We start from the raw sequence: 144,179 nt of genomic DNA on the forward strand, positions 1-144,179 counted from the left end.
TGAAAAAGCTTTGAGTGGGTGAGTGGGAGCGGTGTCTCAGAGCCACCTTGCAGACTGTGATGATTGACTCCCTCACTTAATAAGGAGATTAAATGAGCTCAGACTGGGGAGCTGAAAAACAGAGTTTGTAAATGAAAACTTAAGAGCAGAAATCTTGTCAATGAAGCTAAAATCTGTGCACCACACTCTGTTTAAAACATCAGTCCTCACAAGCATTAAATGTAAGTCAATGTTTGCTGTGCAGCACTCAGTCAGCCATGCGCAAACCCTTGCTCCACAGAGTACATCCTGTTCATTTATATGCAGCAGCTATTTCAATCTAGCTTCGCTGGTGCTTCATTTTTGGGCACGCGCCTCCCCTTGACAGCAGTTCAGTTCAACCTCGATGCAGAGTGAAGAAATGAGGTGCAGGTAAAACACTTTCTGAAGCGACAACACACCTGAAAAACAATGACAAGGATACAGACCTCTCACTTTTTACTGCAGCAGCTTACACTAAGTAAATCATGATATATATGAAGATGAGGGGAAATTATCTGTTATCAGTAGAACACAGAAGCCTCAGTATGAAGACATCTTGATAGGAAAGACAGACCTGGGACCGAATTACATACATACACAATTGCACAACATTTAAAGCTAAACTTGTGGTCTGGTGTCACCGTTGTTCGTTTTTTGGTGCATAATTTGATTTAGTGTCTGCAAAAAAGGTAGTAGTGCCATTTCTTCTTCACTGTTCTGGAAGTGGCTCTATAAAATGCACAAAGAGTGGATACATCTCATATGTGAGTGACGATAAAAGAAAGCGAGAGCGATTATTCTTTTGTCGTGAGAAAAAAAAGAAAAATCACTCTGTGTAGGGAAAAAAATAAAAAAATAAGTTCCTTTAATGGCGAGAAGGCTTTCAGGTGTGAAAGAGCTCATCTGGAATTCATGTCTTATTATATTGCCATCCCACCGCTCTGATTCGTGCAAAGTCTACAACGGTCGAGGGAGGATTGACATCCTCATGCTGTCTTTGTATTGATCATATATTTTCTCTTATATCTTGCCAAGATCTGTATCAATATTTGCTCGCTTTAACTCAGTGGGGCATTCGAGGCAGTCATCAAACGGTGTAATAGATGAAGCTGACGATCAGTGCGTATCACAGATTCATAATGAATTCTCCATCTCATTTGTAAGAAGTAAGGTTTGAACATTCATTTATTCAAAGCCCATCAAATTCTTTTCAGGGACTGTCTATTAATTACATTGATGGTGTTCAGTAGAGGATGTGCTACGACTGACAAGGTCTAAAAAGTGTTAGAATACAGTTTGTTCACAATGAGTCCTGAGCTGCGGTTGTTTCCATTTCCACAAGTATTCTGTTTTAAGATTTTAGACATTATTTTTTAAAATCAATCAAAAATCTAATGTTGAACGAATTATGTTGAAATAATTTGATGAAGCTGAAAAGCTGCCAAGGTTCTGTTGAGGCTGACTTCAGAATTGAGTCAATTCACTTATTTTCAAATGTTAAAATGCTCAAGTTTACAGCAGTCTCCTGCAGGCTTTCCAGAGAAAGTGCAAATGTTATATGCAGTTAATTTAACAGTAGCTTTGTTTTTTACTCCTTATTCTGCCATGAAACAGCAACTGTTTATGACGCAGCAGCGTTTCCTTTATTGCTGCCACAATAAACCTCTTTGTTGCCATTTTACACTGAAAGCAGGACAAATAATTACAGCAAAACAGACTGTTCTTTCTTGCATTGAATTATCTCAAGACAGGGTTAAACAAGTGAAGCTTAACCAAAAGGCCACCTAATTATAAAGAGCACCAATTATAAACATGTTTTATAGGTTTAAAATGCCTCAAAGTACTACACACATCATGCAGTATTATCCACAGTACACTTAGAAAGATCAACACTTCATGTATGCTTATTGACTGAGCTCCAACTGGTCAGCTCCACAGTCACCAGAGCTCAGTAAAATAGATTGAGGAATGTTTCCAGCACTTCAGGGCGATCGTGGCTCAAGAGTTGTGAGTTCGCCTTGTAATCAGAAGGTTGCCGGTTTGAGCCCCGGCTTGGACAGTCTCAGTCGTTGTGTCCTTGGGCAAGACTGGGTGGTCAGAGGGTCTGGTGGCGCCAGTGTCCGGCAGCCTCCTCTCTGTCAGTGCGCCCCAGGGTGGCTGTGGCTACAATGTAGCTTGCCATCACCGGTGTGTGAATGTGTGTGTGAATGGGTGGATGACTGGTTGTGTAAAACGCTTTGGGATCCTCAGTTGGACTAGTAAAGCGCTATACAAATACAGGCCACTTACTTTGTTAAATCTATGGCACAAACAACGACGTCACTTCTGAAGATGAAAGGAGACGAATCCAGTGATAGCTAGTTGTAACTAATAAAGTGGCCGGTATATCATATTCATATACTTGAAGAACAAATCTCCTTTACTTATTTGCTTTATTCCACCTGATGGTCATCTGAGTCATGTGTTAGAAAGAATACAATCAAGTGGGATAAAAAAGAAAAAGAAAAAAAGAAATGATCAACAGGTTGCAATTCCTCAAGTGGCCACTTGAGGCTGAATTCAGAATTGAGTCAATTCGCTTATTTTCCATTGTTAAAATGCACAAGTTCACAGCAGTAAAAAACCTGGTACAAAAATGGCTTTTGTGGATAAACGTCCTTCAAAAAAGACGTGACAACGCAACTGTACGGACGCTGGTAATGCTTATGGTTAGGGGTGCACATGCCAGAGGTGGGACCAAGTCATTGTTTTGCAAGTCTCAAGTAAGTCTCAAGTCTTTATCCTCAAGTCTCAAGTCAAGTCTCAAGTAATGTCAGGCAAGTCAGAGTCGAGTCTCAAGTCACTGGTGTAAAAGTCCGAGTCAAGTCACAAGTCTGAAACTTTGAATTTCAAGTCTTTTCGAGTCTTTAAAAAAAAAAATGAAAAAATAATGTTGCAGTTATGCTAAATGTAAATATTAGACCATGTAATTTTTAAATCTGTGTTTTTCTCAACACATGACAAAATAGTGAACTTAGAAAATATACACAAATTGTGAAATTGCACCTCTTTAAAATGCAGCTCAATTAAACCTAGCTCCAAGAATAATTTTCACCGACAGTTCTGAGATACGCTGCATGTTATTCTTGGATGCGCTTGTAGGACCAGCTTTAAAATCGCATGACAAAAATATCATACACATTAAAAAAAACTGTATCACCAACGTAGCCTGGACAACATTTGCTAGTTAGATGAAGTCAGCTATCTCATCGTAGCATATTTATATGCATATTTATAATCATACGCTTCTTGGAGTGAGTGCATACACTCGTGAAGTTTAGTAACTTCAGGTCACTGCAACAAGCCCAGGTACAGTTTACCGACGGATGGGTGCAGGACCTTGAAATGCACCGTGTAGAAAGTAAAGACCATCGTACGTATCATAAGTTTACCAGTCTCACAAATCGTCGTCATAAATACACATTCATTAACCGTTTATTAATATAACCTTTGAGCTCAACGGTAATTAATTAGCAGTGGAAATAATTTCTGGTAGCATCACAGAAATGTAGCAGTGACAATAATATATGCTGTAATCGTACTGGGCAATTAGTGATACAAAAAACCTGTTTTATCCTGTGAATAAAAGTATATGTTTTTGTCAATGTACCATAATAACAGAAGCGAAACGCAATATTGTGTCAGGACAATTTACTATTTGTCCCAGAGGGGGGATGTGTTGAAAGTTGTACATCAACTACTCAGGATGATTTTTAATGAATTTCTGACATTTCCATAATTGTATTGACTGTATCGGGCCGTTACATTGTAATTTGTGCGCGCGCATGCGCGCGCGACTGTTCGCGCGCGTGCACGTGTGCGCGGGTATAGGCTTTCAATCGGCACATAAAGCGAAAAGGCGCTACCGTAAAGACTGGTGTAAAAGCGCAAGGAAATTTATGCTGCGGATAGGAGGCGGCTGGCTTGACCGCGGCTCACAAATGACGGCTCACTTTACCGCAGTACTTGCTTGTAACCTATATCACCAATTATGTTAAGAAAAATGACGCATTAACTACTAAAAAACACTGACCTTCGTGTAAATGCTTGGAGCAGACTAACCTGTGAGCTGGAGTGTTCTGGGACGTTATAATTGGTCTTTGAATGGCTGCAATCCAGGCCATCCGTCGCCTCTTTGTTACTTCGGAAACATGGCTCGAACAATTTCTCTTCAACGACGTAATCCGATAACAACCGATCTCTTTACCCGTCGGCTTCCCGTGGCTGTCATGCGACCGGCTATTGCAGTTAATAATACAACGGCTTCTTGTGTTTCTTTTTATCACTGTATAACTGATTTTAATTGAAAGCCTGCGTGCGCTAGTACCGCTTGACCGCTTGCCACGAGTTCCCAGAATCCTTTGCGGTTCTACCCGTGAATGACGTCACATTTTCAATCTCTATATAATATGCATGTTAAATTTTATATTTGGGGTAAAATATCAAGTCTTTTCAAGTAAACCGGTTCAAGTCCAATTCAAGTCCCAAGTCATTGGTGTAAAAGTCCAAGTCAAGTCACAAGTCTTAGAACATTTTTTCAAGTCAAGTCTAAAGTCATAAAATTAATGACTCGAGTCTGACTCGAGTCCAAGTCATGTGACTCGAGTCCACACCTCTGGCACATGCTCTAATAATCTATGGCATGCTGAGACAAGAAACTGTAGCAGTTGCCTGTCTGCTAGGCCTCACCACTGCTTATTCCAGTCACTGAACTCAATCTTTGCATCCTATTTGTGCTGTCAGTGCATTTGGAGCATTTTTATTGGAGTTATCAGATGAATAATATGGCCTACTGTGGGGTGCTAAGCATGCAGTGAGTTTGGTGAGTAAATTTTTAATGTTACTAAATTAAACTGTTCATCTGCATTAGTTATCAGATACCTACATTTGTACGGCCCTCTTTGTCCAAATATGGTCATTTGTGGCCCCTGTAAACTAACCTGGTGATGACCAAAATGCTAAAAGTGCCACTCATTGACAACCAATGGGCATTGTTAAGTTATTGGGTTTGCACATCTTTTATATAAAATCAGTGGTTACATCATGAAGAAAAGGAATAAAGGAGTTCAGATGATTTGTGCCATCAATTCTTTATATATGATTCATAAGCAATAAACAGTGCAGTATCTTAAATAGCAAATACTCTGTTTTCTCATCTGTTTAGTGTCCTGAGGGAGTACCACAGGGTGAGATGCACGGCAGACCCTGCCCATAACATTACTAACTCTGATAAACAGGTATTCTTGATTTTCAAATTAATTTTGAATACATCATTTATTCAGCAATAATATGTGTTATGCACCTTTTAGACTCCAGAAGAACATCAGACCAGTTGAGTAAGATGTGCAGCAGTCCACTGTTATCTGTATGAAATTTTCTTGTTATAATAATGGGATCACATTCAACATTAAGCTTCTTATAAACACAAAAATTAGGTTATATCATTGCACATTGCATATTCCACATATTATATAGGTTAAGTATACTAACAACACTGGAACTTCCTGACCTTGCTTCCCTCAAGCCTCTGAATAGAGCTGTCTTATCTGGGCCTAATAGCCGCTCTGATAAATGGACACAGCCCCTCAGGCATGGACCATAATAAGAAGACAGACCTATTCCTGGGACTAGCAGCCATTATGGAGTCACAGCCCCATTTTATTTTAATCAAGCTGAGGTCATGCACATGAATTATAAAGCGCTTTATTCATCTTTGCACTTTCTTTAAAAGTTTAATTAGAAACTCGTGCTTGGACAATAGCAAAAGCCCTCAGACAATGACACACCTGGATCAAAACACCTCTTCCTTCCATTACATAATCCAATGCAATTTTCCCATATTTCAAATATCATCGGGACATGTGATGGGAAAGTGTTGTATTGTAAAGCACCTTAATGCACATCTGTTTGATTATGTATGGTATTCTAATGACAGCAGCCTGGACACATGTCCTGGATGCTATAATAGATCTCAGGTATACACTGTTCTGCACGTGCTCTGTCTGTTTGTTGTGTTTACTGGCTCACTGCATCAGGACAGGAGAAAGTAAGGAAATGGTTCTGTTTAAATTCCAGACGTAATCCATAACAATTGAAGTTTTTGTGGTTTCCACCAAGTTTTATTTCACACTCACAGTTTCACAACTGTTTCAAACATCTTCAGGAGTCACGCCCTGACACATTTGCGCTCACGCACAATATGAACATGAGGTATCACTTAAGTGTGGTGTTTTTTTATTATTATTTTTATAATGTTGACGATATGTTCTGTGTCTTCGTGACATCTCTGAGGCTTTTTGTTCTCAAATCTGTTCTAAATTGTAGGACACAAGCAGTTTATTCTCTGTGCACATGAAGTGGTTTGTTAAGTAATGCATTTGTCATCCACCATATGGTAAATGGCCCGATCATAACACCCTTCTTCAATCAACCTTTTGAGATTTACGTGTTTTGGTGTCAACAGCCTTAAGAAGACAAAGGCAGGAAAGAAAATTTTAAATGCCTCTTGAACACACACTGTGCTCAGTGATAGAATCGATTGTGGTGACAAAGATAGACATATTGGATCTCAAGTGTCTGGGTCATTTAAGGCTTTTTGTCTGACGTATTGAAGATCTCTGCCAGGGAAGATTGGCTTGACTGGGTGAAGACAGAAAGCCTGGGTATGTTTTTTCAGTGCTACCTACACACACGTGTCCTGGCTTTGGGTATGTACCATTATCAAGTCGGTAAACTGCATACCTCCCTGTGAGGAAGAGACTAGAAGTCATTCTTTCACGTATAAGGCTTGATTTAGTTATAGTAAAGCCGAATGTAGCAAACCCACATTTCTTTCTTTTTGCTTTTTTCCAAGGAGCCAGATTTTCTTCAGATTTCTAAAGTGGTCTTAAGCAATAGTTGTGCAGGCTTTCTAAAGGTCTTTCGGGGGGGGGGGGGGGGGGGGGGTTGTGTTTTTTTGCTTTTGCTTCTTTTTAGACCACCAATGACCTACAAATCATTCAGTAATAAACAAGGTTCCTTAACTTAAGCAATGAACAGAGAACTTAGCAGAGAACCAATTTTAAATTGTATCTTTTAACTCTTTGTTACTATGTTGGAAAAAATATCCACTTTCTTTAGATAAATCTATGAAAAGTGTCAACGATAACACAGTTTGACACTCATAAAATAGTATTGATGCACCAATAAGGTGATTCCCAAAGAGCCATTAACTGAAAACTTGGCATACTTCGGTGTCAGGGGAAGGGTGGTTGTCCAGAAGCCATTACTGAATGGAAGGGAAATGGGAAAAAAAACCCTGATGTATGCCAAATTACAAAAGCACTGGGCTGAAAAGAGCTTATGGAGTGATTGATCCAAATTTCACCTTTTTATTTCATATCATTGTTAATATCATTAACTGGGGAAGTCAAGAGAGAGGTACAACAGCATCATGGTATCAAGCGGCATGTCAATCAGTGGTGCTGGGGACCTTGTCAAAATTGGTGGAATTACAAACTCAGAAAGGTACTGTCAGAGTTTGACACAGCACTGAAAAAAGACAAGAAAAGCTTACATAAGAGAGCTCAGACTGTGCTGAAGAATAAAAGTGGTCATAGCAAATAATGGCTTTCAAGCTTGTTAGGAACATGGAAACATGAAAATGGCCTCATGTGGCCACTGTTTGTGCTGAGCCCTGTCCAGGGGCTGGATCACAGAAATATTTCTGTTGTTCTAACAGACCAAAGGTAAAGTTGTCTCTATTGTTTACAGTCAGGCTGAGCAACATGGCTGAGATGTGCTCATTTCCTACATATCCCAAAAACACTCAGGTGTGGTACGTTTTTAATGCGCAGAATGTTTTGAGCATCTGCAAAACTCTTGCTGAAACACATCTGAGACAGACAGGAGGATGCTGAAAAAAGTGAACCTTCGTAATAATTATCGTTTTCGCTGATGTGAGTAGTTAACGCATGCACATTCAAGCTTCCTCAAAGAAGACGCAAAAGTAGCAAATATCAGACAGAATAATCAGCTCAATACTCGCATTAAAGGACGGAGATTGATTTTTTTTTTTTTAAGGACGGAGATGAATAACACAGTGAACAGACGAGTTAATCACATTCACATGTGTGCTGACTTTGGTGCATAATTTTTTTTTTTCCTTCAAGTCATGTCTATTTTAATGCCCTCATGTACAAGTAGTGTAAATGTTGTGACCAATCATGAGACACTGGAGAACATTAATATAGCTTTGGGATTCGACGACGGATGAATGTGATGATAGAAACTGAAGTCAGGGAGCACAGGCCAGCACAAACAAACTTTATTGAGGTTTTCTAGACAACACACAATTGTTACAAGTAGGCCTTTATATATTTCATTACTGAGCTGTCAGTGTTTCGTTATTTTATGTCAGTTATTGTAAGTAATTTCCAATTGAATGCTGGGTATGTGGTCAGTATAATCCCAGAATAAGGACACGTCATAGTGTTTTATACTATAAACACTACCAAGCAGAACTGAAATGCGACCCTGTAATGCATGAAAACTGAAGTGGGGTGGCCAATATTTTTATTTATCAAGTTCTATGGTGAACTTTTGGTCTTGGTGTAGGGAACCATTTATATTTTAGGGGGTGCGCTGATTGGTTTAAATATTAATGACCTCACGAGCGCCCAGCAGCCGTTGTTCTTATTACTGTTAAATGTCCCTGCCGAGTCCCTGCTGGGTGCTCGCTGATGAGGGTAAAAGCAGATTTATTGTTGGACAATTTGTGTCGGATTTGTCTGTGCAGCCTAATGAAAGCACAGAAGCGCATTTCTTGTGGCCGTAATGATGTTTCACAGAAATGTTTTATTAAGTTCTCCTGGCTAGCAAATTACACACAGAAGATGCACATCTTCAACCGCTCGCTTCAGAAAGATGTGCCGCATGCTGGGTTTTTGCTAATCTTTCCCACCTCGCTCTCCATGAGTTCTAATGATATGTTGCATAATAATATATAGCGCACGATTGAATAATTACATATGCTTGCATTCCATCCTCCACGTGGAAGATGGAAACGCTATTAAGTGATCTTCAGCAGAAAATTTGAGGCCTAAATATAAAGTGAGCAAACAGAAGTATGTGTAACCGAGGCCTCCGAGTGCAAATAAACAGTTGAGCTTTAAATCCAAAGGGATTTTTTCTTTTCTCAACGTGACGGTGCTGATGGGAAGAAAGAAACAAGTCATCAGAAATCACAGCCCTAGATTCTTGGGGGATGAAAGGAAAAATGGCAACATGTATCAATGACTCTCTAGGGGCACTGAACACAGAGTGTCTGAAAATAAGTACTATTGATGTCGCCTGTTAACTATTTCAGCCACCGAGTGTAGGTCGGACACTGTCATACACATGATCGTATGTACACATGGGCGTAAAAGGAGCTTGAAGTATTTAATTCAGATGACATACGAGATATTTAAACACAGACATGGGAACAATCGCATTTAGGTGAAACATTTCACAAGATCAGCTGATAAACAACCTTTTTGTGGAAAATATTCAACGCAGTAAAATATCAGAAACAACATTTTGAGTCATACACCACAGTCTTTTTAATCAAATCACAACTGAAGCTGGTGGGGATGTGATTATTGGCTTTCGAGGTTTTTACTCGTCAGCTGGTCTCAGACAAAATAAAACTCCTACCTGATAACGGTGCCAGACGAAAACGCTACTGCTCAAGTTATTATCAGCTGGAGACCATTCATATCTGAGCATTTCCTGCTAATAAAGTCAAAGTAATATTCAAGCTCAGGTTAGTGCTTGCAGAGAGACTCTTCCTCTGAGCACCACGAATGTCAAATTTGGGATTTTAGTGAATTTATCCAGTACTTGAGGACATATTTCAGTCACAGCTATTTTTTTTTATTGTTTTTGTTCTTTTAATTTGAAAAATGTTTTCAAAATGTGATGTGCAAGATCGTGTGTCTGGCATTTTCTGTATGAAAGCGTTGTATGCAGTGATCATCTGTAGAGTAGGAGCATTACACTGCTAGGCTGTTTGCCTTCACACTTATTAGAAGAGTTTCAGTCTTTACCATGAGGGAGCCGTACTTTCACACCATGTGAAATGAGGTGTAATCAGTGTGTGATCATCGGGGCTTTCATCTGCAGTCCGATAGGCTCTTGAGGCTGATGTACATGGAGCTGACCACAGTGGCTTCTTCCTGCATGGACTCCTTCAGGTCAGGCTGACCTACACAAAGCAGGCTGACCACCCTTTTGGGTAGCTTTCCGCTAAACAGCATGTAGATGCAGGGGTTCACACAGCTGTTTAAACTGGCAAGCAGCATCAAGATGGTGAAGGTTGCACCTGGAGATAGAGGAGGAGGACATGAGAGTCACTTTATTTGGGCTTGGTTGTCTCTTACGGATTTGTGGCTATTTTAAGTTATCTGTTGATGCTTTGTGAAATTAAGGACCATTAACCTTTGACCTAATGTACTGTCTGTCAATTACAGTGACTTCATTCAAGTGGAGAGGGCATCCGTCCCTCGTAATTTCACTTTTAAAGTTCACTTTCATTGTAATACTAAGAGATTTTAAGGTGTAGATGTTAGAAATAATGTAATTTACTGGATGTATTAAGTGTAACGGGATTGTATAAGTGGAATGAGTTCAAAGCAATTATGCAGAAAATTCTAGTTTCCTCCTCTATTGTTTTCCTGAGCATGATGGCGTTTGTAGCCACTTAAACTTGCAGTAATAACAATTTTTTTTTGCTTTCCAGTGACTTTTATGTCAGACTGTGCCCTTTTTGCGTGTTGTGGGATCACTGTCTTCTTACTCTGTGTGGGTGCCTCGTCGTCCCAGACAGACCAAAGCTGCACGGTGAAGAAAGGTGTCCAGCAGAGGATGTATGCGAGCACGATGACCACGGTCATCTTCACCGTCTTCACCCTGGCCTTGGACACTCCTGCCACGCTGCTGGCCCTCGATGACGGAGGCTTGCTGACCGCTTTCCCGACGTGGTGCGTCTTCATGTGGAAGTTAAGCTGCACTGCGCGGCAGATGCGCACCTGGCACACGATCACGGTGAGAATTGGCAGGACGAATATCACCAAAGTCGTCCAGGTTACGTAGGCTCTCCGTCCCCACGGCTCGATGAACTGCGCCCAACAATCGTACACGCCGGGAGCGACCTCGACCCGAGAGAAGATGAAGACCTGCGGGAGGCTGCAGAGGACGGAGACGCACCAGGCGGCGCACACCGGACCGTTCCAGCGCGCCCTGCGCCTCTGGAAAGTTACCATGGGATTGCAGATGGCTTGGTACCGATCTATAGTCATCACTACGATCATGTACGTGGAGGCGAACATCCCGACCACCTGCAGGTACTTTACCGCCCGACACAGCACATCTGGACCGATGAACCTGTCGGTGATGTCCCAGATGAGTTGGGGGCAGACTTGGAAAAATGTGACCACCAAGTCAGCGACGCACAGGTGGAAAACGAAGACGCGCATTCTGGAAAGCGGCTTCCTGCGCTTCCACAGCACCAGCAAAATCCCAAAGTTTAGGATCCCCGCTGTGATGAAGATGATGGCGAGAAGGGCGATTTCCACCTGCGCCAAGCGCTCATCCCGAGGATCGTCACCAATCAGTGCACTCTCCGAAGAGACGTTACTGATATTTACACCGATCCAAGCCATGCGTTCAACCCAAGCGCAGCACAGAGGGGATTAAATAACCACTCCAGGTGAATCCAGCGGCAGAGGCGGCATGCGAACGATACAGAAAACTCTTGGCGATTTCATCGAAATGTAAAAACGACGGTGGGAGGGACACGGGCTGAACAACTGTTGAGCTTCTTCATACACAGAGAGCGGTAGTAAAGGAGATCAGCGGGTTTTATGTCTCATCTCTGTGGGAGGGAGGAGCAATCTCACTCCAGCACAGAAAAATTTATTTCTCACAGTGCCAGAAACATTAGCATTCACACACAGGGGCCACCTTTTATTGTACAGAGCATGCAGAAAAGGGCAGCCATGAAAACAACCTTTTAGTAGAAGTGTAAAATGATCTGTACAGAAAACAGAAATACAGTCAACATAAAAAAGCCACAGACACAAACATTCCTCTGCTTCCTATCATCATGTGAACAATGAAAATAAACATCTACTGTGAATAAACTGAATTTATTCCATGTGTTGTCGTCCTTTACAGGTCAGAGCGAGTTTACTGCAAAAGATGAGAATTCAACTGGCTGAGCATCAACAATAGTGGCCCAAGGCTGCAGGCTCAGGCTAAAGAGCATTTTTCCGCCCGATTTCATGTCTCACTCACCGTAGCGTCCTTTCTGATTGTTTGAGCATCAGGCTGCTCAAACAATACCCAGGAGCAGTGCAGTCGCAGCATCAAGCGTCCATGTGATTACCATCTAAACACAACAAAAACATTTCTGCTCCTCTGCTTGTTTATAGCTTTACATAACTCAGCAGTTCATCTTTGTCCATCTGGTAATGACTCTTCTTCCAAATGTCACGGAGCTTCTGTAAGGTGGCGCCTATCTCTTTGCCCGAGGTGATGCCCAGCTTCCTCAGATCGTGCCCGCTGATGGGGAAGCGAGGGATGGACCATCTGCTCAGCTCTGACAGGAGCTTCTCCTCACCTTTGTACTTGAGCAGCTCGCACACTTTACTCTGGGAATCCAGCTCCCGACTCTGAAAGGATGCGACATGTGTGTGAATCGAAGTAACCACAGAGGGATTTTCTAGAACATCCCAGTCACAAGCAACAGTAAGAAAGGTTTACCATTTACAGTAAATACTTGGCTGAACTGTTCAGGACACTGTGGTCTGATCAGGTTTGACTGACAGCGGTCTGGCAACAAAAGCAGACAAATCTTAAACTGTCGCCACCGTTTTGACTCAAATTCTCTTAAATCCTGAGTGGTTAAAAATATGCAGCTGCACATTTTTCCAACTGACTCTCAGCCAACGTCAAACCAACATGCACACAGCAAAACCCAAATAAAGAAATCTGCTCTATAAGGCGAGACAAGCCCAGTGAGAAACCAGAGAAACCAGTCTTCGTTCTTTCTCCGTCTACTTTATCCAGTGGTGCCTCTGGTGATGGAAGGGTTGTGTTTTTGTTTATCAATGTCAACCTGAGTAAAACAAAAATTAAATTAAAAGATATAAGAACAAAAACAGTCTAAAAAAAGTGACAGCTTAAGATACAACGACTAAATTTGGTTTTGAAAATAACTTTAGAAAAATGGTGAGAACAGAACACTGTCTCTCCCAAACTGACTTTTTATATATTCAGTAAACATGCCATCTTTCAATTATTGCTTAATCCTACAAGGTGTTGTACATGTTCACTTCCTCGCTCACAGTCAGGGATCCACCAGCATGTTATAAACCAGGCAGCCCTCCTGGCCTAAGCTGACTCTGCACCGATCACTTTTTATTTTTTAAAGAAAGCTGCAACCATTAAATGGTGGAACTTAAAACTCTTACTTGTTCAGCTGATTTTCATTCACTAATTGAATGACATGAAGCAAGAGTCACTGGATTAAATAAACCAGAAATAAACCAACTCCCTCCTTTACTCGCTATATTTGCATAAATGTCTTGATGGCTCTTTTTAAACTTCAGGATACTTCCTGTTGATGGTCATACTCTTTACTGTCTGTGTACAAAACATTGTAAAAATCTACCTCATCTTGACATTTACGAGGCTTTCATGTCACAATCAGTATGTTTGTTAGTTTCCATAATTAGTTTTGTCACCAGCTCAAGACACGACTACTCGCGCTGGTAGCAAAGCACATTTCCATAGCACGGGAGCGTTTATGACTTAGAAACAATACTTACAAGTGCGGTGTGTAGTTTCAACATATAGAAAATATTGTAGAAAGATTTAAAATATGTCGCATTTGACCCCTGGCCAATAAACTGATCTTAAAGTCAAAGTAATAATAATAATGTTGTATAGAGCCATTTAAAACTATGGTTCTTACTACCATTGTTTGTACTGACCACAAGCATATAGCGACTGATATACGGATTCTAAATATCACAGTACTTTGTACCTCTGATCTCTCTTTGCGGTCAAGTTGGGTTAAACTTTCATAAAATGTCTTATCTGTAAAATCCTGCTGCCTTTGTTTGCATTGGCAACACTTTTTTTTTTCAATTAGTCCCTAAAATGTGTTAATTTTACTGCACTAAACTTCAAGTACATTTAAAAAGAACAAAGAAAACAAAATAACTACATATAAAAGACAATACTATTCCCTTATAAATACTGCCCAGCATGTATGTCTAGTTATACATGGAAATATAAAGAAAGTGTAGAATGTCAATAATGTAGGCTTTATAGTGTTGAAATTGTCTATTATACTTTAGCTTGAATGTGGAATCATGTGTCTAATTAGCAAATCTAAACACAATTTCATATTTATGTCTTTAAGAACTTCAATGACAGTTTTAAAAAAATACTGCTACAACTAAAACTGAAGTTGAGCTACGGTTTGTGAAAGATGCACTAACTACAGAAAGAACTAGCAGAGTGTTTTGGAAACTTTTTTTTTTTTTATTCTACAAACATTGCAAAGATAAATATTTCATCAAAGATCAGCAGTGGTTTTGGTTCAGCTCTGGTTAACGATGCCACACATTTCCTAAATACTTCCTGCCTCTGAAAACAAAGCCGTAACAGTCGGATGAGAACATGCTGCAGTCTGTTGTGAATGACGGCTGCAGGCTGGCAACTCTTGAACATTAGCGACACAGGCTATGGTAGGGAACATTCACAGACTCAAAGGGTTAATTAATGTCTGTGAAACTGGCTTTTTAAACACATATGTGACTAATATCAGTGACCACATTGGTCTGGAAATAATATTCTCTGTACAGACTGAGTGGAAGAAGAAGAAACTTACGTCAATAATAAAGTCAGTGAAAGGTTTGAGGCTGTCTGGCTCATCTTCTCTCTTGCAGAGCTCCCGTCTGTATTTGACCAGAAACAGTGCCAGGTTCTTCTCCTCTCTGGACACCTTCAATCGGATGTCCATCTTTTCCACCTGCTCTGGGGAGCGGAACAGAGCAGCCAGGATGGTCATGGGTTTGGGAGAGCGGTCTTTGGCGTTCTGCCACACTCGCTTCATCTCGTCAATATCGCCATCTGGAGGTAACCCTGAGGAGCAGCAGGGACAGGAGGGAGTGACCAGAACTGACGTGTAACAAGACAGAAAATGTTTGGTAGAATGATTTCTCCCTCAATCCTATTAAATACTAATTTAACAAGAGTTAAATCAGAGGAAATAGAACCTTATTAGATACGAGACAATAATAGAGCTCAGAGGACCACAGACATCAGGAGGCACTTAATCCTCTTTATCTCAGGGAAGGAAACCAAAACTTTCTCCCAGTTATAAACAGCTGCAAATTGCAAGAAAAAGGTTGGCACATTTGATCCATTATGTCCAGACCTATGCTAAGAAAACAATGATTTCACTGCCATCCCCTCAGCCCACTTTTAAGAAGGATCCGTGCCAAGGCAAAAGGGATACCATGCTCTACACAAAGAGGTCAAATTTGACCATATTGGGTAAAAAATGTTGTCTACAAAAAGCATATTTCACAAATAATAACCAGTTCTATGAGTATGAGTGTATGTGTAACCGTCAGCTAAATAAATACATAAAATTAAAAAAAAAAAAACCTACAGGGAAAAACTAATGTTGACATCTGAGCTGCAACCATCATGATTTCCTTTTTTAAATAATTAATTTTTCTAATTCATCTTTGGTAGTGCTGGATATAATGTGAAAAACTCTTAAAATGTCAGATTTACCTTTTCTTCTTTTTAAAAACAGCTGAACATAAACATATAAACATTTTTTATCTGGAGTTATTAATTATTAAGACACCCAGCCGTGCCCTCCCTCTCTCACCAAGGTACTGAGCCAGTTCCAGGCTATAGATCAGCTGTAGCAGGTGAGCAGCATGGTTCCCGACCGCCAACTTTTTTAGCTCCACCCAGATTCGCTCTCCCGATATAGCGCCCAGTCCGTGACCATTTTCCCTGATGGCAGTCAGTGTCTCAGACTCGTGGTCACCGGGCTCCGAAGCAACTCGGCCGTAAAACCTGCGACAAAATGATGGGAGTGAGGTGGTTAGTAGGCTCACGTCAAACAAGGAAGACAATCTGCTTTTTAAACTTCACAGTCTCAAGTAGATACAAAAAGAAATGAGAAAGTTACCTAAAATATCGTAGTATTCTCAGGTAGTCCTCTTTGATCCTTTGTTCAGCGCTGCCAACAAACCGCACTTTACGGTTCTGCAGGTCCTCATATCCACGATAATAATCATACAATGTGCCGTCCAGACCTGTTATAGGAAGCAGAGTCACACAACTTGTCACAAAAAAATTGGAATGCAAAAACAATACTTTTTGGTTGCAACTGGGAACTTCAGACCGACTCTTCTTCTAGTTCTCTTTAATTTGTTTGTTTTTACATTGATTTCGCATATGAAAACTAATTTAAGCTTGCATGGCAGGTTTGAGATGCACATCACTGATGTTTTGACATTTTTAAATATCAATATAGCAACATAATTTCTGACATTTTAAGTACTTCCAAAACTGTTTTAATGTGTTTATTCTCAATACAAACTCAAGTTCTCTGCTCTGTGATTGCCAAGAAAATTCTGGACAACCTGCTCGAGTGCTTCCTGTGGCTTAAGCTTCCTTTTGAACTCACTGTCAAGCATCAGTTAACAGATTTCAGGAAAAACACCAAGAACACATTCCTAATTTTGGCTTCACTTTTCTGGAGACCAGATTTATTTCTTAAATGGTGAATCTGTCCCATTATCACAGCTGTACAATACTTGAAACATCATAATTAAAAAAAAATAAAACGTGCTAGATGAAAATGGTTTTTAGATTTTGGGTGAAGGTGAAGGTACAGGTGAAAGAAGCTCAGTGTTATCAATTCTTTGTACAGTCCATTTTTAGGCTCAGTGGAGAAGAAGGGAAATTACCCAGAAACATGGAGTTAATGGTGAGGTCTCTCCGCTCAGCGTCTTTCTGCCAGTCAGTTGTGAATTCCACCTCTGCATGACGTCCATCAGTCTGAACATCCACTCGCAGTGTGGTCACCTCAAAGCTCTCATTGTGCAGCTGCAAACACCCAATAAAGGAAACACTCATCAAGATCATCCTGTTAGTGGGCTGCTTATTTATGCATCAGGGCCGTTCAACCATTACAATCTTTCCATTAAGATTTAAGATTTGACTGATCAGACTGATGATGCAGCTGGCTGCTCAGTGAATCATCACAATCTTTGCTCACGTATTTACTTTATATTTGCACACTTACTTTATTCCACCATTATAACTGACCCTCACATGACCACGTGGTCATAAACAGATGTGAAGAATCTGGACAATTACACTTTTAGTTTGTAATTCTGTAGGTTATTTACCTTAAAATATAAAACAGCTACTGTATGAGACGAACTTTTTGATTTGTTCATTTAAATTTTAAAACATTTAATTCTTAATCCTAATTATGAAGAAAGCTCATTCAGCCTAAAACCTTGTTTGACTGGCTTGTTTTTTTTTCATTTGGTTTTTATTTTAAGAATCATCACAAGTGTTGATTTGGACAAACTAGCTCTAATATTTGCGATGCATTTTTAAGCTTCACTAATTCTTGCCTTGTTAACTCACATGACCTCCCCTTCACCCATATTTACCATAAACACCAACTCTAAAATCTGAACCTCATGCGAATCTTTAAAAATGACACCCAGCATCTATCTATAGAGTACACTTCAAATGTAGCTGTCTAAATACTTATTATTTTCTTAAGTGCATTTTATTTTCTATTAGACAAAAACAGACAGAAAATATACATTTTCTAAGAAATCAGTAATAAAGTTATTGTTCCTTTCAAACAACATTAGCTACCATAACTATACCAGGACAGCAAGTTTGGTTAAGCAGTCGCTGACAGTTAAGTTTAACACTGTGTTCAAAACAGCTTTTAGCATTATTTAGACAAATGAAAGACTTCATCAGCGTTACACAGCAGAGCCTCTTACTCGTGCAGTGATAGTCCCGTGCTTCTCTCCTTTATTGTTGATCATCCTGATCCCAGCCGTTTGAAACATGTGCTTCATCTCCTCTGGAGTGGCTGTGGTAGCAAAATCCACATCTTCAGGCCGCTTCCCAGACAGCAGATCCCGCACAGCACCTCCAGCTATCCTCAGCTCATGCTGGTGTTTCTCAAACACCTCTGGAAAAACCGTGCAAACACACTCAGGAAACTTTTCAGAAGTTGTGCCTGGAGGTTGTTTTGACCTCTGCAGTGTATTTGCTATCTTGCAAATCACCTGATAAGTTTAAAAATTTTAACTATTTCATCCTTAGTCTGTTAATAAAACAGGGAGTTTTACATCTCATGATCTCTTTCTCGTCTAAATATACCTTTAAAAAAAAAAAGGGGGCAAGTTTTACACACTGCTTTGGTCCTGAAGCAGACATTCTGACACAGAAGAGAAAGAACAGTTGCATCATCTGTGAAGCACTGCATCAAAGATGCTAAAGTGAAGTTTGAAATGCAGCCATCATCACAAATATCAGTTAAATCAGTCACTCTGGGGTATGTTCTGTTTTTGATTAGTTCACTATCATGTTTTACTGACGTGCCTCCCACTTAAATCCAACTCTGCTTTTCATACCATCAAAATATGTGAAAAAAGGGTCTATGGCTGTTTTAATCAACAGGATTTATTCAGGCAGGTTGAGGGACAACATCAGGGAATGACAGCTTCTTATAACTTGGTGACTTTTCACGCAAACGTTGAAAACCTATTTGGCCCGGCTTCTTCAAAATAACATCCACAGGCTATTCAATCATTCTGGCATAAATGAAAAGTCAGTCTCGCCTCCAACCAGATTAAAATGCAGCAGCTCTGCTTCTACCTCTCTACATGTTTTATAATGTGTTTTAAAAGTTTTAAATTATTTTACTAGTCACTTTTAAAGCAGCTGAGGCCCTTCTGGTTGCTCTAAAGTCAAGACTTAAATCTAAAGGTGACCGTGCTATTGCCATCACAGCCCCAAGCTTTCGAAAACAATCTGCCCAAGGAGATAAGGTAAAATTGGTGACTACTTGAAATCACTAGAAAAAACACATTTTTATAAACTTGCTTTTGTGACATCATTGATCTCTCTGGTTTGTCTTTCGCCCTCTTATTGCTGCTTTATATTCTCATTTGGTTTTTAATTCTCTTTTGCTTTCGTTCAAGGAGCTTGTGTTTCTGGTACTGTTTATGCACGTGTGTATTTCTGTCTGTAAACACGATAGCTCAAAAGTTTGACATTAATTATGATATCCATTAAATTTTGGCTTAGACCCACTGAGGTCTTCAAGGTCAACTTAATGACTTGTTGGTCATAAACTGACAAAAAGCTTTATAACTTAGAAACTATGATTTTTACAAGTGTGGTTAGCACTGTATTAAGATTTAGAATTTCATGTCCCATTTGGGCTTTAAACCTCTCATTCAAGGTTAGTAGATTGATCTGAAGGTCAAAACAATAATAATGCTACACAGAGCTATTTAAAAGTGTTTCTTACTGTCCAGCGAGTGAGCTGCCTTGGTGGAGATTTGGGCTCTCAGAGTGCTTCGTGTGTTTTTTGGCTCTTACAATATAATACGTTTCTGATGCAGTGCTTTTTCTGTCTTAATATTTATTTTCTTTTTAAATCCCGTTTTATATTTGGTCCCAATTTCCAAGCTTTCTGTTTTAATACTAAATAAATAAAGCAATTATTACTATCAACATAGAAGAACCATCATCAAACCCTTCTTTCCGGTATAGTAAACTCAATTTCTCGCCATGGAAGCGCAATGCATTAAAACAATAAACCTGTACCTAATAAAAAACCTCGATGTTGAATAAAAACTGCATTAATAATTAATTGTATAAGAAAGTAAGTAACAGACCGACGGGCGGTCTTCGTTACTTAACTGCTCTCCGAGTGTCCCCATTTATTTTTAATAGGAAGTGATCAAGTTGTCAGTCACTCTGTCATTGTGCACGGGTATTAACATTTCACAAATAGGCGAAAACTCAGAGGTTTAAGTGACCGTGCAGCTAGCACGTGTCCTTCCGCAGCTGTGCCTCACCTGCCAATCCATTCAGTCCATCAGTGAACAGGGACTGGAACTCGCTGGTCTTTAGCTGCATGGTAAACAGGCTTCTCCAACACAAACTTGCTCTACCACTCACACGAGGACTCAGTAACCTGCTCCACATCTGCACAGACAAAAGACACGTTGTCACGGGCTGCTGCTTGGTTGTGTATCACTACTTCTATCGAGCTAGCTAGCTATGAGTCACTGAACGCATGCTCCTGCGCTCGAGCAGCTCTCGTGAACATTTCACGTTGATGTTTTTCCACGCCAACGTATGTGTAACCAAAAACAACAGACAAACTGACCTACAACTTAACAAGGAGATTATATGCGCATAAATCGCCACTATTTCCCATAACACCGTCCTGTTATCTCTCGTGAAAGCTGGCCGGAAGAGTTTCCATACCGGGCACTTTACTAGCCAATAGCGCGAGGTTTCGTCAGGCAGTGTTTTTAACGAACGTGCAACAACAAGTCTCGCGAGATTCTGGTTTGAAGTTAAGGGCGATTGTCTGTCAGATTCTGTGCGCTGTCAGATTTAGTAAAGGGGGCAGAAGTGATGGCTAGGGTGGAGGTGGCACCGCTCCGACCGTGGACCGACTTCTTTCCGGGCTCAAATAGATTCGCAAAACCAGACAAAGATTTTACGAAATGGAACAACAGAGTCGTCAGCAACCTGCTTTATTATCAAACTAATTATCTGTCTTTGGTCACCTCCGTTTTCCTCCTCGTCGGGTAAGTAATGTTATATCAGAGAACTTCGTCTTTTTTGTTTATTTACCCAGCTCGCATAAAGTACAATGACTGTGATGCACTGCTATTGTTATATTCTGAATATGAACTTTTATTTCTTTGGTGCCAGAACCAACGACCGATCATTAAATGAGAATGTAATTTAAGCAGTGTTAAAATGCACATATATTAACTCTATAGTTGAGAAACAGCCTGCGTTTGTGGGGGCTGCTCTAAACAGTGAAACAGGTATCTGCAAACAATTTTGAGAATGGACTTAAGTAGAATAACTTAAAACAAGATCCATGCACAGACACGTGCCTATGCAAAGGAATTTTCTGAAGTCGTCTATTATCTTGTAACTACATACAAGGTAGATGTGACATATATTATCTCTGATCTAAAACATCCTGGCTTTGCTTCTCACTACCCCCCCCCCCCCCCCCTTCTAAAGCCCAGCCTGCTAAAAATAATGATGTCCACTGAGCTGTGCCACAACACTGTTGCTGTGGTCATGAAAGCCCCATAAGCCTTCTGGTCAGCTGTTATATTGCAGATAGCACTGGTGATAAAACAGCAACTTAATCAGAGGCCCCCAGTCTCCTGATTAGTGAGCACTGGAAAATTTGTCAGGGAGAACTTTGACACGTCTGGTTTTTCAGACGTGTCAAAGTTCAAACAAGTTGGACAGAATGGCTTAACCACTTAACATCAGAAAACCCTGTGATGCTATTTCCATTCAGTGTAGAGCAAACAGTCTCTGTGCTGTGTGTTTGTGAAAGTCAGTTGTTTTATAGTGTTATTGTATATGATATATGATAAATCAGTGTAATATTATACTGTTTGTACGGTTTGAAGGCATTTTTGCAAGCTTACCAAAGAAGTATTAAAAGTCAGTGTAGGCAGATTAAGTAGGGACTATGTGCAGTGTACTCAGTATTATACCTGTAGACCAAACCTACAAGAAGAAGAGGATTTTCAGGATTAGAGCAACATTCCTACAAATTAGCAAGAAATCAGCTCTCCATGTTGACTAAACAATAGAGCTAAATATGAGGAAGTAGAGCTAAACCGTCAAAGTATAGATGAGGTGACTGTAACAAGACATTAAAAGAAAAAGTCACTGCAAAAGGAAAAGTTCCAAGTAAAAGTACTACAGAATGCCCAAAGAGCCTCTGTGGACTTTGTGGAGATGAACTTTTCTGCTATAAAAGGACGAACATCTGCATATGACAATGAGTTGATCATGCTACATTTTAACCGCTTCCACCTTCATCAAGCCGTGTTTCCTGAAGTTTTCTTGAGCTTTTTTGATGCCAGTAATCCAACAAAGCCTGACTAAGTTGCTTAGCAGGCCACTAGCCACATTTACTGAGGTCATGGACTTGGCCTGGTGGCATCACTGTCGTCGTGCCAAGGCTGGATCTATCACAAAGCAAATATGTCTGCACAGGCACAAGAGATATCTTGATGTCTTGATGGAGATGAGAATAGAATGCTTCAATCTGCTGATTTATTTAAACCTTAGACAATGTGATTATATCAAATTTGGACAATGAGAAGTGTTATTGTGTTTTGAAAATGTAATAAATGCTCAGATTGTCCTATCCTGGATTTGTAAGATTTCAGCCTCACAAAAGTTAATTCTATTTTCTGTTCCATAGTGCTCTAAATGTTTTTAGTGTGTGAGACATCTGAGCCGCCGACGAGCCAGTTTAGCAGCCCTGCTGTTGAAGAATGTGGTTTGGCATCTTTTGCACTGTCTGTAGTTTCCATGAAACAAGAAAAAGAAAAGGATATCATGTGCATAGCAGTATATGTTGCTCCAAGTATTTAAATCGTTAAGTGTTATCAGGGCCTTCACACATGCATGAAGGCATGCACATGTGCGCTAACACACCTTGATACCATCACTGATTCTGCTTTTCCTCTTTAGCCCTGAGAATATCCACAGCACAGTTTTCCAGTCCATCTTGAATGTGGTCAGCGCAAAGAGGACAGCTCTGGTTTTGCTTATATGCAGTTTTAACTTGCATTTGTGGATGCACCAGTTTAAAATTTATTTCTCATCAGTAGTTTTTAGAAGTGTTCCTGTGCTATTATGCAGTGTTGCGCAAGGGTCTGAAGAGGTCACAGCTAACTCGGTGACACCCCCACACTTTTGGACTGTCTTCTCTGAATCTTTTAACAGCAACACTTCGGGCAAACTCAACCTGTTTTGGATGCTTGTTTTCTATCAAGTCATATTTCTAAGTTTTAGTGTGAAATGTTCCACCAGAGTTGTTTGGGGTTTTTTTTTTTTGTCTGTTTTTGTTTTGTTTGCATTTCACAACTTTTCCATTTTTCTTTTATGAAACAGGTTTAGTGGCATCAGGTTGCAAACAACAAGGGGCGTTTCTCAGTTTCAGTGGAAAAATATTAATCATCCCAAGTGTACACACACTTATAAGTATTAGGGGCACATTAAGAAAAATGGAGTTGTTTCAAGACAAACTGCCACGTTTGCCTGTGTACATGAGTTAGTGATCAGCCAGCGTGTGATACAACATACATGCTCTGATATTGAAACTATCGATGCCCTACGAACTGTCCATTACAAGCTGTTTCAAAAGAGAAATCATTCCCTTCATTGTTGCTAAAACTGATTCTGAAGTAGTTTCACCAACTCAGAGGGCAGAGCAACCGTGGCATTTTGTCTTGAACAACTGTAATCTCCACATTTCGACTTTTTTCTCGAAATAGAATTGCGACTCTAATCTTGAAATTTTGACTTTATTCTAATTCTTTTTATTCGCTAAATTTTTCTTGATTTGCCCCTACTGCTGTTTCGTACAATTAAACTAATCTGAGATTTGATTTTTGTAAACCAATCTGATCCACTCAGCAGTTGCTGTTGCACACACAGCATCTGACCACTTGATGGAGCCAGTTAGCACACAAGAACAGCGCCTGTGCTCCAGCTGCATGTCAGATTCAAGATTCGGGACTGTTTATTGTCATTATGCAAGCATAACGACATTAAGGCAAAAAAAAAAAAAGAGCCTTAAATCACATAAATATACTGACAAAATACATTATATGCAGCATGTACACAGTGAAAGTGGGCCTTTTGCATGCTTGGACTGAACATGAGTTATTTACTGGCTGTGTATGTCTGTGTATACCTGAGTGTCATAATCGTGTGAAGCTGAGCAGTAGAAAAGCGCACTTTACACAAGTTATTTTACATATTATAAAATGCACATAAGGAGGTATAACCCGAGGGGTAGGACCTGGAGTTGGGCAGACGAATATTGCACACAAGGGTTGTACGTCGTTACCATGGCGTCAAGTTCAGCAGTATGCCAAAGCTATTTAAACTTGCCCTCATATGTTCTATGCTGCTGCCTTGCAGGATCCTGAAACCTCTGGAGACGCTCATAGCCATAGTCGTGGTGTCGGTCGTGTTCGTGGTTTCGGTGTGGGTGGGGGAGAACGGAGCTGCGATCAACAACTTTAAGAAGCAGAAACCTTCAGCGTTCATCATTTTGATCATGGTTACCAGCTGCATATTGATTTCCATGCTGGGGAGCATCTTGGTATTCATGTGGGCCATCACTTTACCCCTGACTTGTAAGTTTGGCTTTCAGAGGGGATTGGGTGATTGAATGTCTAATAATTCTTCAGAGCATAATGATCACTGCATTTGTGACATCATGAAATGTTTCAAAATCAATGAAACACATTTTCCAGATCCTCAAAGTGTGATATTACAGCTGACATTTTTCTACGGGTTTGTTTTTCAGTAATATTTGCACATGCTTCATGTCGCAAACGCAATATGCAGAATAAGCTGGAGAACAAGATGGATGGATTTGGACTGAAGAAGACGTTTATGGGCATTCTGCTGGATTCTCTGGGTCAGCAGGAGGAAACCATTCAAAAGATAAACAACTTTCTGAATTAAAAGTTAAAGAGTGACTGGATTTGAGAAGAACCAAATGCACATCTGTGCGCCAAAGATTTTGACTTTTTATTTTTTTTAATTTTGCTTAGATTTCATACGTTTGTCTCTCTCAGTCTAAACCCCTTGAAGTTTCATGCACAGCTTGTGATTTAAAATGAAAGATTGTTATCTAAAGGGCTTTATCTTTACCTCAGGGCTTCTGTCACTCTACCCAGAACTCGTCAGGGTACTTTTTTTTTTTTTTTTTTTCTTTCTCCGAACAGTGATGAGGGCGTGTGAGTGCAGCCTCACATCTCTGCTATGCAGTGTGCAAGTGTTCCTGTAAAACCAGCTGCAGACTTAACCCTGGGTACGAAATCTGTGTTCAATCATTCTCAGAAACAGCCGTCAGCCCTGTCTGTTTGTACTCAGCTAAAATTGCGAAAGCAGCACGAGTGTTGCCTTTTAACAAAGAATGAAGAGTGCACGCTCAGTTTAGCTGTACTGCCAAGAAGCTCGGAGGCTGGATTGAATAATCTGCTCACGTAAAATGTAACACCAGCTTCAGTCCACCAGCCCACCCGATGCTCATCCAAATAAAAAGTAGACAAAAGAGAGAGGACTGCTGTGTCTCAAGTCAAACTGCTTTGTCAATATTGTAAAATAAAGACTTCAAAGGTGACCCGTGACCATCAGTGTTCCCTCTGAATCTTTGAGTGCTTCATCTTGACAGTGATGGATTGGTTAACTTTACTTTCCTCTCCACTTACCCCAAATGCTAATCAGTGGGCTTGCAGTAGATTATAGTGCAGAGAGCTGACAGTAGATTCATCTGCACTCACTCACCTCCAAACCTGATTTAGTCGCTGTGTCAGCTTCTCTTTTATTGGATTCCATTTAAAATTGATTGCAGATAACAAGAATCCATCCAGAACCTAATGCTCTGTTATTCGGTTTGAAGCGGCAGCGAGGGGAAAACGAGAGGATGGTCCATGTTAACCCTTTGCTTTCTAAGTTTGCTGTAGATGATGATCTCTTCGCATTGCTCAGTTAGACTCAGCTGCTGGGTTTCCCCTCCTTTTTGTACTTCAGCACTGATTTATGTCCTGCGGTGCTTCATCAGCATCCATATTGTGAAACTTGGACGAGTGAGTATAAGCACCGGTGGCAGTCTAGTCAAGTAAAGTCATGTCTCAGAGGGCACAGTGGAAGCCCTTGTTCTAGCTGCTGATGCAGCTGCTGCGAAGATCGTATCGGCACGTGTGCTGCTGCACACCCAACAGGTGTGTGTGTGTGTTTGGTCTTTTCTTCTTCACAGTCTCTCCAGGAGTGAGGCCTCTTTTACACTCTACAATACCAAAATCTTGTTTCTGTGCATTTCTGGGCAAAAATCAGCTGCTTTCACCTGCTGTGCGCTTCTTGCACGGGTCACTGAGCAATGTACAGTACACAGTGCTTGCTTTTGCATGGTTACGCGTACTTGCTGTGCTGCCTTCCACTTGACCCCTGCGTCCCCACCCCCCTCCTTTTCCCTGAGAGGCTTTGGCTTGTGGCTAGCTAAGCTGGTTAGCTAGCCTCATAACTCAAACAGCCTGTCATTCAGCAGAGCTCGGCTGCTTACACCTACACCACAGTCGATCATGTGACCCATTAATGATGACCCACCATGACCTGTGCAGTCTGCTGTATCCTCATGTGAGCTGTTCCACCTTCCGGTTTGTCCATGGGCTTTTTGTTTTTTTTTGTTGTTGCTGTTGCCTCCTTTTGAAGGAAGAGACAGGAATGAGCTGTGAGAGCATGTGACCTGGTCAGCTAATCCAGTCGTTCACCTTTCATAGCTTGTCAGAGTCATTACTCCCTGAATCCTGGGGAAGTCGCAGGATTCGGGGAGTAAGCACAGCATGATTTCAAGCCATTTTAATCTCAGTTTGGCTGAGCCCTGTGGCTGCTCAGTTTAGTGTTTCATGTGTGACACTTCCTGTGTGTGCTACCATTGGGAACATTGTACATTCTATATTTAATAATCACTCAGTGTACAGCTGGTCTATTACAGTCTTTATCATATAACTGCCTGCACTGACGAAAATCAAGGATTAATGAAAAAAGTGAAACTGAACTAAAACATATTAGCTGCGGGGCTGTAATGCAGAAACAAGAAGCTGAAAGGTCCTAAAACGGACAGCCATGGAGCTTAGGGGATTTGGTGAGTTTTTCTTTTCCTTGAACTTATTTACACAAAAGAAAATGTATACAAAAGATGGACACCATGCCACCATGACGCCACCCATTGTTTATTTAAGTCCAGTTGTCAGGCATCGTGCGTGTGTTTCCGCCATTGCTATTGTCATTTTGGAAACAGACTTGCTGAACGAGGGGGGGGACCTGACAGAAAATCAACGGACAGTACCCACTCATGAGTTGTCATACACAAAATATGACCGTTATACTGGTTATATTACCTATATAAAGCAAGGCTGCCCAGCAGGCGGGTCATTTTCCACTTGGATCACTGTCCTTCTGGAGCTGTTTGAAATTTCTGTTCCCATTGTTGATTGTAACACATTTGCAGTTTATTATAGTTCATTTCAGTATTTTCACACATTGCTTGTAACTGCCACTTGACCTCATTCAGTTGCAAACTGATAGCAGACTGACTCCATCTTATCATTTTATCACCACATCAAGGCACCAAAGTCTTTTTGAAGAAGCCAACTGACAGCAAGTGGTCGTAGACATGGTCCCTGTCTACGAAGCGACCCCATCAAGGACACGAAGTGAGGAGTTCATTACACACATTCATGATAGTTTGGGTTGTGCTGCAGTCTCCAACCACTCTCTTCCCTAGTTTGCCCCAAGGGTTGTTTTTCCCCATAAGCCTCTATGCAGAATGCAGGTCTAAGGCACTTCAGGATCCAGGAGCTGTGTCGATCATTTATGTACAATCTATGGTTCTCATGGTAATCTAATACACTATTCAACACTGTTTAGTGCAGGTTTAAATCAGAAACCAGTCAATGAACTTGTAATACAGATATTTGATGCCAGTACTTCCAGTACTTGACAGGTTTCAATACTTTGCGTAACTGACGTTTCCATTAGTCACACAGGTATTGGAGTCCATGTACAGCCTTAATCCACTCTGCATTACAAGAGTTTTGTGTGTTGCGTTTTAGATAAAGAGAAAGTCAATAGAAATCTATTGTTTATGTAGTGAAGTGTCAGCTGGAACAGCCTCCCATGATGTGTAACTACAGCTGGTGTGGCGCGGCCGAGACAGGGAGACAGCTGGATGAAGAGCTCTCCCCCTCTTTCGCTGCCCGAGGAGCTGGAATTGTCCAAGACCTCCCTTGAGCTTGCTCAAGAAGCATAAAACTGAGAGGCACTCTGAGCAAGGAAAGCTGCTCAACTCTGGCCGTCTTAAAGAGGGGACCCGAGGCAGGATACATCGATAGAAAATGTGCAGCAGCACAGGAAGGAAAGGAAGGGGAATGGTAGTGAAAGGTTATAGTACAATGTGAAGGGAGGAGGGCTCGGATAACATGTGTAAAACAGACTTCTCATAACATGAATGCCTGCAGGGAGGGTTTGATGCTATAAACACTAGCTTGTCATTCACACAGAAGACACAAGGAGAGGTTTTATAGCCCATAGTGGGTGTGACAGCCTTTAAAGACTGGTTTGGTCGGTTTACAGCTTAAGAACCCGCACACACAAAAAAGCGCCTGGTTACACAGCAAGGCAGTGAGAAAGTACAGCAGAGCGACAGAACTCTGCAGAGCAGTGAGTTTCTAAAACCGGCTCATTTATTCACACTTGACTGTCATTATGAGTGATTGCAGCTCTGTATTCATTCATTCTTAAGATGCTCAAAAGAAAAAAACCCAGTACTTTAGAGTTATCTCTCTTACTATAATCTGCTTCCTTGAATGAACACCAGATAAGCAGCTTCCAAACCATTTATATGAGGAAAACTCATTTGTGTTGTGTTCTGCAGTCATTAAATGTAAATGACACTTTAGGTTTTCTACCTATTTTCCTTCTGGAAGTGGTGATTATTGCACTTTTATACCCAATTTCATTAACTGAATTGGCCCAGCAGACGTTCATTTAGCTAATTCAAAGGATTTGGATTTAAATCCTGTGTTGTCCTGCACTAAGGGGGATAAGACGCTTCGAAGGCTCAGTTTTAAATAAATATCACCCACAAACAAAAGCACTGGGAAATTCAATTTTTTTTAATCCAAACCATTGTAATTATACAAATTACTAAGAACCAGCTTAACAATAATTGTTTACTATATATTACATGCTTTTCAAATACATAAAAATGCTCTAAAATAATAAAAAAAGACTAAGCCAGTGTATTTACATACCAACATTTACACAGTTTTAATCTCTTGAGAGAAATTTGGAGCACCAGTCCATGATTTCCAGCATGGATGAAATAACCATGTTCAAAACAAAACAAAACTGGTTTTTCTGTCTTCCCACAGAGGCAGTAATATTCGAAACTGGTGACTCAGGTAATACTTAAGTGGTGCAACAAATAAGCATTTGGCTCAATTATGGTGTAAGTATTGACAGTGAAGCAAACTGAATACTTTGTAAATGACAAACGAGTGTAGAGACCGGAACGGTAACAGATGTTGTAATAGAAACGTGGATCAGGTGACTGCAGAATGTTTCCGGAAGTAGCCTTTTCTCTCGACTCCTATTTAACGAGTTCAGTGCTTCATTAATGACCTTATAAATCCGTGTCTAATCCTTCATGGTTACAGTGTTCATATGAGTGTGCAAGTAGCACAACAGGATCAGTCATGTTCTTTGTTCATTGCCGCTCGGTATCCTCTTAGAGAGACAGTTTTCGTCCTTGGTTCAGTATCTCTAAAGAGTAATGCTATACCCTTTGCTATACCATTCAGTCCACTGCAGGGCTTGGTATAGTTTCAGTGCACAGGTCCCATCACTACAAACACTCGCAACCCCATGATTAGACACTCCAATGGGGTTCTTGTTGTGATTTAAAATACAGGGATGGGCATCAGTTTGGCAACTGCGTTCAAGAGATCCAGAAATGAGAATACTTCATTTAACGTGCTGAGTTCCACAGAAGTTAAATTCCTTCATTCTTTGGGTTCCTTTTACAAGGAAATTACAAAACAGGTAAGTGCAGTTTAAGGCACAGTGACGTTTTGTCAAGGTGAAGTTTTTGCACAGTTGTAAGGTATCCGGCTAAACTATTGTTCCTGGTTTTGAGTCTTCATGCCAGTAAAGCTGTTCTTCGGGGTCCATGTTAGTGTGCATTTGGCTGTTGATGTGGGAGTCCATTTGGCTGACATCTATATAGGATCTGTAATGAACACACAAAACAAACACATTAGGCTGCAAACTGCTGACTGTGACTGACTACGGGGTTAGAATCGATTAACCCTGGGCTGTGCATCTAAACTACAAAGGTAAAATGTCAATATAAAACAGCAATGTGAGCCATCACCTGTGTTTCAGATTTTGTAATGTGAATGCTGATTTCAAAGCCAGGGTCAAACATTCTCACCCAGTTATAAGGCAGATGCACACAGACACAATAGCTGTCTATACACAAACACATGGCCTTCCAATGCAACAGTGCTCAGGGGTCACATTTTCCCTTTGCCACACAAGTGCTCTCCCACCACCACCACGAGGCACCAAAGTTCGTCAGTGAAATCAAATGATCTGGTGCTTTCTGTCAGTCCCTGCTATGCATAAAAATTAACACATCACCATCACCATGTGGGGAAGTTTTTACACTTTCTCACCCTTTCTTCTCTCCTGTGACTTTGATTATTGGGGGGGAGGGGATAATTTTCCTGGTCAGTAGCATAGGAAGCACCACCACACCTCTCTAAATACCCAGGGGGGCATGCCATCCTATCACATCCTCGCCACTCAAACTCTGGGAGACATCTGTGCATGAGAGGGGGGCAAAGGTCAGTGGTGAATGAAAGCGCATGGGCAAAGAGTGGAGGGAAAAAACAAACAAACAAAAACAAACAAAATCTTGACAGTAAAGGAAGACTGCGGAGAAATGTGACCACTGGATGACAATGTGGCAGTTGAGGAGGAAGTAGGACAAGCATATTTATATATTTTTATATTTTTTCTTAAGAAAGCCATGCAATCACAGTATCAGACATGACACTGAATGATCAGTCAAACATCTCAAAAATGCAAAGTTCACTTCAAAACATCAACAAGCAGACTCACGAGTCAGACTGCGGGCACACTAAAAGAAGCAACTGCACGGGGTCTGGCCGATGCTGTTTACTTACTATGAGCTACCTTTAGAAAAAGACACCTTACTGAGCCTGTGCCCTCTGGAGGATTGTGGCTGCGCAGGGCTGGAGGCCACCTGCCTGACCCGACAGCCAGGGGAGTAGTAGGAGGAGGGGGAGGAGGAGGGAAAGGAAGAAGAGGGCAGGGAGGAAGTGGAAGGATAACCAGAGGAGGAAGAACTAGCAGGGATAAAGGCACAGCACCTCTGGCCATCAGGGCTGTGCCAGGAGTCGCCATATCTATAAGAGAGCAGGGGCCAGTGGACAGTTAGGGAGAGCAGAACCATTTTTAAGCTCTTAGGAGGAACTGACTGCGGGCAGCACAGATCCTCTAATCCCATCAATGAATACGGCTGTGAAATTAAACACTGGCCTGTTTGTGGATTCAGTTTCATAATTTATAGGTGAAGGTAAAGAAAAGATGAAATTGGCAACACATTATTTCACATTGCTGATGGGTGTAAGGGATAAAACACCAAATAGCAGCTCGTGTTTTCTGTAGCCATTCCCTCTAGGTAATTAAACACTAGCACTTAACTCTGAGGATAAGAAGGATCAGGGAGTGGCTTATTGGATAAGTAGAAGAGCTGAGGGCCAGGTTTTTCCCATCTTACCTGCTGTGGGTGGAGTGGGCGTAGGAGGCTGTGCTGTAAGGGAAAGACTGCGGTGCATGCACGGGCATGTCATATTCCAGCATAGCACTGCCGGTCATGTGACTGTGCCAGTTTCCACTGGAGGCTACTGAGGACATGGCAGAAAAATGGTACAAGTCAGAAAACAACCCACCAACATGTAGAACCAGTGTTAGAAACATAATTCAGAGGACATTGTGAAATTGTCTAACCTGACGAGTAGGAAAGGTTCCTGCTGCTGTAGGCTTGTGGTGCATGTGTGGTTGGATAGCCCAGACTCTGCTGGGAGCCTCTGTCATACTCATAGTCGTACGCAGCCTGTTTTTGTGCAGTGTTACGTTTGTACCAGCCTCTCAAGTGTTCAGCCACCAGGGCCTTCTGGATGTTCTTGTTGATCTGTTCGTTGCTTCGAGGCACTGGACGCTGCCTGGATGGCCGTATCGTGGCGTACACGTTCTGTGATGCACCGTCTATCTCGTCATTACCGTAGTGACCATACACGCTGGGGCTTTGATAAGCTGTTTGGGTGTGGTGGTAGGAAGGGTTAACATTATAGTGTCCCTCCATTTCATTGTCGTAAACATAGACTCCATTGGAGTAAGGCTCCGGTTCTGCGTAGTTGGGATAGCCTGTGACATAGTAGGCTGTTGTGGTGGGCCGAGCCCGAGGCTGGTAGCCATAGCACCGAGTGTCTGGCTGAGCCAGGTTGGGCATGCTGCCCGTGTTGGCGTACATGTCTTTTCTGTGCCGCCCGCGCACTCTGCGCCCGTGGGTGTGGTGGTTACCAGGGACGCTGTATTCCACACTAGACTGGCTTGTGTAGGAGGAACCGTCATCGAGCATCTCGGTGCTGTTGCTGCGTCGAGCTGACGGGACAGTCAGTGTTGGCATGGATGGTTTGGTCTCGATCATGAGCTGAGACTGTGACTCCAGACTCCCGCTACGCTGGCGGAAGTGTTGTGGAGAATCCTCTGATCTGCAATTAAAATTAAAGTTTAGTGAATGTAATGCATAAGAGCTGTTTATGAAGCGGGTCTTCAAAATAATGAAAGAACTACATAAAGCTCATACCTCAGCTGTGTGCTGCTGTATGCGTTGCGGGTGAGGAGGGGAGTGGGTGGCATGCTGCGTGCATCACGTGGCTGCCTGGAAGCTGCTTTACATGGGCTGCTGTAGACCGATAAGGTGTCATTGTGACTGTAATGGTGCGCTTCCTGGTCTTGGTCATAATGTAATCTAGAACACAGATAGGAAATATGTTCAGATGATTAACACCACTATCTTCTTGACAGTAAATCTAGGAAAGGAAGAGAAAAAAAAAGGAAAAAACAAAACAGGGTTTGCTCGACTGCGGCACTTTAGTCATTCCTTACACCTGAATGAGTTCCACTGCATAGACCATTAATCTTTTCATGCAGCAGCAAGCATTATGACTTTTACCACCCTTCTTTTAAATGAACCTGAGAGTAAAACATCACCCGCACCACTCTAAACACTAACGCAGTAGCTGGTGTTTAAACAACATTTCCAGCACCGCCTTCTGTTTCCCTTTTCCTCTCAGCTTGGGATTGTTGTTTGCTCCTTTACAGGCAGAGACATGTTGTTTTTTCATCTATTTTTAAAGCCGGTGTGTTTGGGCTGATAAGCAGACTGTTGGAGAGGCAGGAGAAGGAGGGAGGAGGTTGACTGTCAGGAATGTAGCTCTGGATCTACTCTACAGGTCTGTACTAGCTTCACGCTTCAGGCCCCTGGAGAAACAACAGGCATTGCGTATCTCCACAGAAAAACAGTTCAGCCATGTTTCCCTGTCATCAGTCATCATACCCATCAATCCAGTGGTTCTCTCAACTTGCCTACATGTATCTTTGTTTTTATTTTCTAGCATTTTACACGCATACTTCCAACTGCCTGTGTGTTGAGCTCTGCCTGTATACTGTGTCTGAACAGAGTTGTGTAGTTGCTCACATTCAGTCTCCTCTTCAGTCACAGTGTTAGGACACTAATAAAGTATGCTCCATGAGTGTGGGTGCTGGTCGCATACCTGCTGTCTGCGAGCTGGTCATTGGCAGAGGCTCGTCTGTCTTTATTGTAATGAGCATCCAGAGTGTCTGCGTGGTGTGGTCTGGGGGAGTATTGGACTGAACGAGACCGCTGCCTCTGGGAGCCAAGCTCATCATCTGGGAATGAAAAGTCATTGTTTTAAGTATAACTCATTCATAAATGAGATGGGATTTAGGAAGCACATGCACACTGAGCACACTAACCATCATCCAGAGTGAGGCTGTCAGATAGCGAGCTGAGTTCTGAAGGCTGGGGATCATCTGGTCAGAGGACAGAGAGAGACAAGTGTTCTAAGAAATGTCTCTGATATTATTATCCACAGTCTTGTCTCACTATGACTAATGTTCTACAAGCTCTGATATGCAAGTATGTGTCACTGCCACTGTTCGTGAAATCTACCTCGTAAGATCAGTGAGGCTCTCTGAGTGGGTTTCTGTCCTTTTTTGACCCTGTAGTCGTTGATCTGTTTCTCAATCTCTTCCAGGTTTCTCATAGCGTCAAGATAGTTGTGCTTCCTTTTCCTTTTCACAGTCTTGCACAGGTCAGCCTCATTGGCTAGCTTCATGGCTGCTTCCACAATCTTTTGCTGCAAGGCAAACCGACTCTCCAGATTCCTCAGATGTGGATCCTGTAGGAAAACACAAGACTGACACAGTTAATGGGGACTTTCCAAAAAACACACAGATCTTGTTGGAGCAGAGGCACCCATATGAACAAAGAAACAGACATAAAGCACTCAAAGCTAAAAACACAAAGACATCAGTCTTTTAGAGTCATTTTATATACTCATCTTTAGTTAAAGACAGAAACTAGGTACAGCTCCCCATAAGAGTCTCATATGATATGTTACACAGTGTAGGCCTCAAAAACAGAACTGAACTCCAAAAGCCTCACTTTAAAAAGTCAGCTGATCTAAATGAGCCGTAGCTAAACAACAACAGTGGGGCACTAATGGTGTTTCAAGTGTCACAGCAGCCTCACACAGCAAAACCACAGCACAAACAAATATCTGCATTCACCTCATCATAGGGGAAAAGATCATCCAGTTTGAAGGCTGTCCCAACACGCCGTCGCACGTGAGGAACCTTCTCACCTGTGGCCAGGGGATATTCCTTAGGCAATCTTCCTGTAAGCTCCTGCAAATGAGAATAGCAGCCAGAAGTCAGCTGAGAATTTGACACTTTTGGAAACAAATCCAGTAAGACAGACACTCACAGCTTCTCTTAAGCAGATCTTTTTCAGTTCTTCAAGTTTTGCTGACAGTTTGTCTTGAAGTTCCTTTTCCTTCTTTTTCAATTCAGCGATCTTCTCTTTCTTCTGTTCCTCGCTGACTTCAGAGTCAGCAGAACCTGGAACAGGGACAAAATAAAATAAAAAAAATTAATACATTATCACCTATCAATCTGATGTAGAATAGAAGTCATTATTTGATTATCTGTCTGCTTACCAGTTGAGATTAGGCTTCCATTGCTGGCCATTATTAGGTGATTTTTGCTCTCAATACTGGAAAGTTTAGTGATCCGGGGGGCGGAGATCTCAGTGAGGTCTACTGCGATGTCTCCTGAACTCCTGGTAGTGGTCATCTTTGACTGTAAGTGAGGAAAGAGAAGATTAGGAGGAGAAAAGGGAAGGCGATAGTATTTAATTTTATTGATAGCACAGTGCATCATGACAGCTGCAGTGGCATGCTAAATATTTATCATCAATTGACTTCATTGACTTCCTGTGCATGGCATCAAACCTGACATGCCATGCGCCTCCAAGACATAGCCTGAATAACTTCATATAACTGCAACCGCACACACTCAACCATCTTAACTATGAAATGCACATAACACACATAACACCTGCCTCAGTGCTCAAGCCCAGTGTGCGTTTCCGGAAGAGTTGAACACTTGTTCCAGGATCTTTGCTTTTAATTCACAGTGTATTTTACTTTTCTGTGCTTTCCAAACTAAATACTTTCTTTGTGCACATGTGCCTTATCCCTTATCCCCCCACCTTAAGCTACAAATAAAACAAAAATACGTAAAATACTACAATTCTATAATGAATACTATGTCCACAACATCATAAAAGTATTTCCTGGGGTGCAATTTCAAGCACTTTGTGCACTTTCAGTTTCATTTTGCAAAAGTGAATTAGAGAGGGTCTGGTTACATGAATTATAACAGCTTTTAAACTTAAGACCTAACAACCTTCCAACATAAAACTCAATGGCATGGAATCTGTTTACTTTAAAACTGGAAGCCCTCGATAAACTCTGAGTCAAGATATTTACACTAGTCACGAGTAAGGGACACGGATCAGGCAGTGTATCACATGAAGAACAGTCATTGTTGTAAAAGGCTGTGACACAACAAACCGTTTAAACATCATTCGGTCACTGTTCAAACTGAAAAAGACTGCAAGCTTTTCTTTGTTGCAATCCATCTAGAGGTTACTCCTTTTACAGCCTACTGAAAATAGGTCAACACCACAAGACAAACTAAAAACATGCAAATAACAAGAAGATTTAGCATTCAAAATTTAAAAACTAAAAACAAGGAAAAAGTCCATTATGGTCTCTTCAATCTTATGATTGACTCTACTCCGAGAAACCACCATGCATATTCTCTAAACACATCAAACAGTGTAAATTACTGGTGTAAACTGGTGTAGACTGTTTCTTTGTGTTTCACAATAGAAAAACTGGCAGACAGTGTGAACAAAGCAAAGTGAATCATGGAGGAGAAAAAACAGGCAGACACTCACTTTGCTTTGCTTCATGTCCAGGTAAAACTGGTGCTGACTGATGGCCATCACCCAGATGGTTTTAATTAGTGAATGGCTGGCATACCACGTGTGAATAACCAGGCCAGACTGTCCAAAGGTTCGCTTGGTCACTGCTCTTCTGTAGAAGATAAGATGGACATCCAATACTTGCTGTATTGCAGATACAATCTGTTTAATTGCTTAAATTCGAGTGCCTATAATATGTTCATTTAAAGATTCCTCATTTTATTTTGGGTGTGTACCTAAAGCCCAGTGTGCCCCAAACAGTCCCAGGAAATATAAGCCAAACTAATGCTGGTCTAAGATCTGTTGGCTGGTATCAACAGTATGAATCTGGTATGTATCCAGAAAAGACTACTCGTCATATCATCCCATAAAGCACAAGGTTTTAATCAACTTGTTTTTCATGTATTTATATTACAAATATATATTACAAGGGAATGACAGTAAAAAAGAAAAAAAAAATCCAGCCAAGTTTAGCTTCCACTATAGCACAAAGAGAAAAAACAGTAACCCACAGCCAATTCTTATTTATTGTTTTCAAATCAATCTTTAAGTCATTTTTGATTGTCCTTCAGTATTACGGTGCTCACTTAGCTCTGGCCTGTGGGCAAATGATCAAATGCTTACTTCAGCCACATTAGCTCGCAGCATAGTGCAACTACAGACTCTCCTATTCTTGTGAGGACACTGTCATCAAAAACTAATCCACCGGGTGCTCAGTTTCTCAGAGAGCATTAGAAACTTCTAAAAGTCAGCTCTTACTGGCAGCAAAAGAACATGCTTGTTTGTGGATGAAACATTTTAAAGTCAGACCTAGTGGACACAGCTCTAGCAAGTTGGCGAAAATGGAGAATGCGAGGCAGTCATTCTATGCTTAAGGGAGTGCCAAACTAGCTGCTAGCTAGTTAACCTGATTACAGAGCGATAACATGGATAACACATTTATATGGGTACATAAAGGAAGTAAGGGCTCAAGTGTCAACGAAGCATTTCATGTAGTTCAGCAACAGTGTTTGTTATCCAACTACAGAACCCGTTACATACATAACAGCTATATAACAAATCAAAGGAAATTAGAAATAACTAGACAGCACAAGGAGAACAAAAATATTATTAAATCTAATTAAAACTAATAATTAAAACTTCTAGATCTCTGTGTAATAATATACTAAGTAGATATGAGGAATAATTTTAAATCTGAAGCTGTCTGTTAGGTTTAATAATGGCTTTAACTGCTGGAAGTGGCACATTAAAGCTTGTGTTAAGGGCAGAGGGCTTATAACAACCTTAGAATAATAAACAGCCACTGAGCAGCAGGAAAAGACTCATTTAACAGACATGTTAAAAGGCTTTAACAAGGTGTCCTAAATGGGCCAGTGGCTGCAGATGACCTTCACAGTGTGTAAGGTGTAGGATAAGGAAGCAAGAGCAGTTGCTAAAATGGGAACACTTCAGAATACAAGGAAAGCAGCTATTAGGTTAAGTGAAGATAAAGTAAGTTGGTTTGTCTTCTGACCTGTGCGGGTCGTTCACTTCCACTGAAAACTTCTTCTCACGGAAATACAAATTCTCCAACTGCTTCCACTGAAACAACTGCAGAGACACAGAGAGGGTTCGGCGGAAAGGAGGGGAAGGGACAGACAGAGATAGATTACACATCACTGAGCACACATCAGCCAACACAACACTATAGAAATATGGATTTACATTACATGAACAAAAAAGAGGAATCAATACCACCAAAAGATACTAAGCAGAGAGGTGGGTATCTAGAAAACTGGCTTAGATTCAGCCACAGCAGCCTGCCTGTGAACACGGTTTATAACGTATACAAAATAACTGCTCAAGTCATGAATGGGACTCAGTGGGCCAGCCAGTCAGGTGTAAGTTCAGGCTAACAAAAGAGTAATTATGAAGCTGCTGCAACTGCAGGAACAAAACTGTGCCAGGCAGCAAGCCAGCTTTTCATTTCTCTCTGTTGAAGAGAACAGACACGACTTCTCTGTGTCAGAAGAAACATCTGTTCTACCGATACGGAAACAACTCAAACAGATTTAAAGTTTTTGTTGCCTTTCAAGAACTCTTTTCTGCTCACGTACAGGAAAAAACATAATAATAAGACCAAAACAATGGGGCTGCCAGTGTTCATAGAAACTGCTTTACCTGATACCAACTCACGAGACAAGGACTGAAACGCCCCATTGTACAAAAACGTATATATATATACACACACACATGCTTCTCGGGCTAAGAATCCAGTATCCAGTTCCATTTTCAGAGTTTATTCTCAGTAAAACAAGTACAGCACATCACAGCAGTGACAGACACAATGCTTTACACATTACAGAAAGCACAGCACACTAACAATCTAGAGAAGAGCACAAAGATACTAAAACATGCCAACTTAAAGATTATTTAAATCAGCCTGACAGGTAACTAGTGGACACCACAACATGGCTTACCGTGAACGTTGTATCTGTGCTTATCAAATCTCTGAGGAATTCTCTGGACTTGTATTGAATCCTTTGACTTTCCCACAGGGCTTGAGCTTCTTCGAACAATACTCTCTCTTGTCTGTTGTGAAGCCAGATAGGTGTTGCAAGAGTTTTGGCTGAGATAGCCACGCCCCCCCACCCCCCTCCTTAACCCCAACCCCTCCTCCACCTCTCTCTCCTCCTACGATAGCAGGGACACCTCCTGCAGCCTCCAGTGCTTAGTACTGCTCTGCACTCTCTTTCCCCCCCCCCTTCTCTTCTACGCAGCTCTCTTCCTTTTTGGTCAAACCAGATAAGCAGGTTGTACACAACTATTTGATGAACCAGATATTTCACCTTTGCTCTGCTTACTGTCACTCACAGACATTTAAATGCCCCACACTAAATGTGGGAAGTGTTCTGCCGCCCTTACTGTAAACAGAAGACGGAGCACTGCCATGTATAATAATCCACTACAACCATCTCCCCCACCAAGAAAACATGCTGGCAATAAGTAACTTTGGGATAATCATTAATAGCAGTGGCTTTCTTTGCCATTGTGAGAGCAAGTGAGCACACAGCATGGCCCAAATTACCCTACAACCTGAGCCTACAATACTGAAACTGTACATAAATGCTTAGTTCAAACAGGGTATTCCAGCATGACAGATCATTCCACTAAATACTGCACTCCTAGCAGCTGGTAGACACATTTAAAGACCTAATTTTCTTGTGGAGGTCCTCACGAAAATTACCACTGTCTAGTCACCACCATTTAACATCAATCACACAGTAACAACTGATACTTGTGTTGGCTCACTCATTCTGCTAGAGAAACTTCACACCTGTGTGCCAGCGCATAATAAAACTCTAAGGCGGCTTCTGGTAGAACCACTGCTCGAAAAAATGTTAGAGATGTGACACACCTCAAACTCGGCAATCACGCGACCTCTCAAAGAGGAAACAGTCCATGAAATCACCCAGATCACATTTAGAGAAAGCAGAATCAGTTTGCTAAAACCAGAAAACTAACCGGAATTAACAGCACACAAAAATTTTCTGTCTTCATTTTCTGTCATCTTCCTTGTTTTTGCCAAATGTGTCATTACAGGCAGGTGGAAGTGTGCCAGAAATGCCTGTGGTTTCAGATGGGATCAGGCTGTTCTCATGGAGACACACCCACAAGCCCAAGGACCCCCAGGGCCACAAGTCCTCAAAAATCATACATGGATTTTAAAAAGGAGCCCTGACTCACATGCCAATACAGAAAAAGATCTGCCACACCCATCACAGAGTACGTCACATACCAGGGTTCTACTTGAACACTGTACATTTCCATGGCATGACACAACATGACACACAGCTCAAAGTAGTGATAAACTGATAAAAATGTAGCTCCTGGAACAAAAAACATCCTGTTTTATTTCATAACAGGAGTGAGGTGAGTTGAGTGAAGATAGGAAAACAACAAAAACACACACCATAGAAAAGAAGTTTGTTCAGTTTTTATTTTTCTTGAACAGAGAGTGAGAACACTTTTATACCCCCAGCTGACACTGTCTCGTAATGACCTGAAGACTGGTTTTGGTTCTGCTGGCTCATTGTACGTGTGGACCAGCATGAGGTCCCATTACATGAAGGGAGAGAGCCCAAGTGACGCAGAGAGAGAGAGAGGGAGACTGACTCCTGGTTTAATTTAAGAAGAAATTAAATGTCGACTTGCCATCTGCCTGAGTCCCAGAAACAGTTGTGGCACTCCAGTTTTGCTCCTTCATATTAAAGCATCACAGGCTTCCTAATTACAATTCTGCATCTTTTTCCTCCCATTCCACATTCAGATCTTTGGGATAGATAATCAGTGGGTGTTATCTACATGCTTATATACAGTTCCATTATGTATGCATAATGGAAGCGGGAGAGTATTCACTTTACTAAATATGTCACTTTTCTAAAGCACAGCAGGGAAAGGGGCCTTTTCAGTTTCAGGGTATTCAGTTAAAAGTGATCAAAGTGGGGTGTGTGGAAAGAAGATAATATTGGGTTAAGCTATCATAGCTGCTTTTTAGTTTTACTAGACTTATACAATCAAAAAATAAAAAAGCAGCACTGAGCAAATGTTTTGTCCTCTTTAAATCAGCACTACAACAATGGCAGCAAGTACTAATTTCCTGTTATCTATTTAATGAAAAACTGTTCAAAGCAACATTGTTGAGAAGGGAAAATGTTCACACAGAATTGAAAATTACATTTAAAACTGCCGTGATGGTCAACTGACCTCCCCTTAATACTAAAATCCAGCACCTCACCCACATCCACAGATAACGGTTTTGTTTTGTTTGATCAATTGTGTTCCCTCTGAGACACACACACACACACATAATTACCATAATGAATGCAGCATGCTGAGAGGGGATGGGCAGGAGGCAAGGAGGGATGGGATGGGTGGAATACAAGGGCTATGAACTAAGACAAGAATACTACCCGGATATAGAGACCTCCCTTCAAGGTAAAGGAAAATGAGGGAAACAGAGGCTTCTAATTACCAGCAAGAACAACAAAAAGAGTTATTAAGAAAAAAAAAAGCCACATTCTCCCCCCCAACAGGAAACTCTTATGAAGTTTTTATGCTCCTGCCCTGAGTAGAAGACTTAGAAAAGGCAAAAAGGCAGTCTTGCTTTGGATGAACATTTCCAACATCCCAAAATACAAATTCTACCTATCCACTTGGCTATCGAGGAGAAAACTCTGGTCCCAAAGCTTTGCTGCTTCCCTGGAGCACCATAATTACCCCTCCTATAGGACTGCTGGGAGAGCCACGCTGTGCGTCTGCCCATTAATGCCTTGCCTCAGTACTGCACACCCTGCTATGTCAACAGGTTCATACTGTATAAAAGCAGCTATGATGAGACTAAAGAAAGAGGCCAGTGAAAATGCCTGGGTAGAACATTATTAAATGACACCTCCCAGACAAAGGAGACAACAATCACGGACACAGCTACACATTAAGAACGTTTGCCCTATAAGCAGGGAATCTTTAAACTGCAATGGATACTATACAAACTACATTATTACCAGAGTGATGTTTTAAGACACACACCACTACAAATTCAGTACAAGTTATAAGTATAATTTTAAAGCCACTAATCTTATATAACTGGAGTAAGCTACAAATTATAGAAAAAAAACAGCTTTGCAAGAGCTGTTATTTTTATTTAACACACTGGCCTGGTGATATATTTTTAGAATTAATCAAAAAAGGACTATGACACTATTTTTTCAAAGTGTAGGTCTTTGTGTATTTTACCACTTAAACTTAGCAAGCAGATTTTATAATCCATACCACTCTGCATTCCACCCCTGCTAATACTGGTCCATACTGTATTTACTCCTGCAGCCTTGAAAGCACTACGCACATACTGACACTCCAAAATATTTCCCCCCCCCTATCTGTGTTCCTCTTTCTCCTGACTGGCATGGGAACCAGAGGCTTAATTACACCTATTTACAGTCTGGATGGATCATTAACCAGCCAGCAAGAAACACATGAGTGGAAGCAGAGTTGTCATCAGACAAAGCCTTTCAATGACCCTCAATGCATCATACTTCCACAAACTTAAGAGCTTTCAACTTTACATTCGATGAGTGACTTGATCAAGTATTAAATGGCACTTGTAAGAAAGCCAGGTCTATTTATAAAGCCCACACCCTAAGCTAGTCTGAGTAACTTTGCAAACCAAACAAAAGCAACAAACAAGTAAAACAAGTAAATTATAAATAGGAACGCAGATCCAAACCAAAATTTAACATATCCCTTTTTTAGTTCAGGCTCTGTGTCTCCATAAAGTTTCATGCAATTTGGCAAAGTAGATTCATCTGACAAACAGATGAATGCAGTACAAGTATACCTTCACCAAAGACAGGACAAGAGAAAGAAGAGCAACTGTGGCAAATACAGCAGCTATAACGAGAGGTCAACCCACCTGTCGAGGTTTCAGCTTATCCTGCCAATCGTACTGGCCAATGCCTTTATAGCTGACTCCCAGCCACCACGGTATTCCTTGCTTGTCCTGCAGGAAAGCACACACATGCAAATAAACCACACTTTCACTCCTTAGAGGTAACTTTATTGGTGTGTCTAAAAAAAAGAAAGAGGCCTGTTACCAAAGTAATTACCCTGTTAGGCTCACAACAATTGCAACTCAAGAAGAGATCAAATACATTTAAGCTCTTAAAACTTCAACACTGCTGTTTGATCTCCTCACACACCTTGATTTAATTAGGTTTGGTAAGGGAAAAATAAAACTGTGCATGAATAAGAAAGTGAGAAAAGCTGAATGGATAGATTGCTGTCTTAGCTGAATCAAAAAGCTCACATTTCAACCATCATAGGAAAAAAAAGTAGGAATAGGGGTTAGATTGATGTGTTTAGACTAGATGTAGACGTAAGCTTGTTTTAATGTTAAGCTACTGTATGACACAAGGCACTGCCATTACCTTCACTGGGTAATAATGGACTCCATATGTTGGCAGGGACTCCACCAGGGCCAGATACCTTCAGTGAAAGAGGAACAGGTTAACAGGAATTCAGCCACTTGCACTTCATCACTGTCATCTGGCTGTTGTAATACAACAGACTGAGTGGGATTTAAGCTACAGCCATTGAGAAGCCACAATCATTTGAAGTGGCAAGCTGATCGATTTGTTTCAGGGCTGTGACAGAGTCCATTGATCAGTTCAAGGGCAGAAATCATCGGAGTGTAAATGACCCAGGGTTGCACAGAATTACAGTCCTGGGAAAAACAGTGCAGGGCTGACACTCTCCCAAGGCTGGCTGGCAAACTGCCGACTCTAAGAGCACCTCCTCTAATTAATGACACATTCTGGCATGGTGACAGTCACCTCTTAAAACAACAGCCACCACAGAGCAGACATGTTAAGTTAAAGAGTAAGACCTGACGTAGAAGCTGCTGTAATGCAGAAGAGAAGTTCAGCCTTAAATCATTTTTAGTCTCTCACACACACACACACACACACACACACACAGAGTTGTTTTCATGACTTACTGAACAATGGCTTGCCCTCTGGTCAGTCCTATCAGCTTCTTGTAATGTTCAATCACTTTTTCCTCACTGTAAATGGATAGATAAAACATTTAATGAATAATCCATCAAGTGTAGCATATTGAAGCCACAGAGGGATTGCTGTGCGAGGGCCATTTCTCCAACACACTTTCTGACTGCTCATGCAGAAAATGCAGTCTGCCCTACTGGCTTGCTAATGGCTCTCGTCTACCTCTCCTGCAAACGCCTCACATTTACATCCCATTGTAATCATTTCTTAACAGCCACACTGCAAACATACTGAAACTTAACACACAGAGAAAGCGAGAACGACAGACGTGTACATGTGGTCACCCAAGCACCATAACAATGTAATTTTAATTAGGATATTAAACTGCTGTATCAGCTTCAGAGACTGTAGCAGCCTCAGATGACCAAGATAAGCAAGAGCAAAGTGGATTGAAGAGGCAGACAGTGATCTTTCAGACAGTCTGTGGCTGTCAGCACCTCCCAGTACTCTCCAGGACTAATGAGCAAACGTAATTAACACGACCCAGACGCTAATGAGTCACACTGTCAGAGGAAAAAGCTTCTGACAATAAGAGACTAGGTCTGCATTCAACCTTGACACCTAAAAAAGCTCATCAGAAGAGTTAACTGCTGTGTTCAACCAGGCGTTGCTGACCAGTGAGCAGATTTGTTAGAGTCGTGAAGAAAGGGGCTGTGGTGTTGGCTAAAAGTTTCTTTGGTGCTAATCCGAAACTACTTAATCATTCATTATCCTCGTGCATTTTGTGGTTTTCTCAGACCACAAGATCTCAGATATCTTACCAGTAGTTGAGAGACGGGTGTTCCCTTAATACTCTGGTGGGCAGGACTGGTAGCTGTTTCAGGTCTGATGTAGCAGTTTCAGCACTGGAGTGGGGGAAAAAAATTCTGTTAATTTACAGTAACAGAAAAAGTTATTGTGCTATCCTTTATTGCTGGCAGTGTGACAGTAAAGCACCAAAACTGCACCGTTTATTGCCTGTTAACACACAATAGTGTACAAGACTTCCTATACATGGGAATCATGCTTAGAAGTCCAAGGTATCCTGTTTTGGCCTTAAAGTAAGTGGCCTGTGTTGACCATGAGTAAAGAAAATTTCAGTGTTTACGCAAAAATCTCAACCCAAAGTCTAAAAATGTGTCGAGAACATTTCTCCACATGTTCGGACTTTCACAGTGCGTTTTGGATTTCAATCTTAAGGCATGGCAGCAATAACTCACCCTTGTAGATCTTTAAAAAAGGTGCACTGTCAGGATATTGTTTTCATCTTTCTTATCTGAGGTAGAAAGAGTATAACGTCCCGCCAAGACAAAACTTGGGCTTTATTCATGTCTTGCCAGACTTCATTTGCGCAGCACATGCAGAGCTTTTAAGTCACAAAGGGCTTGGAGAAAAATAATCTCTTAAAAAATATCAAAGCCGTTCTATGCAGGTTCTCCGCAGTAAGCCACTTCAGTTATGTAATTTACTGCATGTAAATAATAGTATATCGATTCCTCTTCACGGGTAAGCCAAAGAAGGGGTGTTCTCATGCACAAACCAACCAACTGTTGTAATCACTTTATCTGTACAGAACTGTGGTGTTACTGACTGTCAAGGTCTCTGATACTGAACCATGAGTCACTGCAGCCTCTTGTAGATGGGAGCACTGGGTCTACAGTTTCTGTCAGACAAAAACGGCTCAGGCTTGGCGGGCCAGTCCACTGGAGACCTGAACAAAAGCCATTCACAAGCACTTGGCAGCCTCTGCCTGTGTTGAAAAGTACTGTATGGGCCAGTCCTATTACAAAACAATCCATGTCTTCTCAGACAGGCCTATAATATTAATATGTAGATCACACCATATTTAATATAAAGCTATTAGAACATCCTCAGTTCTTGTGCTATCTAACTAAATTACAATAACCTTGAAAATAAGTATTGAATGACTTTAAGATCATAACCATTTAACCTCAAGCTGACTTTGTGGTCATCACTTTAGCTCATCTTCAGAGAGTAATGGAATCAAACGGTAAGACGGAACCCTAACGATCCAGCTATGCGAACCTGCTCCCTAAACCAAAGGAAAAGAGTGAACCACCACAAGGACAGAGGCTCCTGACTCATTCTCCCCTGTAGTTACCTCTCCTAGGTTGACTGGGTTTTGCTGCCACGGCACTTAGCTGTGTGTTTGATGGCATACATTTTATGGGGAGCTGGGGCCTGGTGTTGTCGAGGTGATCTACTCTGCAGCCGCACTGCCGTGTCAGCAATCTGGAATTCATTACTATGTCTGTTATCTTCCCGCAGAATGCAGCGTGGGGGCAATTCCTACACCCAGTGCAGCCCAACCCGGAGCAGCCTACCCAGTGTGGGAGCGATAATGCTCATGTGTCAGCTGTTCCACAGGGCTGAGACATGGCGAGTTTGGAAGAGAGCACAATGAGAGAGCTGGTTGCTGTGAATCGACCACTAACTACAGGGTACACCTGCAAATAGAACTGAAGACCAAAACTGTCTGGGTGTAATGCCGGTTTATGCGCCGCACATTTTGAACTAAACAGACACTCAAGTTAACTCGAAATCATCAACAGATGAATAGACAAATGTCTGAAGATTACGTTTGAAGGTAATTACAATTACTCAAAAGAAAGAAAAAAAAAATCCCCAGCCGCTCTTTAAACTGTAAGGCATAATTAAAGCCATCAATCAGTTCAGTGATTTCCAATGCTTCCACCAAACCCCAGAGAACTGCTGAAACTTGTTGCTGTGAATTATACCTGCAGGTGCGGAGAGGACAGCAATAAAGTGTGAATCAGTATGCAATACTGCACAGGAAAAGGAATTCTAACACAGAACACAATGGGAGACCTGATGGCGCATTAATTCAAATCACAGCAGGGGGCCAGCCCACACCAAAACAAAAGCATGACTACAGTGAGTCCTCCTGACGCCAAGTTGTCTGCAATTGGACAGTGGGTCTGGCTCATCCCTCTTAAGGCAGCTGTGTCTGTATGCGGAGGGCTCCCTGACTCCTCCGCAGCTAATCTTTACTGCTCCAGGACCCTTCGCTGATACAGTATATGGGAGGCACATTCATATGCTTCCTGAGGGGATTTACTTGGCCTATTCTCTCACAGGAGTAGAAATAAAGGAGATCACTGACAGGGATGAGAAATACTTCCACAGAGAAGTGGGGGATGCACCAAGACAATAATAGTGGTAGATAAATGGGATGGGGGTGCTATGATCAAGTCAGACAAGGAAAAAAGTATTTTGCCACTGAGGGAAATCCATTCTATTTATTAATGTGTAAAGTAAACAAAATCTATTGTGTTTTACAGCCTAAAATCTAGCAACCACAATGCAAGTAGATATCCCTGCAAATACAGACTAACGAAACTCCCAAAAAACTAAAACAGAACTGTTTGATTTGGAAACTTCCCATCATCCTCTCTGATTCTTCCAGATTTGTTGGCCAGTTTTCTTTTATTGTGCTTTCAGAGTCAGGGCAAAGTACAGCCCATCCCTACACCCACATGAACTGAAAGTTCAGACAGTAAAGTGCATGTTACACTTTAAGGATATAACAAGCCTGAAATCAAAACACACTGAAATGAAACACAAGAGGAATAAATCTGCATTGAAGCTATAATAAATGGTAATTAATATTTATCAGGTCAGTCGCGCTTGTAAGAAAATGGAGCAAGTTAATGAGCACAAGCAGATGCAGCCAAGTTGTGTTTTTCCCTTTTTTTCCTGCAGGAGAACAAAGGCAAAGGTTTGACAAGAGGTTGAACTGCATTTTCAGCATTGCATATATATCGCCATTCAAACAACACAAGCGCACTCGCCTTACAAAGCACAAATCTTTGTTTCTGCACAATGGACGGAGAGGCCTTTAGAGGCAAAGCAAAGAGACAACACATGCAGGTTCAGGCTGCTTCAAGCTGCTTGCTCATTCAATCAGACAGGCCAGTGTTTACTAGTGGCAGCAAATGTCCTTCACTTCTATGACTGGAGGGGGAAAAAAAACAAAAAAAAACAAACAACCCCCCCCCCCCACACACACACACACACTTTATCACTAGGCAGGCTTCTGAGAGCAAGTTGACTATGAAAGCATTATCACAACTAGTGAACAGATTATTGAGCTCTGGAACAGAATCTCCCACCAGTGTCATCGACCCAATCGTGTACACTACGTCCCATGTTTGTACATGTGTCATTCAGGCCATGTTTGTTAGGGTACGTGACATTTATTAATAGATGACGCCATCACTACATGCCAAAAAGTAAATCTGTAAAGTGTTCCATATGTTTAGAGCACAAACACATTGCATCATTGCAATTGCATACGCAAAGGCAGGAATTAATAGTAAATCTGTCTTTGAAAGCACTATGTGGATAATGCCAAGCCACATGAGGTTCAGGTAAATGCCACAAGAGCAACCAGAAAAAAAAAAAAGAAAAGAAAAAACAAAATTATTAACTCAGATAAGTCCACCATAATACAAAATCTGAGCCAGCAAGTTGTACATTAACAGACAGCCATCGTTTAAACAAACAGAACTGACCAATGAACTTGGCAAACTCTGCTTCCTTTATAGATGACAGGAACAAATACTTTATAGATTATGCAAAGCCTGCATTCAAGTGCATAACTTAACTTATAAAAATGTGTATGGAAATCCGTTTATCCAATACATCAAAACATCTTTCTAAACTTCAACAGATAGTACTGTTTTGAATGAAAATCAACTTGATGTAATAAAGACCTTTGAGCCAGGCAATATTTCAAGGGGTTCTTACCTGCTGTAATCTCCTTTGGCCTCCTAAAAATGGGAAAACAAAGAAATTAGTGAAAATATTGCTAGAAAAGTCAAGACTTAATAAACTGTGCTAGTAGCTAACATTACCGCAGAGGTCAGTCACTACAAAGGCAACATTACATAGTAAACATCAACACGTTTAATTTTGAATTTCATTCATTTCAATAGCTAATAGCTAAAAGCAAGCATGTAGTCGAAGCATAAGGTGATTTTAGACGTCACTGTTGATATAAAAAGGCACAGTTTGGGTAACAACAGCTCCGACTGTAGCCCCCCCACCCCCTCAAGAGACAACTATTTTCAAATGTTGCGAGTCCACCGAGCGTCCTCGTTTGGGCTGAGTGACAACACTTTAGCCTGGAAAGGCTGCGACAAAATCTTTCTTACCTGCAATGCGAACGCGGCTAACTTGAACACATTTTCACTCTCCACTTCAATGGTCTCCTGTTGTTAAAAAAAGAAGAAGAAGAAAAAATTGGCAAGGGTATTTAAAAAGACAATGTGTAGCCCGTTTGAAACACTTGACTTGAGAGAAAAACCTTCCCGTCCCGTACCTCGGTCCCACCGTTACCGACTGAACCACTCTCGCAAAGTCAACCCCGTGTTACAAAAAAAAAAAAACTGCCCGTGAAGAGGATTTAACATGTTTTTCAGTCCCCGAATTTATCCTGTCGTTTACTCGTTAAAACTTAACGCACACACCGGAGTGCAGAGAGAGCCTGGGTTAATGCCCTGACTGAAGTTGCTGCCCCCTCGGCAAAGTGGTACGGTCCGAAAGCAGGTTCAACAGTCTGCGTCTCCCATGGAGATCAGTCTGCTCTCCCCGCGAAAAGAAAAAACGGCAACCGCAACGTTTGATCACGTGCTGCCTTCATGTGCTCCTCGTATACCCCACGTTCCCCTGTCCTCTTTTAGCAAATTTGCGCAGAACTTCACACATTTAAGTTTATTTCAAAATGATTAAAAATAATCAAACACCAGTATCTATTAACGTTTATTAACTCTTGTCAGCAAGTAGCACAATAATTTTGCTTAATTTTTTTTTTATAAATAATTTAACTAAAATACAAAGGGAAAGTGACTCCGGAGCTCTGAGTTTTTCATTTCTGTGTTGAAACCTTTTGTTCTGTTTGAATGTACCCTAAACATTAACATTCGACTTTTATAACACCGTTAGTAAATTAGAACAACACTAGGTGGTTTCCAATTGCCACTGAAAGCAGCATTCTGCTCTTGAGCAGTGGTAGAGGGCCTACTGAGAGATATAACAGTATATTATGAATAAATATTACGTAGGCACAACAATTCAGTGTAAAGAACCATGAGCAAAGGAAATCAGCGCATAGCAGGCTATGGGAAGTTGTTACATCTGAAGCAAAATGATGGGAATTTGTGATTTGTCATGCTAAAACAATAGGGAATCAAAATGGGCAATATTAATTCTGTAGAAAAGTGAATGTTTTATTTTTAAAATGTGCATCATGTAGATTTTTTTTCTTAATATTTACTCAAAATTAAATTACCCAGAGCTGTTATGCACCTTCCCATAATGCAATCAGCTATTGTGTGCAATTTATTAAAATGCCAGTTTTGGATACCCTTATACAAAATATTAAAAATAATAATAATTTTTTAAAATATTTTGCTTCAGATGTAACAACTTCACATAGCCTGCTGTGAGCTGATTTTCTTTGCTCATATATATTATATAAAACACATTTTGCTCGCAAACACTTACATTAAACACTAGAGATTTAGCATTTAGGAAGAACAGCTCCACTGTTGTGTTGTCTTTCAAGAGGGTGATCTTCTCAATGTAAAACCTGTGAAAAGTTTATTTTGGGTCAGTAAGGCTTACTAGAAACAGATTGCCAGTGCAAGTCAGCCAGTGTTTGAGCATTAAGCACATCATCATGTTCAACACAGTAATGCTGTTTGGAAGACATACAGCTGGATTTAAACCATGTTCCATTACTGCCACCTGCTGGTCATGACGAAACAGTGGATGTTGCTTCAAAACGGGGCTCTCATTATTATAGTGTGTAGAACAATAAGACATGATAGGCTGATGCTTCCAGTAAAACACTCACTCACCTCACAAGGAACTTGAGCTCCAAAGGCCCCGAAGTCTTGGAGAAGTAATGATCGAGGACTTTACGATCTAGCTGGAGCCAGTTACTCTGGCCACTGAGCAGGGATTAATTGCAAAAGAAAAAAAAGAAAATAATTTTTGCAATACAGCTATTTTTCAATTATTTCCCTTTTATTGTTAAAGTAAATTTTCCTCAAGTGCACTTTTGCATTAAAGTGTACACATGTGGAAATGTACTTACGTGTCATCTATGAAGCACAATCCAAAGTACTCTTTCTCCTTCAGATTAAAATGTGACGCTACCAGATCTAGCAGTTCACGGGACAAAAGCTTGGGCTGTAAAGTTTTAAATAATATGCAGGAGCTCAGTTTAAACTACTACTACTATTATTTTTTTAAACATAAAACACCATAAATACAATGTGAAATAAATTAAAAGGGTGACGTACCTGAACCAGCAGCTCCAGCTTGCGGTCATCAAGGAGGTGAACTTGGCACAGGCGGCCCTCTGTCATCTAGAGGGGAGAAACAAAGACAACTCCTGTAAAACAACACCAGAACACCTCACTGTCTCCACATCCACCTGTGCGTCTCAGCTCAAAGCTGTGCCTCCACTGTTTCAGGCCTCTTTTCAGGTCCTCTTCAGTGTCACGATTGGCTTTGTGATGAAGGAGTGAATAGGTAAGAAAATCCACAAGCTAAGCACCCATTTGGGACCCACGCTCCCAAAGATCAAAGTCTTCACAAGATCATTCTCTTTACATGTCTGAGAACTATTGTTTAAAAGTCCACTGGCAACACTTTGGCCACAGGTCTGCTTTTTATAAGGCCACAGTGAATCTCAGAAAAAGACATGGAGATTCTTTTGCCGCCAGACAGGATCCCATATCCTGTCTGCTGGTGTGTCCTTTTCACCCACATATCCTTCCTCTGCATCAACACTAGTCCTATGAAAACATTTAAGATGTCGTCATCCCACTTTTTCCTCTGCTGTAAAGAAAGAGCAGTGAAAGACAATGATGTCCTCCTCCAGAGTTTAATTGAATTCCCAGTCTATTGTTTATGATGAATGGTTTGTAAGACTCATTATGTTGCAGTCAGCAGAACTGTCTTTCACTGCAGAGCACCGTAAACATTATTGTCTTGTGATAACTTATAACTTAATTTTTTAAGCTGCCACCAACACTTTGATCTGGTTCTGATCATTTGAGACGTGCACACTCCAAGTGCCATTAATACAGAAAAGGGATTTCTATGTAGCACTGAGGAATGCAGCGACACTGCTATATTCATTTCCTTGTGTTAACATATATTATTCCTTGCTAGTGGAGGCATCGGTCTGCTACAATGTACTATGAACACACTTCATATTTGCAGGCTTTATTCAAACACTCCTGTCTGTAGAGTAGCTGCATATAAGGCTGCCATGAGCAGCTGTTAGCTTAGCTTGGCATGATGATGGGAAACAATGGGAAGCAGCTAGCTTGGTACTGTCAAAAGGAAGTTCGACTACAAGCACAGCTGAAACATTGACATGGTTCAATGTTATTTCATCTTTCAAAAACTTCATTCCCTCTTAGTTTGACCAGCCCAAAGTGGTTTTTGTAATATCATGTAGTAGACTGAGCCTGTGAAACACACTAGAGGGAAGAAGCGCCAGCAAACACAATCTCAACATATAAGAAAGCTTATAGTGATAATGTTAAAGCTTCTCATTGGGGCTGGATCAGGTGATCATTTAGTTAAGATGTAATAGGCCCCAGCTGCTGTGTGCTTGCTATGACGCACTGAGCATTTCTCCATCATTGGAACTCTCCACGTGTTTACACACCACTATGCTATTTCATCTTTTATTTTGAAAGTCTGGCTTTCTCGCACAGTGTCCTTTGTTCTGCCTTCCTCCACTCACCCCCAACAAGTCGCAGGACATGACTGCCCCTCCCTGAGCCTGGTTCTGCTGGAGGTTTCTTCCTGTTAAAATGGAGTTTTTTTCTTCACACTGTCTCCAAGTGCTTGCTCATAGGGGTTGTCTGATTGTTGGGGGTTTTTCCTCTGTCATTGCAGGGTCTTTACCCTACTTGAGGTGACAACTTTTGGGATTTGGCCTCTTTGGAGGTAACTGAGGGTCACACTGACCTCCATTCAGGGAGACCACAGGCAGGGAAGACGTCTTGTGGCACTTTGTTAACCTTAAATGTACTAGGACATATCGTTCTCAGCACCACAACAGAGCAGTCATTTCACTTTTATACAGCACAGGCTGCTTTTCCAAGCTGCTGTTTTTCAACACCCAAAACCTCAGTGAGACTTACGCTTCCAGAGACAGCTGGATGTGTGTGTTCAGTTGTGTGTACGGTCATGCTAACTTTTTATTGTGCCATAATTTTGCTGAAAGCTGTAAAGTTCCAGATTTTAAAACGACCTCCTCCGTCTACTGTGCACGTGTCCAAAGGTTTAAGCCTCTGAATCTCTGCCAAAGACAAACATAAAGAATCACAGCAGCTCGACTGTATGAGAAACACATCTTTGGCAGCTTTGTTGTGGTCTGCCCATTATGTGGTTCTCTTTTCATACTTCTTTGTGTCTTGCTCTCTTTTGTCTTGTGTCTCCTGGGCTTTCTTGTCTGTGTCTGTCAGTGTTTCTTTCTTATCTTTTCGTGTGCGTCATGTCACGTTTTTACTCCCTCTTTTTGTTGTTGTTGGGGTTTTTTTTCTAGCCTTGTTATTGTCACATGCCTCTTGATTGCGTTGACCAGAGTCTCATTAATTCCCTGTGTATTTAGACTCCTGTCCTCCCTTTGTTAGTCATCAGTTTATCTGTTTACTGGCCACCTGTACGGTTGCCTTTCTGATTTGGTGTTGTGCTGTTTGACCTTCTGCTGGTTTATGTTTGAACTGTGTCTTGCAACAGTTTTGGTAAGTCGTATTAAAGCTGATATTGTTATATTACCTCTTAGCCACATTTTTGCATTTAGGACTCTCCTGAACTCCACACATAACAAGATTTGCCTTGATAAGAATTATAGTAGATGACAGTAATGTCCATTGTTTAAACAGGGATTAATCACTATAGCAACCCTTTTATGAGTTGTTGTTGCTGTCCAAGCCACAGTCCTTCCAAGAGCCTATCTATCAATGCTGTATTGTTGTAAGCCGGGGACATCAAAACAGAAAGAAAGGGACAAAGGTCTTTAGATAATGGTCCGATTTTAAACTCACAGCCAGTCGTTAAAGTGACCTCACTATCTAAAACTGCGTGGGACACAAAGCCTCTCATCCATAAGTTTTTACTCTCCGTGTCAATGTTTAATTATTTGTTAAAAGTGTCTATAACGGTATCCTGTCCTCCGTAAAATAATGTGCACAGCAGAAACAAGGTCTTGTATCGTTCTTTATGATGACTAAAATCAGGTTATCACCTCACTAAATTAACCCATGGTTTCCCAATCTAGTTATCAGTTCATTCAAATAATACAGGCTGTACTTCCTGAGAATTCTCAGGAGGAATAACATCACACAGAGACTGCTGGTGTCCTTCTACAGAGCCACCATTGAGAGTGTTCTAACTTACTGCATATGCATCTGGTATACTAGCTGCACAGGGGCTCAGAGGAAAGCACTCCAAGGGATCATTAACACCGCCCAAAAGATCACTGGCTGCCCTCTCCCCACACTGGAAGTTCTACACAACGCCCACTGTTTTAAAAAGGCCCAAAACATCATAAAAGACACCTCACATCCTGGCCACTCCCTGTTCGAACTGTTGCCCTCAGGCAGACGGTACAGGGCAATCAGAGCAAGGACTAATAGACTCAAACACAGCTGTTATCCAACTGCAATAACACATCTGAATACTACAAAAAAATGTCCATCACGCCACTCTTGTGTTAATCTATGCACGGTCTGAAGCATGTGTGTGGGAATGTATGTGAATGTTTTACTGTTATATCTTATTAGTATTTTAAGTATTCTATCTATTTTATTTATTGAATTTTATTGTTTTATTTATATTTTGATATTGCTAGGGATGATGCAATGATCGGGGACCATTCTTAATTTCGTTGTTCTCATGACAATGACAATAAAGTTTCTGATTCTGATTCTGATAAGTAGTGGTTATACAAAGGAAAACAAAATTATAATATTATAAATATATGAAGAGGTTAAACAAATAATACAGACTGAAAGCTACACAGACAGGCCCACTTTGATGCTTCAGAGATTAATTCTAGGAAACAACAAACTTTTCAGTGACATAGAGGAATGCTTACATTTAATTGTTGTATTATGTGCATTTTGGGGGTTGAGGAAGTCAATTTCAAGTACTATGAAAATGAAAATAGCGCTGCTTTAAAATTAAAGGGATGTGATACCTGTCTTTTTTCAGAACTCCTTTTCAAAGAAGTCAGTGTCAGGTTTTCTGTTTGCTCTTTCAAAGACACAAATGAACTTTACCTTCACATGATAGCATGCAGGGAAAGAGCAAAACCCGAGAGAGAAACCTGAGTCTGCCCAGATGACGTCCATGAAAGTAAGATACGTAAACCACGCAGACAGCGCTCAGGTGTTCCAGGAACCACGCATTTCAAAGAAAATTTTGGAAGTGCCCCTTGTTACCCGGACGCCGAGATCAAACGGCCGGTCACGCTGCTTTCCAAATTATTACCACGTGTCCTGGGAGAGGGACCCTTGTTAAAAAAACAGACTTTGTGACTCAGCATGAGGCAGCCTGTGCCTCCTCACGTTCACACAAATAAACACATGCATGCACTAATGAGCCAGATGAGGAAAAAGCACTGACTCACTTCAGTCAGAGGAAAGTTTGGCCATAAAAATCCAATACAGTAATTAATCACAAGTGCTGCCCAGGCAGCTAGTAAAATCAGCTTTATCTGACTTCCTCCCACTTGAGATATTTACACTAATGCCCTCATACCTGGTAGCATTTCCCAATCCTGAACCAGGCTTCTAGGAAGCGTCTGCATGGCATCAGCCCACGATTGTACCAGCTCCTCAGTGTCTGATGCGCCAGGCTCCAGACAAGCTGGCTACCCGATGCCACCAGATCCTCCATCCCACGCATGATACGCACAGCCATGTCCGAATGCTCTTTCTCTCCGCTGGCCACCTTTCTTTCTTCTTCTACTGGTGACACCTTGCACTTTCAGAATGAGTAGAAGAGCTGATCTGTGGACCACTTTGTTTTGCTTGAGAGCAACAAGCTTAAAGGGAGCACTTACACTCCAGTACACACAGACACACACACTAGTCTACTATGTCTCCCCCAGCTGATGTAATGTCAGTGAGAGTCGGCGCTCTGGAGAGGCTGGAGCAGAGCAGCGTGCCTCCGGCTTGGTCCTGGGCCCCAGTCCAAAACACTGCCTCACAGAGTGCAGGGGAGGGCAGGACAGAACCACAAAGCCCCTGCTGCAAAGGCTCCATCTCCCACCACATAAACACACTTGTATACTAATACAACTTACATGCGAACAAACCTCAGCTGGCCACTCTAAAGTCCCACATTCGTTCATCTGTGGCTCACAGTAGTATAATGTTGAATTTTTTTTTTGAGGGGGGGGGGATTGGGCAAAAGCGAATGACTACATCTCTCGCATTACTTTTTTATTTCAGCATTTATTTCAGTTTCATTGTCTGAGAAAGGGTGTGGGAATGGTCCGTCACTTTGTCTGGGATGTGGGGAGCAATTTCCTGAGGAGTCCAGACATTCCCACCCTCTATATTCTGCAGAAACACTAAAAATAATTGGTCCTGTTTGGATCAGCATGGCTGGCAAAACTGACGAGGCAAAACTAAAAGTGATACCGTCTGGGGAAAATCAGTTGGGAGGGCTTTGATGCAAACACGCCTTGTTTCTTCCTTTCATACGGCTGTAAATAATAGGTGAACTTCACGCGTGAGCTGAACACCTGAGTCAGACCTACAACTTGGAGAAGGTTGAGCAAAAACAGCACGAAAGGAGAGATGGGGGAGTGCTGCGGCTCACATCGAAGCAATATCCTGATGTTTGTCTATGTGATCCCAGTTTCTGAGAAATTTAAAAGTGGCCACAGACAACAAGGTGCCGTTTCAATGCACATGATCAATGTAACCGTCTGCTACATCTGCAATGACAACACAGAAGAAGGGTGGAGACAGAGGTGAGAGAAGGAGCCTATTAGTGAAAATTGTGTATTATTAATTACCAATGAAAAAGCAGGGCAGGAAGTGAAGGTTTGTGTGTAAACAAACACAACCTTAGCACCCATCAGGAGCCGCCATGTATCTAAAATGCATTGTGTGCGCAGCTATGCATGCACCGTCTCTGTGCAGGAAGTGCACAGGCTACTGTCTGTTTTAGCTCCCTTCCTACTTCATTTAAGTCATCTTTTTTCAGATTGGCAGCCCCTGGCAAACAAAAGATTGGTAATGTGCCATCACTGTACCGAACAGCATGCCAGGGATACACTTTCATTTTCTTGCATTCATTTCAAGCGTCCAGAAAGGATTAAATACATGTGATGTTGTAATCCATCTCACTTGAATCAGATGGATCTACTTCTAAGTGAAAGGATTCACTGTCCTAAATGTAAAGTTGCAGCTAACTATAATAAACACGGACAGGCGTGCAAAGCCACAGCTGCCTGGAGGGCAGCGGTCGAGAGAGCCAAACATATGGTGGACACTGTTGCTGCTGTTGAACACACACGTGCTTGCCATGTGTGCAAAGGAGGCCGATGTGTTCTGGTCCACATCATTCTGAAACATGAACAGGGGCTTATGCATCTGTGGCACACATTTCTGCCATGTAAACATCTTGACTTTCCACTTAGAGCATGTCACATAAACTGCCTGGTTAATAAGCATTTAAACTGCCTGAAAACAATTTCTTGCATTAAAAAAAAAAAGATCACTCTTTGATTCTTGCAAAATTAAATGAACCCATTTGGTAGTGGGTACATTCATTATGTAGAGTGAACAATAAATTAGCTAGGTACACTGGTTAAACAAACAATTATCAGTGTATAGACATGCAGATGCTGTCTTTAAGACACACAGTTTTACTCTCTATACCAAGTTTCAAAGAGGAACTAACTGATATGAACTTTTCCAGATAAAAGTTAATATCATCCGTTGGGTAGATACATATTTAGAATATCTATCTGATACTCTGTGACTGTGTGATCTGTAAGTAATGTTAAATCTTAAATAACTGCTTTTTTGGGCAGATGCAGTACTGTATACACCTTGTGACAACTACTCAAATACTAAATCTCATATTGAATAGTCATTCAGTCTCTAACTCTTAGAGGGGATGTGTGGCTAATTAGCACATAATTGCTCCATTATGTTCCCAAGTTACTTGCATTTTGGGCTCTGTGGTGTCGGCCAATCGTGACTAATGGCGCATCTTCTGCTTTTTGTGTCTGCAAACTCATGAGCACAAATGAGCTTGAAGCTTAAAAACAACATAAAAAGACAACAAAACCAGCTTTGATCTCTGCATGCCTGAAATAGGTTTCTTTGTCTCCTGGTGATCATAGTGACACACTCATTCTAACTTCTGAAATCTCACACAAAACAAGCTTGCAAGTACAAATCTGTCCACTCAGTTCAAGGTAAAGTGATTACTCGACAGCTAAATAAATGCTTTCACAGAGAGAATTTATCACCTGTGTTCCCTCTTATCGTCCACTGTCACAGCAGCCGTAAATACCATGAGGTCACAGCATGGTCCGTCACCCCCTCTGATGTCACTTGTGTGTCACTCTGAATTAGTCATGTGCTTTCACAAGGCTGTGCTCACTTAAAGGCTCATTCTTTTCCAGCTGCTGTTGTACTTCACCTCGGACAGAATACGATCATTGTTGCGGACGCTGCAATGCACCTTTATTGCCAGCAGATGGGGTAACAGGGTGTCAGACAACCCTTGGGGGCAAATGGAGGCAATCCTTTTGTGGTAAATTATTCTGTTTGGAGGGTTTTCCTCATGCTTTTTTTTTTGCCAATGTCACACCATTTCTCCTCACATAAAGCTCTTATTTCACTTGTGACATGTGGATTGAAAATGTAATAAGAGTACAGACAGGCAAGTTGTTACAATTTAGCCAAATTCTATCCCTGAAGCTTCGTGTTAATAGGCTTGAATCTGTAGAGAATACAAGGCAGGGCATGACAGGGGGAGCCACGCTGCCAAGATCATCACGGTTTCTTGTCCCGGGGCTCTTTTCAACATGGGATGGCAATTACCGTGTACAGTAAGTGGTAGATTAATAGTCTAAACGGGGTAGGCCTCCCGGTGAACAGAACAGAGCCGGAGCAGGGCAGGGAAACAGCTGTCACCCACACACGCCTGCAGCTGACGAGCTTTGCCACATACAGAGACTGCAGCTGACACACTGAATGGAAGACATTTTGGACAGTACGCTTGACACACATACAAACGCACGCAGGTCGGCACTCTCACTTACAGTACCGTCTCCTCACAGGACCCTACCCACACACACTTATCACGCTTCCCGACTGTCAGTTGTAGTTAGAAATTTAGCAGGTGGACACAGCTGTCTGAGATCATGACACCCGATCAGAGCATGATTTGTAATCATACATCACAGATGAACAAATGTGGAACATAAAACATTAAAAAGGCCATCTTTGGTCATGCATAGTCTATGTCCTACTTTTTAAAGGGCTTTAATAGTGCAAGCATGGCTACGCTAATTATCAGATGTTATGCATCTTGTGTGTTCTCACTGTTGTTAACCTCCCCCTGACACATGGCTTGAAATCAATAAATCAGAAAGAACTAATCCTTTAAAGACAAAAGCTTTCAGATTTGACAACCAAGGCAGCGTAAGTGAGAGATATCTATTATGCATCTTGACTGAAATTGTCACCGCATCTGTTTAAGAAACCACAAGACATCTTAATTACAGCCAATTAACACTGTGTGATAGAGCTCCATTTGGCAATCATTGGTGAGACAGAAAAGCTTTGCGTGTGTGTGTCTGTGTGTGTTTGGGCAGTGTGGGGGGTGGAAAAAGAAAAGAAGACCGGGAAAGAGGCAAGGGCCCGGGGCTTCAGGCTGCCACCATGCACCTATTGGCTTTTGGGTTGTGACTAGGGATTTGGGGCCAGCTCCTCTTGCTGTACAGGATGGCCCTTAGGGGCACGCTGGAGGCCACAGGCCACGACAAACCATGTGTGTGAATAACCCAGATGCTATGAAGAGGAGGAGGTCAGGAGCTGGGGGAAGGGTGCAGGGGGCCTAGAGGCCACAATATGAGTCAACAGCCCAACACTGACTGCCACGACAAAATGTTGCCTCAAGGGACTGCGGGTGCACAGATTTGCCCAGGCATTTCTTAGAAGAAGCATAAAGAGCCAGTGTCAGAAGTTTTCAATATCATATCCAAGTGACGAAAAACATGAATGGCCACTGTGCACATCACCACAGGCATCCCAGTGAAACAAAGAGGGACGGAGCAGAGGGCGGGGGGAGGGGAGGAGACACTATCAGTCTGTAATGAGCCTTGAGGCCATGCACGGGGTGAAGTTATTGAGAGGGTATTATGATCTAAATCTGTATTATGATCTGAAACACTAAGAACTGTTTTGCAAATACAAAAAACTGAAATATGATGCTTTGGAACCCCACGAAATCAGAAGTCACGAGTGAATTTAAAGAGAAATACAGCTGTTAGTCAGCTGTCAATCAGTTACTTTTGGACAATTTAAAAAGATGGCTCTGGGAAAATTATGACACAACTCATACAAATTTCATACACTTTACAGACAATTATTTGCAAATATTTAAAACAGCTCACCAGCTGGCTGAAAAATGCATTTCAATCTTTGCTCCGCAGTCATTTATATCTGAGACCCAGCACACTGACTAAGCTGGATACAGCATAACAGGGAGAGCTAGGTTGCAAGGAGAAGGTGGGTTGCCAAGCAGCTTGCAGAGGTACAGCAGCTGTCGGTGCCCTATATAAGAAATTTCCCAGAGGAATTTATTAGAATTATGTCAGCAGATGTGATCTGCTGGTACTGTGGCTGAGCCTGCCTGCATTAATGCTACTCTTAGTATCTGTGGTTACATTATTTTTGGATGTTCAATTTGATTCCTAATGTTGCTTCTTAATCTGATTTTCACCCCGGGTAAGTGATCTGATACTCTGATGTATTGGCAGGTTTTCATCTGATAACAGAAATTGTGCCCTTAACACACGTAAAATTATCGACACTAGAAATTCCTTTGAGTCTTCCCGTTCCCATCTGTTAAATCAAAACATTTCCGTTCTGAAGTGTCTAAATCCATTTTGTGGCCACGGTTCGCGATTAGTAGAGACCTGGCAGATGATATCTGCATCTGTACATGTGAGTCCCTCTGGCTTATCATTCCCAATCCAATTTAGTGACTAGATAATCAGATCAGTGATATGGCCTTATCTGGCCATATAACACATGTCTGAGAAACCACAACAGATGTGCAGCTGTGAAGTGCACATGTCTACCCCCCTGTCCTGCGCAGGCACACTGCAGAACCCGTGAGACTCACGGAGACATCACTTTAAAGTAAAGACTTATGGGAGGTCTTATGGGAATACTGTACTGTCAGTATTAAGCCACCAATATGGTAGAATACCTCTATTTTTATCCTGTCGTATGAATACAAGCGCTCTCAGCGGGCCGAGAGCTCCCAAAGGTGCTGGCATTGTCAGAGCAATTTCATGAGGTGCCTTGATTTGAAGTGGAGTTGAGTTCATTGCGAGTCAAATGGGGATTTATATGTGCATGGAGTTTGTAGTGCAAAGAGCCTAAATATAAAAAAAAAAACAGGGCATCTGTTTCTGCTTTACTGCTGCAAGTATGTCTAATTCAATACTTTTACTGTTTATATGGTCACAAATTCTGAAACAGCTGCTACACAGCAGATGGAAAACATGTCTCATTGCTTTTCAATATTTTATTGACTTGAAAACACACCACATGAGAGCAAATTAAAATTTTAACTGTAAATATTCTTAGGAGTTGCCATGAAGACAGAAAAAGTGCTCAAAGCTCAGACAAAGAACCCAGTTCTTGTGGTAAAGAAACACACAAGCATCCAAAAATTGAGATTAGGAAGAGAGATGAGGCAGTAGCTGAAAAATATAGTCCACTAGGCTGCATTGCAAAGCACAAAGCTGAACCAATCCGTATTTGCATTTTGAAACTGGTTTAAATAACTCTTTGGTTTAAAAATAAATAAATAAATAAAAAAGAGGTCATAAAACAAACAAACCACCTGCCTCTGTGTTAAATTTGAGAATTTCTTAAGTTCATCGTTTTGCTTTTACAGCTTGAAAGTCCTCACTTGCTGCTCTCCTTCTGTGTATTTGCAGCTTCCAAAAAACAACTTTGCCAAAAAACTCAGAGAGACCCACAGAACAGAATGACAGACTGACCAAGATGCCAACAACAGCAAAAAACATCAGACGAAGTGAGTGAAGCAGGCGGAGACCTAAACTGAGCTAAAACCAGAGAGACCATTAAGTATGACATGTAACCGTTTTTGTGGTCTGCGAGCAAGAAGCAAGAAGAAAACAACACGAAGGGCATCAAAGCAGAAACATTAACAGGATCTGAGTCTTTCTGAACTCTAATTTTGTGGCTTGACTGAAAATGATAAAGACAACATGCAAAAGTTGTCAGCAAAGTGCAAATTATTGGTGCCCAGTCACCTTTTGAATTGAAATAACTTGTGAGTTGTAATAATAATATTGATAAAAGTAATAAAGGCAGAAAATGTTGCAAATGTTTGAATTTTTTTCTTTATGACATGAAATCAGAGTTGTTACCTGAATAAATAGCACAATACTTTTCAATATCAAAATTCTGAAAACACAGTGGTATATTATTGATATTGTTTTTTTGCTTGTCTTTTATTGCAGCGTTTCTACCAGGGAAGCAATTCTTCTGGAACTGAAGGAAGCTGCATACGGCCAGAGGTTAAACAGGCCTGGAATGACATTCTGACACCTTCAGTTAATGAGCAATTAAATGTGATGGGCAGGTTAATTCATACTGTCAAATGAGTTAATTTCTCATGCCTTTCCATCTGATGCCATGGTGATGTTTACTCGGAAAATAAGGACATAGCCTGCTTACATCTTCAAAACCTCCCTTTTCCCTCATCGTCACTGTGATGCATTTAAGGGGCAGATGTAAAGTTGCGGTAACAGTACTTTAGCAATATGCTAGTAGAACAGAAGAGCAGCAAATGTAAATGGAGCAACGTTTTTCTACGTGGTAGAATGTTAAAGTGTGACTGAGAGAGAAGCACAGGACAAGAGAGGAAGATGAGAGATTTCCAAAGGTGACGACTGCAAGTGAAATTTTATAAACTAGAAATTTAAATCTTCTGTTTATATCTTGATCTTGATCTTTTTAACAATTTTTTTTAACAAAGTTTCAGTCCAGTATTCAACAAAATCCAAAGTATTATCCTGCTTATGTTATCTGGAAATACACTTTACCATATTGACAGCTAGTGTTGCCCCTAGCTGCTGCAGTCCATACGCTAAAATGTTTGTAATGACTAACATTAAATGCGTAAGCTAGCTTAATGACGCTAAACTTGCTAACGCTACAGTACAGTACCCAGTCTACTTTTTTTTTTTTTACAATTATTAAGTACATGGGATAAATTTTGGTTTGATATCGAGACTCATGCAGTTCTACTGGTACTACCACAAACTACCAAATGTCTGGTACTTCTGGCATGCCTAAAATGTAATGTGATTAATTTTGATGATATTCAGAAGTCCATTCTGGAAAACCATTTAAATGTAACCACACAAATTTTAAACCACTGATCATCTTCGCCACTATGACAACCACCACTGCCCCTGAGGACACCGAGTGTCATCTTTCTTCCCGGTGTGCTCGACACCTGTTATAACTGTGCCCTGCACACAACCCCCATATCAGCTTTCCATCCAAGTCCAGTGTAGAGTGTCATCAAATGCTGTCCTGACATCATTTATTTCTAGTCCAGGTCTGATTCTGCAGGTAACATTGCTGAGGGAAGACCTCAACTTGTTGCTTAGCACACTTTTGTGAAGTGCTTAGTAAGCACACGGCTGATACAATAGTATAAAGTAGGTTAAAGGGTACTCTCACATTGTACAAACCCAGTACACAAGCCTCTTAGGAACACAATGCAACCTTGAAAATAAAAAACCCTCTAGATCAAAGTCGTATTTTTCTATTGAATTACAGGTTTTCCCCCTATGACGCAGTTTCCTTGTCATTGTGTCACACTCCTAAATCTTTCCTGCATGTTAGAGCTAAAATGCAGACGCTCATCCATGTCCGAAAGCTCAGTCTGATCTGTCTGAGTGAACCAGCAGGATGCTCGTTTTCGGTCCACAGGGCAGGTGATAATTACTTCCTGCAGATCGCTCTAACCCACCCTCCACCCCCTTTGCCCCCAACTCCTCCCCTCATCCCAAGCTGCCATGGTGAAGGTGACCGCAGCTGGATGATTTCTGTCTTTCTAAACTCACGCGATCTGTGAGCAGCTAGTGTCTGCATGTGTATTAGCTGGAGCGGGGGCGTTGCTTTCCACTATTAACCCAGTACAAGAGGAAGCTCAGGTAACCCCTCTATTAATGATGAATGCTACGCTCTAGTGAGCGAGCACCTGCAGTATCCAGCCATCAATATATACACTCTGTACGGCCACAGACCCACACAAAATAAATTTATAGAGATATGATTTGAAAAAAAAAAATCAAACCAATTCAGCAGGAAATTACTTTGTGAGGAGTTATGAGGGCATCGCATATTCACAGAAGTCTCCAGTGTGTGTCTTTAACATGCCTCTAACCCTTCTGGCACTAAATGTGTGAAACACTCACATGGGGTTTTAAGAGCTGAGGAGTATTGATCATTGTGGGTATGAAGCTGTGGGGTATGTCTGCTTGGGAAGCACGGTTGCTTTTTTCTTTCCAGCTCCACCACCATGTACCTCTCCATTTGTGCCTGAGAGGATAATAATAGCAACTCAAGCCCTTTCCGTCCATCCCTCCGCCTTTACCTTACACACATTTGCCGGGCAGGGACTCTCATTCTGAACATTCAGGCTTTTAAGCACCCGCCTTTACATCACCACCTCGCAGCTCTCCTAATGTGTAATTTGGGTGTAGTGTGTATTCAGGAGTGAAATACAGAGAAATGGGGAATGATTACAGGAGAGGGATTGTTGAATAGATAGAGAGAGGTGCACAAGCGGCATCATTTCAGGGAGAGTCACTCCCCTCCATATCTCCAAAAAAAAAAAAAAAAAAACCTCCCGGGCAAGCCGACAGCAGCAGCACAGATAGAAAGAAAGGTGGTGGAGGGCTTTGCTTTGTTGTTATTTTCATTTTCTCAGCCTCACAGCAATTATATTCTAGTCGGAAAAACAGGCAATGATGAGGAGCAGGAGGAAGAACAGAAACGGGGGTGTTCACTTCTGGAGCGGAACTGTGCACTGAGCTGTTGGGTTCAAGGTTCCCTTAAATGCCCGAGGATGTGGCTGAAACTGGGAGGAGGAAGGCGCTCCTCTGCTCAGGTCTGCTAGAAGATCCACATCTCAACTGCACACCTGAGCAGCAGTACACAGTGTTATGATTCAAGAAGTCTTATGAATACAGACAGTTGGGAAAACCAGGAAATGTAAGTGGATGGAGAGACATTGTTTAAAAATGGTTATTTGCCTATCCTGATACCAACGTGGCATTCAAATGCCTGTGTCTGTCTATACCAGGGGTGTCAAACATAAGGCCCGGGGGCCAGAATTGGCCCGACAAAAACTCTAATCCATGAAGGAGTGCAACGATTTCCTGTTGATAAAGACTGTTCACTCCCATTACCATTCATACTCCACCAAATTAAATAAAAGATAAATGAACAAAAACTTTATATTTTATTAAAAAGGTCCTGATAGTTCATTGCACAGACTTTCCTACTGTCTGTGGAATCAACTATTGTGACTTTTTTCTGCAATTTTACTCATGGTGGCTGTATGTGGTTGACATCCCTGGTCTATACACTCAAAATAAATTATTATTAATAATAATAATAATAAATATCTGACTGTACTTGTGTAATGAAATTAGTTAAAATCAGGTCAAATGAAATGTACTTAATTGGTATACATTCAGATTTTCTTTCATTATTAATTATTTGAATAAGTAAATCTTTGATTTTTATATATTTCAGTTGCATTTTGCATTTTAAAATTAGGATGAAGAATCATTACTTTGAGTTTATGTGTTTGTATCTGGCTCAAATTAACAGCACCGCTTTTTCTTTAAAAATAATCAGATGATGCCAAAAAACTGGTATCCACTGCTTCATAATTTCCACATTTGTCATAAAATGAGTGAGTCCGCTCTAGCTTATGCATCTCCCCGGAAGCTTTATTAAGGACACCGGTTATTCCCGAACACATTTATGTGGGTTTTACTGTTTATCCTCTGGAATAAATGGGAACATTACTGACCCGCTTGCTGTTGGAATCATAGTAAAAATAATAATAATAATAATTCCACGACAGGGTTTTGCAGCAATAGAAACAAGTATCACTGAAACTGCTTCTTCTGTTATCTGTACACCCTCAGTTATTCTCCGAATTACACAAGGTTGGCAAACATTATCGCTGGCTGGATTATGGTCACAGGCAATGACTTTCTTTGGATAAACAAAGCATGTACCAAAGAAACGTTAGAGGGAAGAGGATGAGGCTGACGGTGGATGAATAAAGCACTGGACTGTGACACCAAACAGTGGAGTGGACAACCTTAGATCCTGAACAGAATCCTTTCATGACCCTTAAAGGTGCAGAAATATAACCATAAAAATTAATTAATAACACTTTTGGTGATACAAGTAGACAAATTGCAAGATGGGATTTTTGGCTTGTATTCACTGACACTTTAGTGATACTGCAACATTTCAGATGCCTAATTAACAGCACCTTGTCACCCTATCTCTTTAGATACTGTTGGGACCCCTTGTTGTCATTTGTTAACTCACTGGGCTCCCGTACAGCCTGCAGGGTTATGCTCCAGATAAACATCTTGTCAAATGAGGAAGTAGAAAAACTGACAGGACAGCGGTGTCACCCAGAAACCAGGAGTTTGAATGTAATGCATCACAGCTAGTTTTTGGACTTAACTGGGAGTTTGAACTGGGACTGGAGTGTATATACATTAGCTGTGTGTAAAAAAACAAAACAACAACATTATATAGCAATATCTAATAAAGATTTTTTAAAAAAGGTGGGCTGTGCTATACTGTGCAAAAGTCTTCTGAAGTGGACCAGCTTTCTTATCAAGACGGTCGCCAACTGCCTGTTTCGCCCAATTTGAACACACTTATGTTGGTATAGCCATGCACAGTTGAAACTGTGATTTATTTTACCACAAATGTTACCCTTTTATTCTGTGCCTGTCCCTGGTTCAGTAGCCACTGATACGCGTGGGTAACCCGTGAATATAACCTTGTGTCCATCCTTTAAATAATTCATAAGGAGGTGGTCTTGAATGATGCATTTTGAGGGGGAATTTGTCCACAAACTGGGAAGGGCCTGCCCTTAAACAGATTGGAGCTTGTTTTAATGCAGTCTCTTTTATCTAAATGATATGGAAACAGACTCCCAGAGGAATACCAAACCCAGCTCAGATCCACTCTCCAAGGTTGATGCAAGTGTTTTCTGCTTTATTCTGAAGGGAAATAAACACACAAACAGAGTCTGAGCACACCGCATTAAAGGACCGCATCCCTCAGCAACCAAGCGAAAACTATCACTGTACACATGTGGCATTTTTGGTACTGCAAATTTTGAAACTGGCAATTAAAGTGGGAAATTTCCCAGTGTCTGTGCTTTGAATGCGAAACTGTGGTCCAGACTCTTTGTTTTACTCAGGATGTCCTTTCTGAAAGGAAAAGAGATGTCTGCACACTGCGTAGCTGTTTCACTACCAATGAGGAACAGATTCCTGTTGACACAACTTTTCAGTGATTATGTTATGGAAAGAACTAGAGTCATTTACTGCAAACACTGGAGGACTGACACATTAGTGATAAAACATTTAGGACTAAATATTTTCACTAAACGTCCGCATGACCTCTTCATTCAGATGTCCTGAGGTCTGGTGATCTGAATAGATTTCCACTGTGAATATAGATTACTGATGACCCACAAACACTGAACTGAAAAACACTCCAGCGTCTGACCTTTTAATTAGGCCTCAAGCACTCCGAGAGGTCTAATCAACACACATTTTTTGCTTTAGTTATGAGAAATCTTTTTGACCCAACACTTGAATACTGTCAGATGATCAAAGGGCAACATCTATTTTATGTTTGGAATTTCTGCAAAGCTAACTCTCGTTTTACAAATGAAGAATTCAGTTTCACTCATTTCCAGTTAATGCAGTCATTGAGACTCCAGAAGTCCCTCATGCAGTAGCAATTAAAGGAAATGAGGAGATGCACAAAAACAATGCATTTTAAGGCCACGAGTTCAAGCTTCCTTAAATTTAAAAGAAATATCTGAACACAAGTCACACAAGAGACTCTTCTGTGATTTGTTGCTTTTAACAGAGGGAGAAAACAAAGTTAGCATAAACACAGAGATTCTGCTAGAGTTTCTGTAGACTGATGCTACCTACCACAAATTGGTAGATACAAATCGTAAATGGCCGGCAGCATCTAAACATTTCAGTAAAACTATGTTAGCTAATGCTATCTAAGCATTGGATTTACACACGTTTAGTTACAATGAGTGAAGAATGCATTCTGTACCTCTGAAGTGTTAAAAAATGTCATGTCAATACAGTCCTAATGCACTAATGCAGATTTTTGTTGGTGCTCAAACGATACTAGTTAAGATTAAGATGGCACCTGCTCTGTTAAATATACTTTACGTTAGTTTTATGATATTTTGTCTGAATCTCGTGCCCTTGAAATACCTGATGTCCGCTTTTAAAAGTTTTCACAAGCTTGCTAAAGGAGCAAGCAAACTTTATACTTCTGTATAAAATTTGGAAGAATTGCTGTTTACATCATCATGTCACATGGCACTCTTTGATAGTAAGTTTGATCTCCCAGAGTGGAAGACATCTCTCAGACCAGTCTGGCAGGATTTCTGCTTGCTGAAAGTGCTGGGTTGCATGAACCTGCATGGTGACTGTATCACATAGTCTAACTGACAAATGTTATCATTCATACCTATGCATGATTAGATGCGTGGGAAAGAAAAAAATGCTGATGAGCAACTTTTAACACAAAGCAGGTTCATTGAGGAGAGGTGAGAACACGTCTCTTCAATGACGTGCACCTGTGCAGCTTAGGTCACACTGCACAGGTGGACTTGACGTGGTGTTTATTACTGTTTACCCTTTAAAAAACCGGCCCTGTGGTTAAGGCTGTTAATGGACTCTAATGGGCAAATGACTCCTATGTGCCGAGGCAAGCGTTGGAATATTCTGCGACAGTTAATAGCTTTATTGAATCAGAAGCGCTGACCCCATTAAAAGCAGCTGAACATCCTAGACTAAAAGTCAACACAAAGCAGCGCTGCCTTTGCAGTTTGCCTCTGTATGTGAGTCAAAAGAGAAAGACAGGCAGCACATGTTGCACTCATGAGGCACAATTTCAATATAGTCACCTATACAAAGCAGCCCCGTGCCTTTGTTCTGTATCACTCACACACTTCCTGTCACTGGGTTTCCTCATGCCAGAGCTGTATCATCACAAATGAATTCCACTTTAAGAGAAGAGAAACTCTTGCCTTGACTTCTTTTCTTATATAGAGAGGCTCAGTTTAAAGTATTTTTGTTTTTCACCATCCACACACTTACACAATACACTCATATGAGACCCATACAGGATATCACGTGCTTGGATAACCATTGTTTGTTTTGGCCAGGAAACAGGATATTCACACACAGGAGAATGACCGGCTGACCACAGAGTACTTTAAGACTTTTGCATTTAAAAAAAAAAAATGTTCACGAGTTCAGTTTTATGCTGACCTGACGGCGCACCACAATTGTTACTGACTGGGACACACTAATCATTGACAACGTCATAAACACACCAGCAAGTCACTCACGTTGACATGTCAACAGTTCAGCACCCAGCTGACACTGGGTCAGTAGTAGTCACGGAAAACGCAGGCGGGTTGCACAGTCATAGGATCCAGTCATAGTCACAGTCATAAGATTTGTGTTTTTAAACTTTTGCCACACAATATAGTTTTTCAAAGAGTTGATGAAGTGTTTAATTTACAAGCTTGGAGTATGGTGAAGAGCAAACATCTTGTCAGGTGTCACATGAGCACATACTGATAATCCAAGACAAACAAAACAAACGGTGTGGCTGCCAGAAAGCCTGTTACAGGTCCCCTCACACTGTGTTTACATTAGATTATTCCAGAAAAAAAACAAACGGTTCTAAGCGGTATGTTCCCGTACGAATGAAACCATTCTTACCGTATTTCTTTTGTTGTGATGTGATCGCTCCTACTTATTGTCTGTCCGCAGAGCGTCTGAGCGCACACCGGTCAGTTTGAAAGGACAAAAAAAAAACGCGCTCCTTATTAAAAGCGGGTGCTTCTTCACAATGAGACTTCTTGCTAAAATGAGGAGCCGCTTCAGAGGAAGTCGTGCTGAAAAGTCCAGGAGGAGAAGAGGCTGCTGCCTGCTCGGCATAGTAACCTTCTGTACCACACTCCACGCACACGGCGAGTCCCATCCATTCACACTCCCCGCCTCCTGCCGGCTTCCTCCTCCTCTTCGCTACCTTCCACTGATGCCCTGATGGGGCAGATGAATTTCCCACTGCTGCTGTTGGGAGCCAATAGAGAGGCGCTCTCTGCTGCCCAAATCCACCATTGCTCAGCGGAAGAGACAATTAAAAACAAAACACTGTATCAGAGTAAGCCCAAGATTAACTACTTTCAGTAATGGAGATTTAAAAAGCGATTCAGCAATTTATGTTCGTAAGACCGCTGTAATTTTAAATGTATTCCCTATTGCACCAGACTTAGCCAGTTTTAGTCCATTAGGCATAGTTAATCCCTTCGCACTGGCGGTTGTACCTCCCCAATATATTTATGTTGTTGTTAACTGTGCACAATAGACACACAAATAGCAAGCAGCTTTTATGGCGATCATATGAGAGTTTTACCAGAAGTCAGAGAAGCGTTTTGTCGAAGTGGAATAAAGTGTTATATATTTCCCACAGCTCAGTTTTTACACGACGGAAAAATGAATGTGAGTTTTAGAAAAGGATCAGGGATGCAAAATGGCCCACGAGCAGCTAAATGTCTTCTCCAACCGATCCAAACAGGTTGCTGTACAAAACACCACATGACAAATCAATAAAACAATGACAACAACAACAATACTTTGGCGGTGAGAGCTGAAAAAGCTCCACAGCACCAGGTTTTCAGTAGATTTTGGGGACGGCCAGGTGCAACAACTTCTGATATAACCAATCATTCATTTTTATTTTGCTCATGTTTGCTCATGTTAGTTGCTCATGTCAAATGGAGCACCTGCAGTGCCAAATTCAAAGGGAAACCCTATCCAAACCCCAGTTTCCCACAGCTCCTCTCCTTGGAGCCTTTTAGCATGTTTTTACTCACCGTTTTGCTTTTCTGACAGGCTGCTTTAATGCTTTGGTTCACTCTCATTCATCACATCATGTTTATCCATCTGACATCACAATATATTTGCAATACTGTGCAGGGAGTTGAGGTTAGATTGCAGGCCTGTAAGAACACCAGTGTATTATAGACTTTCCAGTGATCACAGGAAAGGAAAGGAGTGCCACACTGTTGTGCCTACATGGGGTTGGCTCAACAATAGGAAAGCTGAGTAATCCACAGAAACTCCAGGAGAAAGGAAATGGGAGGGATGAAACTGTCCATTTTATTATGAACCAGCTGAAGTACATGCTGGTGTTGCTATAAGGTGACGTTCCCTTGGCTACCTCAGCCTTGTATATGCATGGAGGAGAGAACAAAAAAAAGGTCCTCATGTTTAAACGAAGGCGTGCTGTGCTACTGGAGCTAAATGCCCACCAAACCTAAATGAGTAACCCCAGGGACATCCCCAACCCCCCTCCTATTTGTGAGGATTTCTGTGAGCTTGTGATTAGGCTCACCCCAGTGCCATGTGTGCACCAAACCCCCCCAAACCTCCTCACATGCACACCAAATCTCTGCTTGGCCTTGGCTCCCATTGAGATTAGCCCACTATTGTTCTGATGACACTTCAAATAAGCTGTACTCTCATTATGGTAATACAACAGCACCATTGTGTTACCCAGTTATTTAAAAAAGACAAAGAAAAACAGTAACAAAAAAATGTCCTATATGGAGTACAGAGGGAAAGCAGATACATGTAAAAAGAAAATGGAATAACCAAGATAAGAAAACCCTTATTTGCAGTACATGAACTCATTTTTACCTCACAGAAAACTGAAGATCTGAAAACTGAAAATGTATCTGTTTAAGCCAAATAAATGCGAAGCTGAAGTTAAACAACTGACAAGACGGGGAAACTCTCTAAAGAGGGCCTTAGTTTGTGCACAGGGAGGAAGCCATGGATTTTAAACACAAAGGGATTATGTTGTGCTCGTGGAACAGATGTTAGCACGTAGACAAGTCTACCCTCCTGAGAGTGGCCTCTGACTGACATACTGTCACACAGTTATTGGCCCATTGTTGGTGTGCATCCTGTCCTCTGGGTCTTTGGTTGCATTTTGCCCCCACCCCCTCCAGTAAAGCTTAACTCACCCAACACCAACCTTGACCTTGATGGGCTGCTAATGTCATCTTCCTTTATGTTCTGACAGACATTAACTCCGGCCAACTTCCAAGATCCTCTCCAAGCAAACTCCACATGCTCATGAATAGGTTGATATGAACAAAGACTGGATGACAATAAGTAAAGTCAACAATAAACGAGCACTGACCCTCCCGTTCCCCTCTTTTAAACCTTCAAGCTGTTGTGCCGTGGTCCTGTGCCACCAGTTATCATTCTTCCTCACAGCTTGGCCTTTTCAGCGTGTCTTTAGTATTTTCCAGGTCAGGGTGAATTAATTAAGTGGGTTTTCACTAAATGAAACCCAACCCCCACATATTCTGTAAAAATGAAGGGCTTTTTAGTTCGTTGTTGTGGGGGAAAAAAGATCATAGAACACAGACACTGTGTATAGACAGTGAAGTTTAAATTTAAAGAACAATCAAAACCAGCCAAGAAAAAGAAAAACAAACCTTTTTGCATTTTTAAATATTATGGCTGTTTTTATTATATTCCTCAAACCATATTGATGATTTGCCAACATCTGCCACGTTCCTTTCTGCTAGCTGTTCAACGTTCATGGCAAACATGCAGTTTATAGGCTGTGTAATTATTTCTTTAGGGAAGGGGAGATGACTCTTTAGGGTAAAATTAGGCTTCCAGCAATCTTCATGCACAACACACAGGTAGATAATTTGAGTTGCTCCCTTATTTCCCGAGGCGTCACCACAGCTGACAGATCTCCAGTTTGATGTGGTACAGATTTTCTGTCCTTGCTGTCACACCGCTTCCATTTATCCAATCTTGGCACCAGTACTATGAGTACACTAGCTTGTGAGTCCATCACAGTACCAACACCGTGTTTGACTGTTGATATTGTGTTCTTTTTATGGAGTATTGTTTTTATAACAGACATAACGGGGCTCAAACCTTCAAAGACGGTCAGCTTCTGTCTTCTCAGTCCACAGAATATTTTCCCAAAAGTCTAGCGGATCATCAAGATGTTTGTTTTCCGGCAAATATAAGGCAAGTTCGTATTTTTTTTGGTTTGTTTTTGTTCTTTTGTGAACTCCTGGATGAATTGTCAGTGCAGTCTTGGAGTAATTTTGTTATGTAACATTAACAGTTGTTTAATAATTTAACAAAGAAAGGCAATTACTTTTTCGCACAGGGTCAAATAGCTTTGGACAGCGTTTTACCCTTAACAAATGAAGTAATCCCTTAGACGCTGAATATTTACTTACTCAAGTTATCTTTGTTTAATATTATAATTTCTTTGGTGATCTGAAACATGTAAGTGTGACAAATGTGCATAAAAAACAAAACCCTGAGATATGAGGATGCCACTTTATGTAGCGATGTCCTAATGTATTTCTACCCCTTTATTAATGTCTTCTAGTGTATGTTTTTCAGGCTATCTATGTATTTGTATCAAGAAAGTCATGTTTTATATCTTGTATAGTTGCTCAGTGAGACTTAGTTTCTCTTTTAATTGAATTAGTTATTTAATTAATTATTTTACTTTTCTTTTATTTGGTTTTTATTTATATCTCATGTAATTTTATTTATAGTTCCAATGTACAGCACTTTGTGTCAGCTGTGGTTGTTTTAAAGTGCTTTATACATAAAGGTGATGATGATGATCATCATGTAGTAAAAACTAAAGGTAAGCCAGTATGGGATGGGTAATTTCCCCTTGAAAAACATCTTTTTGCTTTTTCTTTGTCTTCAAAATCTCATGTGATCACACTGGCAGAGAATCGAAACCTTTTGCAGGTTTTTGAGATTATTAGGACGCAGCTGGAGAGATACTGACTCAACAGGAAGCCAAGTAAAGACAGAGCACTCACACTGACAGGACAAAATCACATGCTGTGTGTTATAATGTTGTTCAGCCCTATGTACAAATGTGTTCTTTTTCTAATTGTTTTCTTATCTAATGTGCAACACTAGATTTTTTTAAAATAAATTTTAACTTCAATCCAACAGCTGTACTGAGAGAAGCAGCATTCACACGCTGTTGCAGTGCCACTATGTGGACTAGATGTGTAATGCAAGCTTTAAATGTAGATAGGAGCTTATCAACACAAAACACAAATCAATTCCTATCACACACTTTCACTTCCAAAAACGTTGGCATGGTGCGCAAAATCTCACTTAAAACAGAATCCAATGATCTGCAAATTTTATAAGCTCATATTTTATATTTTTAAAGAAACAGCTGGAGGAAAACTTTACTGTTAATCAGGTTAAGTGGAAACAGATCAGTAACATCACTGGATATAAAAAGAGCATCTAAGAGAGGCAGAGGTTATCAGAAGTAAAGATGGGCAAAGATTCACAAATCTGCAAAGAAAAAAACTGCAAAACAAATTGTGGAGCAATTTCAGAATAATGTTCCTCAATGTAAAACTTAAATAAAATCAAAATGCCTTATCAGCAGAAGTACATAATATTCCAACAACTCTCCCTGTTAATCTTGAGAAATCTCTTTGTGCAATACCAAAAATCAACATTGGGGATCTTTGAGTTCTCAGGTGACACTTTATGAAAAACACGCATGATCCAGTCATGCAAATCACTGCATGGGCTTGGGAACACTTCCAAAAATCGCTGTGTGTGAACGCGGTTCCTTGTGCCATCAACAAACGCCGATAAAAGTTCCATTATGCAAAGAAGCTTATTATCAACATTCAACTAGCCTGCGTTTCTGAAGGTATGGGGGTAAATGTTGATGTAATTAAATGACTAAGCACACAATTCTGTTTATTTTCTCACTTTTTCCTCTGTTTGCTGCTACTCTCTTTTGAAACAATTAATCAATTAATTGAAAACAAAGTCTTTTTTAGGTCCAAATCCCAAGAGGTCATATTATTCAGATACAATATTAAGAAAACGTAACCTAGACACTAAACAACATTCCAGGTCAAAAGGAGTGAAGTTGTTCGGCTTTTTTTTGGCTTTGTCGCCCTCTAGTGAAAATTGACCTGAAACTGTTTGTTTGACCTACTCACTGACACAGAGCTGCTTTATTCTAGTACTTCTGTACCAGTTGAGTAACCTCACACAGCCTTTAACATTATCTCCTGACTACAAGATAATGTGCACTGCAGTCAGCTATGTGACATACCAACAGCGGTCTTACACAACAACCTTTCACACAGTAAAAAGAAAACATGCCAGTGGGTAATGAAGAAAAATGAAAAGTAAAAACTGCTATTATGCTCTATGCTTGTATAGTGGCACCTGAATGCTTATAAATGTATGTCCCACATATCTGTTTTAGGTTTTTCAGCTATCACATGTCAAAATGTAACTTATATTTGTTCTAAAATTCAGTGCTTATTTGAAAGATGCCAAAAAGCAGAACATTTTTTTCTAATGCAACATGAGATCGATGTACTGTCTCACTGTTCTTAAACATATAAATCATGGTGAAGTGTTACAGCCTAAAGAGGTTCAGCCTTTCTAAAGTATTCTCAACATGTTGTAAAAGAAATGAAGAAATACAACAAAAGGGAAACAGCCGCAGTAATCAAGGTGAGTGGAGATAAAGAGTTGCTTTAAAATACTCTGCAGGTGATTGGAGAAGCAGGTGATTGCTGAGAAGTCAACTCCTGGGAAGATTGGCAGCAATGACCCACTTGAGGATAATCTTTCTCACGGTGGAATGATGGACTTCAAATGACCTCATAACTCATCCCAGTTTGATGGCCTGCAACTTACTTCCCCAAGATCATTGCTGATATCTTTCATGCTTGGGATTATTCCTTCACAATAATGTGAGACTTTAAAAGTCAAACAGAAAATGATTACTTCAAATTCATGATGCAAAAGCTACGGAGTCGTGTGGTGTATTCAGTTTTTTCTTAAAATATCAAACTATATTGATGCTCACAGTACAATGAAACTGTAAAATATTTTGCAATAAAAACTTGGGGGGAAAAAATCAAGAAATAATATCGTAAGAATTTATATTTATTATAGATTCTCACCAGAGAAACACAAAGACTTTAGACAGTGTAAAGAAGCACTGAGTCTGACGGCTCCTCCAACAATGGCAACATAAATCCGTCCAAAGTCTATAAAAGCAGAAGCTATCACTTAACAACAATTTCACTTTTTATTGGTTTTTCAAATATATCTGCATTCGTGAACATTTACCAGCGGGTGTTACTGAATGTCTTGGCCTTAAAAACCACTGCGTAAATGGAAAGCCCTGAGAAACTGCCCGTGGCCCCAGACACCAAGTCAGCAGACCAGCTGATGGCTTCGTGGATTGGTTACAACAAAGAAATCCTCATTTTAAAAAAAAATACTGTAACTGTTTAACTCTTTTGCTCCTCATCATACTATTTTTGAGTGTTTAGTAAGTGGCAAAAGATAACATATATATTTGTTCTTGGCTAATATATACTGGTACCTTCTTTTGCTTTACTGACTGATTGCAGCATTACAAATAATGGACTACAGGAGTTCAACAACTTCAAGGAGGGAAAACAGCCAAAATGTGATGTGCTTTGAAACCCAGCGAGCATTTAGTTTGGCTTGTTATGTATTCATGATATTGTTCCTGTCATTGCAAGAAAATGCAGTGACAACGGTCATGTAAAACACACCTACAGCTGCAACCTTCTTGGCAGGAAGTTCCTAAGACACCGATTGGTCTTCATCAAGGTCATGGGCTTTTGTTTCCCCAGTGTCGAGTCTTACCTTACACTTAAAAGTCAACACTAAGAAAGGTGTCAGTTGGGTAGTTGGTCAAGGTATAAATATTTGTTAAATTAGCCTATTGCACTGTGATCCTGTAAGAGTACTGATACCATGGTAACAAACTCAAACTGATACCATGGTAATTATGGGTAAATAATTAATTAATTAATAAAACATCACTCTTCTTCCTTTGGCTGTTCACTTTGGGGGTCACCACCAGTGTTGGTCAAGTTACTTGAAAAAAGTAATCAGTAACTAATTACTGATTACTTCCCCAAAAAAGTAATCCCATTACTTTACTGATTACTTATTTTCAAAAGTAATTAATTAGTTACTTAGTTACTTTTTAAAAACACAATTTACAACCTGAATAGGTAATAAAGCGATAGATCTGTCAGCCCAATTCTACTTTTTCTGCATAATCCATCATACAAAATGTAATCAAAGGGAAAAGTCTCTTTTTAAAACTTGTTTTATTAGTTTTAATGTTTTAACTTTATGCATCCAGCAAAAATTTAATTATATGCACCATTCACTGACTGGAAGAAGTTTGTTTAACATTTAAACTTATTTTCTGCACATTCCAGCACATAAAATAAAATATTTTTTGTGTTTACACTCACTCTTTCAAATAGATGCAAGTAAAACACAGCAGAAAATAAATAAAGTCAAAGACTAGCGGTCCTGTTGCTCTATTTTCACCTGTAAAGCAGGACTGCGGTAGGCGGAGGTTTGCCCTGGTGCAGGTGTGCCGCAGCGGTCAGTGGAAGAATCCGCGAGTTTCTCTGTGAGTTTCCCATTACGTCGGTGTTTGTTTGGAAGTTTAGGGGTTTTTTCGCTTTAAAAAGAAGTTTTCTTCCCACACACAACGGACACTAATGTTTTTGTCACTTTTTATGGAATCAAACTTAAAGTAAGGTCAGTACTTCCACGCTTTAAACGCTGCACGCTCATACTCTCTCCCACACTCGATATGTGATCCATTGTTGATCTGCACACAGCTGCTGTCACAAACGTCGCACTCGCTTACGTCACTGCCATGAGACATTCTCGCAAAAAAAAATCACGGTTTTAGTAACGCAGTAACGCAGCGTTCCTACGGGAAAGTAACGGTAATCTAATTACCATTTTTGCAATAGTAATCCCTTACTTTACTCGTTAGCTGAAAAAAGTAATCAGATTACAGTAACGCGTTACCCATCTCTGGTCACCACAGCCACCCCCATCTCATCCTATCCTTATCCTCTATTACACCAACCCTCTGCATGTCCTCCTTTACCACATCCATGAATCTCGGCTATGCTCTTTTTCTTTTCCTCCAGCCTGGAAGCTCCATATTCAACATCCTTTGCCGAATATATTCACCATTGCTCCTCTGCACTTGGGCAAAACCATCTGTTCCTCACTACTCTAACTTTGTGTCCAGCCTGAACTGTCCCTGTGATATGCTCATTTCTAATCTTCATCCATCCAGGTTCATCCAGGTAACCCCCAAAGAACATCTTAGCATCTTCAACTCTTAATACCACCTTGTTACTTTACCAAAAGAAGAAGAAAATCCCTTTATCAATCAAATTTCTAGCTCTACTCTCATTACATGCTTCAGATACACTGTACTTCCACTTTAGTACAAACAGTACAGCTTACACTCTAATTTATTTGCTGTTTCACTTTGACACATGGAATGATTAGATATTTGGAGTGTACTTGGAGTCATGACATTCCCATAAACTGCTGCTGAAACGTGACCGAACCTTTAGGGAATCCTAACACAGGAACTAAAGATAAAGAGGACAAAGAAGGGTCTGTCTGACAAATGAAAGATGCATTTTACTGTATTCTTCTCTATTCGACTTGAAATTTAGAAGACACTTCTGCGCTACCTAAGGAATTACAGCACAGTGCTTGCTTGTGGCATTGTGTGTTACGAGACCACACACTGATGGGCTAGGAAAAGGAAGCGTTATCTGTGCTATTCTGCAATAGATCCTGTGAATAATCCATTATCATTGGGGAAGAACACAAGATGTAGCTTTGAATTGTCCTTTTGTGTGCACACAACTAAGCTTGTAACAAGTTGCATCCTCACACACCAACAAGTAAAATTCATTTGTATGCTTAACTCAGTTACGCATGGGGGGTGGCGGGGCAAGAAGCAAAACACATCTGACAAACCATATTTACAGTCTGTGGCTAACTTAATGTGCTAAAGGGCAAAACAGCAGGATTTTGTTTGCACCAGATGTGTTTTTTTTTCTTCTGACAATTGATCCCAAAAACTAAACCATAAATCATTTCAAGTTATTTTCTCCACAGGATACCAGGCCTCCAAAAACTCACTAGATAATTGTTGTACTCACACAGATTAAGACAAATGCTGGGTTGTAAAATCTTCTGTGAAGGTACTCAACAGTCAGATCATCCAAGTGCAAGAAGGTGATGAAACAGTCAGGGAAGGAAAGCACCAATTTTAGATCCAAGTTACAACATGGAAATGGCTGAATCACAACTCATGCTTCCTGTTTCTCAGCGGCTGAGCTGCAGCGTTTACAACCTCGGAAAATTTGGGCTTCCACAGGAAGACTAAGGATAGCCTCCTGCCATATCATTGTGTTCCATATGCGTCTGTCATTTAACACATGTGAGTGAGAGTCAGAAATCTAATTATACTTCTTACTTGTAATAAAGCACCAAAAGACATACTTCGAATAAATTAGATTTCTAAGAACACAACATTTTTTCCCACCTTTGGTTTTCATTAGTTTTAGTTCACTGTTGGAGCACACAACATGATGTCAAGCTAGAGACAAGACTTTCTATTGATAATGAAGGAAATGAGGACACTGACCCCCGTGGAGAAAATGTCATGGTTCGCTTGGTGGTTCAGAGCTACCATCACCACAGAACTGAAAAGCTGTTTGTAACGATACAGCAGATTTTTATGAAGCGATAGCATAACGTAACATGGTCAATTTGCCTTTGGCACAAGTGCTGCACACTGTATGGTAGGAAGACCTACATAAGCTATCCTGCTACATAACACAGTGCAGAGAAACACACACTGCTTAAAGACTAGTGATCAATAAGCAAGCAAATATGAAAACAATGTATATATCAATATAAAATACAGTAAAGGACAGACATAATGATCTTCACTTAAATTTTTAATTTGCTCCTAAAACGCCTGTGCACTGATGAGCACTTCTTACGTATCGCCTCCTCATTATCAAATCGCTCTTCAGCAGTTTCTCAGCATGTTTAACACTAAACTACTGTACAGTGCTTTTCCTGTCACACATCTGCAGCAGCTGTGTTGCTTGCATTCTATTATGTGTGTAATGTTACGATCCAATGTTGTCAGTGTTTTGTGTTAGGCGTGACTGTTATGTGTTTCCTGTTTTACTTTGAAGGTCTGTCTTATCTCAGTGTGTTCAGTTTACGCTTCCTTGTCTCGTCAGTTCTGATTTGCCCCAGCTGTGTTTCCCTCCTGTTGTCCATTCCCTGATTGCTCCCTCTATGTATTTAAGCCCTGTGTTTCAGTTTGTCATGGGTCGTGATCATTGTGGTGTTGGTATTGTGGTTTTGTATATAGCTGTAAATAGATTTGTAAAGTAGCAATTGAGTATTTTTTCCCCCCCACCTTGTATATATTGTTCACTGCAGCAGCCTAGTAGGCGTGAGAAGCCATTTTTGTTGATTAAGTTTTCTCCTGTTTTTCATGTAGTGAGTTAGGTAAGAGAATTGTCTTTTGTTTGGTTTTCATTTTTTTGTAGGGAAGCGTAGGGACCATTAGGGAGTTTTTTGTTATTTTTGGCACTGCTCACTGCTGAAGCAAATAAATGGCTGCTTAGCATTTTAAAAGATACTATTGTTTGGGTTCTTGTTTTGGGTGGAGTGTGGTGGGCCAATGTTTTGTTGCGTTCAAGACATTCCTAGACTTAGAACGTAACAGTAACCTTTTCCTAATATTAGAACATTTGTAAAGTCAGCCATTCAATAATAAATAATCAGTGTAATTTGTCACATGCTGCCAGTTTCACACCTTTAATGTGAGTGTACTCATACCCAGATCAGAAAAGCCTGTGTGAACTCAACAAGCTGCCGACCGGCTTCGTATGACCCCGTATCCTGATTGGCAGTGTTAGGGTTAGTGAATCAAGATAGCAGGAAGATACCCTGGGTATGCTCAGCTTGCTTTGAGTCTCTTACAACAGCAACACACTCAAATCACAGAACTAAAGGTCAAATTCCAAACTAAACTTACCAAATAATCAGTACTTTACAGCACGTGTGTGACTATAAAACCAAGGAAAACCATCGGAAACAAACAAACAAATAAACAAAAACAAAAAAATCAGCAGCAAGTCCTTAATTTTCTTATTGATTTTACACTTGTGTCTCAAAGGTGCCGTATAAAAAGGGGTTACTGACTTATACTTAAAAACAAATTTCCCACGTGTGGGACTAATAAAGGTTATCTTATCTTAGTGTACCTAGTCTGGTTTTATTTCTTATTCTTTTTTGATTTCTACTGTAATAAATAAAATTTTATTTTACTCTTGGTCCTTGGACCAGCTCATCAAAAAGGACCCTTTTAAACGTGCAAAATTTCTGTTTCAACATTTTCTGTTACCTACTTTCATATTAAATTGTCAGAATGATAAGATCTACTGAATTCTGTCATTTTATGCAGCCTCTGCATTCTTGATGTAAATGGGGTGCAAAACTGTTCACCATCACAGCTCTGAATGGAAAAAATGTTGCCTGATAACAGTACTATTGCAAAATTCCAAAATTGCTCATTCTCCTTCCCTAAATCAATATGTTCAATTAAATCACGGAAGTGGAGACATCTGTCACTCGTCTTTAGGCCAGCTCATGAGTGAGACAGCGTTGTGTCACTTCTTACATTTTAGAGCTCTTTAAAAAAAGAAAAGAAAAAGGAAAGGATCTAATTTCTCAATCTGAAGCAGTGGTAAAGGGTGAATCCTGGAGTCACTGTCATGAAAATAAAAAGGTAAGAAGCGTCCTTGATTCTCTGTAAATATATCTTCTTTTATTTTGGGTCGATGCGCCTCTTGGGTTTAGAATAAAATTCAGCTATGTTTCCCTTAATATTATGTTTCACGTGCCCATTTTTTCTACATTTAACTGAAGCTTGTTTATCATTAACTAAATTGGAACTTCATACCAACAACTGGCAACACATCAGCTGTGTGTCTGTGCTGCACATGCATGTAAATCTTTTTCTTAAATGCCGATTGTAGAGAAATGGCTTGTGGTTATACAAAATCAAAAGGCAAAAGGTTTTTGGAGACTTTGAGATCTTAATTTCACAAACAACTCTGTGGGACTAATTTTGCTGTAGACATGATCCATTTATTTATATTTGTGATGCATCAGTTCATTATTGTTTAGTCAAATTTCCACGGTGGCACTAAATATGTGTTCAATCAATTTAGGAAACACAGGTGTGCAATTATAATAAGATAAATGATAATCTGCTAGGGCATGTTTATGCATATATGCAATTACAAGTCACATTTCTTAAAGGTTTAGTTATGACAGATAGTTGGTTCTGTATTTAAAAGTGACAAACACATGCAGATGTAAGGAACAAACTAACCACAATGGAGAAGCAAAACATGACTAATGGCATTTCTCTTTTTTTAAACCAGTTAAGCTTAAGTATTGTTACACAGTGGCCATATTCACTTTCTGGGATCATTATGACTGGTGAAAATATGTATAAAATGTGTCCTTAAAGTTTTATCAAAACTCTGCTGTTCCAAAACATGTTTAACAAAACATTTTCGGGGAGATTTATTTTAGCTGTTTTTCTGTCATCTTGTTCCATACTGCAATAAGGAGAACAACCCAAACACAACACACCTATAGAGTGAAGTCTGAAACATTTGCACCAAGAAGGAGGTCAGTCACTGTGGCAGAGGGGCAAGTAAAGCAAAACAGTCCAAAAAACTCAACTAGGAACATAAGGAAACTAAGTAAAATGCAAAAACTCATACCTGAGCAAGAAAATGGAAACAAAAACTTAGAAAAGTTTGATGTGGAACACTGAAAGACAATTTTCCAACAGTATATGGTGTAACAGTGTGAATAAAGCTAAAAGACGGAAGCAAACTAACCAACATTCAATAAAATCAGAGATTCCAAAATAAAGTAGGAACTAAACAGAAACCTCAAACTATGACACATGAATGCACATCACATGACTATCCATGTACACTGTGCATCAGCATGTTTTTGTAAATGGGAAGAAGATCGTTGTTTCCTTAATTATGACAAAACACGTAGGATATTGAGTGACTGATAAGATCCACTTGTGCATCTTATCAGTGGGTGAGAATGTGGGTGTCTACATATTTGTTTCCAATACTCTTTTTTTGGCCTGTCTACACTTAAACAATGTAAACAGTGTTTTAATATCCTCATCCTTTAGCATTTCATATCTTTGAAAAAAATACATTGTGGTTTGTCAGGGACTAAGCAGTAAAGCATAAAGGACACAGGTGGTTTTAATTCAAAAAATGGGTTTTATTGACCCAAAAATATGAAAATATATTTAACAAAGCCAAAACTTAAACAGGCAGACCAATAAAAGAGGTCAACTCAATAAACTAAACTCAAAATAATAATTAACAAAACCTCAAACAAACATATGACAAACTGACCTGCTGAAATGACACACAGGTGACCTTAAATACTGGTTTAGCTAAACCAAATGACACACACGGGGGAAACAAGATGGCTGCCATATAACCAACTAATACAAAACAATTAGACAAACATGAAACACCCCCCAGGCAATGAAGCATGTGGTGCAATCCAATTAAGCTGTCAGTGGTACTTCAGGTCTCCCAGCCCTTTGCCACACCTTTACCAGACAGGAGGAGAAGCCAACCCCCAGGTAACTCAAACAAAGAAAGATGTATTAATATAACATAAAACAGAACTTTGACCTTGCAAGGTTAATGTGTGCACGCTAGTGATGGGCAGATGAAGCCCCATGAAGCACTGAAGCTTTTCATCCAATTGGTTCACCCCAACGCGAAGCTTCATGAAGCTTCATTTGCTCTAGCAGGACACCTACTGGACGTAAAAATAATAGCTGGCATGAATTTGAAGAGTGTGGCATTTTGCACACAGCCTGTAAATGTCAACAACAAAAGGAGTGTGTAAAACATGTATATTGTAGTGATGGCAGTACACTGTGTATATTTATACTGGCAGTATGGGAAATGATTATTTGGAAATGCTTGAAATGGAAATGATCATTTACTGTGAGGTGAGGTGTGGTTGGGGTGTGGACAGTAGTTGTGCTTTTGTAACGTTGAGGTATGGACAGCTACACACTGAGGCTTTGAGCCTCAGTCCTGCCCGTTCACATTTTATTCTGTAAAAACTAAATTTTCACTGCTTTTACGACCTTTTTAGTGGGGAGAACATAGCTAGGATTTAATGATTTAACAAATCTTTTGAATCCTTTGTCCTCCACAATGCTAAATGGCTGGGAGTCCTCAATCACCATGCTAACCAGGTCTTCATCTATTTGAGATTGTTCTCCTGAGGAAAGACAATAAAGATAAAGCACAAATATAAATATCACACACGTAACTTATAACAGTTATATAATGTTGTTATATCATTTAGTAACATTACTGCATCCTATATTATCACTGCATTTGATGGCTCACCTGGTCTTGCTCCACAATCGGTGTTCCCCCTATTCTCATGCAAAGCTCTGTAGTGCCTAAGCATGGATGAGGTGTTGTTGTTATATCCCAGCTCCCTGGCACATAGCAAACACTTCACCTTGTACAAAAGTACAGACAGCTCAACATAAATTGTATTGCACCATCAGTATCATGAAAATACATCTTCTGTAGAAATTTACATACCTTGTTGGGAGGAATAAGATCAAAATGTTCCCACACAGGGGAGGACATCCTCCTCTTCTTAGCTGGCTCCATTCTCTCCTGACTTTCTCTCCTCACTCTCATAAACCTCCAAACTGTCTCCAAACTCTCTCTAACAACTCTCCATCAAACACCCACATTTTTGAATGTAGTCTGAGGGGTTTATATCGCTGTCATATCTCGCGGCAAAGTTCGAACCACTTCATGAACCAGTCACGTGGTACAGCCGGGCAGCGAGGCTTCGGACGTCATCATTTTCAGCTCCTCCCATAAATGAAGCAAGCCTCGATACGCGCTTCGCGGAAACGCCCCCTCCATTACTCGACACACGCTCCGAAGCCTCGATACAGAACGTCCCATCACTAGTGCACGCCATATAAACATTGGAAGGTGTGATGGAAAAATGAATACATTTAATAAAGAAACAATATTGAACAATAAGTAGAATATTTTAAAGTAGTGACTGTAAATTAAACTAAAGTGAATCAACGGGTGGTGAGGTGTGGAGCTTACCATGTGTGGCATGCCATCACATGGTTGTAGTTGTATTCATTGATGGATTAGTACATAGAACAGCAGCTGGAATAACAGCTGTTATAGCAGGAGAAAAATGAACGTGAGGACACAGGCCTGAGAAAACAAACTCGAGCTTCCATTTAAAATGGGAAAAAATACATTTAAGGAAAGACCATACTGTAACCTGCCTAGCATGTATGCTTTTTTTTACAATTATATGTATCAGAATTTCAGACTACTTCTCGCATAGTACTAGAGATGGCACGATACCACTTTTTTTTACGTCCAATACCGATATCATAAATTTGGATACCTGCTGATACTGATATATATCTAATATCCAGTATAGAGTATTTTATAATCAATAAAACCTTCTCTTTTTTTAAATATCTTGCTGCATTTTGTATAAGTTCAAACTCAAGTTTAAAAAATAAAACTAAAGCTATTCTGGTATACCTGTATGCAAAAAATACAGTGTACCCAAAATATTTCATAGTTCAGCAAAACTGATCAATCTAATACTCCATCCTCCCTATTCTGGTATTTTAAAGAGTACTTAGTGGAAATATTAAGCAACCTAACTAATAGGGTTCCAACTCCCAGCAAAAAAATAAAATAAAAATAGGGACACCCCCCCCCCCCGCCCGCTTCATAATGCTTAATTGACGTAATTGATTTTAATTTAATGCACGTGTAAAAAAAAAAAAAAAAAAAAAATGCACAGAAATCGATAATTTTTCTACAATGATTGAACATATTCACCATCTCTCTACAACAGAACTGCAGACTGCACAGATGGTATCTTCCCGAAGGAAAAAGTACTATAGCTTAGGGTATATTAGACTTAATAGTTACTATATACAGTAATGGATTTTGATACATTTTACATCAGATAAAAACTTTGGTTGTAAGATTCAGATAACTATTTATTAAAAGCTAGACATGACAATTTGAAAGAAAAGCATGGTTTTGTGCCCTCCCTTCCCCTGTTAATGCCCTACCTGCCCCCCTGGCAAAACTTTGCTAGACCTGCCCCTGCACAGTTACCAGCTGTCAGCTAAATAGAAAAGGATCCTGGTTGTTAAGCATAGCCTGGGAATGCTTTACAAAAATTCAGAGATGAACTTACACACTTGCTTTACTTCTCTGGGATAACGTTCTCGGAGATTAAGTGCTGGTTTGGAAGCACGTATTGAGGCTCCAAATGCTCAACCAGACCCCGTAGGGTGTACATTTTAGGACATCGTCAGGTCTCAGGAAAAAAGTCATCAGGTCTCAGGCAAAAAAATCGTCAGGTATCAGGAAAAAAAGTCGTTGGGTATCAGACAAAAAAATGTCAGGTCTCAGTTCTCAGGAAAAAAGTCGTCAGGTCTCAGAACACGAGCTATCAGACGGAGAGAATCTTCCTACAGGTGGCGCTGTTGTCATGTGCCAGCCGAATTGATTTCCAAATACGTCATCAACGTGTGACAGTGAAAGAACGAAAAGTCATAGACTATGTGCACGTTAGCATATGCTACTTCCCGTGCAGAAACTCCTGTGGGGAGCTTTGTTTCCGGTGTCCTATTCGCGCCCTGTTTACGGTCCAAAACAAGTTAAGCAAATGAATGAATCAAGCGGCGATTTACATTTCTATAGATGTCTCGGGCATTTACCTAATATATCTGTAAATGATGTTCATCGACTTGACAATATTTTTTCCCCCGAGCCTCAGAGCAAAAGAGAAAAGGGATTCAAATGTTATATTTCTCAGCTGTCCCTCGTTTATCGCGGGTGTTATGTTCTAAAAATAACCAGCGATAGGTGAAATCAAGTAGCCAATTTTATTTTTTGACGGTGCAAAACGTTTCGTGGACATCGTGGACATACAGTACTGCACTTCAGAGTCACATTGCTAGCGATCGATGCAGCGATTCTGTACTGTACAGGAGAGACGTCACGGAGGAGATCGTCTGCAGCGATCAGGACGCAGGACACAATGTGATGTAAAAAAAAAAAAAGCATGCAAACTTGCACTAAAAAAATCTGCGAAACACCGAGGTGAAAGGTGAACCGCGTTATAGCGAGGGACCGCTGTAATTTTGAAGGTAAGTCACAACATACCCTTCGTAAATACTAAAGTATAGAAACCCTTACCAGCAATCATTCATTTTTTGTGTGGCTTTTTTTTCACGGTTTGTTAACATGCTGTGTAGGTGTGTGCTTGACTAGCTGATCTCGACATAATGGGGGAAACATCTGGTTTGACTATTCTTCACCTGTAGTTTGAATGCTGAACATTTGCCTGTTTAAATCATAAGACCAGTCACTATACAGAGATGTGCTTCTGAATGTGGACGATGTGTCTTCTGCTGCAGTAATGCAGTTCTGCTTGTGTTGAGTGATGTAAACAACTGATCGATCTAAACTCTTTAAACGTCAAAATTGATCATTAGATTTTTTATGACACAACAGTGGTGAGTGTTCCCACCTGCTGCTCTTTGTAACTTAACGCAATCTTTCCGTTTTTGAGTTTTAGACCTGATTTTGGAGTATATCTTCGCAGTAGCGATTGACCGCAAAGTAAAGCTACCCTACATCCGGTCTCAAACCAAGAAGACCCTGTGCAGTTTCTCGTGCACAGGGTCTATTGACCTCACCGGAATTCTACCACAGTTCATGCTCCTAACGACACAACGTAAGTTTAATTTGCTCTCCCTTTTGTCCATACTTGTTGGACAGTTGTGTTATATTAAGTTGCGGTTAGGTTGTGAAAGTTACATAACGCATATCAGAGAAGGAAAGCTAATTTTGTACGATAAAATAAGTCAGCACTATTTTTGTCTGACTAATTCCTTCTAGCTAGCGACAGTGGTGTTGAAACGCGATCTAAATTTAAACTGGTTAGTAATTGTTTTATATACGTTTCAGCAAATGGACAAGCTGAAAGCTTACGAGGAGCCTGCATCCTTTCTGTCGCTGTTTTCTTTATTTCTCTTTTTCTGTTGCTACTGTCAAGATATTTTGTGATCCCGATATGTTGTTTTTTGTTGTTGTTTATAGATTTGCTGGAATATGTCATCTGACGAAGATGAAAGGAGTATCCGACTTTGGCTGGTTTCTATGACTCTTCCAAAAATACTTTTTTTAATCAAGCATTAAAAATAAATGACAAAAGTACAACTTATTTAGTAACTACTGTTTCACCTCTTTCATACATACACCTCTGTATGTATTATTGTAGGTTCTACCTTACAATATAAAGCGCCTTGAGGTGACTGTTGTTGTGATTTAGTGCTATATAAATAAAATTGAATTGAATATCAAAGAAGTGTATTTTTTTGCTACACTCCTCCTCTTCCTCACACACTGCTGAGTTTGTCCTGGTGGATGATCAGGGCTGCAAAGCCTCACAGATGATGTGCAGCAGTGGGTCCCTCAGTCTGTCCTCACTCTGGACACTTGCAGTTGTCACACATGGAAATCAAATGTGTGATAAGCTGCAGGATTCAAACACAAGTGTAACTTATTAATACATGTTCATACCTTTATTACACAATCAGAGAGAAAGAAAAAGAGAGAGAGTGCAGGACAGACAGGTGATAGTCTCAGGTGTACACACTGCTACAAAACGGCACCAGAGAAGGAGGATTTAGTGTTTGTGTCATTACGAGTGCTAAACAAGAAGAGTTCCCAGATGGTACAGTGAACACATGTGTGACTCCTGTGACTAAAGCATCTTTCTTTCAGCTTAACGAGTGAACCGTCAGCTCGTTCAAACACACGTTAAAGTCCGTTTGGCTCGACACCACCGGACAGAGGCAGCAATATAACATAGCTAACATTAACAGTGCAGTGAATCCTGCTTGTGCCGTGATGTTCAGGACTGCAAACCGAGCAGCATCACTGACTTTCAGCTTGTTGTGTTTGTGGATATATGACTGAACTTAATTATCCATAAAATCATCACATTCTCTGTCAGATTAAGGACAACTATTGAACTGCATATATTTTACAGTAAAGGCTTTAAAATCAAGTTGGTACAAACATCGCTAATATTTGTAACTTTGCCGACATGTGGCCAACAGTAATGTTTCAGTGTTCTTCGTTATTAAACATTTGCACATAAATAAGTGACATAATATTCAGTACTTACTTTTGAAAGTTTAGTCTTCGGTCGCCCCGCTTCTGCCGTCTGCCGTATTTCTCGGCAAAATTATCCACATCCATATGAATTGTGGGACATACGGGACCCCTAACCCCACTTCGAATTGTGACAGCCATAGTCGCGTGGCGGTGATGTAATAGGTCTCAAAATGCGTACTCCAAGCATGCGGTCTCTTAATTGGGACACAGCCGTTGTGTCGTTCGGAGCATGAACTGTGGTAGAATTCCGGTGAGGTCAATGACCTTATGTTCTTCCACTGTCACACACGTTGATGACGTATTTGGAAATCAATTCGTCTGGCACATGACAACAGCGCCACCTGCAGGAAGATTTTCTCTCTGGCTGATAGCTCGTGTTCTGAGACCTGACAACTTTTTTCCTGAGAACTGAGACCTGATGTTTTTTTTGTCTGATACCTGACGACTTTTTTCCTGAGAACTGAGACCTGACATTTTTTTGTCTGAGACCTGACTTTTTTTTGTCTGAGACCTGACTTTTTTTTTTTTGTCTGAGACCTGACTTTTTTTTTTTTGTCTGAGACCTGACTTTTTTTTTTGTCTGAGACCTGACTTTTTTTTTTTGTCTGAGACCTGACTTTTTTTTTTTGTCTGAGACCTGACTTTTTCCCCGAGAACTGAGACCTGACGTTTTTTTGTCTGATACCTGACAACTTTTTTCCTGAGAACTGAGACCTGACATTTTTTAGCCACTTTTACTTACTTACTGTTACTGTCTATTGCAAAAGCATGTGATTTTTTTCTCATTTCTTTTGTTGTATCTATGGAAAAAGCCAAAGATAACACAGTTTAACAGACAGATATAAAATTGTACTTGCACCAGCAAGATGATTCCCAAAGAAGCTGAAAACTTGGCATCTTACAACGTGTGTCCTTAAAACATTTGAGGAAACTAGGCGAGGCCTTGAAATATCTACAGCAGATGAAGAGTATCTGAGAATCAGGTCCTTCAGAAAATGGAAAAAAAATCCAGCAAATTCCTGACACAAATATATCAGGCTGTTCAGTTGATCCATCCATTTTCTGAAGCAGGAGTTTCATCAGAAATGGTCTCTTGAGAAGGGCTGCTCACAAAGGTAGCCATATTTACATATTTAAAGTCATTGGCAAGAGGTCTTATAGAGCGGTGAATCCAACGGAGGAGGCCAGGAAAGACGTACAACAGTGGGTGTCTAAAGCCATCTGTGAAACATGGTGGAGGCTCTGTTTCACAGATGGAGATTTTTCAAAATTGATGGAATTATGAGCTCAAACTCACATTTTGATCCACCATATAACATCATCTGGAAACAGTCTGATTGGGACTGGCTTTGTTCTTCAGAGATAACAATGATCACAAACATGCTGCCAAAAAAGTCAAAGCATAGGTGAATAAAAAACATGCAATGAAGTCATCAAACTGCCTCCCCAGAGCCTGCACCCCAACATTATGTAGTGTAGGCTCATCTTGATAGAGACCAGAACAAAAGGCAGCCAACATCCAAAGAAGAGCTTTGTATATCCTTCAAGAAGACTTTCCCATTTTCCAAACAAAATATAAAGAAATTAAATGTATACCTCACTATTTTACACTTTAAAACAATAGCTCATGAGCATAATATGGATATAAAATCTGTGCGTATAAAAATATTTCACTTTGCGTGTTTGCTTTTTTTGACTCATAAGTACATATGTCCTAAACCCTGACAGGGTAAATCATTTTTTTGTCTGTAGTGAACAGTGTTTTAAGGACAAAGTTGGATTGTTTCGCAGTAACTCAGCTTCTTGTGAAATTAGAAAAATAATCCAAATTATTTCGATTTTTAATTGATTTTTTTGATATTTTCAGCAAGGCAACAATGAGAATACAGCCAGTCTCACTGAACCTTAACAAATGAACTGCAGACTAAATTAAGCATGACTCAGCTTTTTAAAATATGGTTATAACACAAGTATGATTTAAACCATAGCAAGTGCATGAAAACTGCTGTGTCTTCTAAAAGGCCAAATGGAAGGTATTTTTCTGTGGAAAATCAATATCCGACACACAAACACTGAACATTATAAAACGACTTAATGAACTGGAACTTATTTTTCATAAGCAAGACTCCAAAGAATCACTTTTAATGAAACAAGATATAAATTTCTGTGAAATAGGTTGCATAAAAAAGAAAAAACAAGAGTTTCTTCTGAAGCTCTTTCACTGGTGATGTAAAAGCAATAGCTGTCGACCAGAGGCTAGATTTGACATGCCAGGCTAATTAGTGCGATTATCACACAGCTGCGCAGGCTGAGAGGATTTGAAGTGGTTTTATCAAAAGGATCATTTTCTGAGGGAATGCCTCATCCTGACAGCGTGTGCAATGCCAGACCCAGTTCAGTTTGGGATGTGCAGCTGCTGTCTGCTGAAATATGTACATGGATTCGAATGGATGAACTCTCAGTGGACAGACTGAGATTTTGCACATGAGTAAATCTGCGATGCTTATTAAAGGTTTTCCAAAGGCCTAAGGCACTGCCTCACACCTCAAAGCTGATTGGTTATTTGGAGTCTGACAGTTCATAGTCAGCATTAGATTTCCTTGAAATCATTGTCAGACTTGGCAGAGTTTAGATAGAAACCCAAGCAGACCCAGTGATATTACCAATCTTATCTGGCCATTGTTATTGACATTGAGGTAAAGATCAGAATGAAAAACTACAGTTGATCAGCTTAGCAGCTCAGCTTAGAAATGTACTTTTCCTGGCATCGAAATGTATGCATAAAGGAAACCCTTTATATAATAGAGTCCAAACACATAAATGCTGGGCCACAGACCCCTGACAAACTTTGTTTTGACTTACATATTGATTTATATAATTCATTAAAAATGTTAGGGTTACTGTATGAAAAAACGTTTTCCATTTTCAGGGGTCAAGTTGGAACCAATTACTGATTTTCCATTGAATGACCTTTGGTCCATTGGTCAGTTACTATGAGTAACATGGTAGAGGTTAGATAATGCAGTGAACCCATAACCAGGAATTATAGCACAAATCCCTTAGCTTTGTGGAACATTTATTGCCTGGTAATTTAATAGTTTGGTCTAAATGTTTTTAGCATTGGCACTTTTTTTTATAGTGCTAAAGATAGCACTGTTTATTTGAATAGCTGCAAAGCCCAGTGTAGCACTACACCAAAGTTACACCATGATGTTCATTAGGTGCTATTTCTCAAATCCTGATATTTTTACAAACCAAAAGCAGAGTTACAAAAGAAAATGGACGTTACAGTAATGCTTTCTGTATTATTTTAGGATACTTAATCAGTTAGATTACATCCGTGTTCAGGGTTGTATAGATAATTACCCACCCTCTTATAGTGTATAACAGTCCATGAAGCATAAATGCATCATTCACCCTCATTCGTAGAACAATAGCATATTCTCAGTAAAAGAATCTCTGGCTTCCCTCTTGCTCAATCATTACATTGTGCTCTACTACAATACCTCATATAGCTCAGTGACTCAGGATGGCTCAGGAAAAAATGCCATTGGCCAAGTACATACACACCAGCGTTTTGTTTAGCCTGGCTTATTTAACTCCTCCCTCTGTTTTTTGCCCTTGGGTGGGCCGGTGTTTTCAGTGCTCCTCTGGACCAGCATGGCCTCTACAAGCGCTGCCAGGATTCCCCCCCTCTACCGGCCGTGATGTCACAGGTCCAACTCCAAGAGATGCCAGTGTTTTCCCCCTACCAGGTTCGAGAGTGTGGGGAAGCGAGGAAGAAGAAGTCCGGTCACCCTTTTCACCACGGCGCCCAACACAGGTCTGTCCACGACCTGACGCCTCCACCTGGCCCTTCTGCTGTGAGCCAGTCATCCATAAAGGACCTGAAGGTAAGGCTTCCAAGACTCTGGAAAACCTGCTTGAGTCACTGATGATCAGTAATGGGTATTCTCCAGTTGATCCTTGTTTCCAAAAACTGCTTAAGGATTTTGTTCTTCTTTAAATCACAATTTCAACTCTATTATGGACTATGAACAAATACAGTTTTTTAAGAGGGGACTGTGTTAATTCCATACAGGGGATTATCTCTTGACAGAATTCCTGTTTCCAGACATTTGGCATTAAACGCATTTAATCCTATTTGCTCCACTACACTGACATATTTTCATTCATCTGAGTCCTGGAATGACCGGATAGACCCTGAAAGTGTGAGTGTACACATTTTTCAGTCTGCGCTAGTTATAAATATTAGTTTCCTGAAATAAGAGGTCTTCAAATATAGTTATTTTTCCAGGTTTGAGATGAAGAGAAAGTATGAGTATTTACATTCTGCATTTTAAGTGAGTAAGGAGCTGTTAAAGAAAATTTTGACTATAGTTGGTGTGTAGCTGATGGATTGGCTCTATAGATTTGATGTGTATTTGAGTTAAAGTAAAATGACTTTACCATCGCTCTGTTTCACTGGGTTCATTCCTGCTGCTCAGTCTTTTTGCTGATGTGTTGCACCTTTGATATATCATTGTGTTTAAGCCTGCCATAATGTTACTTGGTACATGGAAAAACACAACATTACTGTAATAAAGCAGATTATTTATGGAATTCTTTTGGAGGATCTTTTTCTTATACTTCATAACTTTCACACAACCCAGACAGAAATGCCATGTGGGCAAACACTTCCTGACAGTTTGAACCTTGTCTGTCTGGATTATCAGAGAGACCCCCCTTAAGACATGTATTCAGTGCAAAATTAGCTTAGAAGTACCAGGCAGAGCTGCTGGAGCATGAAAGTGAAAACATAAAGCTCAGTTGAAGTCCAAAAGGGGATGGGGGGGCCCTTAATTAGTCAAGCTTTCTCTGACCCCTGTGAGAATGGAGTGTAAAATAGTTCAGGGATTGAGACAAAGGCACTCACTCAGCAGTGTTAAGAATTGGGTTTCACAGAACTGCATATGACTTTGTTTTTGGATTTGACTGAGTTATGGCCAAAATTTTGGTGCAGATGGCTGGTAATTGATGACGATATGGGGTTTGATGCTTGACAGTTTCATAACCAAGGAGACAGCTTTGAGCTGCAGAGAAATTTGGGTCATAAAACACCGAAACATGAAGCGAAGACATGTTGTTGTTAAAACAAAACCAAAACTTTAATTTATGCAAATGCCTCTTTTTTGTCAGACCTAATGGCTGGAGAAAAGACCCTATAGGAAAAAAGACCAACTATAATATTAATAAAAAATAACTTGAGTTGAGATAATGTTTACACGTTTTTTTAACAAATAGAATAATGTAGTCCCACATCCTTAACCTTTTCCATTTCATTTTTTTGATGCATGTTGTGAACCCCTATTGGAATTGATAATGTTGTTTCTACTCGTAACCCTACAGAAATGTTGTCATTTTTTGAGCTACTGCTTCAACCAAGTGTTTGCTAAATTGTGGGATGAATTAAATAAAGCCCATTTATTATGTTATCCTTGGGAAGTACCTGTAGCAACACAAAACTCTAACGTCTTACTTGAGTAACCAGACTTCCTGCAATGGCATATCAGGATGGATTGTTTAGTGAAATGTTTCTTTAATAGTTTAGATCATTTCGACTTGTTGGTAAAACGTAAGATAAGAAACACTTGATCTATATCATGTTTGGGATATTTACGCTGCTCTCAAGCTTTAAGAACCAGCTAAAATTCAGACTACTTAAGACTGACAGCACTGCTTATAAAATTATATTTAGGTCATCTAAAAACCAAATCTCACTCAGTTTGAAAACTTGTTAGAGAAACATTTTAAAGGTGATTTTTTTTGCAGTTTAACATCTTAGTGTGTAATAATAACTGCTTTTTGATTCCATGGTGCACCACTGATAGGAAAGCTTCCTTAATTTGTGCCTATGAGCTGGAACTGTTCCTCTTGGGGTTGTGCTGTGTGTACACGGTGGCTTCTAAGATCATATCAGAGCTGTTACAAAACGTCTGTTTTACTTTGCATGGAACAACATACGGACATGAAAAAGCTCCATCAGCAGCTATTTAAAGTTTGCCTGCCAGTCCACCTTCTAAGTTTCAGAACTGTGTCTTGTTTGCTTCAGCTGTGCTTGAATAAAATTCCCTTATTATGTGTGCAGGCGGAATTTCAAATTCAATTCAATTCAAAATTTATTTGTATAGCACATTTAAAAACAACAGAGTTGAACAAAGTGCTTCACAATCTGTTAAAAACAAGAGAAAACAATAGAGAAACAAATAAAGATAAATAAGAAGACAGTGAATTAACAATAGAAGCATAAAACAGGCCTGATGGTATTCATACTGAACTCGAATTAACAGCCAGTAAAAAAGTGAGTTTTAAGACGCAATTTAAAAGACTGAATAGACTGAAGTACGAATCTCCTCTGACAGATTATTCCAGAGTCTGGGTGCTGTTACTGCGAAGGCCCGATCTCCTCTATGCTTCAATCGAGACCTTGGTTGTGCTAAGAGCATCTGGCTAGATGATCTCAGTGCTCTTTCGGGGTCATAAATGTTGAGTTCGTTTAAATAACTAGGCACCATATTATTTAAAACTTTAAAAGTAAGTAAAAGAATCTTAAAATCAATACAATATTTTACAGGGAGCCAATGTAAATTTGCTAAAACTGGAGAGATGTGTTCATACAATCTAACACCTGTTAAAAGACGTGCAGCGGCATTTTGGACTAACTGCAAGCGATGGAGAGATGAGTGTTGGAGACCCAAATAGAGAGAATTGCAGTAGTCCAGTCTAGAGGTGATGAAGGCATGAATAAGTGTTTCTAGGTCTCTTGGAGGAAGATGAGGCTTAGCTTTGGCAATTTCACATAACTGATAAAAACTTGTTTTCACAACTGTGGACACTTGCTTCTCTAATTTAAAGGAGCTATCTAAAAACACTCCGAGATTCCTTACAGTGTGAGAAAGATGAGAAGCAAGAGGACCGAGGGTGTCAGTTAACTTGTTTAAAGGCATTACACCTGTTTCTACAGCTCTGTCGCACATGACGTCCCACCGGGCTTCTCTCCTATCAAAGTTGCTCAAAAGCCATTATTTTCTGGGTTAGTGGTAGGATTCTGCATGGTATCGTTTGAAGGATTAATGATTAATAATAATTTTATTTATTTATTTATCTAGCTCATTATGCATAAGACTTGTGTTTTCTGTCATTTTATTCAAAAATGAACATAAAAACTATGAACATAAAAAGAGATCAGTTATTTTGAACTGACCATATTAAGAAGGTTATTATTAACAGGTAGTCTCTTTGAGATTGAGCTCTATATTTCAGGTGAGACCAGTGTACACAAAGGCTATACAAAAACTGAGACAGCTGCATAATAAAAGGACACATTATACATGATCACACAAAATATTATCTGTGGAAATGTTCCAGTAAAATCAGAAAATGCAGCTTCATAATTTTTTGTAGTTCAGTCCATTTATGAGCATCAAAGTATCTATGGTCGTAATGTGACATCCTAAGTAGCGTGCTTAAATTCCATAAAGAAGCTGAGGGAAGCAGGAAATCTTTTCAGCAGAGCCGTGTAAACAAATATCTTCAGTTTCCCAGGGAGCATCATACCGCTTCTTTATGTATGATACAATGATGAGTAAGAAAAAAATCTCCTGTGATAAATCGTAATACACAAGCCTTCAAGGTGGATGTGGAAGCATGTATATAAACAATAGTGGCACAAGCTAGGGTTGACTGGCATGTTACACTGTGATATTGGGTTGGGTAAAGATAATATTGGTTATATAGAAAGTGAATAAAAGAGGTCCAAGAATAGATTCCTGTGGAACACTGGTACAAATAGGAAGTGGTCTTAACCTGAAACTGCTGGAGATTACTTTCTGAGTCAGATGGTAATCGCCACTCAAAGTTGCCACGTGCCAAGTTAAATGGGCGAGTTGTATGAATATGTAACTCCTGCACAATTTTTTCTTAAGTTTAGGCTATTAGAGGAACTACAGTTTTTTGGCAATTCCTTGCTACCTGGTACTGTGACCAGTACTACCTGACTTTGTTTGGTTTCCCTGGCTTAACTGTTTGTTAATGCAAATATCTAAACCAATCATGTGGGACAAACTCAGTGCATGTGGAATGGTTGTTGAACCCACGGGTTAGTTTACTGGGATTTTCCCACACAACGATGTCTATGGTTTAGACAATGGTGAAAATCCCTTATTGATGCTATAATTGCAGACTGCTTCAATCCAATTGGAAAGCAACAATAACCATAATCAAGGCACGCAGAATAGCATCTCTGCAGCATCTCTGAATGCACATCATTCCCATCCTACAGGAGTATTGTTGCCGGCCATCCCTTTGCACGTACACACCATGCCACAAATCTCCAACTATCTCAAACTTGTTTCTTGAACATAACCATAAGTTCACTTTACTTAAATGCCATCCACAGATATCAGTCCAACAGAGCACCTTTAGGGAGTGATGGAACCTTGTTTATTCTACCACGAAGAATTAATTCTGTACAGAAAAGGCAGTCCAATGCTATACTAGTTGTTCCTAATAAACTGTCAGGTGAGTCACATTTTTCATGTTTTCCTGTGGCAGTTATTACCTTTTTTGCTTATATAATATAATGTTCAGTGCTAAACTCTGAGCTTGTATTTATGTTTTCATTATTCTTATTTCTAGTAGGATGTTTACTGGTAGTATGATTTTATTTGCAAAAGATTATTTTATATGATCTGTTTTATATTAGATTTTTAAAATAACATGTAAACTAATTTAAAAATTCATAAATCTTCATGCATAAAAATTGAATTTATTCAACAGTGCCATCAAAGATTTTCCAAAGTCATTTGATGGCACTGCGTAGCCCTAAATAAAAAAAACCCATCAGATTCAAGTCCGCGTGCAGCCCTTTGTGGTTTACACTGACCTTTTCCTCAAACTTCAGGCACATAAGCTGAATAATGCGAGATCTTTGTACTATTTGATTTTTGGGTTTGGCTCAGACTGAGCTGTAAACGACCTAAGAGAGAGTCTTTTGTTTGTTACATTTTTCAGAGTATACCTAAAGCTCTGTTCTCAATTTCGATCCTTCGAGATAACGTTTACCAAGAGTAGGACATGTCTCAACAAGTCTCAAAATCCATGACAAGAATTTTCAAACCCAAAATATAGCATTTGTATATTTTTAATACTGCATTTCATCTGTAAATGCTGGCACTGAGTAAGTGCGTGACCCTTCTCATTATGGCAAGATGGAAATGTACGCTGCTTGGTTAAAATTTCAATTTTAAAACTCAAAGCTTAGTCTAGTGCAAAGCTCCCACATCAGACATGACAGCCAGACAGCGTGTTTATGTAGCTGCTAAATTAAGCACTGTTGTTTGTAACTTAAGCAAGTGCATGTTTCTAATCCCACACTGACTGGACTGTGTGTCTCATTCTTGGAAGAGGATGTTACATTCTTTCTAATGTTACCCGTTAGCCTTAGGGAAAGAAAAAAGAACACGTCTTTGTCCCAAGCTGCTCCTCCTAATGAATTGGCCTGTCTCTGCTGTAGCTGCCTTTGCTAAAGAGAAGTGCTAGTGAGGGCATTGGGCAAGAGAGCAAACTGACTCCTTCAGGCCATGTCAAAACAACATAGTGTGGTTGTTCAACTCAAAATCCTTCTTACGACCACTTTGGATATGAGAGTTTTTGCTGCCTTCTTGAAAAAGAAACAATTTTCTCAAAAAGAGGCTTCGCAGTAACATTTTATTTATTATGTTTATTATGTATTCTGTTGCAATGTACGCAAAGGAATTCATAACTGTATCTACATCAGCGACCTATACTAAAACATTAAAAGTTTTAATGGGGGCCATTTCTTCAGTAGAAAGCAGATTGTGTTCTGTGTTCGGGGTTTTCTGGAATAACAGTGGTCACGGTTGTGTAAAAATATGTGACTGCTTTGTCTTGTTAAATGCTATATCTTTGTGTGAACTTCAAAGACAAATACAGTGTTTTTTAATAGTTTTGTTTTTCCTTGATTTCTCCTGATTAAAGCACCATTTGAATTTAACCCAGGGTAAAATCTGATTAAAGGGCTGATTGTCAGCGTTAATTCAAGGGGTTTAACAAAAGCATTACATTAAATGTTCATTTATCCTGTGCTAGACAGACCCAACACATTACATTAAATGTTCATTTATTACCATCATACATAGTAAAAGTAACAGGACAATTGAATGAGATGGCTCATTGTCAGATGGAAGCTTGCTGTCTTATGAGAAATTAAACACATAAATATGTGGAGGAATGAAGCTTTCATTGGAATCCTCAATGTCTTCACAGTGCAAATGAATAAACAGCTAAAGCAAAGTGGAAAAGCACTTCCCATTTTCCAGGAAAGTGTATTCTGTCATATTCTTGTGATCTACTTATGTTGCCAAATATGTTGGTATTTTGGTGTCCCGGTATCATAAATCATGTCAACATGAGTGAACTATGGCAAGTGAGGAATGTAATAAAGCCTCTATTCAAGAAGTTTCTTACAGATTTTGGTCCTTATTGATATTAAAAAGCACTGAAAGAAACCCAATTTTGTCCTCTGTGGCAATGAATGTCCCGGGTCACGTATTTGTCTGGCCTGTTGCTACAAGCGATTCGATCCTTATACAACCATTGCAAAAGGTGGATCTGCATAGCCGGCAATAAGTTGGACTTGTTCCCAGTGGGAGTTGGAGTCTGCCATGGCTGCCCCTTTGTCACCGAGTCTGTTCATAATTTTTTGGACAGAATTTCTAGGCGTAACCAAGTGGTGGAAGGCTTCACCTTGGGCGGTCTCAGAATTTCATCTCTGCTTTTCGCTGATTATATGGTTCTGTTGGCTTCATCGAGTGGTGGCGTCCAGCTCGCACTGGAGCCTCTGATCACAAGCTTTGGGTAGTTCAGCTTCATTTGACAAGGATGCCACAGACTCGGTCTGTCTCGGTCTCTCTCAGATAAGAATTGATGCCCACTCAGTGACTTATAATTCTGCTTATTATCTAATAATAATAAGCGAAATTATTATTATTAGAAAAGTTATTTAATACACACAATACTATGCACTGCAGAAATGTGAAAAATCCATCTTAATAATTCTACTAGGGTCTGTTCAGATGTTGTAAAAGTTATTTTATGACTAATAAAAATGTCATTTTTAGATATTCTTCATTGATATGAATGGCCACATTGACATTTAAATCAAAATAAGCATTGTTTTGCTTAGCAGCATGTCATTTTGGTAATTGAAATTTAAGCTAAGAACAGTTATTCACCAACAAAAAATGGGAAATGTAAGTTGAGGTGAAAGTTACCTTTTTACAATAGATTTTTCTTTGTGAACGTCCAGAGATTAGATGATCTGTGCTGGTAGTCTGATGTTCCTTGCGCTTGTAGTTCTCCCCTTGTGGAGCAGTAATTACACTCTGAAGTACTGTGGCCACAACTTGATTTAATTCTGCACTGTGAGAGAAGGAAAAGGGAAACGGAGGAAAAGGGAACATGGTGTAAATATCAGGCTAGAGGACATGAAAAAAAATAATAACAAATTTGACGGTACCATGCATTAATATATCAGATTTAATTGTTTGTTAACTGAACACGCTAAAATCCTGCAGTGCATCATTTATGGGCACTGACATTTTCTCTACTGAATTATCAGAAAAAGTCAAGGTACTAATACCTGTACTAAAGATATTCACAGCTTATGTCTTACATTTGTCAGGAAAATATGATTTGGGAAATTTGTCACCTTAAACACAAACTTTCATATTTGTGTTTGTATTTATGTGAATTCCTTCCATAAATACAAAAACTTTATATTTACAAAAATGATATTATGTTGGAGATCGATTATTCTACTACTGAAAATTACACAGAAGAAAATGTTAGTATTTTTTGCTAGTATAGTATTTTTAAATTCATTATAAGGCGTTATTAATTTTTGTCTTTTAAATTAACACAATAAAAAAAAAATTGTCAAAATGATCCAAAATATAAGCATGACTAGTGCTGTTTTTGTGGGTTTACTTGGAAAAGAAAAAAAGAATTTACAGATGACTTTTTGTTGTTTATGGACCTCATTTTAAATTTTGTGGTCCTCCGTTTTTGTTTATATGTTTTATATAGTTTTGTTGACCCCCATTACTAGTCGTGTAGTGCTTTGATAGGACTGAAATGTGTATGTCCTGGATATGTCTAATACTACTTTCAGTCAGGCTTAGCTTGACTAGGGACCAGAGAAATCAAATCTTTTCGTGTGCATGTGTTTATTGTAAACTATGGGGCTCTGTAGTTTTACATATAAATCCGTGAAAGGCTGGACTCTGCAGTTACTGAGTCTACAGAGCTTTGGTGCCTTTACGTGGTCTGCCACTTTGTCGCTGACTTGTTGTAGTTTCTAAATGCTGCCACTTTGCAATAATATCACTGAGAGCTGATATCACAAAACGATTTGCTGCTACCATGATCAAATTCAGTGTGCACATGGCTGAATCAGAGAAAATTTTACTGCACTAATATTGTTCTCTCAAACTCAAGATATGAACTCTAAAATAATTTATTTAATGCTTGACTTTTCAATCTGTCTACTGTACTTCTGCTACTGACTCGCATTGCCTAAGATAGGAAAGATCTTAAGTAGTCAGGACCGCTACTGTAGCCATATTCTTAAATGTTAGCTCACACAATTAGCATCTTCCTTTTGACTGAATGCTTTGAGTGTGGCTGGTTGCCAAGGAAGTTGGAAACAGTGGAGTGGGGCTGGTGGAGTGATATGAATGGATGTATTTCTTTTCAGGGGTCAAAGAGTGACGACTATCTCGAAATGTTATTGGTCCTAAAGGCATTAGTTTAAAGCACGAACCCATGTGCTTTCCTTGAGAAGGTAATAAACCTCTGTCTCACAAAGAGTCTGTGAATAAAGTGAGAGCTCGTCTTGCTGTAGGGATAGATGAAATACATCCCTTGTTAATAGTTCCCTCTGGACCCAAAGGTTTTGCTGAAGGAAAAGGCCAAGCTGTGAAGAAGAGACAAAGAAACGTTCTACTATGAGTTTGCAAAGAATGCTTTCTCTGTTTCATTGTATAAACCTCTGTCGAGCCAGGGGGCTCCTCCTCTGTTTGTGCTCACCTCTCAAGCTTTTACTGAGTTTCCACTAATTCAGGCAAAGGCGTGACGCTCCGTGTTCTATCAGCGGTACACGAGATGCAGTAGCTCATATAGGCATTAAAGAGCTCCCTCGTCAAAAAAGCGTCATCGAGAGGATCTCTGAATAAATGTGAGATTATAGAGATAGTGTACTATTTTTCATCATGAAAAAAGAAGCACACAAAGAGCTTTCAGTGCAGAGTACCTCTCGCTTTGCAGTTGTTTTCTGCTTGTAAAAGCAGACATAAAATATTATTGACAATCACAAAATGCAATGTGAAATAGTGTAAATAATTGATGCTGCAGTTTTTTTTTTTTAGCAAAAACATTGAATCTGCTTTCAAATGAGTAATTTAATTACTGGTAGCACTGTGGAACTTTATTTAATGGTTAATCTGCAGAGCCCAAAATGGAAAATAATTTGGCGTGACATCAATGTTACCCCTCTGTGAAGTATGGCCTGAAAATTTGACACCATGTCGGTGGTACAAGAACATGCACAGCTAGTCTAATGTTGCTTGTCATCATGAGTGAAATGTCCTCAACCCTAACTATTACAAACAGAAAAGACAGGTGTCTGTGAACGTGGGCTTTATTTGCCCTTCTTAAATAAAATGTAACGTAATAAATGTGGTGATGAAGTTTCTCATTAAAACTGCAAAAACTGTAAATAGTAGCAGTACAGTGAAAATGGTTAGTCTGTTTTCGTGAACATTGGCAACATTGACATTAAAAATGTTCAGTAATAATTTGGGTTGAGGATAAGGAAAAAGAACAAACGCCACACTGTGAATACGAGCCAGAGATTAATAATAATAACTAATGATTAAATGCAGATGGTGTATACATGTTGCATCATGGGAAGCAGCCTAGACCTATTGCAGCCTAGACCTATTGCAGCCTAGACCTATTGCAGCCTAGACCTATTGCAGCCTAGACCTATTGCAGCGTAACTAAGGGAGGTTTCAGGGTCATTTGATTTATCAAAAAGGAATGTTTTAAGCCTGATCTTAAAAGCAGATTCATTCTAGGAACCAAAAGTAAACAAGCAGTCTGAAAGCAAAGTGCTCTGTTGGTGTGATATGCTACTATGGGGTCTTTACGATAAAATGCGGCTTGAGACCTTGGGCTGAGATTTCCAAATCTTGGTTTAAGGAGCTGATGTAAAGAAACCTATATGGGAGAATTGTGTTCTCTCATTCTATTTCCTGTCAGCATTTTGAATCGACCCTGAATGGTTTTCAGGGAGGTTTTAGGAGAGTTAATAATATATTGTATCAGGCTAGTAGGCTAGTAGTACAATAACCTCAGTTTTATCTGAATTTAGAAGCAGGAAATAGGAGACCATCAAGATCTTTATTTCTTTAAGACATTCCTAATGGGCGTGTGTCACCTGGCTTCATAGATATGAAAGCTAGGTATCATCTGCATAGCAATGAAAATCTATGCTTTGCCTTCGAATGATACTGCCTAGTGGAAGCATCTATAACTTAAATGACCCATGGGCCACTGCTGGCACGGTCATCTCATGTGACGGCCACTTTAGCGTTCAAGTAGTACAAAACAACAACCAAACAAAAAAGAAAGCACCCACAAATATTTCCGAAAATGTAGTGTTTTGTTTGTTTGGGTGTTTTTTTGTCACGGTTTTGGGTCATTTTTCCAGCATTTTCAGTTTCTTGTATTTTGGTATTTATCTGAATTATGGTTTATGTTCTGATTCTTTAGTTATCTCATTTTGAATATTATAATCCTTTGTTTCAGTTTATTCTAGTTAGAGTTTTGTTCTCAGGTTTTGTGTCTTGTGCCCTCGTGTTTAGTGTAGGTTTAGTTCAGGGTTAAGTCTGCGTCCTTGTTTCTTGTTTCCTGTTTTATTGTGAAGGTCCTTGTCTCATGTGAGTATATTCAGTTTTTCTTGCCCTATCTCGTCTTGTCAATTACTTCCAGCTGTGTTCCCCACCTGTGCGTGTTCTCCCTGCTGTCTACCTTCATGTGCCTTCGCCCACCTTCCTTTGTGTTCAGGTTTTCCGTTTAGTTTAACCCAGTATAGATTATCTTTAGTTCCGTTTTGCCATCCTCTCCTTGTGTTTTATTCTACAATAAACCTCCTTCGCATCTCAGCGAGTGCCTGCTCTTGGGTCCTCATTTATTTCTCCACACGGCTCACTCTGTTAGCCGTGACAGTTTTAAAATTTAAAATTGTTTTACAATTTCAAATATTGTATCACAAGAAAAAACTGCAAACATAATTTGTTCCCATTTCTTCCAGTTGAATCTGTGAAAAATTATTGTAGCACTGTGGGACGCTCTTGACAGAAGAAGGTCAAATTGAAGGTCAAATGGTGCCCGTTATTAAGGTGAAAGGAAAATAGTCATAAAGAGCAATTTTGTTTTTGTTCCTGGCATTAAAAAGCCAATTAACATGTACGTTTGTGCGCGCTGACTCGCTTTTGAAGTCAGCCACACAGGCCACTAGAGGAGCTGCAGTTTGTGTCACTTCCACATTGAATTCATTTTCCAGTTCCAGGGGTTGCAGCTTGGCCGCAAGACATATTTATTTGAAGCATCCAGTTTATGTATTTCATGCTTAAAGGACAAAAGCACAGCCAGCATAAAAATGCAATGTTTTATTTTTTTACACCATTGTTCCCTTGTTGCTCCCAGATATTATTTTACATGTAACACAAGTTAATCATCAATCTTTTGGATAAACACAGCACCTACGGTTTACCTAATATACTCATATAATAAATATTGATATATGTGTGTAACATGTGGCTCTATACCACCTGTTGGACAAGCATTGCAACTATTCTCGACCCTGGGTAATGCCTTTCTGCTGTTTCCCCATCTTTGTTTCTTATCTATGGTTCCTGATAGTTCCATTTCTGGTAAGGCTGGGTAAAATAGCACTGGTTCCCAGCTTTCAGTATTATTATCTCCATGTTCCATCTTTTATGCTTGTTAAGGGCCAATAAAGGGTCACTAATTTTCGGTTCTTTATATAAGACAAGCCAACTTGTTGTTTTTTTGTTCAAAAGATTTATTCATATCAGGACCATCTGTGTAAATTTTTCAGTTGAAAGAAAACAACGCGACTTCCACCATCGTTACGCTTCATGCATATCTGGCCAAAACATTTTTTCCAAGTCATTCAGCACACCCTCTGGGCTCAATGCAGTGCACCATTGACTGAACTTGGTGACAACCAATTCACAAAAATGAAGCGTGTTCAATAAAAGATTTGAAAAGCAACAAATCCCTGTTCACTTTTGCTCAGTTCCAAGTTAATTCTCCTAAATACAAAGATAATTGACCTAGGCAGCACAAAACTGTAGCCAGATAGGAAAAACAGGAATGAAAAAGTATTTTGCTGCTAAACCAAGACATTCACCTTAGATATATACATGATATCAATGTGACTTTAACTTTTACCTGCTGATGATCAAATGTAATTAACCTCTAAAAAATGTTTTAAATGGATGGGGCTAGGGAAAACAGCATACGTTTGAGTTTTCGTATGGCTAGATCGTAGTGAAACAATGGTGTCAATTGTGTTTTGGGTGTTCAGAACAAATAATGTTTTATACTGGATGAGCAGAACTAAAGATTAAATGTTAGTTGGCCTTAAGCAAGCTTCGGTTTGCAGACTACTGGCCAACCAGTAGAAAGACTCCTTTGTGAGCTGCAGGTTGTGACGTCAAATGGGCTGTATAAAGACATAAATTCATAGCTAATCTGGAACAACACAGGAGTGGGAGGATGAGTCTTGGTGTCCTCCTCCATTTCTTAACTTGCATAACTAATGAGCCTTAAATATCAGATAAATTAAGCAGGACCAGTGACTGCTGTCAGATTTGCACAAGCTATCTGTGGACCACAGTGTAAGCTAACAAGACAAAGGGATTGTACTGTATGTGCATTATTTTCAACTTCTGAAATACCTAAAAACCATGCTGGAGATGCTTGAATACAGCCACTATCAGGTGAGATGGACTGACATATTTTAAAATTTTTGAAAAAAAAAAAAAAGAGTAGATGCGATTTTTACACTAAAAGAGTCAAAATATCTTTGCTGCGCTTGAAAACAGGACTTAAGGTTGAGGATTAGGGTTGAGTTCTAAATACTTCATTATGTGTACCCAGTTCACAAGTCTTTGGTTAAATGAAGACAGGGAAGCTGTTTTACACACAGTCGTATTTAAATTGCTGCACGAGTTGGACAGGTGCTGAAATGTTATATAGTGCTCTTTTAGAAAAAAAGAGCTTGATGAAAAAAAATGTAAAAGAAATGTTGTTTGGACATTTCAACATCTTATCACCGTAATGTTGCAAAGCAAGCACGTTAGATTATTTGGTTTTTAAAAGGCTGTTTTCAGGGGAACTTTTAATGTAACAGAGTAGTATAGTGTGATTAATTTGGATTTGTAAGTTGCACTTTGAAGCTGGAAACATTTGAACATTTAAGTTCTTGCATTTTTAATTTGTGCTTTTACCACACTGGGACAGATGAATTATTATAATGAAAACATTCATTTTTAAATCTATTTTTTTCTCTACGTGCCAGTGTATTTTTCTCCTTACCCTTAACTGTATCACACGAGCTTAGTCAAAAAATAAATCCAAAACTAATGTGGTGTAATGTTTACGACTTTGCCACTTAGGTCCAGACCCACCTGGAAAGTCCCACCAAATACCACATCCAGCAGGCTCAGCGGCAGCAGGTGAGGCAGTATCTGTCAACCACCCTGGGTGGTAAAGCTGGCAGCCAGCCCCCCGAACACAGTATGCCACCCGGTCCTGGCAGCAGTGCACCCAATAGTCCCATGGCTTTGCTCACCCTCAGCACCAACTGTGAGAAAGAGGTACACCTGCTCACTTCGAGGACATTCAGTATCCTTACATGCAGATGTCTCGACAGAGAGTGAGGAGTTCATGAATTGTGCCTTTGTGTTATACAGATGGATGATGTCATTGATGATATTATTAGCTTGGAGTCAAGCTACAACGACGATGTTCTTGGATTGATGGATCCAGGACTCCAAATGAACAACCAGGTAATTTATTTTAAGATAAAATAAATACTACAATAAATACCAAAGTGTGTAATGTTGACACCTTCTTTGAGTTTAAATAAAATATATGACAGTTGCTCTTTTCAAGAGGACACTATAATGACAGGTTTTTAACACCAACAGCTACCTGTGTCAGGAAATTTATTGGATGTATACACCAACCAAAGTCTCCAACTACCAGGCCTCGCCATCAACAGTTGTCCACCCAACATTAAAAGGGAATTCACTGGTAAACTAACACTCAATTTATGAGCGTTTGGATTAGAAAAAGTATAAGGCTTTACTACATGTTGTTTACTACTGGTATATTTGTGGACACTCAGTTTAGTACACTTTTCTGTGACCTTTCTGTGTCTAAAAATTTACTGCTGATAAAATACATGCATAACCTTGTTTTGTATGATGTAATCCCAGTCCACTCAGACGCTTTTACATCTAAATACATAGGTTACTTTAGGCTGATGTCAATATTGTGTGCAATTTAGAAGTGCACAAAATACTGTTAAGTCAATCATGTGCCAAATAATTACTCCAGCTCCTGGCATGAAGCAAGTACTGGACAAGCCTGGATCCTGTGGCCAATATGAAAGCTATCAAAGGCCAGAGAGCTTTCCAGTAGGTAAGCAAAGCAAAATGAAGAGAAAAAAAAGACATAATGTTTTGTAAACTGTAAAACTTCACTTTCAGAAACTGTATGTTGAGTGTTTTGTGTATTTTTAAATTGCACACATTATACTACTGTATATTGCAAAATCTGAGATGCAAACTTTAAGCTTTTTTCCAGTTCTAGCCTTCAGATTGTTATTTTTTGTATTGTTTGTGATTAACAGATTTCAAATATGCTAAACAAACCTCAAAGCATGTGAAATACAAACCTATAAAATGAAATCATTTACTCTGGATTAAATCACATTGTAATCAAATGCTTTTGTCTAAAGTATTGCTATTCAGCCTTCTTTTGCTTCACAGAGGCTGAAGTTCGTGCTCTGGCAAAAGAGAGACAGAAGAAGGACAACCACAACTTAAGTAAGGCAATCAAAATATTACTGAATTTCAATTTTTTATGTTTAATTTTAGTAGCTTCATTGTGTAGTGGTTTACACAATCGCCTAAATATCCTAAAAAGCAAATAGTTTTTTTATTTTTATACTTAATTTTCTACTGCTAGTTTTTTCGTAAATCTATAATCTATATATATAATCTATAATATATAATCCGTGTTCACAGTTCATGTCCTTACTTTGCATTCTAGTTGAACGAAGACGGAGATTCAACATCAATGATCGCATTAAAGAGCTGGGAACCTTAATACCCAAGTCAAATGATCCGTAAGTGTTTTTGCATGTATTTAAGCTAATGGATGCATGTGCCCAGCCATCTACTTGTCTGCCTACTGTAGTGATTCATGCATTAACCGTGTTTCAACATCCTAATGTGTCAAAGTCTCTTTAAAATGCAATTGCCGTTTTGCTCAGCAGGATGTAAAGAACCCTGAGGTGTTCTGGTCAGCTTGTCAGCTGAGTCTGACTGTAGATATTTGTCTCATGTATACCCCAGAGACATGCGCTGGAATAAGGGCACTATTCTGAAAGCCTCGGTGGACTATATTCGGAAATTACAGCGCGAGCAGCAGAGAGCCAAGGAGCTTGAGTGCAGACAGAGGAAGCTGGAGCACGCAAATCGGCATCTCATGTTGCGTATACAGGTGGGTCACTCTAAGGCTTTGCAGACGTTATGTAGGTTTTTTTTAAATTATTATGGTCATGTTTTGTTTGTTTTTTTACGTAAAACCACAAAATTAGTACAGCAAAAATCTACTTGATCCCAGATGTACAGTATTTAACACAAAATTAACAAATGCTTGTTCTTTTAATGCATCAATTACAGGTAATATGTAGAAAGCTACTTGTGTTTGACATTCTAATATATAAGGGAATTATCCTGTCCAGCCAGTATAGCTTGGCAGCTATAGCATGAAGGGTGGCAAAAGAACCTGTGTGCAAAACCAGAGAATGTTTTATCTGGAAAAAAATTGTTCTATTCAACAGATGTTTCAGCCAATTTTGAGTAATTTGGGTCATACACTGCCCGACCAAAAAAAAAAGTTGCCACCAAAATAAAAGGGTCACACACTCTAATATTTTGTTGGACTGCCTTTACAGCATGCATTCGCTCTGGCATTGTTTCGATAAGTTTCTGCAATGTCTTTTTTTTCCTCTTGCCTCTTTTGCCATCAGAATTAGTGTCTAAAGGCGAAGAAAGATGCCCAACGGATTTACTTTACCAAATGGACCATCCCAGCCTTGCCGTATTGGTCTATTTGGTTCACCTTTTATTGTTTATTTTATTTTATTTTCACTTTGCTAAATATGGGACAGACTTAACTGGGGAAAAGAAAGCGGAGAAAGAAAGAGGGAAAGAAAAACAGCAGAGAAGAGGAAAGGTAATAAAGGGCAAACAACAAAAACCAACAAAATAAGCAGACAAAAAATACATGTATCAATCACCTGGATCACCTGTTGAGAAAGAAAAAAGAGAGAACAATCAGAAGGAAAAAAAGCGCAATATAATAAACAACATCACGATGATCTATGGGAATGTAACAGAAAATACTAAATATTAAACATCATTGTGCAGCACGGAGGAGATAGGCCTCCATACCTTGGAGGGCCTGAGATGTCCCTAGAGGGGTGACGTCTGATACCCAACCTGACATATAGACACAGACATACAGGCACACACAGATACAAACATCCATTCCCACCCTCATGCTCTCATATGCAATTACTCAACACTCACCCAACGTGGAGACAGACATAAAGAGACGCTGTACACACGATCACACTCCCCAAGTGTACTCTAAGCCCCAGGTCTAGGTACCCAGACCCAGGTAGTGTTACCCTCTTCCCTGGGGTGGAGAGAAGCAGACTGCCCCGACTCGGCAGCAGCAGGCCCCACATTCCAGACCCTAATCGGACGGCCAACTCCTCCTCCTAGCCCCCTGCTCCAACAGGCAGCAGAGAACGGGGGTGTTTCTGCAATGTCACAAGATTTATTTCCATCCAGATTCTCAATGGGGTCTGGACTCTGTGGTGGCCAGTCTATGGCGACGTCCACATCTACATGGGTATTTTTGAAAACGCAGATTTTTCTATGCATTTGCACCTTTCATCCACACGTAAACAGTGTTTTCGATCACTGAAAACTGAGATTTTTTTTTAAATTCCTGCCAGGGTGGAGACTTTTGAAAACTCAGTTTTTGCATTTACGTGTGGACGAGGAAAACGGAGATGCAATGTCAAAGGTGTGCCCCTTTTTTGACGTGATGCTGTGCGCCACGTTATTGTTTATATGTGATTATTTCTACAATGGCGGATATAGACAAAATACTGTTGCTGTTAATCTGACTACTTGAAGTTTTTACACACGTACATATACACAGGCAGTTACTGTCTCTCCATCACTTCATCTGCCTCTCTTCTTACCCTGAGCACTGAGCCCAGTTGGGGTTAAATAACTTGTTGCCAGCTGAACGATAATCGCCCATGCAGTAATTGTCCAATAGGAGGCTCATACCTATTTGCTTAGTTAAGTCCAGGTGGCGACTTTTTGGCCAGGCAGTGTATTTGCATCCTCCCACTTTTCACCAATTGTTTTGCACTTTACAAACAAGATGCAGCACAACCATTAGTGAGTTTCAAAAGATGCCTTTAGTTGGATTTTCTTCTTTGCTCTATGTTCCAGGTCTTATGCTGGCTTAGCAAATTTGCACAAAACATGATTTTGAAGTTGATTAGCGTAGATGTACTTTTTGTTCCAGTGTTAAAACATTGCAACATTTCCACCGTTTCTATCTCTATCTAGGAGTTGGAAATCCAAGCCCGTGCTCATGGTCTTACAGTGGTGTCATCCCCAACTGTCTGTACGTCAGAGCTAATGGCTCGTGCCATTAAGCAGGAGCCCGTCCTTGGTGACTGCCCATCAGAGCTCTACCAGCATAGTTCTGCCCCTGACATGTCCCCTCCAACCACATTAGACCTCAACAACGGCACCATCACCTTTGACCATATACCAGCAGATGCGGGGGAACCTGGCCCTTACGGCAGCTCTAGTGCGTGTAAAATGAAGGAGCTGGTAAGGGACAACACCCTAGGGCCAATTTCCCCCAGTGATCCCCTGCTGTCCTCGATGTCCCCAGATATTTCCAGCAACATCGACAGCCACCACACTTCCAGCTCAAGTTTGGAGGAGAAAGAGCATGGATGTTAGCCCAACAGCATGAGCTGCACTGACATTTACATTTGTAGCAACTCACCAGTGTGGCGCCTACATTAAAGATATCAATGTGAATGGATTAAAGAACTCGTGGTATGTTTAAATCTTTTCTTATTTTTGTCCACACTGGTGTAGAAGTTTTAAGTGTTACATGGTCAGACAGCTCAAAATTACTTGACATGTAATATACAGTGTCTGTGAAACATGACTGCAGTCTTATTTTGGACTTGCAAATCTGTTTATTTTTGTCATATTTCAAACTTTTCATATCTTTTCTAAATACACAGTGAACCTGGTGGCAATGCCAAAAGACAAAAGTATGCATATGTAAAAATGTATTGCTGATAAATTCCAAAACTTGGCACATGTTGTAATATTTGGAAATACTACATATAATAAATATTTAGAAAGAAAGGTTTTGGTATTAGAAATCCGTGTATTATTTAAAGTAATTTTTACACTATGTGGTTGTTGTATTATGAGGAAAGAGCAATCTTTTAGAAAAAGGGCCACATAGTAAAAAACATTATACTCATTTACTGGATAGAACTTTTGAAATTACATTATATGTGTGTGGTTTCTATGCTGATGAGAGCAGTGGAGAAGCATCTGGTGCTGTACAAGCGCTTAACACTTTGAGATTTGCCTTTTGCTTCTTTAAAATGACAATATAAAGCATGTGTCAAACTCAAGACATGCCGATGAAATCCAGTCAAGGTTAAGCTTAAATGCAAGGGTCAGAGAGACAAAAACCCAATGCAGAGTGTTGTGGGGGGACTGAGAAGAAGATAATAGCATTTAGGGCTAAGTAGAGAATGGTAAAACCGCAGGATATATTAAAGACGTATTAAGTAAGTAATTACAGTAATCAGGTGAGAACATTAACTACAACCTCATTGCAGGAAAACAAAATGAATGTTCACTGTGAACAGAAACTAAACGTGAAGACAGAGGCCATGTCCACACTAATACGTTTTCGTTTGAAAATGTATTAGCATCTTTTTCTCTCCATTTTGGCCTTCCGTCCACACTGAGATGGTGTTTTTGGTCAAGGGAAAACGCAGCATTTTGAAAACGCTGTTTTCGTGTCGCAGTGTGAACAGCAAGCCCGGAGACACAATTTTGTCATGTGATGCAGATAGTGAAGGGCATTATACAGCAGTTGTTTTGTTTGCTCTCAATTTTGACAGCCCTATTACAGATTACTATCTGTACATACTCCAGATAGCTTTTGTTCAAATTCTTTAATTCTCACTCGCTTCTGCAACTTTGTACTTTTGTGTTACTCGCAGCAACAACTCCACCTCATTGTTAGTCCATTTTTAAAAAACTTGGTGCTTTTCCTTCAAAATTCTGCCGTGATGTTTCAGAGTAAATAATCGGCAGGCAGAAATGACGCAGGTCAAATTGTCTCGAGTTTCACACATGTGCAGTACTGGAACACAAGCATTTTCGGCCGTATCAATGTGGATGAACAACTCTGAAAACGATAGTGTTGACGCAGAGCGTGGTCTGGCGTATACGCTGTTTTAAAATTTATCCGTGCTAGTGTAGACATAGCCAGAGACAAGGTCAACAGTGGGGGAAAGTGGCAGAAAGACAAGATGGAGAGGCAACCCATTCTCACATCCGAGGCGTAATGTTTTATGCTAGGTGACAAATCGTCAACATGTTACGCTTCCGGGCACCCAAAACGTTCCTGAATGATGAGATCGGATACATGAGGAAGCATGAGAACCGTTTGAAATCAATCCACACATGTTCGTTCATTTTCCTCAGATCACTTTGGAAAATGCTATTTAACATCATTGAAGTGCTGGTTAAGGATAAGGTTAGGGTTAGGGCTGGAATACATGGCTGGAACGTGTTTTACCGCGAGACCATCATTCTACTGTATTTCACCCATAACCCGGCGCGTACCATAAGAACGCTGAAGGTCACCTTCCGCGTTCCTTAGGACAAATCATCAGGATGTTATGCCTCGGGAGTGAGAACAGGCTGAAAGAGGAGATGACAGGCGCTCAAAACGTACAGGGAGTGCAGAATTATTAGGCAAATGAGTATTTTGTCCACATCATCCTCTTCATGCATGTTGTCTTACTCCAAGCTGTATAGGCTCGAAAGCCTACTACCAATTAAGCATATTAGGTGATGTGCATCTCTGTAATGAGAAGGGGTGTGGTCTAATGACATCAACACCCTATATCAGGTGTGCATAATTATTAGGCAACGTCCTTTCCTTTGGTAAAATGGGTCAAAAGGAGGACTTGACAGGCCCAGAAAAGTAAAAAATAGTGAGATATCTTACAGAGGGATGCAGCAGTCTCAAAATTGCAAAGCTTCTGAAGCGTGATCATCGAACAATCAAGCGTTTCATTCAAAATAGTCAACAGGGTCGCAAGAAGCGTGTGGAAAAACCAAGGCGCAAAATAACTGCCCATGAACTGAGAAAAGTCAAGTGTGCAGCTGCCAAGATGCCACTTGCCACCAGTTTGGCCATATTTCAGAGCTGCAACATCACTGGAGTGCCCAAAAGCACAAGGTGTGCAATACTCAGAGACATGGCCAAGGTAAGAAAGGCTGAAAGACGACCACCACTGAACAAGACACACAAGCTGAAACGTCAAGACTGGGCCAAGAAATATCTCAAGACTGGTTTTTCTAAGGTTTTATGGACTGATGAAATGAGAGTGAGTCTTGATGGGCCAGATGGATGGGCCCATGGCTGGATTGGTAAAGGGGTCAGTCAGACGCCAGCAAGGTGGAGGTGGAGTACTGGTTTGGACTGGTATCATCAAAGATGAGCTTGTGGGGCCTTTTCAGGTTGAGGATGGAGTCAAGCTCAACTCCCAGTCCTACTGCCAGTTTCTGGAAGACACCTTCTTCAAGCAGTGGTACAGGAAGAAGTCTGCATCCTTCAAGAAAAACATGATTTTCATGCAGGACAATGCTCCATCACACGCATCCAAGTACTCCAAGAAAGGGTATAAAAGAAGAAAAACTAATGACATGGCCACCTTGTTCACCTGATCTGAACCCCATTGAGAACCTGTGGTCCATCATCAAATGTGAGATTTACAAGGAGGGAAAACAGTACACCTCTCTGAACAGTGTCTGGGAGGCTGTGGTTGCTGCTGCACGCAATGTTGATGGTGAACAGATCAAAACACTGACAGAATCCATGGATGGCAGGCTTTTGAGTGTCCTTGCAAAGAAAGGTGGCTATATTGGTCGCTGATTTGTTTTGTTTTTTTTGTTTTTGAATGTCAGAAATGTATATTTGTGAATGTGGAGATGTTATATTGGTTTCACTGGTAAAAATAAATAATTGAAATGGGTATATATTTGTTTTTTGTTAAGTTGCCTAATAATTATGCACAGTAATAGTCACCTGCACACACAGATATCCCCCTAAAATAGCTGAAACTAAAAACAAACTAAAAACTACTTCCAAAAACATTCAGCTTTGATATTAATGAGTTTGTTGGGTTCATTGAGAACATGGTTGTTGTTCAATAATAAAATTATTCCTCAAAAATACAACTTGCCTAATAATTCTGCACTCCCTGTACTGTATATACTGATGTTGAATTAAGACCATGGACCCACCTATAACATGATAGGGATCCAAAATTTCATAAGTACTAAACAGCAACTAAAACTTTGTTATGCCCTTACTGACTTGTCATTACTAGAATGATTAGACACAAACATGAGAATAACAGGGAAAAAAATTAAAATGGAAATCAAAACTCTATTAAGGTATTACAGAAAACTTAATTTTTATATTTTATGTATACAGAGTTTTAATGGCAGAAGATGAGGCATTAAAATACACACAAACCATACACAAACAAATAACTCTCAATTTACAATTTTTTCATGTACCTGTAAAGTGAAAGAGTCAAGGAAAGACATGAAGGTACAGATATATTACACATAAATAACAATCATACATGTCATGTTTCCTCTCGCCACTGCGGGTGGTTTATCCTTTAAGCTTGGGTTGTCTACCACATGCCTGGAAGCTTGAGGGTCCTGTGCAGTATGTTAGGTGCTCCTAAGACTGGACTGCACTCAAATTTTTGCCGCCTGGGTGGTGCGGAGCTGTTACGGAAACGCACAATTGAAAGATGCAGACTGACACATCAAAAACCAGTAAGTAGGGTGTACAGTGTACACTATAGTCTATAGCAGTGGTTCTCAAACTTTTCACAATAACTACCACCTCATTGAATACATGGCTCTTGAAGAACTGCCCTTATGACCAGTGTTGGGTAAGTTACTTTAAATTAGTAACTTAGTTACATTACTAGTTACTTCAGTTACTGAGTAACTCAGTTGCTTCAAGTTACTCGTTACTTTCAAAGCAACTAGTTACTAGGGAAAGTAACTTTGGTTTTACCCATAATTCTCTTATTAATGTGTTGTTTCCCTAACTGGATACCCAGCAAGGATGCCAGTCTTCTAGCTTGCTTACATGTTAGCACTAACCTGCCACAAGTGCACTCTGCCCCCTAATGGCCTGAACCAAAAATGGTTAAAATGGCAGTGTCGTAGTGTGAGTGCAAGTTACTGATGAAATGATAGAAACTAAATTAGAAATTAACAATGTTTTTTTTTATGTGTCACTTTTTTATCTGTCTGTTTTAATCTATTTCAACCCTCTACAAATGCAAACACATCATTTTGGGGCTGGTGCAGCAGTGTTATAAATCTAATCATTGTACGTAGTATCACTAGGAAGAAGCATTGGATCACAAAAGACAACTTACAGTGTGTTGAAACTTTTGAAAGATATATTCATTTTTGCCACTGAAATGAGTAGAAAGTATACTTTTAGCAGTGCCAACATTAAACTGTGCCTCAGACCATTTAGGAGCTGTAGGTATCAGAATAGTGCAAAAATGGTTCAACATAAACACAGTGAGGTTTGTCCATTCTTTGTAAACTTAACTGCTGAACTGCACCAACTGGAGACCTCATGTTCAGTAATGACGGGTAAACTTAAAGTATTTTAGAATAGAATAGAACAGAATAGAATTCAATTTTATTGTCATTGCACATGTCACAAATACAAGGTGACGAAATGCAGTTTGCATCCATTTAGAAAGTGCTTTAGCCATAATAGAGATTATTACAAAATATATATTAGCAATAATATAGATATATTACAAAAATGGGTCTGATATAGGCATGTGGGTACAATATATGGGTCTATTATTGGTATGTTGCAATGTACACGTATGAAGGTATGTTATGAATATGCTATAACTATAAGTATGTACAGGCTGTAGTGAGTGTACAAGCTATGAACAGGATATAAATATGAAAACTATACAGAAATATGAACTATGCAAGTTATAAACAGTTGTAAACAGTTGTGGAATTGTTATTGTCGTATTGTACAGAATGATTGTCTATACAGCATCTACAGTGGTGCAGTTTAGACCAGTGAGATATGTGGATAATTTGTGCTAGTGGTTGTGAGCAGTGGTTCAGTCCATGTTATTATTGTGTGTATGAGGGTACAGTTGTCCATTTGTTTGTTTTTGTCCATTGTGTGTTCAGTTATAGGTGGTTGTGGGTGTGTGTATGTTAAGTCTGTGAGTTTAATGTGGGTCAGATATCAGGAGGCAGAGTTCAGAAATCTGACAGCTGTAGGGAAGAAGCTGTTCCGGTACCTGGTGGTCTAGTCCAGAGGCTCCTGTAGTGCCTCCCAGAGGGCTACAGCCTCAGCCTGACAAAGAGAAATAAAATAAATAATATATAAATAAAATAAAAAGTATTTTCAACTGGGGCACTTGAAGGAGTGGCTGCATTAAGTTTAAGAGAGAGTTTCTTTATCATCGGGAAATGCTTCAGAGAGTCCAACCCTGTTGCTTCTGATTTGAGGTACTCGGCTACCTCAGCTTCAGCAGTGGCATATATGTCCTAATTCTCTTCAAAGGAGAACAACTCGGGTGCTGTGTTGTCTTGGTGGCACTGGAACATGGTTGTAGCTGATCTTGCTCGGGGAAAAATTTCGACACTCTACCAGCAGATGTGCTGGTAGAGCGCCTCACAAAGGCGCTCTACCAGCAGATGTGCTGGTAGAGCGCCTCACAAAGGCGCGGACGGCCTTTGTGAGGTCCGTCCGCGCCTGGTCATGTAACCAATGAAGCTTGAATTTTGGTAGTGTAACAGCAGTCAGCAAAGCATCTTCACTTCCAAGGACATGTGCAAACCTTGTTTTGACTGCCTGTAATAATGACACAGCAAGTATTTTAATTTGTAAATAGTGTGCATTTTACTATGTTGTATTTATTTATTTTATTTATTTTGTTATTGGGATTAAGAATCTCAAACTGTAACAGCATTCACTTGCATGTGACACAACAGCATAGCACAATCAATCAATCTTTATTTATAAAGCACTTTTCATACAAAAAAAATGTAGCACAAAGTGCTTTACATAGTTAAAAGCAGCCCACCCCACCCTCCAACTCACTCCCCACACTCTCATTAACATAAATGATGTGAATACACATATTCCCCCCCCCCACACACACACACATACGCGCACACTTAAAGAGTAAAAATTGGGCTGGGCTCGCATGAGCCAAGTGAGGAAACACTATAACAGGGAGCCGTCTGCACCGGGAGCCGGTCACAGACTGCAGCCTCCAGGCTGGGCACACAGCAGGAGGGAGGCCAAGGAGCCCCCCAGCCAGGCTGAGAAGACCCCCAGAAACCCAGCAGCCACGGTCGATCACAGCCCCGGTGCAGAGAGCACCCTCCAAGGAAACACTGGAGATATGACACAATAGGATATATACAGGGTAAAATGATAAAATAAATAAGAACAGGATACAATATAAATATAAATATAAATAGAGTAAGAAGATTAAAAAATGAATAAGAATAAAATCAATAAATATTAGGTAAAGTCTAAATTAATAATAGAATAACAGGATAGAATAAATAAGCATAAAATAAATAAACGTTAGGTGAAAGCTAAATTAAAAAGGTGGGTCTTGAGCCTGTTCTTAAAAACATGTACGTTCTCTGCGGCCCTGAGCTCCTCCGGCAGGCTGTTCCACAGACGAGGACCATACCACTGAAAAGCTGCCTCTCCGTGAGTATGTGTCCTGACTTTAGGGACAATCAAAAGGCCAGTACCAGAGGACCTCAGGGTCCGCGAGGGTTCGTATGGTAAAAGCAGATCTGAGAGATAAGAAGGCCCAAGACCATTAAGACATTTAAAAACCAATAAAAGAACTTTAAAATCGATCCTGAAACACACGGGGAGCCAATGCAGCGATTCTAAAACCGGTGTAATGTGGGCCCGCCCTTTGGTCTTCGTCAGCACACGAGCTGCCGAGTTTTGCAAAAGTTGTAAAGTTGAAATATTCTTCTTAGGAAGACCAGAGAGCAGGGCATTACAGTAATCAATGCGACTGGTAATAAAAGCATGCATCAGCATCTCCGTGTTGGCCCGAGAGAGAATAGGGCGAACTCTGGCTATATTTTTTAGATGATAAAATCCAATTTTGGTTACATGTTTAACATGTGGGATAAAACCAAGCTCAGAGTCAAAATTAACACCCAGGTTTTTCACTTGTAGCGAAGGACATAGTGAAAATGCCTCTAATTTAGACAAGAGTTTCTCTCTCTGAGCCTCAGGACCGACGATTAAAACTTCAGTTTTGTCCTGGTTAAGCTGTAAAAAGTTTTCTGCCATCCAAGATCGTATATCTAAGACACAGTTAAAAAGGGCATCCATTGGTCTGGTGCAGAGGTGTGGACTCGAGTCACATGACTTGGACTCGAGTCAGACTCGAGTCATTAATTTTATGACTTTAGACTTGACTTGAAAAAATGTTCTAAGACTTGTGACTTGACTTGGACTTTTACACCAATGACCTGGGACTTGAATTGGACTTGAACCGGTTTACTTGAAAAGACTTGACATTTCACCCCAAATATAAAATTTAACATGCATATTATATAGAGATTGAAAATGTGACGTCATTCAGGGGTAAAACCGCAAAGGATTCTGGGAACTCGTGGCAAGAGGTACTAGCGCACGCAGGCTTTCAATTGAAATCAGTCACACAGCGATAAAAAGAAACACAAAAATGTCAAGAAGCTGTTGTATTATTAACTGCAATAGCCGGTCGCATGACAGCCACGGGAAGCCGACGGGTAAAGAGATCGGTTGTTATCGGATTACGTCGTTGAAGAGAAATTGTTCGAGCCATGTTTCCGAAGTAACAAAGACGCGACGGATGGCCTGGATTGCAGCCATTCAAAGACCAAATATAACGTCCCAGAACACTCCAGCTCACAGGTTAGTCTGCTCCAAGCATTTACACGAAGGTCAGTGTTTTTTAGTAGTTAATACGTCATTTTCATAACACAATTGGTGATATAGGTTACAAGCAAGTCTGGCGCTGAACAGAAATTGTCGCGCTATGCTCCTTTGTTTATTGTGCATAAATAGTAAATTGTCCTGACACAATATTGCGTTTCGCTTCTGTTATTATGGTACATTGACAAAAACATATACTTTTATTCACAGGATAAAACAGTTGTTTTGTATCACTAATTGCCCAGTACGATTACAGCATACAATATTATTGTCACTGCTACATTTTTGTAATGAACCAGAAATTATTTCCACTACTAATTAATTACCGTTGAGCTCAAAGGTTATATTAATAAACAGTTAACGAATGTGTATTTATGACGACGATTTGTGAGACTGGTAAACTTATGATACGTACGATGGTCTTTACTTTCTACACGGTGCATTTCAAGGTCCTGCACCCATCCGTCGGTAAACTGTACCTGGGCTTGTTGCAGTGACCTGAAGTTACTAAACTTCATGAGTGTATGCACTCACTCCAAGAACCGTATAATTATAAATATGCATATAAATATGCTACGATGAGATAGCTGACTTCATCTAACTAGCAAATGTTGTCCAGGCTACGTTGGTGATGCAGTTTTTTTTAATATGTATGATATTTTTGTCATGCGATTTTAAAGCTGGTCCTACAACCGCATCCAAGAATAACATGCAGCTTATCTCAGAACTGTCGGTGAAAATTATTCTTGGAGCTAGGTTTAATTGAGCTGCATTTTATAGAGGTGCAATTTCACAATTTGTGTATATTTTCTAAGTTCACTATTTTGTCATGTGTTGAGAAAAACACAGATTTAAAAATTACATGGTCTAATATTTACATTTAGCATAACTGCAACATTCTTTTTTCATTTTTTTTTTTAAAGACTCGAAAGGACTTGAAATTCAAAGTTTAAGACTTGTGACTTGACTCGGACAGTTTTCCTCCATCTCCTTTCTGCTGCCCTGCAATTTCTTTTGAGTTTTTTGACTTCTTCGTTTCTCCAGGGTGATGCATGTTTTACGTTAATCTTTTTGGTGGTGAGTGGAGCAACGGAGTCAAGGCTTTTCTTCAGTTTGCTGTTGAAATGATTAAAAATCAAATCGCAGGGTGCAGGTAAAATCACAGGGGGGCATTCGTCTAAAACCCTGGTAAAATTTGCAGCCACTTCAGAGGTTAGATAGCGCCTCCTCACAGTTCGCACCGAGGTCTCCCGCTGAATAAAACCGGTGATGTTAAAAAACACACAGTAGTGGTCAGAGACAGCCAAGTCAACAACAATATAAAAAGCAATTGAGTAATACATTTCATTAAAGATAAAAAAAAAAATGAAAATATCAATTACCTGGACAACTGCATCTGGTAGCCCAACAAGGATTTGCAGACCATTTTTTATAGCCAGAGTCTTGGTCATCAGCAATTCCAGTGGGGGTGGGAGTGTGCCATAAAAACAATGGTCTTCTCCCTGAAGAATGTCCAGTGCTACAGTAAGTGGTTTCATGACCGCACTGTACTCACTGATGCTCCCTCTCATTGAAACATTTCAAATGTAGTGTGGATGAGATTGTGTTCAGCTCCACCAAAGGTATCTTTGAAATTCTCTCCAGAGCATAATAGAACGAGTTCCACATTGTTGTGCAAGGTACTAGTAGCTTCTTTGCAATAATGTCTTCCACAATCTCAGCAGCCACTGTGAAACGACTGGCCTTGTTCCACAGCCCTACACATTATGTGGTGGCACTTCTGTAGATCGTGTTTGTTGCAGCTTCAGACAATAGCCACTTCTCCACATCAGTGCAAGAGATAAGATTCATTGTGTGCGATATCCATCTCTGATGTGGCGGTAAAAAAATTGCACCATCAGCACCATTCTGCAGCACATCCCCAATGGAAACAGAAGTCACCTCATCCTCCTCATTTTCAGTCATTCGACTCAGGTGGTGGCTGGTACACTTTAAAAGCCTTGACAAAATTGGAGCCATTATTCGTTACAGTTGATGTGATTTTAAATGATAGGCCATGAGATGAATTAATGTTGTTCAGCTCAGATGCAATACTGTCATACTTATGACTCGCCTGCATGCCAGCGCTGCTTTCTCACTTTTCATGTTTTGTGCATTTATCCAATGCGTGGTCACACCAAGAAAAAAAAGTATTATGCACAGTCCACATGTCTGCTGATGTGGGGATATAGTCTACCTTGTCAAGTGTATTTTTGAGCTCTGACTCCATGTTGGCATATTCTTGGTCTAGGTAACTGGAAAATGTCTTTCTGCATGGTGTCTTCCCACCTCTCCCTCGCCCAGGTATATGACTAATTAGTTGTCTGAAAGCATGGGACTCAACCATTGAGATGGGTTTCATGTCTTCCACAACATACCTGCCAATCAGCCTGTGTAGCTGTGGCTGGGTGATGGACTGTGCAGCAGGCTGTCCGAAATCAAGCTTTTGTTGTTTTGCTGGAATAGCTCAGCAGAGCTAGAGTCACCGACGTTACCTTCAGGTTCTTTTTCAACTAACTTGGTCTTTGATGTTGAAAGAGTTATAGAACCTCCACAAAGAGTATAGTTCACCACAATATTCTTGTCTTTTACAACAGAAAGGAAAAATAATGTGCATATTTCCACGAGAGAAACCCCAATCCTGGACCGTCATTTCCGGCCGGGATGATTCTAGCATATGTCACAGCGTCATGTGCGCTCTTTACATCCAACACGGAAACTGCAGTCGTGGTGCTTTTGATTGTACTCGGGACTCGCAAAATTCTGCCTTCCGAGTAGTAAGATGTAGGTAACTCCAGACTGCAGATGAGTTGCATATGTGTTTAGTAGTAATTTGTTCTTGTAGAGGGCTAGCAAAACAACCGTTTTCAAAGGCATCGCCATATTGGAATCCCGACTTCTCTGACAAGGCTAACCAGAGTGTGACATCATTCCCAGGTCCATGTTAAGATTTACGAGGTAAGTCGAATGCAACACACAAAGTAACGAATAATGACCCTATCTAAATCCCAGTAACAATATACGCGTTCCTGATTTTGGCATATTAACTAGTTACCGTGCTCATTACAACAATAATAACGTAGTTACACTAACGCGTTACTTCATGCCCTCGCTGCCCCCCTGGCAAAACTTTGCTAGACCCGCCCCTGCACAGATACCAGCTGTCAGCTACGTAGAAAAGGATCCTGGTGTTATTTGTCTCTCAGAAGCAGTTCATAACTTTCCTTCAATTCATTCATGTATGGAAGCCCGTTTCCGCCACTAAAAAAACAAAAAAAAAACCAAGTATCAATAACTCGAAATTTCAAGTTATTTCCATGAAATTTCGACTTATTAACTCGAAATTTGAAGAAACATAACTTAAAATTTGGAGAAACATAACTCGAAATTTGAGTTACTTTTCTCAAAAGGCAAAATTTCGAGTCACCTCTGCCAATCAGTAATTACGTGAATGAAGTCACTTTCTTGTTACCCCAAAGTAACGTGCACTCAAAACCGGATCGCAACAAATTGGCGCTTTTGCGGGTACGTTTGCTGATAGTAACGCCATGTGATTCAGCTAATAACACACGGATTTCATCATTTTAACTTATAGTGATTTCATCACTTAGCTATAGCATTTGTACCTGAGGGCTTAATTCAGCTTCTGGGTAACAAGGAAATGACATCATTCACGTAGATTACTGATTGGCAGCATTAACTCGAAATTTCAAGTTACTTTTCTCAAAATGTTGAGTTAATAAGTCAAAATTAAGTCAAAGAGAACAGAATCATCACAAACTGAAATATAAAGTTTATTTCTCAAATCTGAAATAAAGCTGATCCTTCTCTGTCCCACACACTCAGGATCTGAAGTTCTTGTCTTACATTTTTTCAGTTCCACTGTTTAATCCATCGTTACTGATTAATGAGGAGTTACTGAAGTACAAGCTTCTTCTTTTTTAAAATTTGGTGTTACTGTCTTTACAGATGTGGCAAGAGAAAGAAAACATGCTGCTGTTTGCACATATTTAATAATCAGCTCTTCATAGGAGCTGAAGCAGAGTGCAGCCTGTTGCTTTTACAGTATAATACTTGTAATAAAAGTACAGTAACGGTAATTGCAGACTAGGTCTCAGGACCTAGCTAAGGACGGTAGTAACGGATTAGCTTATAAACACGTTTAACTTACCGAAAAAGTGCAGCGGGCCTCAGGTCCTTCTGTCGGGTAGTCCAGTTTACTGAAGAACACCTCAGGCTGTCAGGTTAAAACAGTCGATCGTATTTTCGTAGCATGAACGCTGGCCCTCCTCTCAGAGCCTACGCTCTAACTGCTATTCCCAAACAGAGATACGCAAGTTTCTCCGTGACTGCAGCTGCCAGTCAAAGCCGCTATGATGACGTTACACCCCAATTTAACATCAACGTGGTCAGGGCTGGACTGGGACAAAAAATCGGCCCGGGCATTTTGACTAGAGACCGGCCCACCAAAAATGTGACGTCATTCAGGGGTAAAACCGCAAAGGATTCTGGGAACTTGTGGCAAGAGGTACTAGCGCATGCAGGCTTTCAATTGAACTCAGTTACACAGCGATAAAAAGAAACACAAAAAATGGCAAGAAGCTGTTGCTGCAATAGCCGGTGTTGTGCCAAAAACTGATTGTCTGCCAAAAAGTGATTTCCGGTATTTGCCAAAAACTGATTGCTCGGATTTAAATTGCTATAAGTAAATTGTTGGGCTATAATATGTGAAACATATGTCAAATGCATCCCTCATGGATGACATAAAGTCATCTCTCCATCTCTCTCTCCTGCTCTTTTCTCTGGCTCCATCTCTCTCTGCTGCTCTTCTGTCTCCTCTGTCACAGACTTCTCCACTTTTGATGATAAATCAGCCTGGTGCAACATGTAAGGATTGGCACAATTTGTTAAGATTTTGAGGAGTTTGAGAAACTAACCTTAAGCATAAAATAAAATTTACTATCAGTAACTTCATAGCACCCGCCCAGCAGTATATAAACTCCGTCATGCTAGCTAGTACGCAGTACCAGTTATTCTAAGCGACTGTAAAAAGTCAGCACAACGAAAACAAACTATAACTAAACTTGGTTTATATCTAGGGCTGGGCCATATTATACCGTTCACGGTAATACCGGTATAATGTTAGGCAACGATAGGAAAATGAAATATCACGATAGAATATGAGTAAAACGCCCATGCGCAGTGCCTTTGTTTTCATACGCACATGGCCGATTGTTGAGTGAAACAAATGAACCAGAATTGGTTTGTAAAAATGGTGCAACTTAAGTGATGTGGAACTGGTTTGGTGTTTGTCCGTCAGATACACGACAAAGAACTTTTTTTTGCAGAACATGCAAGCGGCCGTCATATTTGTCAGACTAAAATGCTCTTAAAGCTGGGAGTAATCTGGGTCCTAAACTCCGTATTCTTCAGGTCAAACAACACTGCAGCATCACTGAGAGTTAAAAACTGTCTAAATTCTTTCATCTTTAATAAAACGATCAGCATTGCTGCTTAACCAGGTGTAACTATGAAGTTTAACATCCAGGCATCCATGAAAACAAAATTTATTACATTTAACCCTTGTGTGGTGTTCATATTTTTGTTACTCAGCCAGTGTTCATGGGTCTGGTGGACCCGCTAGAGTTTTGGCTTTCCAAATTAACACTATCAAACAATTTTATGTTAAATTACTCAACAGATGTTTATTTCATCTCAATTACAAGCCATATGAACATCAAACATGGTTAAGTTTTTCCCTTTACCTTTGTTAGATCACATTTATGAATTAATGTGCTTCTCGTTTTTTTTTGTTTTGTTTTGTTTTTTTCATAAAATGTTATAAAATTAATCAGTTATAATCAAGTGGAGTGAGTGGAAAGACACAACACATTTACACGTGAAGCAATATGTTTCACAACTAAATGGGATCAGCTGCTCATCAATGGTGACTAGGGGTGGGTTTTTATAATCGATTCATCGATTATAATCGATTCTGGCTTGGATAACGTAAAATCGATTCATTAAAATCCTGAATCGATTTTTTAATATAAATTTATTTTGTCCGAAATGCCAGAATCTCTGGTGACATCTCACAAAATTTCAAGAACCACCAAACAGTAAATGAGAGCAGGTACAGGGATTCTGCACATAGACTTAAACACACAGCGCGACCCGCGGATCAGAATCAGTTAGATGTCGCCTTTCTCACAGTCGGGGCTGAAAGCCGACAGCTCGCTGATCCGGGTCCGCGCTTTGTGTTCACGCCCTTTATGCGCTGATTCTAAAGCTGTTAGTTTGATCTCTCTCCAAACAATATTGACCGAACCAGCAGCAAAAGAAGATCCAAACGCTTCACATAAACATCGTCATGAATTCACTCTTTTACTGTTTTGCTTCCATTGCGATGCGCAGCTCTCTCTCTCTCCCTCTCTCCCTCTCTCTCTCTCTCGAATAGTTTCGCTTTCTTCATTATTCGCTTGCTTGTTACGCACAAGTCTACTGTTGTTTACAGCGCTGTCGGCCGCTGTTTTTTTCCCTTTTACATTCTTCCGAAAAGAAAACCTCATTTCTGCTGTTCAATACTGAACAAATTTAAACTTTTTAATATTATTCAAAATGCAAAATGCTTAGCCGTGTGTCTAATAAAACCGCTGTAACGTCAGAGGTAATGTTCATTAATTAATGGTTTTCTTTCGTTTTTGATGTACTGCAGAATATTTTTATAAAATCCCAGGCCAGGAAAATCACCTTCATGTTTTTCTGTGTTTTATCTTCAGCTACTTTGACACAAAGGCATCTGCTGTGATGCTCACACCTTGGACAAAGTCTTGCGAGTGTCAGCTTCCTTTTTATAGATACAAAAATATGTAAATGTTCTGATCTGAATTATACTTCTGACTGTCAAAATTTCCCAGATTTAAATCGAATCGAATCGAATTAAATCGAATCGTGGATCGAATCGATTTGGGACCTTGTGAATCGGAATTGAATCGATTCTAGAAATCAGTGACGATACCCAGCCCTAATGGTGACATTAGGCCCAGGGTTGTAAAACAGGGGGAGGTGGTGCACACACTTATCCCACACTGTCCTGATGGCAGCTAGCTTGTCTCTCTGCCGTTGAGCTGGTCTGTCGTCTCCGTTATCAAAACAGATAATCCTGGAAATTTTGTGGAAATTTTCCAGAGACATTGATGCACGGAAAGGTTCTTGCCGGTTTCTGCATCCCACAGGGATTCTGTGGATTCCCCTTTGGACCTGAAAACTTCTGCAAGGATAAGAACCCCAAAGTAGGCCTTTGGGGTTCTTAGATGAATTTGGTCTCCTTCCACATCTCTCCAAAAACACACCTTCCTTCTAGATTACTGCAATCCAGAATAATTTTCTGGATGGAATCTGGGATGAAAAGCTCAAATGAAGACTTGATGTCCTGCACATGAGTAACTGTCAGCCGTGTTGGCCCTGGCTTATCACAGTAGCAGCTCTGCAGGGTGGCTCATTTCTTGGGCAAGAAGACCATCCAATTTCACCAGTTATTGACATCCATATTTCTTCACTTGCTGTCTGGTGGGCTTGTTCTGGTCCTGGAGCTGGCTGCAGATGGGGTACTCGTCTTTGTTTTGTTACTAAATGGTGCTCAACCTCATCCTCTTCTTCAAAGTCACTGTCAGACTCTGAATTTTCAGAAATGCGAAATATTCTGAAACCTCTTTGTCAACATCATCATCCGAAACCCCTCTCTCTTCCAAAATCAATTGGATGGCCCTCGCAGCAGATAATCTTTTGTCATCTTGATCAGTTGTGATAAAGAACCACACCGGCAAAGTCTTATTTATAGTATTATGCCCCTAATTGGCAGGTGGGACAGGGTATGAGAAAATAAAATTTGGATCCCTCAAGAAAGAGGGTAAAATGTGTGGGAATGTCAGAGCAGACGGTGTTGATAGTTGAATTTTCAACAATGTTGCAACTTTGTGCGAGAGCAGGAGGGGAAGAAAACACTATCAGCAGCACCAGAAAGGAGGAAGACAGAGTGTAGGAACACAGGACCTGCACTTTCAACACTTTTATTAGACCTGGGTCCAGTGGACCCGAACACCTTGTATGTAATGTAAATGCGTGGGGGGAGGTACAGTATGAGGTCATTGAAAATTAGTTCGGATTTATGTTCTTCACAGAAAATAAGCCAAAGCCAATGAATTTCAGGTTGAAAAAATAATTAATTGTTTAATTTTTCTTTTGAAAAAAACTGAAAACGGGTCTCACAGACCCGAACACCATACAAGGGTTAACGGAGTTAGAAGTTAGCAGGAAGCTAGCGGAAGTTAGCTCGCTAGTTACCTAAACATGATAAAGCATGTTCTGACTGAGAGATTTCTGAAAAAGTTCAAACGTACAGCTCTGCTATCACTTCCAACATAAATGAAGACAGGAAACTAAACAGCAGTGACGTTTGTAGGGTTACTGAAGTTGGGCTAGTTGGTATATAATGATGTGCTACGTGATCGCTAGCGACACAGCTATGTTAGCATAACATAAACAGTGAAGCTGGAGGACGAACACTAACACTTTTCCACTTATAAAAGTTAACGTGAAGGTTCCCCATGGTTAGAGACAAATGCAATCGCATGGCAGGATGCTGTAAACGGACCAAACTTCAGTCAGGAGAACAACTGAGATAATCCATCAACAATACAAGGTTAGTCATTAATATACTGCAACAACATGGGAATAGAACAGCTGCCAGAGAATTCAACATTAATGAATCAATGGTACAGAAGTGGAGGAAGCAAGAAGAATGAGTTTAATAAAGTTTGATTTATCTGACTGCTTTGTTTCGCTTAATGTGCCTTATAATCCCGTGCACCTTATGGTCCGAAAAATACGTACTGCACACTGCAGTTTAATGTTGCAAAGAACCTCTTTTTAACTTCAGTGGATATTATACATGGTTATGCTCAGGATATGTCAGCCCATTTCTACTGGAAATGCCTTTTGGTTAAACTTTCGGCAAGGAATTTGCATTTGCACTGTTACATTTTTATAAAGCTTTAATGTACATAAAAACCAGCTTCTTATTTAAGTGAAAATAAATGGAAGGTTGTCTTTTTGCGCTAGTAATGTTGTGGAGTTGTATTTTGTCTCGCATCAATTATATCGTCGGTTATATCGTTATCGCAAATTTTCAAATATATATCGTGATAAATATTTTTGGCCATATCGCCCTGCTCTATTTATATCTGACACAGATAGACAGCAGGTCATAACTTCAGTTCCTCTGCCACTATGACCGGCGGCCGCCTCGGGTCTCTCCTTCTCTTGCCTCCCCTTTCCCTTATCCACCTGCTGGCCTCCACCACTTACTGATGTTGCTAAATCTGTGGAAGCTATGCCATAGCTACCGCCAAACACTTCAGTTATTTTTACACATTTGGCAGCGTCTGCCTGAAGGGCTTGTTTCTTTTTGGCCCTAATTTTTTCTGCACAATAGAGCGCACCTGTATATAAGCCGCATCTGCTCTATTTTTAAAAAAATTTTTTTAAAAAAGATATACAAGCCGCACCCGGCTATAAGCCGCAGATATCTATGATGAAAAAATAGATATTTACTTTATGTACAGAACAATCTTGCACTGCAAATGTACATGTATGTACCTGAACAGATTCTTTCCGAACAATGCCTTTTAACACGGCAGCAACTTTGCTTATTAAAACGGAACAGAACCAAGAGAAAATAACCGCTATTTATTTACCTCCATTTTTCCTGTATTTGAAACCACAAGTCACTTTAATCATCTTCGCTGAAACCCATGAAGTCGTCTTCTTCAGTGTCGGAGTTGAACAGGCTCAGAAGCGCTTCATCACATCTGTCTCCATCAGTCTCGCTCTCCGTGTCACGGTCATCCTCTGGTGAAGTTGGCTCTGAAGGTGCGCCGCTCTCTTCGCGCAGCAGTCCAGCCTTTCGGAACCCATTGGTGATGGTGGATTCTTTCACAGCACTCCACGCTGTTAGGATACTTTTCGCATGCGGCCAGTTTTTGTGAATGACTTTTCACCGCTTGTCATCCAAGTCTCCCACTCAACCCGTAGTGCAGCTTTAAATGCCCGATTTACACTGATGTCAAGTGGCTGCAAAAACTTTGTTGTACCTCCAGGAATCACAGCTGGAATGGAGTTTGTTTTCTTGATCGCTGCTTTCACAGAATCTGTGATGTGGGCCCTCATGCTATCCAAAACAAGCAGTGCTTTTTTCCAGTGAAAAAATCCTCCCGGGCGCTTCCCATAGCACTCCGTTAACCATTCCTTCATTAGACCTTCTATCATCCACCCTTTGGTGTTAACTTTGACCACTATGCCTTTCAGGAGTTGTTCTTTCGGCATAGTTATGCGCTTAAAAATCACCATTGGTGGAAGTTTTTGTCCGGATGCCGTGCATGCCAGAACGCAGGTGAAGTGCGTCCTCTCATGGCCTGTTGTTTTCAACAACACGGATGATGCACCTGTCTTGTTAACGGTCCTAGTCAGAGGCAGATTATATCGTCTGGTCCGATGGAGTTTTCTTGTATCTTTTTTTCAATGAATTTGTGGAAGTTTTCTACTTTTTCCTGATAGTCCGGGGGGAGTTGCTGACAGAGAGTGGTCCGTGCCCTGATGGACAGGTTTTTACGTTTCATAAATCTGAAACACCATGACGGCCCACCTTTGAAATCTTTAATATTCATTTCGCGGGCGATTGTTTTGGCTTTCAGTCAGATCTGTACAGTGGATACACCTCGGCCACCTGCTCTCTGTGTGTTCACCCATTCCTCCAGGACATTTTCAAGTTCAGTCCACCTGCTTTTATGTCCTCTGAAAGCTTTTCTCGACTTTTAGCATTGCATGAGCTCTTCCCGCTGTCGCCTCCAACGTCTCACCATAGACTCATTGACGCTAAGCTTGCGTGCAGCAGCGCGGTTTCCCTCCTGGATAGCAAGATCGATGGCCTTCAACTTAAAACTTGCATCATACGAACTTCTTCGTGTGGTTTCCATGATGAAGGGGCGAGGATTTGAAAATGGTTACCAGTTGGTAATTTGTTGTGCGTGTTCTATCTGCTAAAGAAAAAGTAGGGTATTCTTCTTTGCATTGATTTTTCATCTATCTTGTTTTTTATTCTAATTCTGGTTAGAGTCCCCCTAGTGGTGGAAGAAAAATCCACAGAATAGCCGCACCTTTGTATAAGCCTCATGGCTCAAAACCTAGGAAAAACGCAGCGGCTTATAGTCCAGAAAGTACGGTAATTTGAAGCACGTGCAGTAACGATATATATCGCGATATATTCTTTTCTTCTGTATAATGTATTTTCCACACTATAAGGCACACTGAAAATCCTTTAATTTTCTCAAAAAGCGAGAGTGTGCCTTATGTATGAATTCTGGTTGTGCTTACTGACCTCGAACCGATTTGGGCGTGCAGAAATCTGTTAAAAAATGTTTTAGTACAACTTTGGTAAGCCGCACTGCTTGATGGATTGTCAGAGCATTACGGCTGCCATAGTGAGGAGCTTCGCGGAGTAATCTGGGTCCAAAACTCCGTCCACTTCAGGCCCCAAAGTCAAAGAACACAGAGTTAAAAACGATCTAAATTATTTCATCTTTAATAAAATGATCAGCGTTGCTGCTTTACCAGGTGTAACAATTAAGTTTAACATCCAGGCATCCATGAAAACAGAATTTATTAAATTTAACGGAGTTACAAGTTAACAACAATCTACAACAACAACAATCTTTATTTATAGAGCACATTTAAAAGCCTTGGGCATACCAAAGTGCTTTACATAAAACAATAAAAAATAAAACAGTTCACACATTAACATCAAATACATAAAGGTAACGAATTATGTTCACAGATAAAAGCCACCAATAAGAGTAAACTGCAGCACATAGGTTATAGCAAGGTAAGACTGTACCACCATGATAAAAGACACCAATAATGGAAAGATAGCAGAGAATTTAATACAATAGGTCAATAGGTCACTGCAAGCAAGCCAGCATTTAACTGGTAGAAAAGGCAAGTTTAAAAAGATATGTTTTTAGCTGTGATTTAAAAGAATGAATAGAATCAGACGCCCGGATGCCAATCGGGAGATTGTTCCACAGCTCCGGTGCAACTAGAGCAAACGATCGATCACCTCTAGATTTCAGTCGAGATCTGGGCTGAACCAGCAGTAACTGTGAGGATGACCTTAAAGCCCTAGCAGGAGCATATGGGTTTAAAAGTTCCTTAAGATAGCTTGGTGCAGTGTTATTGGTAATTTTAAAAGTAAACAACAAAATTTTAAATTGAATACGATATTTGACAGGCAACCAGTGCAGATCAGCAGGGACAGGAGTAATGTGGGCAAACTTCTTGGTTTTAGTTAGAATGCGTGCTGCAGCATTCTGAACTGTCTGTAATCTATGTAAAAGGGAAGAGTGGAGACCACAATAAAGTGAATTACAGTAATCTAGCCTTGACGTTACAAAGGCGTGGATGAGCTTTTCTAGGTCTTTATACGGGATATAGTGCCTGGCCTTAGAAATAAGGCGAAGCTGGTAAAAACTGGATCTGACAACAGCAGACACTTGTTTATCAAGTGTAAATGAGCTGTCAAATAAGACACCCAGATTCCTAACAGTGTCAGAGAAAGAACTAGTGAGAAAACCAAAGGCATCCCGAAGTTTGGCACGAACAGGAAGTTAGCTCGCTAGTTTCCACCTAAACATGACATGCCATGTTCTGACTGAGAGATTTTTGAAACTAATTAAAACGTACAGCTCTGCTACCACTTCCAACATAAATGAAGACAGAAAACTAAACAGCAGTGGCGTTTGCAGGGTTATTGAAGTTGGACTACCTGGTATATAATGTTGTGCTACGTGATTGCTAGCGACACAGCTATGTTAGCATAACATTAGCAGAGTGAAGCTGGAGGATGAACGCCAACTTTTTTTCCACTCGATAAAAATTAACGTGAGGGATTCTGGTGGTCAGGGACAAATGCAATCGCATAGCAAGATGCTATACAAACTTCAGTCAGGAGAACAACTGAGATTATTCATCCAGAAGAAGGCGGGGTTTATGACCTATACTGCAGCCAGACACCAGGGGGCGATAGAGACGTTTTGCCATCATCTTTGGGGAGCTGTCGCGTCGTCCATGTTTCTACAGTCATTGCTTCAGACGCGCCTGAAGATGGGTTATTAGATCCCCCTCCTGAATCAGCTCTGATTCATGATGGTGCAACCATCACAGAGCCAGTGCTGTCAGACATCTTGCTGAAGGAAACATCAAATCAGAATTACTTGATTCAGATAGTTGTCAAAGGAGCTTGCAAAAAAAAGCGTCTGGACTTCTTTAAGTTGCTTGAAGACGTTTCACCTCTCATCCGAGAAGCTTCTTCAATTCTAAGGTCAAATGGTGGGGAGTCCCAGATTTAAACCTAGTGGGAGAATATTCCCTCACAGAGGGACAAAAGGACCCCCTGATGATCCTCTAATCGCCTGAGCCAAGGTGTAAAAATGGGTGTGGGTCCCAATCAGCCAGGGTTTCGGGTGAGCTCATTGTGAAACCTGGCCCCACCTTATCATGCAATTTCCTGAGGTCAGATGGCCCAGGATGTGAGTGGGCGTTAAGGCGTCTGGGGAGGGATCTCAAAACTGGATTATAGATGGCAGACAGTTGGTGTTGTAAACCACCGCCTCTGTTCAAAGACGGTCGCTCACAGTGGACATAGATGGCTTCTTTCACTCCTCTTTCAAACCATCTGTCCTCTCTGTCCAAAATGTGAACATTGTCATCCTCAAAAGAGTGTCCTTTGTTCTTAAGATGCAGATGGACTACTGAGTCTTGTCCTGTGGAGGTGGCTCTTCAATTCAGATAGATTCAGATAGTTCAACACTTGCCCACTGGTCATTAAGACCAAAGAATGATGAAGGCAAGTGACCAATCTACTGAAAACCCTTTGATATCAAATAGGAAAGAGGCAGAAGGACTTGCAGAGAATGATAAAAATTAGTCTGAATGAAGAAATTGACATTAAAGATATAAAGAAACAATTCATGGAAGTTGATGTGCTGCAGTACATCTGTGATTCTTCCATAACCTTAGTCTCCCAGTCAAACTTCCATCTAGCACATTAACAAAATACCATTCTCCTTACCACCTTTCTGTGTCAATGTAAAGAAATCGCCAAAACACACTGCTCAAAACATTTCTGGAACACTTAAATCACCAATTGGATTTTGAGGAACAAAACTGTAAGTCAGAGTGCTGGCCAGCGATGACTAAGCACGAACAAGCCCTTCACACCATGGAGATGAAGATGCTGAGGTGGCCTCTGGGTCTCATACGACTAGACCGAGCGAGAAACGAAGATGTCAGGAAACGATGGGGAGTGACACCAATCACAGACAAGATGCGGGAGGCGAGGCTCCAATGGTACGGCCATGTTGCCCGTAGTGATAAAAACTCTATCGCAAAGACAGCCCAGCAATTAGACAGTGACAACAGGCCACGAGGAAGACCAAAAAAATCACTGGATGGACCGAATCAAAGATGATATGAAGGCTGCGAATGTTACACCAGAAGACGCCATGGATAGGAAGAAGTGGAGGAAGACATGCAAAACAGCGGACCCTGCATCGCGAGATATGAACTGCTAGGAAGAAGGAGTGTTAATCTTGTTAATACTAGTAAACACTAACAGCAATAATTTATATATATATTAGGGCTGCCACAAACGATTATTTTGATAGTCGACTAGTCACCGATTATTTTTGCGATTAGTCGACTAATCACATCATCATCCATTGGACATACAGCGTACAGCTTATTGCACCAGCAGCATCTGCTCTTATATAACTATCATTAGCTTACAGCTTTAAGTGTTTAAGTTAAGTGCTAATTAAAAATAAAGACAAGATGATAGTTTATTAAAGTTTAATGAAGTTTGCAGATTGTTTCGGTGAAGTTTAATAAACTCCTTGCTATCTAAAATATAACAGGACATCGGAGTAAATTCTCGAGCATCTCACACTTCTGATAATCAGCTGTCTGCTTGACGTTTATTCAGCTGTGTAAAAACTATAACTTTAATCTCAGCCAAACCGATTTACTCAGGAACAAATAAAATACTAAAAAAAAGCCAAACAATAACATTTTAAGCTAAGTGACGGCAGTGGGTTTGAAAACGATTTGCCGGGAGTCCGGTGTTCTCACGGCTCTAGTTAGCCTAGCCCCCGGCTAGCTATCGAGCTAGTGGGTAACAGACGTCTCCGAAAACGTCGGAGCGCTTTTGAAAATATGTGGTGTCTTGATAAACTGAGCAGATATTTGAGGTTTACACAGCTACATTCTCGCCTGAAAATATGTTAAACGTTTATTTTGTGACCCGGAAAGAATAATAAGAGTAATATAAAAACTAACTAGCTGCCGCCATTGTTGACAACAGAGCTGGGCTGCGCTATGAATTCTGGGACGGAGCTACTTCTTCTTCTTCGGGGTTTAACGGCAGCTGGCATCCTTGTACATGCAGTGCTGCCATCTTCTGTTTCAGTCCGTTATTACACTCTTAAATCCTGCTACTTATTCCTGCGTCTTTTGTGATCTTACAAAGCTTCAAACGACGCGTCGACTATTAAATCAGTCGTCGACGATTTTGATAGTCGACGTAATCGTGACTAGTCGACTAATCGTGGCAGCCCTAATATATATATGTATGTGTATATGTATATAAATATACACTCAACAAAAATATAAACACAACACCTTTGTTACTGCTCCCATTCCCCATGGGATGGACGTAGAGACCTAAAATTCATTCCAGATACACAATATAACCATCCCTCCCAAACAGTGGTCACAAATCAGTCCAAATGTGTGGTAGTGGGCACATCTGCTATATTGAGATAATCCATCCCACCTCACAGGTGTGCCACATCAGGATGCTGATCTGACATGAGTAGTGCACAGGTGTACCTCAGACTGCCCACAACAAAAGGCCACCCTGGAATGTGCAGTTTTTTTGCGCTATTGGGGGTCTGGGGACCCAGAACCGGTCAGTATCTGGTGTGACCACCATTTGCCTCATGCAGTGCAACACATCGTCGCATGGAGTCTATCAGATTGTCAATTGTGGCCTGTGGAATGTTGGTCCACTCCACTTCAATGGCTGTGCGAGGTTGTTGGATATTCGTGGGAACTGGTACACGCTGTCGTATACGCCGGTCAAGCACATCCCGAACATGCTCAATGGGTGACATGTCCGGTGAGCATGCTGGCCATGCAAGAACTGGGACATTCTCAGCTGCCATCTGCCCTGAACAATGTGAACCATGATTCATCCGTGAAGCGCACACCTCTCCAACGTGCCAGACGCCATCGAATGTGAGCATTTGCCCACACAAGTCTGTTACGGCGACGAGCTGGAGTCAGGTCAAGACCCCGATGAGGACGACGGGCATGCAGTTGAGCGTCCCTGAGATGGTTTCTGACAGTTTGTGCAGAAATTGTTTGGTTGTGCAAACCAATTGTTCCAGCAGCTGTCTGGGTGGCTGGTCTCAGACGATCTTGGAGGTGAACCTGGTGGATGTGGAGGTCCTGGGCTGGTGTGGTTACACGAGGTCTGCGGTTGTGAGGCTGGTTGGATGTGCTGCCATATTCTCTGAAACGCCTGTGGAGACGGCTTATGGTTGAGAAATGAACATTCAATGCACGGGCGACAGATCTGGTTGACATTCCTGCTGTCAGCATGCCAATTGCACGCTCCCTCATTGCTTGTGGCATCTGTGGCATTTTGCTGTGAGACAAAACTGCACATTCCAGGGTGGCCTTTTGTTGTGGGCAGTCTGAGGTACACCTGTGCACTACTCATGATGTCAGATCAGCATCCTGATGTGGCACACCTGTGAGGTGGGATGGATTATCTCAATATAGCAGATGTGCCCACTACCACACATTTGGACTGATTTCAGAATTCAGAATTCAGAATGGGTTTATTGCCAGATGTTGAGGTTTACAACATTAGGAAATTGCTGCGGTGCTTCAGTGCAGACAATAAGAATTAAAGTGTTATGTAGAAAGAAAGATATGTGCATGAGATATACATGAGATATATACATGAGAATAAGAATTATGAGTGCTACGTAGAAAGATATATACATGAGTGCAGGTGGTGATCAGTGCCAAACATGAAATGATGCAGTTACACAGCGTAGGGTCATATGTTAGTGGCGGGGACAATCATGTGGTTATTGTTCATGTGTCCAACAGCAGAGGGGAAGAAACTGCTCTTGTGGCGAGAGGTTCTGGTGCGAATGGACCGGAGCCTCCTGCCTGAGGGGAGCAGGTCAAACAGACTGTGTCCATGGTGAGAAGGGTCAGCTGAGATCCGGGCTGCACGCCGCAGTGTCCTGGAGGTGTACAGGTCCTGCAGAGATGGGAGTCTGCAGCCAATCACCTTCTCAGCAGAGCACACAACACGCTGCAGTCTCTGTTTGTCCCTGATAGTGGCTCCAGCGTACCACACGGTGATGGAGGAGGTGAGGATGGACTCGATGATTGCAGTGTAGAATTGCATCATCGTCCGTGTTGGCAGGTTGAATTTCTTCAGCTGCCTCAGGAAGTACATCCTCTGCTGGGCTTTCTTGATGACGGAGGTGATGGTGGGCTCCCACTTCAGGTCCTGGGTGATGGTGGTACCCAGGAAGCGGAATGAGTCCACAGAGGTGATGGGGGTGTCAGTCAGGATGGTGGGGGGGAGTGGGGCTGTGTGCTTCCTGAAGTCCACAATAATCTCCACTGTCTTCTGGGCATTCAGCACCAGGTTGTTGTGGCTGCACCAAGACACCAGACGTTCAACCTCTCTCCTGTAGGCAGACTCGTCCCCGTCCGAGATGAGCCCAATGACGGTGGTGTCATCTGCGAACTTGATTAGCTTGACAGACTGGTGGGTGGAGGTGCAGCAGTTGGTGTACAGGGAGAAGAGCAGAGGAGAAAGAACACAGCCCTGAGGGGAGCCGGTGCTGATGGTCCGGGAGTCCGAGACATTCTTTCCCAGCCTCACGTGCTGCTTCCTGTCCGTCAGGAAGTCAGTGATCCACCGGCAGATGGGATCAGGCACATTCATCTGGGAAAGCTTGTCTCGGAGATGGTCTGGAAGGATGGTGTTGAAGGCAGAGCTGAAGTCCAGAAACAGGATCCTGGCGTAGGTTCCTGGGGAGTCCAGATGCTGCAGGATGAAGTGTAGGGCCATGTTGATGGCGTCGTCTACAGACCTGTTGGCTCTATATGCAAACTGCAGGGGGTCCAGGAGGGGGGCCGTGAGGGTCTTGAGATGGGAGAGAACTAGGCGCTCAAATGACTTCATGACCACAGATGTCAGAGCCACGGGTCTGTAGTCATTTAGTCCAGTGATCTTAGGTTTCTTGGGGACAGGGATTATGGTAGAGGACTTGAAGCAGGCAGGCACATGACATGCCTGCAGTGAGGAGTTGAAGATGACAGAAAACACTGGGGCCAGCTCGTTTGCACAGTGTCTGAGGGTGGCAGGAGACACACCGTCTGGGCCGGGAGCTTTCCGAGCATTCAGACTCCTAAACTGCTTCCTCACATCTGCTTCATGAATATGAAGAGTTGTGGTCGGAGGAGGTGGTGTGAAATCCTCTTTTGTGTGGGGTGAGGGGGCGGGTGTTGCAGGTGAACAGTTTGAAGGTGGTGATGGCTCTATGGAGGGGGGGGAGGTGGGGGAATGAGTGTCCAAAGTGCCTCTATTGTTGGGGTCGTTGGAGGTGTGAAGGCTGCCTGATGGCTCGTCAAAACGGCAGTAGAAGTTGTTAAGGGTGTTGGCTAAGAGCAAGTCATCAGTGGAGTGGGGGGTTTTAGGCTTGTAGTTTGTAATATTCCTAAAACCTTTCCACACAGAGGCCGAGTCATTCTCTGAGATCTGCTGCTGCATCTTCTCAGAGTGCTGATGTTTGGCAATGTCCACTTCTTTAGTGAACCTGTACTTGGCCTCTCTGTAGCAGTCCCTGTCTCCGCTTCTGAACGCCTTACTCTTTTCCAGCCACAGCTTTTTGAGTTTAGGAGTAAACCAGGGTTTGTCATTGTTATAACTCACCCTGGTGCGTGATGGCACAATGCTGTCCTCACAGAAGTGGATATAGGAGGTGACAGTGTCCGTAAACTCGTCCAAGCTGTTAGAAGCAGCCTTCATTGTGTCCCAGTCTGTGGTCTCCAAACACGTGCGAAGCTCCTCCACAGCCTCGTTGCTCCACAGTTTTTTAGTCCTCACGACAGGTTTGGAGAGCTTCAGCCTCTGTCTGTACGCGGGGATTAGGTGGATCATGACGTGGTCAGAAAGTCCGAGTGAAGCGCGGGGCACCGCGCGATAGGCCCCGCTGATCGTGCTGTAGCAGTGGTCTAATGTCCTCTCCTCTCTGGTCGGGCATTTAATATACTGCTTATATTTTGGAAGCTCATGGCTCAGATTGGCTTTGTTAAAGTCCCCAAGAGCAATGATGAGAGAGTCCGGGAATGTCCGCTCCGTGTGGAGAATCTGCTCCGCGAGTGCGCACTGAGCTGCCTGCGCATCTGCGTCCGGCGGGATGTAAACAGCGGCCAGGATGAATGAAGCAAACTCCCGCGGAGAGTAAAACGGTTTGCAGTGAATAAAAAGATATTCCAGAGAGGAAGAGCAGTGCTGAGCAATCACTGTTACATCTGTGCACCAGCCACTATTGATGTAGAAGCAGACACCTCCACCTTTGGTTTTACCGGAGAGAGCGGCCTGCCGGTCCGCGCGCAGCAGATGAAAGCCCTCCAGCTTGAGCGCGCAGTCCGGGATGTCCTCACTGAGCCACGACTCCGTAAAACATAAGACACAGGAGGAGGCAAAGTCTTTGTTCATGCTTCTCATCAGGGCCAGTTCGTCTATCTTATTCCAGAGTGAGCGTACATTAGAAAGGAAGATCCCAGGAAGGGCCGTTCTCAGTCCGCGTTTCCTCAAACGCACGAGTACGCCGGCTCGCTTACCTCTCTTTCGACGTCTCACTTTCCTGATCAGAGTCAGCAGTAAATCTGCCGCAGATGCGACAAATATTGGAAATAAATCCACAGGCGTTGTAGTCCTGCAGTTAAGGAGCTCTTCTCTGGTGTAAGAATATCCAGAGGAGTGCCCAGACACAGAAGAAATGCACAAAAACAAGACAAAAGTAACGCACTGAAGCACCAGGGCATCCATACGCGGCGCCATCTTGGTTAAGGAAGATTTGTGACCACTGTTTGGGAGGGATGGTTATATTGTGTATCTGGAATGAATTTTAGGTCTCTACGTCCATCCCATGGGGAATGGGAGCAAAAACAAAAGTGTTGCGTTTATATTTTTGTTGAGTGTATATATTGTCTATAAATAAAATGTGTAACTGTTGCTGTTCTGTGAGTCTATGGTGCATGTGGTGTCATATGCCCATGTAGAAAGGATGGCACTGCGAAACTGGACTTGCCCTTACTCTGGGCTCCCTCTTTATTCTGGCAGCTGGTACAAAGAAAACAGCACACAGTCGTCATCAACAGTGTGAAAAGCAACTGCAACATTCAGTTCATCAGCTTGGGAGTATTTTCCTTTTTTATCGAAACATAACACTTAACAAAAGACTAATATATATTTATACAACACAACATCAACAAAGTCTTTCTTTAAAAGTTCTAGCTGAAACCAAACCTGTGATTATATAGTGGCAGTATTATCTATCTACCTCTCTCCCTATGGTAACTGAGAGACATTATATCTCCTTTTTCCTAACCAGCAACAACAATAACATATAAAAACAGCTCTTCTATAATAAAACAAACATCATTGTTCCTCATTTTCTTTCTATACAACAGCATCAACTAAAACTTGTACTTAACAGCGCCTACCTGGTACAAAGAAAACAGCACACAGTCGTCAACAGTGTGAAAAGCAACTGCAACATTCAGTTCTGTTAACAAGAATTAGAACAATTACAATCTCATAGAGAAAAATTAGATCTGAATGCAAGTCAAAAAGCACACAACTAGCTAATGAGTATTAGCTTAGCATGCTAACTAAAAATGCTACTCGTGAATAAAATTACTACCCATGCATCAAAATGCCTGTAACTTTCAGGATACATGCTTTTACTGCTTAAAAATCAAAATACATTTGTTGACAATTACCACTATGAGAATGTTTTCATCAATACACATACAAAATTGACAACAGCATCGCTCACAAGCACCTACCACTAGGGTTGCCAACCGTCCCTTAAAAAACGGAATCGTCCCGTATTTCGAAACAAAAGTACACGTCCCGTATTGAGCTAATAAGGGACGCACTTTATCCTGTAACACAGTGAGAATCAAAAGTCGTCTATAAATGTTAATGGAATTAACGCTTTGTTTGAAAACATAATTCCCAGCCCCTCTCCTGCTTTGTGACCAATGAGCTGAAAGCACACTTATGACAATTCGAGTATGACAATTCAGATTACCGCTCATCTCATTGGTCGAGGAAAGGTCGCTTGCGGAGAAAATACCGGAAGACAACAGATGACCATAACAAGAAGCATGGCCAACAGGGAAACAAACGCCGACACTGCGGTGCAAGTCTCGGACGACTGTACACCTAAAGCTGGGCAGACACTGTGCGATTTTTTCAGTCACGTTATTCAGCTCCTGCTCAAACTGCACGATTGACTCGCAGGGGTTAGAAGTTTGCAGGTCACGATGCAGGTCTCACACTATACCGCCCGATGCTCTGATGCGACCTGAGTGCTCACACTGTGCCTCCATAACATGAAGCTTGTAACAGAAAATCTGTCGCTCTCTCTGTCTTTCACTCACACACACACACCAACACCATCAACTTTGCTAAATTGCTAATGAAAAACATGATCAGGCAGCTGTGATTGAGCAGCAATGTAAATCCAACTATTTTCACGGTTGTTGTGGTCATGATAATTTTGTGATGCCACATGGAAAAGGCTCGGATGAGCTTTCCAAAGTTCTACAAGTTGTGCCTCCATCGCTTGTGTCCAGATCACACGCTGCACTGCCGTGCTGCTCCGTCTTTTTCACCGACGTTTACGTGTTTGCGCGTGAGCAGTGTGAGCGGGTGTGGTGACACAGCCGCTTCTCGTTACCCCACGTATACTAAACGATGCACGATGAAGGCCCAAAACGGTCCGATCACCAAATCGGTCGCACGACTCAAAAATCGGCTCAAAATGGACCAAAAATCGCACAGTGTAAGCCCAGCATTAGAGCAGCAATGTTTGTTCCCCTCAGAGAAAGAAAAAAAAGGCTGCAAAAGTACAGGGAAGAATGGGAAAAGGAAAACACCTGGCTGGGAAAATGCACGATAACACCTATAACGTGCACTGCACTGTGTGCCGGCGCACTTTTTCCATAGGCATGCTTTTAGTGGTGGGCACATGAAGAACATGAGGGGCGTGACAGCTCGGGGAACCCTTAACCAATTTTTTATCCACCAGGCCACGGCAGAAGCAGATATGGTATGTAAACACTGGTTTGTTTTTTTTAAACCCTCTGGTTAAGGTTAATATGGGCATGTGCAGTGAATATCAGCGCTATGTGGCCAGAAGTGTGATAATATAATTTATTTTGTGTAATAAACAACTGCAAGGATAGATGATTACAACAAATAGATGACTAATACATAAAAGTAATACATAGATGAATATGATGATGAGTTAAGATGCATAATCATGGAAACAAGTGGGTTTACAAACAGGAGCAGCTGATTAGCATTAGAAAAGCTGAAATAATACCTCAGCTGAAGCCAATTGTACTAAATGCACTATATGTGCACTGTTACAAGAATATTTTTCGTTCTATTGCTTTCTATTAATTTATATAATAAGTTAAGCAGGACAGAGTTCTTTTAAAGA

At 40.6% G+C, this 144,179-nt stretch overlaps 5 protein-coding genes across 17 annotated transcripts; 2 read left to right on the forward strand and 3 right to left on the reverse strand.

Moving 5' to 3' along the window:
• Positions 1-9,466: 9,466 nt before the first annotated feature.
• Positions 9,467-11,887, reverse strand: avpr2b.1 (arginine vasopressin receptor 2b, tandem duplicate, 1). The gene is made up of 2 exons (XM_026166453.2): positions 10,877-11,887; positions 9,467-10,402 (listed from the first exon to the last, which is right to left on the reverse strand). Exons 1-2 carry the CDS (start codon positions 11,739-11,741, stop codon positions 10,194-10,196), a joined length of 1,074 nt encoding a protein of 357 aa, XP_026022238.1. The 5' UTR covers positions 11,742-11,887; the 3' UTR covers positions 9,467-10,193.
• Positions 11,888-11,938: 51 nt separating this feature from the next.
• On the reverse strand, positions 11,939-20,696 carry trnt1 (tRNA nucleotidyl transferase, CCA-adding, 1). 2 transcript variants are annotated; one of them, XM_026168881.2, is made up of 8 exons: positions 20,561-20,696; positions 20,247-20,376; positions 18,153-18,346; positions 17,088-17,226; positions 16,304-16,430; positions 15,995-16,188; positions 14,981-15,234; positions 11,939-12,752 (listed from the first exon to the last, which is right to left on the reverse strand). In XM_026168881.2, the coding sequence occupies exons 2-8, from the start codon at positions 20,374-20,376 to the stop codon at positions 12,507-12,509; spliced, it is 1,284 nt and encodes a 427-aa protein (XP_026024666.1). In that variant the 5' UTR covers positions 20,561-20,696; the 3' UTR covers positions 11,939-12,506. The 2 variants fall into 2 exon arrangements, with proteins under 2 accessions (XP_026024666.1, XP_080158203.1); XM_080302077.1 differs by lacking the exon at positions 11,939-12,752 and adding an exon at positions 13,011-13,198.
• A 43-nt stretch (positions 20,697-20,739) lies between these two features.
• Positions 20,740-25,601, forward strand: arl6ip5a (ADP-ribosylation factor-like 6 interacting protein 5a). The gene is made up of 3 exons (XM_026168882.2): positions 20,740-20,990; positions 24,382-24,599; positions 24,773-25,601. The coding sequence occupies exons 1-3, from the start codon at positions 20,815-20,817 to the stop codon at positions 24,931-24,933; spliced, it is 555 nt and encodes a 184-aa protein (XP_026024667.1). The 5' UTR covers positions 20,740-20,814; the 3' UTR covers positions 24,934-25,601.
• A 3,525-nt stretch (positions 25,602-29,126) lies between these two features.
• frmd4ba (FERM domain containing 4Ba) lies at positions 29,127-71,029 on the reverse strand. Of its 8 annotated transcripts, XR_013909315.1 has the most exons (25): positions 70,712-71,029; positions 51,633-51,698; positions 51,425-51,519; positions 51,186-51,278; positions 50,830-50,914; positions 49,479-49,535; positions 49,072-49,094; positions 45,063-45,146; positions 44,235-44,300; positions 43,666-43,723; positions 43,152-43,238; positions 38,214-38,290; positions 36,674-36,812; positions 35,367-35,508; positions 35,135-35,268; positions 34,939-35,055; positions 34,319-34,547; positions 34,123-34,179; positions 33,900-34,035; positions 32,930-33,094; positions 32,071-32,834; positions 31,841-31,967; positions 31,234-31,466; positions 30,711-30,858; positions 29,127-30,262 (listed from the first exon to the last, which is right to left on the reverse strand). XR_013909315.1 is itself a non-coding variant. In XM_080302075.1 (24 exons), the coding sequence occupies exons 1-24, from the start codon at positions 56,278-56,280 to the stop codon at positions 30,206-30,208; spliced, it is 3,165 nt and encodes a 1,054-aa protein (XP_080158201.1). In that variant the 5' UTR covers positions 56,281-56,302; the 3' UTR covers positions 29,127-30,205. The 8 variants fall into 8 exon arrangements, 7 of the variants coding, with proteins under 7 accessions (XP_080158201.1, XP_026024661.1, XP_026024662.1 ...); XM_080302075.1 differs by lacking the exons at positions 31,234-31,466; positions 70,712-71,029 and adding an exon at positions 56,119-56,302 and having other exon boundaries at positions 31,841-31,964; XM_026168876.2 differs by lacking the exons at positions 30,711-30,858; positions 70,712-71,029 and adding an exon at positions 56,119-56,301.
• Positions 71,030-82,598: 11,569 nt separating this feature from the next.
• On the forward strand, positions 82,599-113,252 carry mitfa (melanocyte inducing transcription factor a). Of its 5 annotated transcripts, none has more exons than XM_026168883.2 (10): positions 82,599-82,760; positions 93,965-94,214; positions 108,153-108,353; positions 108,450-108,545; positions 108,687-108,792; positions 109,099-109,182; positions 109,533-109,589; positions 109,816-109,891; positions 110,121-110,268; positions 112,428-113,252. In XM_026168883.2, exons 1-10 carry the CDS (start codon positions 82,747-82,749, stop codon positions 112,830-112,832), a joined length of 1,437 nt encoding a protein of 478 aa, XP_026024668.2. In that variant the 5' UTR covers positions 82,599-82,746; the 3' UTR covers positions 112,833-113,252. The 5 variants fall into 5 exon arrangements, with proteins under 5 accessions (XP_026024668.2, XP_026024669.1, XP_080158205.1 ...); XM_080302079.1 differs by lacking the exon at positions 82,599-82,760 and adding an exon at positions 84,573-84,671; XM_026168884.2 differs by lacking the exon at positions 109,099-109,182.
• The last annotated feature ends 30,927 nt before the right edge of the window (positions 113,253-144,179 follow it).

Source organism: Astatotilapia calliptera, chromosome 5, assembly GCF_964374335.1.
Source record: "Astatotilapia calliptera chromosome 5, fAstCal68.1, whole genome shotgun sequence".
Lineage (NCBI taxonomy): Eukaryota > Metazoa > Chordata > Actinopteri > Cichliformes > Cichlidae > Astatotilapia > Astatotilapia calliptera.

Coding starts and splice junctions, on each gene's coding strand:
- avpr2b.1 (XM_026166453.2), bottom strand. CDS start 11,741: ATGGCTTGGATCGGTGTAAATATCAGTAACGTCTCTTCGGAGAGTGCA. Junction 10,403..10,876: donor CGACGAGGCACCCACACAGA/GTAAGAAGACAG, acceptor CTCTATCTCCAG/GTGCAACCTTCACCATCTTG.
- frmd4ba (XM_026168876.2), bottom strand. CDS start 56,280: ATGGCTGTGCGTATCATGCGTGGGATGGAGGATCTGGTGGCATCGGGT. Junction 49,536..50,829: donor CTAAATCTCTAGTGTTTAAT/GTAAGTGTTTGC, acceptor TTTTAACAACAG/GAGACCATTGAAGTGGAGAG. Junction 44,301..45,062: donor CACCCGTCTCTCAACTACTG/GTAAGATATCTG, acceptor ATCCATTTACAG/TGAGGAAAAAGTGATTGAAC.
- arl6ip5a (XM_026168882.2), top strand. CDS start 20,815: ATGGCTAGGGTGGAGGTGGCACCGCTCCGACCGTGGACCGACTTCTTT. Junction 20,991..24,381: donor TCCGTTTTCCTCCTCGTCGG/GTAAGTAATGTT, acceptor GCTGCCTTGCAG/GATCCTGAAACCTCTGGAGA. Junction 24,600..24,772: donor CATCACTTTACCCCTGACTT/GTAAGTTTGGCT, acceptor TTTGTTTTTCAG/TAATATTTGCACATGCTTCA.
- trnt1 (XM_026168881.2), bottom strand. CDS start 20,376: ATGTGGAGCAGGTTACTGAGTCCTCGTGTGAGTGGTAGAGCAAGTTTG. Junction 17,227..18,152: donor ACGGGACTATCACTGCACGA/GTAAGAGGCTCT, acceptor GGGTGTTTGCAG/CTGCACAATGAGAGCTTTGA. Junction 12,753..14,980: donor TCACTGACTTTATTATTGAC/GTAAGTTTCTTC, acceptor GCATCCTTTCAG/AGTCGGGAGCTGGATTCCCA.
- mitfa (XM_026168883.2), top strand. Junction 108,793..109,098: donor CATTAAAAGGGAATTCACTG/GTAAACTAACAC, acceptor TAATTACTCCAG/CTCCTGGCATGAAGCAAGTA. Junction 109,183..109,532: donor GCCAGAGAGCTTTCCAGTAG/GTAAGCAAAGCA, acceptor TTTGCTTCACAG/AGGCTGAAGTTCGTGCTCTG.